The sequence below is a fragment of the Balearica regulorum genome, chromosome 9 (assembly GCF_011004875.1).
Source record: "Balearica regulorum gibbericeps isolate bBalReg1 chromosome 9, bBalReg1.pri, whole genome shotgun sequence".
In the NCBI taxonomy this organism is placed as follows: domain Eukaryota; kingdom Metazoa; phylum Chordata; class Aves; order Gruiformes; family Gruidae; genus Balearica; species Balearica regulorum.
The window spans coordinates 6225445-6369623 of NC_046192.1; the positions used below are offsets into that span (position 1 = coordinate 6225445).

At 38.5% G+C, this 144179-nt stretch overlaps 3 protein-coding genes across 3 annotated transcripts in view; 1 reads left to right on the forward strand and 2 right to left on the reverse strand.

Annotated features, from left to right (window-relative positions):
- Positions 1-235: 235 nt before the first annotated feature.
- LOC104639168 (vesicle-associated membrane protein 2) lies at positions 236-53056 on the reverse strand. The gene is made up of 5 exons (XM_075760938.1): positions 52773-53056; positions 17453-17567; positions 13736-13894; positions 11676-11727; positions 236-9477 (listed from the first exon to the last, which is right to left on the reverse strand). Coding segments are annotated over exons 1-5 (345 nt in total). The 5' UTR covers positions 52775-53056; the 3' UTR covers positions 236-9460.
- Positions 53057-53210: 154 nt separating this feature from the next.
- C9H17orf50 (chromosome 9 C17orf50 homolog) lies at positions 53211-61095 on the forward strand. The gene is made up of 4 exons (XM_075761842.1): positions 53211-53283; positions 55736-55847; positions 58209-58371; positions 60478-61095. The coding sequence occupies exons 2-4, from the start codon at positions 55784-55786 to the stop codon at positions 60755-60757; spliced, it is 507 nt and encodes a 168-aa protein (XP_075617957.1). The 5' UTR covers positions 53211-53283; positions 55736-55783; the 3' UTR covers positions 60758-61095.
- Positions 61096-64309: 3214 nt separating this feature from the next.
- PIK3CB (phosphatidylinositol-4,5-bisphosphate 3-kinase catalytic subunit beta) overlaps positions 64310-144179 on the reverse strand; it is an 80138-nt gene continuing 268 nt past the window's right edge. The window contains 29 exon segments of the mRNA XM_075761824.1: positions 64310-65835; positions 66328-66460; positions 68033-68178; positions 68518-68533; positions 69263-69382; positions 69865-70032; positions 76175-76253; positions 76572-76608; positions 76610-76681; positions 77317-77417; positions 77420-77498; positions 79910-80009; positions 80988-81131; positions 83231-83352; positions 88542-88730; positions 90752-90805; positions 94200-94273; positions 94276-94329; positions 95236-95248; positions 95250-95333; positions 95930-95992; positions 95995-96183; positions 100383-100460; positions 101350-101520; positions 101782-101964; positions 104650-104873; positions 106457-106682; positions 109495-109680; positions 124199-124297. Coding sequence (XP_075617939.1) covers positions 65698-65835; positions 66328-66460; positions 68033-68178; positions 68518-68533; positions 69263-69382; positions 69865-70032; positions 76175-76253; positions 76572-76608; positions 76610-76681; positions 77317-77417; positions 77420-77498; positions 79910-80009; positions 80988-81131; positions 83231-83352; positions 88542-88730; positions 90752-90805; positions 94200-94273; positions 94276-94329; positions 95236-95248; positions 95250-95333; positions 95930-95992; positions 95995-96183; positions 100383-100460; positions 101350-101520; positions 101782-101964; positions 104650-104873; positions 106457-106682; positions 109495-109647 — 3210 coding nt within the window. The 5' untranslated portion in view covers positions 109648-109680; positions 124199-124297 and the 3' untranslated portion in view covers positions 64310-65697.

Below are 144179 nucleotides of genomic sequence, written 5' to 3' on the forward strand. Positions count from 1 at the left end.
ATGGTTGTACCACTGTCTCCCCTCCCCCTTTTTCTACAGAGTTCATTATCATTTATACAACAGAAGTTTTTTTTTTCTTTTCTATTAGACTGAATATATAAAAACTCAGTGTGAATTAGAAAATCTTAATTTCAGAAGTCTTTAACACTTAACACAGAAAGGGAATGAAGGCTGAAGCTGCTTAACTGTCCTCAAACTGTTGTGTATTGGGAACAGAGATGATTCAAAAAGCAACTTCTTAAAACAAGATTTATTGGCACAAACATACATGTTACAAATGTCTACAATATTCTTGGAAAATACATTCACCACTTCAAAAAAAATCACTGTCCACAGAACAGTACAGTAATATCAAACTTTGTAAGTCACACAATTTTAGCATCAAAATGCATGCATTCATAATTTATAAATGGAATTCCACTGACCTCCAGGTAAAGCACTTTAAGAAATTTCCTGGTCTACACAACATTATTTTTCCTCCTCTGGTAGCTCTAATAAGATGCAAATGGAATATTTTCTATAGAGGCACAAATCACAATTTCTTGCTCAGTACAGCTGAGTTTACCAGGTGAGAGTTGCTGTTCTCAGCACAGACTTTCAGATCCTTTCTGAGTGCATTATGACACAGCTTAACACTACTGTGGGGCCTTTCAAATGATGCAATTAAAGGTTTGGCGTGGAGTTTAGTTTTTAAAAGGGCAACTGAAAACTTATTTCTGGTTATTCCTATCAGAACAAGTAAAACTTGAAGAATTAAAGAGGAAAGAGGTAGAAGAAAGGTTTCTGTTTTGCATTGCCATTCCAGCAGCATTTGAAAGAGGGTTGGCATTGCTAAGGTGACTCATGAGGAAAAATAGTAATCTTAGTAAATCCTCTTCTTTCTTTGGTGCCAGTGTAGTAACTTAGGAGCCAGTCGAGGTTTTGTCACTGATCTCAGACAGTACAGAAACAGACTTTACCAGTTGTCCTGAATCTGATCCTATGCTATTGATGACCTCAGCTTCAGTGTTAGAGTAGCAGGCTTCACATACACAGAGGGGAGAGAGTGTACTGATACACCCAACTTGCTCAGGTCTGGCTTAGTCCAATGTAAATGAAGAAGAAAGAAGAGTTCTTCATGTCAATAGTGGAAGCTCTGTGAAAAATGGAGGTTGCACTTCCTCCCACTAGATCTGAATTTGACTCTAATCAGATCAGTGCACCAAAAAAAAGGCAAAAACATAAACTGCATACGCTTACAAAGGTGCTTGCTGCACTTTTATCAACCTTGATAGGGCAGAGAATATATGAAATGGCAGAATTCGCTGTGGAATCACCATCATTGGAGACTTTCAAAACTCATCACGACAAACCCTGTGCAACCTGATCCAACCTCAAAAGTGGCCCTGCTTCAAGCAGGAGATTGGACTAGATAAACCCCAGGGGTCCTTTCCAACCTAATTTTTCTATCATTCAAAGGAAAGGCTTTTCCTCTCCTGAATTAGCACATAGCACAGATTCCATATCAGACCTGGATTTAGTAAAGACAAATGAGAGGGGTTTTTTGTTGTCTTAAACAGAGAAAGGAAATTCTCTATATGCTTTAAGCACAACTTTGAAGATGCTTCCAGAACAGGGCATGCTTTGCTCTTCACTAAGGCCAGAGAGTGTGAAATACTCAACCATCTGTCCATTTTAAGTCTACAGTGCTGAAGTGATTAGAGAGCACCTCCAGAGGCTGCTTTTCTGTGTTAAGACTCAGGCATAAGTCATTAAGGAAAATACTAATTAGCTGGCTACAGACTCATTTCCTGCAATGACTAAAACAAGTTTACAAGAAGAGTTTGTACATTGCCACTAAGAGAACTTTTTTGTGCTGCAAAACAAACTAAAGGTTGCTTCACAGGAGATACTTGCTATGTCTCATCTCTTTCATACTTGGAAAGAGAACATATCACCCTAATGGCAAATGCCTGTCTACATATATAAGCACTTCTTTAGGAAAGGGGGAGGAAAAAAGTATAGGAGTTGTCAAATAAAAAATTAACCTCTACAACAGTTGGTGTTTCCTCCTCAAAATGTATTTTTTCAACAGACAAAGGATGTTTTTAAGCCCTGCTCTTGAGTAGGAGGTACTAATTTCTATTATTTCAGTAGTGCTGATACACATAATGTGACTAATATTTTACCACGTATGTGGTCGGGGGAGGAAGGATTTTTCAGTTACAAGACAAAGTAATGATGTTTTTATGACAAGTAGAGGGCTATCAGTAACATTTTATTGTGCAGACCTGGGAGTGTGTCTTAGCTACATTAGCATTTTATTTTATTTCCAATTTGGGGAAAAAGCAAATGGAACATAGATTGAACTTAGCATTTCTAATATGAAAAAAAAATATTTCATTGATAAATAGGCTTTGGAAGCTAATTATTCAATTTTTTGTATAGCTGCTAATTGCTTAAATAATAGAGAAAAAATACTTAAATAAGTAATGGTTAAACTGTATACCCATGGCATTTAATATACATTTCTACTTTTATTCAGAATCTTTTTTCTCCTTTTAAGTTTCATGAAAGGCTGAACTTGCATTATTTAGTACCCTGTAGCTTGCTAGTGGCACAGTAGCCATGCTGACCACTGAATTTTCAGGTCCAGCCAATACTACTGTGATTAATGGAAAAATTGTTGTAACCTTTCAGGTTTACACTATAAATATTAATACTGAACTTCTGAAAACAATCTTGCATTGTGCATCTATGAACTTGTGGCTCCATTATATGCACTATCCCAAACATTGATCTTACAAAGAAAACAGCAGCAGCTGCCATTATTTACTCTTACTTTAAGCAAACCTGCAGCTTATCAGAGGCAGAAACTAATTTCAAAGGATAGATTATAATATTGAGACTTCTTAATTCTTTTAAACTCTTTTCATTACAAAAGCTCAGACCACCACCCCGCGTTCACATATACATGTCAGGAATGTAATGGATTCAGCAAAATGATTTTCCGTCCTCTCCTTAGACCATTTATCGGTGGACAAGCATAGATACTAGAGTGGAACAAGGGCAAGCAAAATAATCATGCTGTGTCAAAAAGATTTCATTACTGGCAGACTAAAGTGCTATACAACAAAGTGGGCATTCAGTATGTATCTTACTGCACCAAGCACTCTGGAGCCCTTATTTAATTGAAGTTCTTGACCACTTCTGCAGCTGACAACAGCAGCATGTCTTTGGATGGTACACCCCAAATGACATGCTCTGCAAAAAATACTAGATCACCCTTCCTACATGTATCATCTCCTGTGTATTCAAGAAAAAAATGCAAGGAAGTAAATTCAACTACCATTTATCATAGTTCATTTTAAGTAGTAGTCCACATGCACTTCTATAGACTAGCATTGCTTAGTTTTAACATACGAAAGGTGCTCTTAGGTGTAGCCACTTATAAAAAGGAGTTTACTGAATGTTGGCTATATTTCACTTAAACCATTTCTCAATTCACTATCTTGTCATTATCACACTATCCTTATTTGCTGTTTCCTCTCTTTTCCATCAAAATTGATGAAATTACTGTTACAGAAAACGTTAAATACATTTAATTAAAATTGCAGTGTTACAATTAGTTTAGCAAAAATGCTAAAATGTCTAGCAGTGAGAAGCCTCCTTCTGTATCTTATCATTGTTAACCAAATTAAGATCCAGGAGTCATATTCTGCCTCCAGTGTTCTCATCCCATCAGTAGAGGCTGCTTTGAGGACAGCAGGGCATTATGGGGAGGAGGTTCTACTCCACTCAGGCCTGCCTCAGCTCTGATGGAGGTCAACAATAACAATATGGCAGAAGGCAGGGAGTCAATTCAGGGGGCAGCAGAACTACCCTAGCTCCAATACACTATGTTCCAAAGACACTACGCTCCAACAACACAAAGGCTTTCTAAAAGAATGAAGAGACACTTGAAGAATAATGGAGAAGCCAGCCACTGTGAGAAGAGCTAAAGAATGGAGAAACTTTTTTCATAATTATCTTTGTTGTTCTTCTCTATGATATTTTCTCTTTATGAACAAGTGTTTTGCCCTTTTAAACTTCTAGCACATGGCTTCTTTGGTTGAATAGGGTGTTATGTATGAACCACAAGGCTGTATTCATGTTTTAAACCAGTACAGGTTATGATTTTTGCTTTGGAGAGTTAGCAGATGTGATACAGTCATGACAGAATGAGGTTACTGCAGAAATGACTCATTGTTGAATAATCAAGTGTTTACTCTACGAAAACGGCATGTAACCAGACTGCCACAGTTTTTCTGCTTTATTGTAAGATGTAGCTTTTAAATGTCAGTGCATCAGGAAGAAAGGTAAACTCCTTGGGTGGCTCAGATCTCTTGTTATGCGTGTGTTTAAAGGCAGACAGTCTTCTGGTTTTCAATAGAGAATAAAAGCTACTGAGAACATCAATGGAGCCATACATTAATGAAATAAGGAGAGGAAATTAGCTGAAGAGGAAAACAAAATCCTTTCTTGAAGTGGAATAGAGAAGTTTCTGAAGGAGACCAGATGAAGAAAAAATAATTGATGTGAGGTTCTGGTTTGAGTGTTTCATATATCCCAATTTAGTATGCCTCCTGAAAATAATGTCACCAACTGAGAAATCTTCAGTCAATTCTTTTTCTATATACAATTCATTTTTTTCAAACTACATTCTTCAGCCTTTTTGATTTTGCTTTTAAAGAAGGTAATTTGAGGGTGCTTGTGCTTTCTCTTGCATGAAGAAACACAGGCTCAAATGTATCTCACCTAGCAAGAGGGACCTAACTCAGGTGAGAGGAATAACTGGCTGGAAGAGCATCTCACTCTTCTGACTACACAGGGGGCCCAAAGGTTATGATCTGTTACAGGTCTGAAGTTCAGATCAAGTCATGAATCCAGACAAAAGAGACTTTGATCTCTTTGAGGCCTTTCTCCAATACTCACTGTGTACATTGGGAGCAAGCCCAATCCCTTATATGGCTACTGGTTTAGCCCTCTTCCCTGTTTAAAGGGCGGGAGAAGCAGGGTTGTGATATAAATCCTGGACCACACCCAAGTGCTCTCCAATTTCTTTGCGAAGGTCTAGCGCCAACATGTGCGATCCAGACGCTGTCATAAAAAAATAATAGATTATACATAGTCCCACTGGGTGGATAACGTCCCATGGACTAGAGAAAAACCCACTCTATAAGAGCATGAAGAAGAATTTAGTAACATCTGAGCTACTAAGAGTTCCTGAAGTTTGAGTCTTCCATAGTAGATGCACCTCTGAGGAGCAGACATCATTGTTTTACAGGTATGCTCTAACACGGATGTCAAGCAATGAACTTACTTGCTCTTAAGAGGTAAAAATCCATTGTATTCAGACAAGATGTAGCTCAGCTGGTCAAAAAGTTAAAGTTATGTAAAGCCCTGTTAGAGGACCAGTGACAGAAATAAGACACAGAAGAATTTCAAAAGCTTTTGCTACCCAGACAAATACATAGCAGATTGTGGCTGCTCTAATTAATTCCTTGCACAGTTAATACTGTCCTGTTCTTCTGTCATTGTGGGTGTTTAAGTCACCTATTGGAGATCACTATTTAAAAAGAAAACAGCCAAGTAACTATTTTACTTGCCTGAACTGTTCCTGGGGCTAACCTCACGCAGGTTCCAATAGAATTAAAGTGCCAGCTTTAAAAATTGAACTGACTACACTTCTAAATCACTTCTTGTCCTACAGACCCTAGGTTACATTCAGAATCTTTATCAGATTCTCCCCTCCTCCTTCTAGTAATATTGGATTATGTTGGACTATGTTGGATTGACTGTGCTGTTACATAATGTCAAGTGAAAACAGGTCAAGTGTCCCTGTTTGGGCTTCCGTGCTACTTGCTCCTGCAAGTTCTGTGTACCAATTTTTTAGGTTTAAAGCCACGTTTATGTTATTGCAAGGTCAGCTAAATTAGAAGGAAGAAGGTATAATGCCTAAGCAGGACCTTACTAGCCTGTGGATAGTGGATGCAAATAACACTTCTTCAACCTCAGAAGCTGACGTGCATTCATTGGCAATCCAAACAGCAGCAGTGGTACTAACACAGACCAGCTCCTAACCATCCCATTTCAGCTATGCTGTTTCTGAATGGCATATCATGCTAGCATCCTAGCTGTACAGCTGTAGCCCAGAAATCAGTGGAAAAATAAGTGCTTCTTATAAGGATAGACTATGCAAATCTCAAACAATATCTAACTCTGGCTAAAGCAATAAAAATCCTTGCTTCCAGCCAGAGAAGTCTTCAGTTCAGTCCCCAAGTTGGCAGTCAGAAAGCAATCAGCTTGCAGTCCCCCGAGGGTTTGCCGGGGTGTGGTAAAAGGAAGCCCTTTTGTGCCTTTTTACCAGCCCAAGCCTAGGCAGTAGTTAGGATGAAGAGTAGTAGTTAAAATTCTACCCAGTAATTGAAATTCTAATCAATGCTAACTAAAGAAGAATGCGTTGGCCTTTTCATAGGAAATTTACAAGTAGGCAGCTGTGACTATGCATGGACATTTTAAATGTAGAGGCAGTGAGTGGAAAGCAATCAATCCTGGCTTCAACACAAATAACATCTCCAACTGTGTTGATATAGATTGTCCTCTGTACCAATCTGCATATAGGTGATGGTGTTGCACAATCTATGACCCTGAGCAATCCTGTATTACTATATTCTCCTTGCAGAAGAATTATTAACCCTCTGCAGGAGCAGTCCAACTCTGGGTCTGTACATCAGGGAAGGACATACTTGTTCATGGCTCCTGGGCTGAATTAGAAATGTTACATGGCTTATCTTTACCAATTGCAACCAACCAGCACAGCACAACTAGCAAATGTTGAGCATTCACAAGCACACTACATGCAAGCTACTTATAAGAGCTAAACACATTAATTTAGTATATTTCATTAGCACACAGGAGAAAATTGTCTCTTCACAAACATTTTATAACCCACACAAGGCTAGGTTTCTTGACTAAACTCTTCCTTGCAAATTCTCACCAACATTTATCAGTTATCCTCATTAGTTACTGTTTTGGGGAGAACAAGTACATTCCACAACCACAAGTTTCTCTTCCCAACTCTCCCCTAAAGCTCCCACTTTGATTGTTAACTTGCTTGATATACCTAACCTAGGAGGATGTAAACTTTGCATCTTTATAGCAGTTTCATTACAGTTTCGTTTGGAAACTGCATCTTTGTAGCTAGAGGATTCAAACTCTTTTATGTGTATTTGCAGACATATCAGCTAAGTAGTTAGTTCGGACTCTGATAGAAGGCACCGTCTACATCAAGGATCTGTATCAGCATGTAACCTTACTGATCATACCATCTCCAGTGAAAGCTATCTTCATCTCATGAGTCCTTTCAGCATTCCCGTAGAGAAGCCCTGTGAGGATTGAGCCATTCTCAACATGGGTGAGGGTGGCAGGGTCTCACTCTTACGAGGCAATTCCTTCATATCAGCTAGCCAAATATCTTAGTAGTTTAAAAAGGGTCCTGAAGTTGGACAGCTTATTCCTTTTCCAGCAAAGGCTCACTTATATGTAGCGTTCAGTTATGGCACCTCATGGAGTCAGGCCCTTAATGACGTCAGAATTTTCTGTCTGGCCCAGGAGGATTTTAGAATTGTTGATGTACTCACTCCGCTGAAGGACTGAAGTGAACAGGGCATACCATGAAGTCCAGTAGCACACTAATAACTTTGAAAGTTTCATTAAGACTGTGGCCACCTACTACTTAACGATATGAACCAGCAAATATGAATATGAAGTAATAAATATATAGGGAAAAAATGCAACTGGAACCATTCAAATGATCATTGCTTATCCTCTCTGCAAAATTCTAGTTAAGCACAATTTGTATATGCATCCACTGCAATGAACTGGTCTGGGTCTCTGTTTTTTTGATCTAAGACAATGTTAAGAGAAATGCTCCAGAGCCCTAATTAAATTGCAGACAAAAAGAACAAATAACTTTTTTTTTTAATTCTACAAATTCATCTTAGAAATTCTGAAGGAGTTATTCTAAAAAGACCCTTTCAGAATTTCCTGGCTCAAAATTTGATAATTTTTAGTTTGGTTAACTATGACTAACCTATTCAGTGTTTAAAAAATTAAACCCAAGGAATTCAACATTTGGGAGAAATCCTACAACAGCAGCATACAAGAACTTTCTCTCAAACTGCAATATATATCATTTCTTTTAATTACATCAACTGTTAGTTTAAACTATTTGAGTATGCAAAATATCTCAGCTGAGCACTGTACAAAGACGACACTATAGTTTATGAACTATACACACACAAATTAAATTTTTAAGAAGCCTAACACCACCACCACTTTGGACCAATGTTTCTCTGCCTTCCTCTTTTCCAGGAAAGCTTTGCTAGGCACCCTTCCCTTTCTTGGCTTCTCTCCACTGTTCCCTCTATTTACCCATACCTTTTTCTTTCTGATTTTTGAATAGTCCTCACAGTTGGGACCATTTCTGCAAAATGGTGCAGAGGTGGCTTCCTACAATTATGCAGGGAAGCCACAAACATCACCAAAGTTCTTCATGTGCTTTAAGTTAGGGCCATAAGTACTGGGGACTAGCATTCAAGGGAGTCCCATGAAGTCTGACAAACAGTGCCTTGAGTTTTTAGCAAGAGTCTGTATCTTGGACATTTATGATGCTTGTATTACCATTTTTGCATTTCATTGGACTTTTTCAAGATCGTGCTAGCTAATGCTTTTTTGGTTGTCATACATTTTTCTTTCTGGCTTTTGTATTGAGGCCATCCTGGTGGTACAGAACACCCCGTAAGGAAAAATTTAAATCCTTAACAGATGATAATCCAGTCCTATTTATTTTCTGCAGGCAATGTTTTTATGCTTGGACACTACAACTAATCTCAAAAAGTCTATGTTTGGTTGGCTAAGTTGAAATAAGATGCTTTACATGCATATTTGTAGGTACCACTTTCTTCAATGGGAGTGGCAGATACTCACTACCTCAAAAAGTTACATCTGATGGTGGATTTTGCTATCGAACTTTAGGTGCTTAGATTGAGAATTTTGGCCCCAATGTTTGCTGCAACCTTAGGTTTGGTTCCAATCCACCTGACAGTGTCCCTTTAAGCAGGAGCTTCCTCATAGCTGCATTCTCTGATTCTGAAATGTTTAGGATGCTTTTCATAAACTACAGTTTCTGAAGGTCAGTGCGTACACATTTTAAGACACAGTGATAATACAGTGTATGGAACTACTTGGCAGTATTTAGCTGGTACAGTTTCTTGTGGAAACAACAGAATTCCAAAACACACCACACCGAATGCTTATGGATTATTACAAGCAAAAATCCCAAGACACCGGGAATTAAAAAGCGGAGTTCAACAAAGGAACACTGATGTCATCGGTTGATTATGAACAAAGTTGTGCCAAGTCTTCCTTCTTCGCTTTTTCAAGTGGAGAAATAAACTGGGAAAGGAAGAAGAACAGGAAAAAAAAAAAGATTACATAAACCAACAGTTATTACAGAGTTACTGTTGCACTTTATCTCACAGAAGCGTGTGCTGTCATAGGATGGTAAACACCTTTAGCACACCTTTGCTAAAAGAACATGACATGTCTGGCACACAGTGTGCCTTCCTGACTGGAACAGGGCTGCTCCTCCCGTATCGAAGGATGTTCAGAGAGGGAACTGGAGTGGAAAGCAGGGGAGACTACAGCTCAAAAGATAGAAAGGATGAGGACTGATGGTGATGTTAGCTGCCATCTCCAGCTCCAGCAACACCTGCAGTCCCACATGTTGCAACTCTTCATTCAGCATGAAGCCAGCCTACTTTTCCAGGGCACTACTACCACGTTTGGTAGGAAGCCTGACTTGGGCCATTTCACCACCCATGGTAGCTTGTTGCTGTGAGGAACTACCCAATTTATCCGCATCTGGAGCCAGCGCTGCATGGAGGGTATGATCTGGTTCCAATTCAAATCAGTGACTGAAGAAGCCATGCAGGCCTTGTCTGTGGCAGCACTTGGATGCTCAATGTCAACAGGATTTAAACATATACTTGAGAGCTACCATAAATAAACACATCATTGAGTTCAATACACAGGGCCCTTCCTGAAGCTGCAACCTTTAGGCACTATTACAGAAAATTGCAAAAAAAAATTTAAGATCCAGAGCTTAAATACATTTAAATGTATTTACTTGCACTAGATCACAAGTATAAACTTGCACTAGATCTCACTATGGTGAGCCATGACCTGGGTTTGATGATGTGACACTCCAGTTTGTGATTAAATACCCTAAACCCAACCTAAGACACGCCAAACCTGATATTTCTGTTTCTAAACTTACCAGGACAGGCATCCAACATTTAAAACCAGGAGGGAAACAATGTTGTTACTTATATATAATTTCAGGCTTAACTTCTAAGGAGAAATTATGACCTATCTTGTCTGCTTGTTACTTACTTGTTAAGATACACATAATGATCAATGCATATATACACAGCAATCAGTTCAATGGCTGCACATCTGTCTTCACAGGGTGCTGCATTAGACTGCAGAACAAAGGCCTGTCTTTCTCTGAAAGCCAGTTGCCTTGAGTACCCAGTTAATATAGTTAATTAATATCTAGCCATTTCACATTCTGCTGTATCAGTGTTACGAAACCCTAGAATTATTCTGGGTCACTCTGGTGCCAGCATTCATAAGACTAATAAACTGCCACATGTATCTCAATCCATTTAGTCATGTTTACAGGTGATTCTGTAAGCCTTCGTTACAGAAGCAACAGAGGAAAATGGAAACATGCCGAATACAAGGCATGTAATTTGAGAGCTGGGAATTAATTCACATCCACAGTCTAGCCTCCTGGTGAATCTCTTCTGGGTTTCCAGCTGGATTGTCTGACTCGAGAAATCTCCCTCTTAGGAGTTAACGCCATATTACAGTTACGTCACATAATGGCTGTTGCTAACACAGAGGTTACATAAATAAAATGATCAGTTCCTGTCATTACAAGATCCCTGGCTCCCAACCAGCACGACTGCTATTATTCATTCATATGCTATCTTTCCCATAACAAGTGTGTGGAATGAGATGATCTTTCGAGACAAGAAATCTGTAAGACTTTGGACCACCTTTTAACAATATTTAGGTATTCAAGATGCAAAGGGGTTTTCAGAAGCACCAACATCTCAAATTCCAGGTGATTTGGTGGGAACTAGGCACCTATATGCTTTTAAAAATTTCATCAGATGCCCATTCACCTGTGGGCCTTCACCCTCTTTCTGTAGGCATGGGGTAATTCAAGCATTACTGTTCTCACTAGAAAACACCAAAAGACTGTGGCATGGGTTGTAATGAAAAGAAGATAGCTGAGACTGCATAAAAATTTATATAAACGTGAAAAGGGAGAGTCTTTAATCCTAGGGAAAGTTATGTAACATGCTAATGTAAAATACATTAAATATCAATAAATTCTACCTGTGTGTCCAGAGAGCTTGCAGTAATTCTTACTATAACAGCATAAAACTAGAAGGGCAATTTCACAAATCAATCACTTTAAATATTTTATATCCATTTTTTGTTTTGTTTTTTAATATATCAACACTTTGTAAGTCACAGAGCTATTGAGATCATAGACAAAGAGAAAATTAATTACTCACTTATAATTATAATGAGAATGATTGCGCATACTACACCAAGGATGATCATCATCTGTAAAAAGAAAGTTATGAGAGGAAAAAAAGAGAAAGTCAGGTTTTCATGAAAGACATTAATCCCTCAGGTTTTTTGCTTTTACTTAGTGGCTCATTCCTTGCACTTTTAATTCTTGCAAAGACTCACCACAACAGACTGGTTAAGGCCCCAGATTTAGTGGCAGTTTTGGGAACCACCAGCAACGGACATAAACTCTTGTCAAAGCTAGCAAGTTCTTGCCCATCAGCTAAGATGCAGTGACAAACCTCGTCCATTTCCAGCAATAAAGGAAAGAAAAAGTAAACTTCTGAAGTAAAATAAGTCCAGAGGTGATTCACACATGGCCATGTACCACTTTATGCCAGCGTAATGTGATCACTTTCCACCACGTTCTCATAGTCAGGAGAGATCTTGACAGCTGGAGATGTCTAATGCCTAGCAGCTAGTTGTGCTGGCTTTGTATACTTGTGCTGTTCAGCAGTAGCCCATGCTAGCCAGCACGGTTTCCAGCGTGTTAGCCTGGAAATAGCTCATCACAAAGGTGAAGGCTGTTCCCATAAGAACAGATATATCAGAGCCAGCTGTGCACAGACCATACCAGCACTGAGTTGTGTGGCGTAGAGGCCCCCATGTGAGACTTGCTGAATGCTAATGAGACCACCAGAGATGCTGCAGTCCAATTCCCATTATTACCCCAGTGAGAATGGAAAAACTAAAAAACAACAATCATGGACAAGTCAAATCAAGGCCTTCATTCCTCCAAACTCATATCTGAAGGACAGAGACAGCCATTGGCTTGCAGGAGATTTATTTATTTTTCCCCCTCCTTCCAGAGTTTGGGAGCCAGAGGAAGGACAGAGGGTTTCTGTTTGTCAGGGTAAAGCAGGAAGGGACAATGAGGAAAGGAGAATGAGGGTAGGTTTGAAGATCTAGTGTCGTGTAGGTCATTGTGGTGACTGCCGTCAGCATGGGTGAACCTAACTCAAATTCTGTGTCTGTAGCTCCAAAAGCCCTGCTTCCTGCACTGTCAGGCAAAGCAACCAGGCAACAGCTAGAAGAGGCCCAGAAGAACTGCTTGGTTGAATTTCTAACCTAGATCCACTTATTTCTAGAGTGTTTGTGTATGTAGTTTACCCAGAATATTTTGCCTTGCTTTGCATTTCATAGCACTGTGGATTGCAGAGACAAAGCAGGCAACAGACTGGTAAGAGATACACGTGAGATTCTCCTTTGGGAACAGGTGGTTTTATTTGGGTGGATGTGAATGATCAGTGGCAAAGATGAGAAGAAATGAAGAGAAATGGAAATTAAGCTGAACTTTTGGCATAGTGTTCATGTGTTGGTGGTGCATGAGTAGAAAGAAGCAAGGATATGAGGTCTTATATGACTAAGTGGAGCTGAAGTTTCTGGGTCCGGAAAACACAAATCCTGGAGGAGGTCTGAAAAAGCAAAGGAGAGTGAGGTTCCCTCTGCTCGTGGGAAAGGATGAAACTTTGAAGACAGCAGAGGAGAGAGCTGATTGATTAAAGTCTTGTTCTATCCTAATCTGCCCCTCTCTAAAAGAGACTGTCATTTCCTCACATCTCACAGCAGTTTATGGAACCAAGTATTTTTTTGGTAGTTTACCATCCTAAAGAAAGATCAAGAGGCTGATTATCTCCCACAAGGAAAAAACTTCTTTTCTCCCACTACTAGAATTCACTACAGGTTCAGGTTTTGTGCTTCACACAGGGAACTGACATGAATTAACATGGAATGCTCTCCCATCCCTATCTGCAGGCACTGACTGAAGCATAAAAATTTGTATCTACATTTTATATACTGCAGATATTATCTAAAGAATAGGTTCTGGTAAAGATCAAAGTTGCTTGACTTATCCCGGAGCCTAGAGAGCAAGACATCTCTTTCTCCCCTTCACAAGAAGAGACCACTTAGAGATGCCATCCTGCAAGCGAAGTCCCATTAAATGCAAGTGAAATTAATGTCTGCCATGAAGTGACTCTTAACAAGAATTTATATTCCTTACCTTGCAATTTTTCCACCAGTATTTTCTCTTCAGTTTGGCTGCACTGGTTTCAAACTGTGAGGCACCTGCTTGCAAAGCATCTGCCCGGTTATCAAGCTCTGATAGCTTCTGGTCTCTTTCTAGCACCTTGTCCACATTCATTCTCATGATGTCTACCACCTGCAAAGGCACAGTCTCATGTTAGATTCCACACACAGTAAAGCTGAAGGTCACCCGTATGTTCACACTCTGGAATATCACATATCATACTGAAACCAGCCATTTGTCGTTATAGTATGTGATGGCAATTACCTGGACAGTGCCTCAAAAACCATGCCATGGAAACAGACACAGTGAGAACAAGATGAACATAGCTATACTGTGCTCAGATGTCCTTAAAGGTAAAAAATAAAAGGACATTATGAAATACTGTAATTAGTTTCATTAAAGCTTTTGGTTTGGTTTTTTTTAGCCTGCAACTAGCCACTTCACTATAGATATAAAAAAACTGGAGACTAGTACCTCTACTATAATTTGATTGACATTTGTCTAGTCATCACTAAGACCAAGCCATTATTTTCCTTATAAATTTAATGTAATTTCCTTACCTGAACTAGAGAAATGGGCTAGATAAAGGCCACTCTAAAGGGAACTGTATGCATTTCCTGACCAAGGAATTCACTCATTTTGCAGATCTTTCTCAGACAAGATGACTTCCCAGCCATAATTTGAAGTCCTGCTTGAAAGTGGAGGAGGAGAAAATTTTACCTGAGAAAATTCAGCCTGAAGAGTAGCAGGGAGCTCACGCCACCTCATTGCATCACCTCCGCGAAAAAAGTGTGCACAGCCAGTACACAATAGGTAAAGCCCATTCATGCATATATTTTACACATTGAGTTAGAGGAAAATCCTCTTCTAGCAAGCCAATAACTCTGAATAGAAATCCTGTACAAATTCATCACTAATGTAAATGTTAGACAGTATACCAAGCTCAGTAAAGTTATGTCCACTTATTCTAGCAGTGAATATGGTTGCTGGTCTGTTATTCTCATACTCTCTAATAAGGAAGTCCACGTTGTTTGTATTTAATATAATTTAACTATTACCTTCAAAAACCCAGAGTTATTTAAATAAGGCATGATTTAAATTCAGTGAGATGAAACTGGTAGTGAAAGAATCTTTGAAAGGACTGGCATAGGGTTAAATGCTGTTCCAAAACTCAGAAGATTTGTTTCACTTGTCTACCAAACCTAAAACAAAAATCAAATGTTTTGGTCAACCCAGATTTTCTTACTTGCTTTTCCAAATCAAAACCTTCCAAGCATTTAACTTCATATCAAATTAAAAACCCTTTTGTTTTCATTTCTCAGCTAGTATTTAGCTGAATTTTGTCTTGGTACAATGTTTCATAGTGAAAATTTTAAACTATTTGAAAATGCTGAAACAAAGTATTTTAACATTTCCAATCCATTCTCTCATTTTTTTTCCCCCAGAATTATTTATTGAATTTAATCCAGCTGCAGTGAAGTCTTGTTGAGATAAGACTGCATTTTTGTCAAATAAATAAATGTTTGCTTAGACTAAAAACAAGATCTGCGCCTTAGGACACTCAGAGAAATCAGAGGGGAAAACCCAACATGGATATAGCTGAAATACTATATCAGCACTGATATAGCATTAAAAATGTCAGTCATTTTACTAACACCAAAAATTTTCTCTTAAGCAAAGTCGTGATCGTGTTGCTGAGTTTTGGCTTTGGGCCTGAAGTGTGGTGCAGAACAGCCAGAGAAGTGTAGTGGTGTGCTGTGGTGTTTGGTGCCACCTATAGATTGCTTTCCCACAAGACATGAAAGAAAAACAACCAGGAAAGATCTAGTAGGAAGGTCAAAGCAATGCTAAACAGATGAGATCCTTAGGTGCTATAAATGTTTCACCCTAGTGACTTCACAGTCCTACAAGCTCAGTGGCATTTTTCTCCTTTGCCTATTCCTGTACTGTGATTTCCCTGTTAAACAAGGATCTACTGACTGCGTGCTATCCACTCAAAACCCCTAGCAACCTCACCCTCCCTCTCAAACTGGAGGCAAAAACCCATGGACTCTGATTATCACCCACATAATCCTCAAATCCAAGAGCTACTCACTGTCCCCTCCTACTGGATAAGAGTTCCTGCCAAAATTACTCCATCATGCTTCCCAAGAAGACAAACTTCCATAGGCTTGAGTGAAAAGTCTCAGAGTACATAGTATCTTAAATGCAAAATGGGGGTTCACTAGCCTCACTGGAGCCATCTCCATTGATCTGCTTGAAGAACCCTATGTATCTGACCTACATCACTTGTTTTAAACAATAACTAGCAATTATTTTTCATCTTCTAGGGACAATTACTTTCGCCATAGGTCACAAGCAATTTACAGCACCATCATGATGTAATATGTTCAGGACAAGAGTTTATTTTATTATTCTGAACCAAGACAAAAGCTGAAATGTAATATTCCTTTCCCCACTGCAGGAGACACCCCACTAATGTCAATGTAGTTAGTGTGATGTGAAAATCAGTGATAATGAGGGAAACTAGGCCTAGAAATTTCTGCAGACATTTCTGCAGCTAGGGGGTGTTCTTGTGAGCAGCTCCGAGCATTAGCAACGGGGAGGCCAGAAAGACCCTGTTTCAGATCTTCAGCAAAGAAAAACTTCTCAAAAAGACAAAGCTCAATTTGACAGGTGTATTTAACTCATCTTAAGAAATGCATTTGAGTTGGATCATCATGAGGTCTTCTCTACTATTTTTAAGGCATACCTGGAGCTTTTGAAAATAGATGCCTTTATGCATATAAATAGCTACTTTCTAATGTGTATTTCATTGAATTGGCATTGAAGAATCACACAAGCCCTGGCCACTTCCCCATGGACAGTAAGCAATTAGTTAGTGAAGTCTTTGTAGGGGTTTAGCAAAACTCTGTACTTGATACCCAGCACACAAATCTGCACAGATGTGCAAGGACACTACAGCTACTACTGTATTGCTGGTACGCTCAGGGACTACACCCATGAGCAGCAGTATGCTCGCTTTTTCCCATTATGACAGCAGTTAGATGAACACTGGCATTACAGCCCAGGTGGTGGGGTAGTCTGTACGCTACAAGAATTTAAGGATTCATGCTGAACAGGCATGTGGTCCTCCAAGACCAACAAAAGGAGTGGGGATATGTTGAAGATGCTGTTATGATATCATGTGTGGGTGTCTGGGGATAAATTGTGATGATTAATTAATAGAGCTCTGGCTAATGAACACAGCCCTCAGCTGTACAAATTCACATGACTTGAATCTATCTATGAGAAGCCGATGGTCTGTCCCTGTGAAACAGCCTGTGAGATTAGTGTCTAACCTTTAGGAATGCAGGAACATGTTAAAAGTGCTGGTTCCACTATGACATTTCCTTCTAGCCTGACTGACTGGGATAAATTCCTGAATTGACACCAATACCCATGTTTATTCTTCAGAAGTGTTACTGGTACAAGGATGTTCATACTCAGCTCTCTCTCATACTATCTGCTTCCTCATAAATACGACCCTTTGGTAAACCTCATTTCCTACATCCACTGCCTTCAGACAAGCAGGAGTTGCTGGATCACTAGGGAGGAAAGAATCTTAAAAAAACAAACAAACAAACACCAACTAGAAAAACCCCACAGCGGTACCTTGTGGTGAGCAACAAATCACCTAGAGCCACTCACCTCATCCACACGGGCTTGTGTCTGCTGCAGCCGTTTGTTACTTGACACATTGGTAGCAGGAGGTGGCCCTGCAGCCCCAGCACTGGTGGGACCCTGGGTAGGAGCTGGAGCAGACCTAGATCAAAACCAGAGAACAAAAAAAGTGACTTCACTTGTTCACTACCTCTTTTCTGGAACAAGTCAGAAGTACGTATCTCTTAAAAGGAGTTACTTTTCCATTGTCTCACACCCCACATTTTCCATTGCCGGATCACAACCCTGGTGTCCCATTCCCTCCCACGCTGCAATTAGTTTTCACACTATTTCTTGATAGGACTGTATCAAACTCTTCCTCTCCCTTGCTGCCTTTTTAAACAGCAAGCACTGCAGACTATCTACCTAACTTAGGCCAACTGCCAAACTGATAACAGGCCTGAATAGCAGGGCAGAGCTTATGTCCCACTAAAGAAACAGACTCTGCTATGGGTGTTTTGTGTTGATGCTATATGAGCCAGGGCTGCAACCCTGCCTTCCTCCTCAGTGTGCTGAATGATGCACTCCTCTGCTCCTTGGTGTTTGGCTAGAAGCTAACCAAGTAAAGGTAAACAAAAGGAGAGGAGAAAGAAATGCAAGAGGAAGTGGGGGTGAGAATTGCAAACAGCATGGGGTTAGTCATCTCAGGCATTCAGCAACGCTTAACCACCCCACTGGTGGTCACCAAATGCCCCACTAGAGCAACTGGCCAGGCTTGAACGTCTGCCACAGACCCTTATTTGCAGCAATGCTGTGAACAGAGCACTGATCTCCTGTGCATCAGCTCTTTACTAAAGCATCAACACAGGCTTTCCCCAGCTTGTTTTAAAACAAAAGACAAAACAAAAGGCCCTTAAAATCCAACAGATCTGGTCTGTCTCAGTACATGAGCTTGTGCAGGCAAGTCACCCTGCCAGCCTGAACAGGGTCCCTCAACCTTAGCCAGTCATTCTTCACACTCACACTTTAACCTGTGATACCTTACCTTTCCTTTCAAGGGACCCCTGTCAGTTCTTCCTGCAGAGAAAGAAAACCCTTCCTCACGCTGCAGAGGAAATCCCTAAGCTTGTGAACTGAAAAACATCACAAATCCCACTCATGCATTACCAATGCCTTCCCACAGTGACAGACTGAGAGAACACAGTGTTTCTCTGTGAATCATTCCCTTTTACGTCCTGGGGTCTGATTAATGCTGCTGGAATTATGGCCCCATTAATACACTGTCAAAGTGCCTAGAAACACTAAAGTTAGTTCCACAAAGGTACCCTAAGCTGCAAAATTCAGTTTGATAGTATCGCCTGTGGTCTGAGATCCCTACAGATAACACTGATCCTCACAGACTCCCAGTGATGGAGCAGCTGTTTGCAGATCTGGAGCACTGCTGTATCTTATGCTGCTTTTTTTTTTAACTGTGAGTGAGAATGTCATTATCAAGCTTTAGTTAAAAGAACTTGAGCCGTACACAAATTGCTCATCTTTTGAGGACCTCACAGCCACTATTAAAAACATAAAAGACCAGATGCTGCTGCCACCTGCAATGGAATTACTCCATTGAAGGATAGAGGAGGGCCAGGATGCCAACAAGATTTATTCTGAGTCTATGTTGTTGTCACAAAGGATCAAAATCTGACTATAATGTATTTCAGACTCAAATAACACAAAACAAGATCTCTCTGGAGCATTAACAACTTCAAAAGGAGCTCCTGGTACAACGACAGAGCTAAAATTGAAATTGCGAAATTTCTTTGCAGTCAAGGACATAAATAAGCTTTTTCCCAATCAACACAAGCAGAATTTTTTCTATGGAAATGTTGTGTCACACTGTTCACTACTACAGCTGTTAACAGAGCTCCCCTCTTGAGCTATGTATTGTTAGCATCCCAGACACTACAGAAGGGAAGCACGTGAGAAGTGTTTTTCTTGGCCACATGTTTTCTCTAGTAAGCATAGCTTGTAAGTCCAGTGGTGTTCTTGGTCAAAGCTGTGTGATAACTCAAAAGTTCAGTGCTCTGCCATATACCTTTTCTGCCCAGTAACTTTCATCTTTTTTGCACCCCCCAAGCTGTCCTTAGAATGATGTGGCATAAAGCAGACGCTTCCTGGTTTGATCTCTTCCAGCATCCTTGCTGCCATCTAATTTAGTTTCAACTGTACGTCCTGGGGCTTCTCTGCTCCCTGTGTAAGGGAGGAATGGACGGGAAGAATGGGTGTTCTTAGAGCTGCCCTCACCATCCAGCAGGAGTTACTGTAACTACCAAAGAGAGATGGAAATCTTTATGCTAAGGTACAGCAAGCTTGTAATTAACATATCCATCTAAATTAAATATATAAAATCTAATACAAGAGTAACCAGAGCCGGGTGCTGCCTGCAGTGCAGAGCTACTCTTTGCAAAGCTTTTGTCTCTGGAGTTGTGCTCTCCTTACGCAGTAAGAGCAGCTGCCTCGCTCACGACCTTGTGGGTCAGAGCAATAAGCTGCTACAAATAGAGTGCTCACCGGAAAAGATGCGGCACCCACTGCAGAGAGGACAGCACAGGTTCCCAAGACAGCCTCTAGGAAGTCAGTCCTTAAGCATGTGGATTTAATACCACCAGCACATCTTGCCGGTTAACAAGGCACGAGCCTTCTCTTGACATTAGGCAGCATGTAATATCCAAAATAGACAAAACAAGCACAAAGATATCTGCATCACTTCTCCTCCTCCCCACCTCCCAAGGCACTTCAGAACAGGACAGAGGGGTCTCCATGCTTCTGGCTCAGCCCTACCAGTTTTTGAGCTCTGTAGAAACCATCCTGGCTGGGCAGTGGCAGAAGGCAGTTCCTCTGTGAATTAATGTGACTCCAGTCCCACAAGGCTGTTAAGAGTTTGTCTTTGAACCTAAGTTTTCTAGTAAAGAAGGGAATTGAAGGCCTACATCACTAGAAGGTACCAATATTCTCCGGGATATCTTAGTGCAAAAACGCTAGAAGTCCTGCCTACATTTACATAATTCTTCTATTATTGCCTCTGTATTGTGTCATATTAGCTTATAATTTCTCAGAAGCATTATTCAAAGAAATTTATGCAAAACATCAGCACAATGTTAGAAAGGCTTTCTTTTGAAATACACGAAGCACCACAATTTTAAAGTCCAATTTCTCATGGCCTGGCATGATTTTTGGGAGCTACAAAAGAATGCAAAAAATCCATATAAAAGTTCCATCACTGGGCCCTTAGCCATCAGACTTGTGTACTTTTTTTTTTAGGAAAAGGAAAAAAGTTACCATTGATGTTGAGAATCTTCACTCCCAAGAACAGGTCAAATAATTTTGAAGAGGGGACAAAGCTCCATTATTGTTGGAGAAAAAGGGTATAAATCCCTAGCAAATATTCTTAAATGGCAACCACTCTGCAATGTCAGAGCACTGAGGTACACTCTGGTAGAGTGATGAGTACACTTACTTCAGGACAACAGTACCACAGCTTAGAGCCTTGGCAGTTAGGTCATTCTTTATATAACATTAGTTATATCCTCATCCCCCACCGTGCCAGATTTTGTTCTGTTAGCACGTGAGCAATCTGACTGATTGAAAGCAGGTGCTGGATCTGTGTATGTATGCAGCCACCTATGAAGAAACATTTGGGGACTGTCCTAGTGATTCAGTAAAATGCTCTCAGCTGACTCAGACATCCTCAGTTCTTCAGTTACATGCTGGGCCTGAAACTGGTAGGTCAAAATCATGACTAAAGAGATTTCTCATCTCACCTGGATATTTTGGAAGCAATTTACTACTTCGCTCTAATGGTTAAAGGGAGCTGCAACTCTAAGAGAGAATTGGAGATACCCAGTGTTACTGTTTTCCATTTCAGCACTGACTGAAAGAACATTAAGTATCACTGCATATGTAACATTTTGGGAAGCTGCCTGAAACGTACTTGCATTTTTATTCATATGTGTGAGCTACATAGGAGAAATTTTTTGTTAGTCCGGCTAGGGAAGGGAGATGCACAATGTGAATACCAGGAGATTGCCAGGCCACCATTGTGACTTTGGTACAGTTTACATTAGGACCTCAACAGCCACTTTCAGCAACTTGTTTTATCTATCCAAAGTGCTTTTAAAGCCTCCAGCTACCAGACCTAATCCCTTCAAAGTCTTTATTCTAACAACACTGCAATAAGCTACGGAAAAGCTATAATCCCTGCATATGGCTGGGAAACAGGTATAGGGAGATTAAGTGACTTGCTCAGTGGCGTAGGAAGCCTGTGGAAAGCAGCCCAGGCCTCTTCATTGCCATGCTTCTGCTCCCCTCTTCTTCAGCTACTGACTCCAAATCAAAACTCACAACCTGTTTCTAATAGCAGGAATTATTTTCTACCCCTCAGACTTAAATAGTGAGAAACACACAGTTAAAGGTTACAGCACAAAGAAAGTAAGAATTACATCAGACAGCTTTAGCTGGTGTCAGCTGGCAAAGCTCAGGGGAGGGGGTAGTGAAAGCGCATCAGTGCAACAGAAGATTTGACTAATGATGCCTATAAAAAGTGAAAAGGAGGCAATTTTATATGAATCCCAGTATGATTCCTCTTTCCTCAGCCCCCTTCCCTGTTGTTCAAATAAAATATAAAATTGGACTGCCTCTCTTCCTCTCTATTTTTTTTACTGTCCAGGTGCCATATTTCTGTAGTAAATATTTACTGTTGTAACCAAACTTACGTACATTTAAGATATTGTTCTTCCATTTGGACCCCTTCAAAAGGCATCTACCCATTTGGGCTGACTGCTTAAGTGGGGTTTGACAGTCTGTGGTTCCAAAGGCATTAAAAAAACCCCCAAACACCACAAAAAATCCCTTTACTTAATTGTAAAATAAATCAGAACACGTCCATAGCTCAGTACTCTTGAGATTTAACTCTAAAACAATTATTAAAATTAGCTAGAAATGCATATGCATACACTACTTTAGTGACTACAGATGTCAGTGAAGATCCTGGACCTAACAGTAACTGTAGAAACAAACCACTCTCACATTGTCCCTTGTGCTGAGAGTGTTCATCTGTGAATTTAGATGCATCTGAAAGCTTTGAGGCAGGGAGGATCTCTAAGGAAATAAAGGAGCTCTATAGCACTGGGGGTTTGCTGTTAGTTTTGAACTTGCTTTGTTTATTCCTATGCAGTAATAGCTAAAGCAATTTTGCCGCTGCTAATTTGCAAAGGCAGACTTTTACTGATAATACTTAGAGTCTTCTGCTTTCTGGATGGATTTGCTAGTTCCCAGTTTTCTGTTAATCAGATTCTACCACATAGCATTTTATTTCTGCAGTAGATCAGTTTAGCCAACACTAGCACAAAAGCTTTCTTAATCAGTTTGGCTATATACAGTTTGACACAGCCCTATCAAAATCTAGTTTAACCAAAGACGGCAGACTAAAATTCTGTGCTAGCCTATTTACATGTCATCTCTCAGAGAAACTGGTACCTTTCATATCAAAACTCCTTAAAGTTCTGGGCCTTCCAAACTTGTGTGCTTAACTCTACAAACTTAACACTAGCACAGTTGTGCGTGGACAATTATGTTTCTGTTTGGGAATATATAGATGTGTGTGTCTAGAAATCAAGAGACATTAGCTATCCATCCCAATGCTTCCCACCCAAATTTTTGCTTTTCCCATAGTGAAATGGGATAACATCAAATGGCAGGTTCCTGTTACTCTTTCAAAACCACACACTAACTCTGTCAGGAGAGGTTCAGAGAAAAGATGACTGACTTCTAATACCCCCATAAAATTAAGTGTCCTTCAGAATTAGGTTCTCAGCCTTCTTACAAATAGATAATGATGTTCTCTGCCTGTTAAGGTGAAAGGACTCTTCAAAAGAAAACCCCAGCTAGAGAGCATGACCTACCCAGGTCAGAGATAGATGCACTCAGTAAGGTAATTTGCTTTTCGGTTCAGTTGCCCTCTAACTGTATGTATTTCAGATTTGTAGCTGATCTTCCCCCCTTCAGTTATTAACTAGCCTATTTTAATAGGCTAAGTTTATTCTTGTTTCCATTCTACTAATCTTTTTCACAGCGGGGGGGCGGGGGGGAAGCTGCTCTATAGGAGTAAAGAGAGTCATGGTATTATTAAAACTGGTTAGGGTGAAAAGATAATTATGTTATTGACAGAGGAGTATCACTGCTGGGCTAGTGGACATCTGCATATTTGAGGATGGAGAGATTTTCTGACTATGGCAAGGTGTTTTCAGTCCTCTGAGATTTCACAGAGGGAGCAGAATTAAGTCCCAACAAGAGCAAACAGGCTTCCTTCAGTACCAGGGAACCATCACTGCTTTGAGATGTTGATTGTAAATGTGCTTTTCAATGTTGCATCTAGGCCTTTCAGTATTCAGTAAAAATGTGACTATTACCAATTAAACAGCTACAGACTTTAACTTAGACTCATTCCATTCTATGACTATCAATTTGGAAATTATTTCTCATTTGTAATAATTGGGTAGTAATGAGTAATAGTGAATTGGTGGTAGGAAAAAAACCCACATATAAAAGGAATTAACATTTGAGATGTCTTAATTTTGTGAAGAAAGTTCTGCTTTGAACACATTTCTGTTCCCAAATGTGATTTTCATGTACCAGCAATATTCTACAAGGACTCTCCCTTATTACAAAATATTTACTCTGATCATCAGCCAAAGAATAATACCCTACATTTAATTAAATATTCCCACCAGTTTATTATGACTGCATTGACCATCTGCTGTGCTAAATATGCACACAGAGGAAAAATAGAGGAACTTTAAGACATCATCTTTAATTTGATCATCACTTGTTATGCTAGTAATGATTGACTGATTTATCTTCTCCAATATCTTCTATTCAAGCCAAATAAGTATTACTTACAAGGCCCAAAGCACCTGAATTCTAAATCAAGCAAATTACTTCAGCCAAATTATCTTTGTGACAAACAGAAGAATTTGCCAGAAAGAGTTGCATTATTTCCATAATTTCTCTAAATTGTAGTCTTCACAACCACCAGTTGTGGTGACTCAGGCGGGTTTCTGTTAGTCAGAAAATTAACACAAGGCAGGATTCCTTTTCTGAAATATCAACACTACAGATTTTTTTAGATCTATCTTTCCTCTTGCTGTCATCTTTTGCAAAGGCTGTGGCTTAAGATAAAGTCAACATAATGCAGGGATATTGATTCACGTGTTAACCACTGACCATGCTTTGCAGAGCAGTCTATGGATTTGCTTGAGGGATGATTAAGGGTTAGATGACTCAAGGTGTTAGTGTACACATTTTATGTTCATGAATTAAAACCTGAGAACTACACTATAGAAGCCAACCATCTTAACGTATGCTAGTCTTAAGTGATCACCTATCCAAAAAAGCACCTGCACATACAGACTAATTGTACCACATCTTTAGATCCCAGTTGACCAGTCTCATCTTCACATTTAACTGGGCAAAAGAAAGGTTTAACAAAAATGTATGGAACTAATGAAGCAGACAACCAAGTAGATAATCACCATTATAACCTATAACCTATCTGATCCACTTAAAAGAGCTCAGTCTGCTACTTAAACTGCAGTTAGGAATTGTGTTGACCCAGACTAGACTAACCAAATCTGGGCTCTAACACACTGTGATATGGGGTTTAATTTTTACACCATAGCACTTGCCTCTCCAAAAGTGATGAGGGTTCCCCATCTCTTTCCAGAGGGGCAGAACAGCAAATTAGATCTCTCCGGGAACAACGGGAACAACCACAAGAGGGACGGAAAGAGCTCCATATTACTGAGCCCCAATGGAGCTGGTTAGCTTGTTGGGCAGCCCCACTGCACCTTGCTGCATGTGGGACCTCTGCTTCCAGCAAGGCACACCAGAGCAGGGAATCTCTGCTGCCCTGCTCAGATCAGCAAGGGACTTCGCCCCTAACAAACCTCTGCATTAGAATAGCTACATACCTGGGTAATCTCTGATCAAATTACATATATTTTTCCCCAGCTACAAGGACTGCAAATCTATATACTTAAATATATAGAGTGGAAATACCTAAACAACTCTTAAAGTAAATAATTTCCTTTAAAGTAATTTCCTCAGACTGACCAGTGACTTTAGCCAATTTTAGTCCCATACTGTGTTTTTTTCCTTAGAAAAGGGTTAATTCTCATTATTTGCTGATTTGAAACTAACTTTATACTAATCTTTATAGATAATTTTTATGTAGTCTTTATACTAAATGAGGTTTATTTCAATTAGAGAATGAAAGCAAATACAGGTGTAAGCAATTTCTCTTAATATTTATATTGAAATTAACATTATATTGGGGAAAAAGAGGAACATAATTTATTGTTTTCTAAATTTGCTTAAATTCTTAATTTGCATCAGGTGCTTTTGGATAGAAATTAGTTTAGTAAAAAAATGTGGAAAATCCATCACGTGAAATATTCATGACAGTTATTACCTAAAAGCTATCTTCAGTGCAATGTCTACACAGAAAAATACCAAAACACTACAAGTCAATTTTAAAAAGGAAGTATTATCTCTAGTTCCTAGGTATCGTACCTCCTATTACTTCTTACAAGATTTTAGAATCTTACAGTAATTTCTCTTATTAGCTGAAAGAATACAAGCTGCTTTTTTTTAAGTGTCTCAATCCATTAACCTTGAGTGTCTGGGTTATCATGGGAGCTAAGGGCAATAAAACTGGCACAAAGATCAGTTATCTGATTTTGTCAAAAGTGGTTACTATTTCAAGTTAGTTGAATATAGATTAAACCTAGTATTCTGCATGGGTTGTCAATTTCAAATAGATTCAAAGGTGTAGATAAATGAACATACCGTTACAAAAAAACAACAGAATGTTGTTAAAAAGAAGTTCCTTATGCTCCATCAGCCCCATATGTTTTTATCTTAATTCAGCCCATTTGAGCTGATGTGGTCTTCTACTCCATCCCTGAGAGCTCTTGACCTTGCAAGGTGCATTGGTAGCAGCCTTTCTCCAGTTACTACAGCTCTGTCTTGCACACTGAGGTTAGGTTACACACTGGAAAAATAACAGAAAGACTGACCATTACAGGAAAAGTTGCATTTTTCTCCCTAGAAAACTTTATGAAAGTAATTTTAATTTATAAATGGAAGAGTGGGGGAAAGAGTAGGGAAAGAGAAAACTGATTGCAAACTGCAACAACACTGGATTAAAGCAGAAAATTGCCAAAGCATACTAGGCTGTGGGAGAGAGGAAGCCTAACAGAACAAAGCTTCAGTCAGTGCCTTAGATATGTCTGAAACAAATCAAGAATAAAGCAATAAAGACACTGAAAATGCAGTCAGTATCATTGCTATCATTTTCCTCTCCATATTGGAAGAGAAAGAAGAAACACAATCTGTCTTGGAAACTATAGGACAAATACATAAATATCAAATACATTGCTAGAGAAATGTTCCAAAAATTCAGGACTCTAAAGTCAGAGTACATTTGAACAAGCTGATGATGTTAAACATCCTGGTCTGCCAGATATTCCAGGTTCACAAATTTCTATTTTCAACCTTTAGAGCAATCACTAAGGACACAGTTCAGTGGAAATGGTCACCTTTAAGCAAAGTCCCAAGTCCTATTTCTGAACACGAGCTGATGTACTTGAAGTTCATGCTGACGTGGTACATTATGGTTAGACTTCACCTATGTCCTCATGCAGAGGAGGAAGAGCCTCCACTATTTCTAACTTTCTGTGTAGGCTTCCAGGATCATGGGCTATACCCAAAGGAGTAAACAGGCAGCAGCTGGGCAGGGAGTGGGAAGGAGGGATCAGGGTAGAGTTTGACTCAGCCATACCCTACTCGCTGACTCATGTACCGATGCAGAAGAAACTGCTGTAATTTGTTGCTGGTTGCAGTCAGTTAAAAGTTAACTCTGATAGAGAGGAGCAAGGAAGACTCTCAAAGGAATTATAAGATGGATATGCTTTCACTACTTTAAAGTAGTATTTTTTGGATCAAGGATGTTTTCTGTGCCTGTCTTTTGAGAGACCCGAATTAAAACCTAGAAGGCTTAGAGGCTTTCCATTTGCCTGTAAATTACTTCCCAGCATTCTTGTTGCACTTTAGAAGGAAATAAACTATTAACATTTTTTTTTTTTAATTAAAAAGCCCCAGCAACAACAAAACAGCTGAAAGTCACATCTCCATCAGCAGCTAAATGTTTTTGCAGCCTTGCTATATACATCTATTCAGTGGCAATTTCATCACAACTGAACTTTATAGAATAATTACCATCCTTACTTATATTAAAGCTTAATTATCAGGAGGTTTATTAAGCTTAAGTCTTCTCTAAGTACTAGGCCAAGAGAACCACAGTGAACATTTTATCCACCTATTCAGTACTTAAACAGCAGTCACACAGTATGTGCAAGTGTTAAGAGAGCACAGCAAAAGTATTGGTACATCAAGCCAAACTTTCATCTTTATTTCTCACAAAATGTCACGTTCAGTTCTTGAAGAACTGCCATGAAACACAGCTACCCTTTGCGAGTGACCGTGTCCCTATCACAGGTGCTCCACCTTCCCACAGTGTTACGATTCATATGCAAAGTTTTTTCTCCGCAGTTTCAACATCCATCAATTACTGAAACTAGATTCCATTTAATCAAATATATTAAAGCAATAAAAGGAAACTTCTCATTTCAAATTCTCATTGATTGAAAAAACCCAGAACATTTTGAATACCACAAACCCAGAATTTTAAAGACCTTTTAAAGAAGATCTCTAAGACTACTTTGCCACATAAATCATTTGGCAATCTAACGTGAATTTATTGAATACTGCCTAACAGAAAATTATACAATCCATATTGAAACATATTTTGAGCACTTTAAGCGTGTAAAATAAGATTTGGCTATATCATCACAGCCATCTCTCCTAAACTCTTCAGACTCCCATCCTCATGGCATCACTGAGAGCCTTGTAGTTTCCCCTTAGACTATGCCCCCATCTTTATCTTACCATCTGTCTTTCTCTCTGAACTCTGATATTTTTTTAATAACCATCTTTGCTTTACACAAAGACCTGTGTTTAAATCACATTTCCAGAACCCTTAGTGTGATTTCAGAAGCTTACAGACATACTCTGTGGATCAATGCTGAGGCTGAGATATGACATCTGATTTTCTAATTTAGTTGAGATACTTAAATCAAATGTATATTCACAAATTGCTACAGTCCAGAAATGCAACTTTTTTCTCCAAATAAATCCATAAACTTGTACTAATTCAGTAAAGACCAGTTTATCTTGGTTCTATCTTTTAGTCTTGTTATGCACAAGAGACTGCCTTTTACTATTTGTTAAAATGCTTAGACACTTTGCTGAAAGTCTGTTGTGAGTTGCATCATTATAAGCAGCCCTTGGGGTTCTCCAGATAAATGGAAACACTCTCCTCCATGTCTGCTGAGTGAGTATTGCTGTTTTGCTTCACATTCATCTGAAACTTGGAAGTTAATTATTTTTACAACATTTCAAAAATAACCACTTGTTCCTCATCTCCTTTTTTGAAAACAAAAAAGTAATTAGGATTGAGGAAAAGTGTTTGAGATTTAAACCTGTTATGCTTTAAAAAAATCAAAGACTTAATCAAAATTTGAACTGTCCATATGTTATTCAAGTGAGAAGAAGAAATTGGTAAGAATCATATTTGGGACAAAGCAATTCATTTACAATCAACCATAAAGTACTGCTTATATTAACAAACAAAAAGTCAGATCACTGAAGCATTCCCATGGCTAACATTTCCTACCCTGAAAGCTACTCTTCAAGCTCTCTCAGTCATTCCATCTGTGTTATATCCCTTGAAGGGCAAAGTGTTACCGCCTGCTATTAGGACTGGGATACAGATACATACTTTAGTGTAGAAGCAAATGTTATTCATGCAGTTTGTTTCTATAAAAAAGCTAAACAACTTTCTACAGCTATCCCAACTAAATATTGGGAATTAAATCCACCTGTCCACAACAAATTCAGCCTACCTACAGCAAGAGGGGAGGGACTGTTTATCAGGGAGTGTAGTGATAGGACAAGGGGTAATGGGTTTAAGCTGAAGGAAGGGAGATTTAGATTAGATGTTAGAAAGAAATTCTTCACCGTGAGAGTGGTGAGGCACTGGAACAGGCTGCCCAGAGAGGTTGTGGATGCCCCATCCCTGGAAGTGTTCAAGGCCAGGTTGGATGGGGCTTTGGGCAACCTGGTCTAGTGGAGGGTGTCCCTGCCTGCAGCAGGGAGGTTGGAACTAGATGATCTTTAAGGTCCCTTCCAACCCAAACCATTCTATGATTCCAAGATTCAATGCATTGCTAGAGCTGTTACTTTCCTTTTTTTTTTTTTTAATTCCTCTTTGGCTCCTGTATCCTTTTTGATTTGAGTCATCATGCTGGTGCCAGTGCTGTAATGCACACCTGGCACAACAGGTTTCTGACATGCAATTCTTCAAACACTATTGAGAACCTTGTGTACGGCATATGGGAGCATCATGACGCACCAAACAGAGGAAGCAATGTGCAGGGCTGTAACCAGTTCCCTAGGTAACAAAGAGATACTATTAAAAGAGAAAGTGGTACCATGGTGGTAAATAAATAAATGCATACAAAAAAGGCCCACAAGCATGACTAACTTTCCTGGATACTGCAAAGAGAGAGAGGCAGAGCACGTAAATTCATGTACCTTGTATCTGTGAGGAAACAGAAAAATTCCTCACCAAATTGAAGGTCAAATAATACCCTCATTCACAAGTTCCTTTTAGGCAGCCAGGAACACTGCCTCCCAGCTCTTTTCCTGTTACCTCACCATTACTTTCCCAACTCTCGTTCACATTACAAACAGCTACTAAGCGACAAGAGGTTTGCAGAGAATGAGTCATTCTCATGTGGCTGATAGACTGAGTGCAGGATGGAGATTAGTGACCTGACAATGCACAGCCCCAGAATCATTGTGCTTCCAGATAACCAACATGGTCACTGAATGCAGCAAAACTTAATAAATGATAAGTGCTTTAAAAGGATACAATAAGTCATGCCTTATAATTCTCACAGATAGATGTGTTAGCCTAGAAAGAAGACTGCTGTATGTTAGATGTACAGTTGACACATGGCATTAAGCATTCCATACCAATAAGGTATTCCCTTAAAGTTAACTGGGCAATAATTAAATTAGATTTTATTTAGATGGCAGTATGAAATCCTTAAACTTTGAACTGACAGTAAAAAAATTTGGTAACTAAGAAAAAGGGAAGTGGGGCATAACCATGCAAGGTCAGTCAGTTCCCAACGTAAGCAACAGATTTTGACATAACTGGGAATGTTTCTGGCAGGAGACATCCTTTTGACTGAGGTTTTACTTTTTTCTGTTTGGTTTGTTTGTGGGGTTTTTTTCCTAACAGAATAATGGAAAATAGAAAATTTATCTGGAAAAGGCCTCAGGAGTTCATCTTGACCATTCCCTTATCTCCAGTCAGGACTGACTTCTACTTCTGATCCGAAACAGGTTTGTCTGCCTCATCCTTGTCTGGCTTTTCCCCCAATGATATTTGTATCAGACATTTTGATGGTTCATTTAGCGCTGTTAACTCAAGCAAAGCTCCTAGGGCATCAGACAGAGCCATTAATCCTTGCAAGTATGCTTTGCAATATTTAGTCCTTGGGCCCCTAAGTGAAGACTGGCCAAAGCGTATTTGTAGCATAGGTCCTTCAATCATGAATCAGCTGATGAACTAGAATATTTAGGAGAGTTGTGAGTTGTGAATATGAAGAATCTTGATGCCTACATGAAAACCTTAACAGCAAGCTCTTTATTTTATCCATGAAGTTCTAGAGTGGCTGAACATCTGTAGAGCAATTCAGTACAGGAAACGAACAGAAGTAATTTTCCTTGCTAAGTATGGTAGAAATCACACTGACTCTAGAGGAATTGTCTATGAAATCTTTTGCAAAGTAAATTTTACCCTGTGAAGGGACCTGTCCAAATCAAAGCAGAATTCTCTCATTGCCTGTTCTCTTTAAAACCAGATTGATTCAGTTTCCTAGTCTTAACTAGTATTGACTAACTTCCTTAAAAAAATTTAATAATATACTCATAAAAACATTAAAATTTGCAGTACCTGCTGTGAGAATATTTAAATAAGTTAACTGAGACAAATATAATCAGAAAGATAATATACAACGTTATTGGGAAAACCAATTTAGAAGCCTGATTCCAATGTTCAAATTGAGGAGAAAATTACAGAATTAATCCAGCCTACATGAGCAGACCACATTTCAGTTTTTTCCATCAGATTTCAAGTAAAAACAACTAACTGCTTGTGAGTAATCCACTGAATAACAATTCTCAGACATTACTTTAAAATTATTTTTCAAAAAAGACTGTTAGATGTTCAGACTTCTCATAGGCAATTCCAAATTGAAAAGTCAAAGAAACAATAACCTGTGAAGTACTGATTCACTTCAAAATCATAGAAGTTACTAGAGCAAGACTTTGTTATGCAGGCTATTTAAAAGAGACTGAAGTAATTCCACATATATTTATGCATGAATATATGTGTGTGTATGTATCTCAAAACCTCAAAAACAGTGACCATCAGAGCTCAGGGAGAAGATGCTAGACATTAGATTCTTCTCCAATCTAGCAAATAAAAATATAATGGTCTAACATTAGTGAGCTATCAATTCAAATGATTAAATGAAGGTTAGATTCCAAATAAAAAAACCTGAACATCAAGAAAACAATCTTTGCTGTAATCCAAACAAACTTGTAACAGCTTAAAAAAAGTAAACTGTGAAATAATATAGCTACACAATACAAGTCGTCAGAATTTAATGGTGTTTTGGCCTTAATTTGTGTTTCAAGCTGCATTTGGAAAAAAAAAAAAAACAAAAACAAAAACAAAACCAACAAACTCTATTTGAATTAATTCAATTTTTATCAGTAACTGCTAAATCAAATTTAGAATAAAGTATATGTTTGGTGATTATGCTAATCTCACCAAACTGCTACATCCAAATTATCCAAGTAAATGAAACGTAATCAGTAACTTGCAGAAAAATCAATTTTGTTAACTATCTCATCTTCTGGGATGTTGCTGATTTTAAATGTTTTCCTTCTATTTATTTTATATAAGGAGTATATGAGCAAAGTCACTAAACACTAACAGAGATTCTTAAGTCTTTCATGAGTCAAAAAGAACAGCATACATTTTTCAATAATGAACCAGTAATTATCACAATCTCACCAACACTCATCCAACCAAGCATAGTTAAAGGTATATTTTTTGCTTTGTGCTCACATAGGGCAATAAACACAACAAAAAAAAAGATAACTTCTTTATTAAGGGAGCACCTGTCCAGTTTTTGACTCCACTTTTGCATTCTGCTATAATCTTCTCCGGAAAAAGCCGTACCAAATTCATAGTTTCTTTCCAGTAAGTTTCCTGCAAAATCAGGACCTCAAAAATATCAAAACATCTGAGTTACTGCATAGTAGCACAGCTTTTTAAAAAATAAATGCAAGTTCTTACTAGTTGCAACAATCATGTTGCATTCATACGATTACCAGTAGCCACCACATGTAATAAACCATCTATGCATATGTGGATTAATACCAATACTTCTGCAAGGAGCTTGAAACTAGCATAAGAGAAGAGTTCGTAAGCTTGAGACCACATAACTATGTTTTATGGCAACGTTCCAGAAAACCTGCTGAATACTTCTATACACAACCTTCTTGAATCCTTCTTTATCCTGCAATGATAAAGAACCTTTTAAACTGTTTGCTAAGCATTTTTTCTTTTGCAGATTTTGACTAACATTTCATGAGATTCAATAGATTTGAAGGGCCTGATTTTCTGAAAAAGCCTCTTTTTCAGAAGTCTGCAGTACCACTTTGTACTTTTTTTTTTTTTTTTTAAAGAACTTCAACTCAGCCTTCAACCTTGCACATGCAGTTTTACATCTGGAACTAGAGACATTATTTACCTACCTACCTGATGGCATGTACAGGTAGTTCAGAGATTTTTCTTGAATTCAGTAAGATTATTCTCCTACCATTGCAAAGGAAAAGTGGCCAATCTGGTATTGTACTTGTGAGAAATACCTTGATGAATTGCATTTAATCTGAAGAGCTTTCTAATCATGTAAATTCAGAGCATTCTGTCAAGCGAATATGCCTGAATCACACATATTTGGTTTAACTCATACTGAAAAAAAAATTACAGCAATTGCAGCGCTCTGTCATCATCTTAAGAAAGCAATTATAGTAAAATACTACTGTCACAACTCCACAATGTATCAGGCAATGTCCAAGGGGCTTTTAATAGTAGAGTATAGCTCCATCTTACCATTTTAGGTGTCCTGTGGTGCAACTGGAGACAATTGTCACTGTCCAAAAGGAAAGAACATTTTTTGCTTGCTTAAGTTACAAACAGCAGCAAATAAAGCAGGCATTAAACTATTCTGACTGTATCCATTACACAGGGACACTTTCCAGAACATCTGACCTTGTATGAATGTATTGCATCAAACAAAAGAAAGAAGAGGCAGATCTGAGTCTGCTAATTCTTGCTTTTATTGACTTGTCAGTTATTACTTTGAAGATATGTACTGGACTCACAAATTTCTCTATGGTACATGCCACAGAATGAAATATAGATTTCAGTAAAGGTGCCAAATGAAGTGTATTAGTAATTGCTTGCTTTATTTTTATCATTTGTACATTAGTTTGCTTAGAAACTAAATCATCAAAGCAGGACAAATACTCAATCCACTGGTTTGTTTATTTATAGAACAAACACCCATGAGATATTATCGTACTACTTCACTTTGTATACAATTTCTGCCTTTTCTATGGTTAGGATCCCCAATGAGTTTTTATCGATACCAAGACTGAGTCTTATCCCTTCTACTGGTCTAAAACACCAGCAATATTCAGAATTACTCCATTTATTCCCTGGTTGATGATGTCATTCATTAAAAAGCAACCTTTGCAGACTATATTACGAACTCTTCCATGAGGATCCAAACCAATAAAGCCATGCTTCATATCCAAAATTGCTACATCACTCCCCAGTCACCAAAATACCTCCAGCTTACCTCCCTTACCATCTTGCAAGACTTGGTAACTTGTAATACTTTCAGTTCCTGCCACGTTCACTGGCTCTTCTCCGCCCTTTCCCCTTCTAGTGAACATCAGAACTTTTGCTCATGTGGTGAGGTCTGGACCATCCTTGCATACAGCCAACCACCAGAACCAACAGCTTCTGAGCTTCTCTTACTGACTTTTTCTAGGCTAACAACAATAATTTGGGCCTCATCTCTACCTAGCTGCTGATTTCCTAACAGCTTTTAGGAATTTGTATCTATGACGTCTTTACCACTCAATCAAGTTTAGCAGAATAGTAAAGAGGCCATTGCACAAACTGCATTTCCTTGGAAAGGCAGGCCAAAGCCAGCAGCATTTAAAAGCCTGGCATGCAGACACCTCTTTTTAGCCTCTGCTTTTGCTACTGATATTCAAACATGTATTATGCCTTAGTCATGGCAGTGGCTCTCCAGTAGAGGAAGATGCCATTCATTTTACATAGAAGTGGTATAACAAATGAGCAGGCAATCATTCAGCTTTCAAAGGATGTGGCTGCTTTTTTCTTCTGCGTTCAGTCACTCAACTGCCCTGAATGAAATAAGAACATGAATAATGCGGGATGTTTTGAAAGTACAAATAAAAGCACCCACCACAAATGTTTGTATTGATTTAAGGTCAGAATAAGATTTAAAATATTTTTTGATGATAGACTTCCCAGCAAGGCAAATGCAGAAGCCACAGATGGATAGTTGTGCAGTGAGATATGGGCTCCTTAATTAAGAAACCTACACATAACTGAAACAGCTAGTCTCTGGAGGTAGACCTGTACAGAAAACCTGTAGTATAAAAAAAACCTATGTAGATGTTTAAGAGCTTCTAATTGGGTGAAAGACTCATAATAGCTAACACACACCTTTTGCGACATGTTAAGAGATTTATGGAAGAGTAAATTAGTTAAAAAATCAATTCAAGATTCCCTTTAAATTTTATCTGTTACTGTCTGCTGGAGACCATTCTCTAAGCTGAACAAATCTGAGTTACTTATTACAAAGAGAATTGGCTATGAAATCTACACCTTATTCAGTGTTTGAATATTTTACACACTGCATTTCTCCTGTTACAGTCATGATTCAGACAGCCCAAATGTATTTCAACCCATGGTTCATTTACTATTGGGGTAAACCCTGATCCTCAGGCTTGGCTGTTATTTTTTGTAACTTAAGAGGTTTTGGTGAGACATTCACAAGATCAACAAGAGAGTAAATGTCCTTCTGCAATAGCTATTGCAGGATGAACAGTTCTTTATAGTGACACTCCTAGCATTGCTTCTGTTTGTAATCTTTGCAAATATTTAATTCCCATCCAGATAGGCACAAATGCTGAACAATAAGTCACCTTGATTCATGACATCTATAATGCAGCTAAGTCTCTATCTTTCTTGTTTGTTTAGCTTGTTAGTTTATAGGGACAAGGACCATCTACTGGCAATATTTGTACATGATCAAGCACAGCAGAGACTCTGAACTCTACTGCAAGAGCAAACACTAACAGTTTTAATGTGGTTCTGTTGCTCCTTTCAAGCAAATATGGAAATTAAAGGAACACCCAAAGCTCTATCTCAGCCACACTAATCCTGTGAAAGCAATGACTCACCTAGTAATGGCTTTCCATAAATTAGGCAGCTAAAATTGGGTAGGAAGCATTAAACCATTAACACTTCCTGTAGTGTAAGTTTTCTCACTGCATGTGAAGAAAATCCGTGGCAGTAAAAATTAAAGAGATGAAGGTGTCAGCACCCATCATGTTAAGATATGTTGTTAATAATTCAAATCTTCCTCCTTTGGAGCGTATGGTTTTAGAATGAATCATTCTTTACTTCCTTTTTCAAATGAAAACTGAGGTTTTGTTGCTTACTAGTTCTGCAGGTTTTATTCCCAGCTATTAAAAGAGAAGAAATTAATATGGCTAATTGTGTGTGTTGCCAGCATCATATTATAGTAGTTCCCTACTGTAGCAATGTTTTGTATGTTATCATCTCACATACATCAGTACTGAAATGGAAATGATTGGTAGTAAAACTGACAATATACAAAAGAAAAGCCATGCATAGCTTTGGGAAACAGAAAGAGATGGAAGAGAAGGCAACACTGCACTTTTGTACCCATGAGTGGTCTTTGGGAGTAGCACTCCGTTTTACTCCACAGAGCAGGTCAGTTGCTCTGGGCCTGGCAGGAACAGCACGTACCAAAAGGGCACCACTGTGACTACTGCTTTGTGGAAGTGGAACATGATAAAATAAAGGTTGAAAACTGAAATTTCAGGACCAATATCCCAACTTGGCTGCTGAATTAAGATGGGTGGTAAAAAAAAAAAAAAAAAAAAAAAGCTTTTGTTCAGCATCCTGGTTTATTGCTTTTGAAGGAATTTGCTAATTATGAGGTGCCAGGCTACTAGCCTTTATATAGGCCCAGAATTTAACTGGTAAGTAGCAATTGCTGCAGAGTTTGGTTAAGCTCCACAACTCCAAATATCTATTTTAGATATTAAAAGCAAAAGATATGACCATGGTGCCAGATGTAACAAAGTGCACAATCTTCTCATGCCACAGAAAGGACTATCACAGACCTATTCTCCTAGAAAAGGTGGGAGAAGCATGGGCCCCATGCGCAGAGCTGGCAAAGGCCTCAATACTATAACAGTTCTTGACATATTGCGCAGGTCACCCAGTGACAGCTGTCCTTCAATTACTGCTTCTAAATTTTGTTGGCATCCTATTTTCAAGAATTCTGAATATCAAATATTCAGGTCAAGCTCTCATATCTTCTCATTTCTATATGGGTACAGTAATAACATTTCTAATCAAAACCATTTGTTCTGTCCAACCCAGTCTTGCTGCATCTAGTTCCCATTCCTTTTTGTTTCTCTGGCCTATACTACAAACCAAACTAAACAAGATCTTAAGAGAATAGACTATAGAAATGTTTTACTATTAATAACTGAATTTTGTAATCATGTTGCTCTGCTCCTCCTGGAGTATGCACCCACTGTAATCTATTCCTTTACATAATACTTTCTCGTCATGGGGACAAGCAAGAGAGACTACTGCTCCTGAAGCTGCTGTAAAACAAGCAAAAAGAATTTCTAGTTTAAAGGGAAGCGGTCTAACAAAAAGAAAGGCTTACAATTTTATTTTTAATTAAGTTAAATATATTTAATTTGAAGTTGCCCATGAGCTGGAAGCAACACAGTTCCTACATCAGTTCAGCCACTTCTTAGCAGTTAAAAAAAAAAAAAATAAAAAAAAATCACATAGCAGAGGAGCACACACAAAGCACAGGCAGTATTAATGAGTCTAAGAGACTAGGATTTACCAGGGCCTTAATCCCTCCCTCATCCCATCCGGTAACAACACCTCTTTCATAGCATAGTGTCACAGGCAAGACACTGCACTTCTAAATATGCTCCAGTATTGATCAGCTCTCCACCAGATCATTAATACAGAGGCGTCCCATATATGCAAACTTTTGTCTCCAGTCACTACACAAATCTACTGCCTTTTTCAAAATAAACTTCTGGAGACAGAAAGACAAGAGGGGCAGGTTGTTTCTTAAGAACTGTGAAAAGGCAGATGGGAAACTGACCCAAGACAGAGGGCAAGCAGGTATTGCTAAGAAGGGCAGGCAGCAAGTGTTGGGTTCTCACTCAATGTAGACATCCCTGTAAATCCAGGAAACAACCAGCAGGTTTGTAGAGATGCGACTGCTCAAATTATAGAGAAATAAACCAGAAGGGCAAACAGCAACACCTGCAGATATTTCTGGGTGGCTGAGTATCTCTCAGTAGATCCAACACTTTGTAATTAGTACAGGTGAACCTCCTGGTGCATGTAAAGCACTGGCACAAGTCCCTTGGGACTTCTGCTTTGTGGTGGGACTAGAGGAAGGATGGGTGACTAAATGGGAGAAGTAAGGTGTGGCGTCTGCTCTGCCACAGAAACCCAGTATAGCCTTGGACAAAGTCAACCGAACCCAGCTTCTTGAGAGGCATGTCAAATGTCTAATTCCCACTGATGCGTATGCCGCTGAGATCTTCGAGGATCTGTCTTTGTGCCTTAGCTGTAGTTCTCTATTTCTGTATGATTGTGAGGCATCAAACACTGCAGCAATAAAGGCAGCACACAGATACCTACAGCAGCACAGATGATCTTTCATAACAATAACCTGAACAAAAGTTTTTCCAGAGTTTTTCACCCATTAACATTTCCAAGTTCACCAGAAGGGTTTCTGACTTTTTTTTTTTCTTTGATAAACTCCATATATTTCTGACCCTAGCAGGACCTAATCAGACTATTAAAGTGACTTTAAGAGTTATTACAATTACATCAGACTTGCGTCAGGCTGAAAGGGTCTAGTTGCACTACAGGGTGCATTAGGCTGTAGTCACCAGCACAGAGCACTGCAACAGAGCAGGAATTCAGGACTGCAACTCCAAGGCTACCTCGACACCACATAAATGGAAGCTGTGCCAGGCATGAGGAAAGAAATCCCTATTCCAGCTAACAGCCTTTTAGCTACAACATATAATCTCAAGTACTTAGCTAGCCATCTAACTGTCCTTTATCTCCAACAAAAAATCCACTCTTTCCTATTTCCCTCTTTTATGTTTGAACCTACTATTTTCTCCAGGTATTTGCCTTTTCATAGGCAATTTATTTTCTCTCTTCAAAGATCTTTTCTAGTGAGAAGATATTTTCCCCAGTCCATAGCTTCTGTTCCCTTCACATGTCACAGCATGGCCACTTTTTTCTTCTTTTTTTTTAAATATATTAGCATTTAAGAAATCAAATTTCAAATTAGAAGCCATGCAAGTTTATTCCTGATGGAACAAGATGTGACCTCTCATGAAAAAAAAAAAATCTAAAAGACAGATATTGTGCACATACTGCTGGAGCAAATTCACTCCACAAAAGGTTTTGCAAGGCAGAGTAGTTACAGGAGAACAAAGACAGTCAAAGGTAGCCAGAGTTAGTCATAGATCAAAGGTGAGGAAAGAGGCAAAAAAGAAAGAACAAGGCAGAGATGGTTATGTTTTACCCTAGTAACACACTTTACGTGAGCCTCACTGGACCAGAAAAATCTTTCCTTCAACCAGCATCACGCTATCATAACATGCTGCTCCTTTATTTCACTCACTGCTTAACTGGTACTTATTATTGTATGTGTCACCAAACACCAGGCACACTTGCAGGGGTTTCAAAGAACCATGAATAGCAGAAGCCACCACCCTGAAGCCACCTTCCCAGCCAAACAGTGAGTAAGGGTTGTTGCAGGCTGGTTTATTTCCTAGTACTCTGAGAGAAGAAACAATTCAGGAAGAGGACAGAAGTCTTAACTTCTTTTAAAATGTCAATTTCTGGAGCATTGTGATGGAGACATAATTCTGCACTAACTCAATTCTGTGAGACAAATTTGGAAGACATTAGCAAAGAGAAGACATTCATTAAAGCTCTGGGACAATCATAAGCATGTAAGAGAACTACGTAAATCATTTTTACTCACTTATGCTACTCAATTCAAACCAGGATGTTCTATCTTCTCTCTTAATTCCCATTAACAGTTGATAATTCTGAAGGGAAAAAAATCCTTAACATATACAATGGCTATATTTGTCTTAGTTTTCCAACAAGATTTTAATTCTTCTCTGTTTCATTTGTCAATGTCTATATGGTGTAAATCTGTGCTGAGGTTGCTAGTACCAACTGTCTGTAAGACACAGAGGAGTATTTTGATTGTTTTTAGCCTATTAAAACTATTATCCTAATTAAAATTCACTGTTCATTCCCCCACTCAAAAAAAAAGCTCTGTCTTGCAGACAGGTGTTTTTAGAGGGAAATCTCTCACCCACCTCTTCAAGGAGTTTTCAGCTGAGTGCATTCACTTGAACTTTCAAATCACTGCCTGCTTGTCTGATCCATATTGCTCTGCTCTGGCATACCAGATGTGAGAGACCCAGAGCCTACAGGCCATTTATGCATTTCTCTTGATTTCAGCCAATTGCATATTAGCCATATATACGTCCACATAGAGATAATAAGCACCAACAACACATCCTGTGTAAAGCAAAGTACTACTGGGAACAAACAAGTACTCTTCAAAGCCAGATTGCCTGAACTCAGCCAACAGTCACCTCAGCGGACTGGAGATGAGGCCCCAAAAACAAGAGGCTGAATTCCAATGTTTTAATTGGTCAAACAACTTCTCCATTTTAGATAGTCTGAAAAATAAAACAAATTGCCCATCCCAAAACAACTCATCTAGTGCACACACATACAAAAAATACCAGCCTCTCAGGATTTTATTTCTAAAGACAGAGCAAAACAGTGAGTTGTCAAATAGAACATGGTTTGCATCATAATGCTTATATGCAGAATAGCTCTTGCACAGCATCATGGAAACATCTAAACTGGGTATTCGCTATACACATTTGCACAAAGCAGCTGTCATTAAAAACATTGGCAATTTGAAAAAAATCTGCATGCTGCTAGGCAGAGGTGTTTGTTCCTGTGCTGAATATCTTCTCACCTAGAAATCTCACAGTTCTCAAGGAGTATTAATATCTTCTCTCATAATCTTTGTAAGGTCAACTTACTTGTCTTTTTGATATGAGTTAAGCATCCTGAGCATTTATCCGAATATGCCCAAGAGCAAATTCTATATAAAATCTATGTTGTACTTGGAAATACAAAATGCACTACATTCTGGAAAACTAAAGGCTCATTGAGAAGAACCTTGTTTTGGTTATGGCAGTAACTATAAGGAATTCCCAGTTCCACACCATCTCTCACATGCCTAGTATTTTTGCAAATGCTGAGGCATCCATGATGATGCTGTTTGAGATGTGAGATTAAAGTAAAAGAAGCCTTCTCCATCCTGACAATTCTCATGTTTCTGTACTGCTCCTGAGAGAAGGATTTACACGGCTGGACTTGGGCAGAACAGAAAACGCAAAGGCTTTATGGAAATTCAGAAGTTCTGTTTGGCATAAGAAAGAGTCAAGGCCCTCACCTTAATTCCTTGCATATTCTAAGTTAATTTTCTTCTGACCTCAGCCTACAACCAGTCTGTTTTCTGTTATGAAAAGACTGTTACTCTCTATTCTGTTATTCTCTCAAAGAGACAGCCAAGAAGAATAAAGGCAGATTATTCTACTTTGACCAAACTAAAGGGAATTGTAGCTCAGAGCAGAGGGATTCCCTTTGTTTATCTGACAACACAAGGGAATTACTGCAATCCTGTCCCCTGTCACCACTGACAACCTGTTTGATGTGTTTCTGCTGCTAGAGACCCAAAACACACGCTACCATCCCAGTACAGATTCAGATGAAGGCCATTTCCACGGGAAGTTAGGCTAGGAGCCCTCTGTCACTTGGAGCTGTAATTTGATGCTTGCTGGTTGGTGTATCTATAATCAATCTGTAATCAAGCCACCTCAGGAAGGGAAGAGTCTCAAATACAGGCAGACAGTGACATTCACCACTGGGAAGTTGCAGGGGAAGGCAGATTTCAAGATGGACCATCTGCAGGTTAACAAGGGACCACAGTGAAAACAACAGAAAACTGTATTCAGCGAATGAGTCACCGCCTAAGACACCTGGCTGCCAGAGACTGTTATGTGACTGTGCTGTCAAGAGTTGGCTCAGTGCAGCAAGCTGGAAGTGTAAACACCTATATTTGTCTCCTCTTCCCCGTACGCTCACCAAGTTGCTGTCCCCTAACTGTTACTCACAATACTACCCCACCACCCTTCAAGTAAGAGGAGTTTCTCATTTTTTATCCTAAATCCCAGATGATAATTTTTTTAAAGATATGAAGAAATCTTTATCAAGTACCTTCCTTTGCTATTTAGATGCATAATCCCATAAGCAACCTGAGCAATCAGTTTCAAAGCAAAACAAAGATTATAGAAATAAACATAAGCCGTTGAGAAAAATCCTTTCAACTAGAGGAGTTTTGCAAATGGTTGCATATATCCAAACACTGAAGCACAACTACTCTGGTTCAAGTTGGCGGAACAGCTACCTTTGCTGTAAACCACATTCAATCCTATAAACAAGCAATGCTAGAACAAACCCAGAGACAAGCACCATCACCAACCAACCAAACTAATTAAAAATGCAGTTTTAAATTAAATCAACATTTGGCTAGTCACTGGTAAAGTTGTTAGATGTTTTACAATATTTGGGGATTTTTCAGGTTCACTCAGCAAAGTATGTAATGCTTAATTCATTGGGAGTTACCTTCTGAACTATACTTTTTCTACTTTAAATGTTTTCCCTCAAGTTATGCAATACTACTGCAGCATCTCAGAGTGAAAGTACCTTGTACAGAATGATGTAGCTCTGAGCTGAGCCTGATCTAGAGCCAATAGCCATGTTGGCTCTGAGGATTTTGGACTCAGGTTCCTAAACATCTAGGACCTCTTGGACACCTTTTCCCTTTGCAGGGTAGCACTTAATCTTCTAACGGACTTCAATACTAGCAACCATTCAGTGCAATCAAACTTAAGGTTTCTGGAGTTACTTGCTACGAGAACTACAGATTCCTCCAAGACTACAGGAAGTTATTCAGAAATCTTGGTACCTCTTGTTCACTGACAGTGCACAGGAATGAGGATATTTCTGAGAGAGGAACCCTGCTGTTCTCTCTGGGTACAATGCTCCCTTCCCCAAGGTGCAGGCCCCCTCGATCCATGCACACACACTATCTGTCTTGTTAAGCTCTTTCATCTGCCCAAATACAGAGAGTGTTTGATTCTGTAATTGTTGTGTTTTAGTCTAAGTCAAAGTGCCTTCTTTCTGCATGACAAGTTTCACCATCCAGATGGCTCATGGAATAGGAAGGGCTGGGACGAGAGGCTCAGGATTCAAAACAGGCTTTATTTCTAAAACTGTGGTGGTGAAGGAGATCCTCGGCAAACAACTATCTGGAAGTCAGCAACAAGAAAAATATCAACTTGCATAATTTGTTACTGGCTTTGCCAGGTGGGGGTTGAAGCAAAAAAGCACCTGTCAGCTGTGATTTCTGTTATGAAATCATTCTACTGCTAAAACATTTCAGTCTCAGTACAGAACTTACAATCAAATCCACTTATTCTCTCCTAGAGTTAACTCCATAAAACTGTCACAACAAGGACAATGAACATGCTAATGCAAGGGTCTTTACTTTAACATTGCTGCTGTAGCCATGCATCAGTTATGAAGATGAAATACAAGAGACCATGTTGTTTCGCATACATGCAGCAATTGAGAACTGACATGAAAAATGTGCAAGTCAGCGTCAACATGCCAAGACACATGGCACATATTCTGCCTTTCATTCCCTTCTGCTAGTCTCCCTGAAACGTTCAATGCAAAGAGAAAAGCATCAAAATGTTAAGTGACTTGAAATATTTTTGTATTTATATCATCTAGTAAACAAAGTTGCTGAAAAATGTCACTGTGTAATCTTCATATGTGTGGGAGACAATATCACAGCTGTCAGGGAATGACTGTACAGCTCCTTGCTGGAGAGTAGTAGTCAAACATTTCAGAAGCAGACTTTTATAGCCTGGTGGCATCTCTGCTAAACACTTAGGATATCCCGACTGTCGATTGCTTCCAGGAAGATATCTGCTGATTCATCCTGGCAGTACCCACTCTTAAGCTGAGCTTTCCCCAGATCCCAATCAGCAGAAAGGCTCTCAACTACAGCACTGACACCAGCTCAGAGGGTTCTGCCTTGAAATTCTCAGGTAATCTGATGGACTATAAGTTATCATCAAATCTCAGTCAGCTTTTGAAGCGCAGGAAACAACCAGATACCTAAAGCCTTCTGTTTTGTCACTCACTGCACTTGTGATGGAAAACAAACAAAGCTCCTGCAAATATGAGTACTTGGCCAGAACCAGTCCTAGCAAATCAGGCCTGCAGCATCTACCATGTTCACCCTGTGCAAGGTCATTCTGCCAAAGTTTTGCTTATTGATGCTCAATCCGATGCCTATTTAGGAATCTGCATTTTTACCAACAGGCAAGTCCAATTATCTTGTGGTAACGGTTTTGTAAGATTTGATCCCACTCAGGATGTTCAGCAGCACAAAGTGCCATGCCAATCAGTTTAGCAGCTCACTGATAGCACAAAGTGCTCTATGCCTTACAGGGTTAGATGACAACTTTGGTCTTGCTGCTATTGATTAAAGCTCTTTGTTTCTTTGCTTCCCTTCCCCTTTCCCCATCTGAATTGTCACCATGGGTGACAGCTGTTGGGTGCAGCTATTCTCGCTGTGCACACACTGGAAACAGATAGTACTGGAGACACATGAAGGAAAGAGAAGGGGGAACCATGCTCTATCAGAGCTATCGCCAAACCTAGCTGAAGTTCAGGAAGTTTTCCCACAGATCAACCTAAAAGAGCGTGTGTGTGTGAGAAAGAGGAAGACAGATTTTTGTCTCTTTTTTTTTTCAGTGTTGTTCTGGATCACTGAGAGCAGTAAGAAGTGTCCAGTCATAGACTTCCCCTCTAAACTCCAAAATAACGTACAAAACACTATTGCATGCAATAGTCTGTGCCAACAGCTGGTTGATAATAGTAGATCAGGTTTATGCTTTCAAGCAGCAATGCCCTTTGTCTTACTGCAGCACACTGTAATTAAGGCCTTGAGTAGGGCCAGATTCACTAGCATGATAAAAAAGAGCTATTTTTGTATGTGTATTCAAATGAACAAATATAATATCTAACCATTAACCTCCCAAAGTAGATAACAAGTGGGTTTAGGGATAATTAATGATTTTCATAGTTTCTAGGAAAGCTTTAACAGGACCCATGTATTTCTAAAACGCTGGCACATTGCTTGACTCAGGACTTCAGTTTCTAAAAGGGCAACTAGTGCATTACAACACCCACCCACCGCCATCCCCCACCTCCCAGAACGAGCACCCCGGCCTTTCTGTGGGTGCAGAGGAGATGCTGAGAAGCCTATGGAGACAATTCCCAAGTCCTTTCCTTCACAAATCCACACTTGCTTTTATATAGGCACCCATGTTTCAGCAGAGCTGCATACTTTGGGTGCATTGCTCACTTTGAAGGTTCACAGACTGATTCCAGCAAGAACTGCAGTTCAAAAGGCTCACTGGGAAAGCTCTCTCCTCACCCCTTCTCCAGAGGTACATGAAATCTAGATTGAGGAAGGAGATCTGGAGAAGCAAGAGAGGTCCTGGGCTAAAGATCTGTCCTGCTTCTCACAGCCCAAAACCAAGAGGTACCTGCTACTAGCATGGATATAAGGAGCACTCTCTGCCGAGCATGCCCATCAAGCTCCTGTATGACTCCACAGAGAAGGATCTACCTCCACAGCCATGCCCTGAAGCAACACAGTCCTTTGTGCTAATTCAACTGCCATTTTGCTAGATAAACCAGGGATTAGACCCACCATTTCCAGAAGTTACAAACTGAGTTGCAAAAGCCACAGCTCTGTAGCAGCGGGTCACAACTCCTGTCTTGGTCAGCACACTGCTCCTTGGTAACCTTGCGTACTACCAGCAATTCCTATCTCTTCCAGTCTGCTGCATGTGACAGATTTGCTTCTCCTCTGTTATGGATCCAGACACCCTAACTTGATATAAACACATATGGTTTTAGTAGAATGTGCACTCCGCACTACTGAGACAGCATTTACAGGGTAACAGACTGATAGCTTTTTCCAAACTACCAAGCTATTGCAAGACATGGTGTAGAGAGATGAGAGCAGACACCAAGCTAGAGAAGATTGCATTGAATATGAAAGATGAGAAACCTCTCTTGCAGGGAACCTGGGTTTTGTTCTCTGGGGGAAGAACATGAACTTTTGCATTCAAGCCAAATTTAATAATGCATTCCAGTGATCTGCCTTTTTTTTTTTTTTTTAAACTCCCACATTTCCTCCCTTCACAAATACCATATGTTTTCCCCTTCTATGATAGGTATTTCTGCAGCATCCACTACCAAAAGGTTGAAGATGAAAGTGCTACCAAGTTATCATGGATGAAAAGTCAAAATCTTGAACGTTTGGGAAACGGCCAAATGTTAGTTCAACTAACTTCAACATATTCAATTTTGACTGACCTTTTCAAACAGAATCACAGAAGTGCTGAGATTGGAAGGAACCTCTGGAGGCCATCTAGTCCAACCCTCTGCTCAAAGCAGGGCTCACTGGATGAAGTTGTTTAGGACACCATCCAGTCAGATTCTTTAATATCTCCAAAAACACTTCACAGAGGATGTCTCCTGAACACATTCACTACAGTCCTTTAAGAAGTTCTTTTAAACCAAATTTTGCAACTTCATTTCAAAGAATGAAAGAAATCTTTTGACAATTTTGTAACATAACACGTTTTCCCGCATCTAGAATGGGAAATAAGAAAAACCTTTTCCCTACAATGACTGCATTTTTAATACTGTTCAATTTTTTAATTTCATTTTCCAATTAAAATTTAAAAGTTCACTATATAAATTTCCATCTGGATCTGGTGTGAGCATCTTGAAAGAAAATCAGCATCTATCCAGTATCAGGCACTAAACAACAGTTCAGTACAACACTTATCACTCTGTATTTCCTCTGCTCAACTCTTTTCTAGACCAAATAAGGAGTTTTGTAAACTCTGTGGACTCTTCCTTTCCTACTTACCCTCCAGCATAAGGCACCATTCAATGAAGCAGGACACATCATAGTCTCTGGTGTATTCCCACCACCCATCAGTTCTGTTTCTGTCTCCGGCTTCTTGCAAAGGCTGTCTCAGTTCTGCATGGTATTGACATGTTTCATAATAATAAAACCTCCAGTGAAGTTCAGAGCACTGATTCCTCACAAACACAAACTGTCAGCTATTTGGTACTTCCAAAACACAAGCGAACTACAGCTCCACTGTATAAATATGCAGTGGCAGCACTTGATTCCAATACATTTACTGGTTTACATTTACAGAACACTGCAATAGATGAGAATGTACTTTTAAAAAAACAAAACCATAAGAAACTCCCCACAATTCCTGAAACAATGTGGTTTTGATCTTCTAAAAGGTCATCGTAGGAGAATCTCTATTTTCTAGAAGAGTTCTCTTTTGACCCTGTGATACTGAGCCCAGCAGGTGTAAGTTAACACCTGACACATTTCCTTCTCATTTACTCTGAAATAGAAATACTTTCACTTTTTTGCATATTTCTCATTAAATTTTGAATCTGAAGATATCAAGGAACTTGCTCAGGTAGTTCAGGTCATTTGGTCAGGAACTTCCATTCTAATTATTTCACCCAGTACCGAAGCTACAATATAACTGCAACTGACAAAACACAGCAAATGTACAGACAGATCTATTTCAATGAGTTACTACTTTACACAGAAAAACATAAGGTTGTCGTAACTGAGCAGTTAAAAAAACCACCACCTTGCAATCGTTTAGTGGTTGTTCAGTGGATAATGGAAAAGAGTTTAGAGGGCTCAAGTACAAACATCAGGAAAAAAGGAACTGCATCATTAAAACCCACCAGCCTAGTTAATTACTGGTAATGGCTACAAATAATGACAGTAGAGAGTACTGAATGACGTAGGTGAGAGGATATTCTCTAAGTCATAATTGCCTAAAATAAGCAGTTCAGTCAATTTGAACTTATTTGGGACAGCCTGTACCGCCCCTTCCAGGGCACCATAAACATTTGGCTAAAGCTGTCAGTCAGAATCCTGCGTGTGTTCTGCATCCTAGAAACAGTGGCAGAAGGGCAGTGGAAGGAAGGGAAGAACAGGTTTAATAAGTTGCTCTCCTTTCTTCAACCATGCCTGTTCACCCTGGGAGCATTCTGTACGCACACATGCACACACACATGGGTTTGCCTGGTGCTCTACAGCCTAATTATTGATTTTTTTCAGGAAGACATTAATTATGTAAATAGCATCTAAAAAGGGGAAATGCTCCTTTGGCAGACTGATTCAGCTTCCACTCCAGCCACTTAAGTGTCCTGTAAATCACTCCACTGCTGGAACAATCTATGCAGAATGCCTGGAAGTCAACAGGAACAAGTTATGGCTGATGCATAGGCAGAATGAATGAGTGCTAAGTCGCAAGGAAAGGGACCACTGAACTAAATATATTTGGGTTTCATCTACCTCATATTAGCCTGCTTTGAATAATGTTTATTGTGACACATATTCACTTTATCTGTACTTGTCACATATAATTCCCAGCTGCTCTCATTGTGGAATTATTTTCTTTGCCAAGGTCCTCAAGATACCATTCAGTTTGATCTCTACACTTTCAAACACTCATCACCCAAATATCCAAAAGATTTAAGACTTCCTTGGGCTACCTTTATCTCAAATGACAAGTGAGTGTATCAGGAATAACACTTAATGTGAGCTGGAAGCATTTATTTCTAATGCAATACGTGAAGAACATCTCTGCATGATGTCACAAATGAGCAAGTCAAGGGAAGCAAACAATGAATAAGATACATACATCCCTCTGTTGATGTCTCCTATTCCTTACTTCGGGGCTCTTACTCAGAGCTGTGAGCCTTAGAACCAGCAAACAAGGGTCAGAATAGAACTGTGCTGAACATGGGGTCCTTCGCCCTTCTCAACATCATCTTCCCATGTACACAGCCCTGCTCCACTGAGTACACCCTGGTTATTTTCACTACAAGCACCATTGCATCCCTTAAATGAGAAGAACAACCCACTCCTTCATAGCTATGTTTATGTGAACCAACACTACAAGACCCTCAAAATCACCGGTCCCTCTGGCTGACTGTAGGGGCGGGGGGAAATGTCAGAAAATGTCAAGACTGAATCTAGGTTCTCTGAGTCTGAGACAGCTGGCCACCAGATGTAAAACCCTGAGAGCTCCACTGAACTCAAATCTTCCTGCCACCATAGATTTCCAGAGCTCTTTTGGAATGTATTTCTAAGGAAACACACTTACCAGCACGGAACAGCTGCACCACTTAGAAAATTTACCACTCCATTTCATGCTGGTTATACTTTCCTAGGACACGCACTGGCTGTATGCACTTTTGTAAGCCACTAAACTCCCTAAAAGCAGTAGATCAGGATTGTGTAGAGAACAGTACTAAATCAGTTTGTCTCTGCTGATCGGTACCAGAGAAGGGCAGGGTAGGGAGATTTCACCGAGTTTCATGAAATTATACCCACAAGAGGTAGGCTAAGTACTGCTCTACTAACAGCAGGAGACCATAGCCACGCCATTCTTTTCAGAGAAGCTGAATAGACATTCAACCAGAACAGACTCATTACAATTGGTGGAACCATTTTAATCCCATCCATCCCCTCCAGGATGTACTCCTTACTGCTCTAAAACAGGCAGAAAGATTTTTTTAGTTTTTTTTTTTAGAAAGCTCTAACTGCTACCCAAGGAATGAGATACAGTGAGGCAATTCTGCCCCAAGGAGATCCAGGTGCTTTGCTTTGCTGCTTGTCTCACAAAAGTTGTACCCTGCAATAGAGCACATTTGTATTGGATTAATGTAATCAAAGGCACCCTGCTGTCTGGTCACTGACCTCTCTGTAAACAACAGATGACATGATGCCATGAGCTTCTATTATATATAATTACTTATTGAGATGTGACCATTGTAAAAGAAACAAAACCATGTACTTCACCTCCTGCTGTTAGTCTATTTTCCAGACAGGAACAAAGCCTATGAGCACCTCAGCTTTGAGTGCCATTTTCTTCTCCTTATCTCCCTTCACTGCTCCTCTTACCTCCTCCAACTAAGTTTGTGTGTTCTTTTACACCTGGAACAACCCTCCCAGCTGCACTGGCATGGTCCAGCCCTTCTCTGTTCTTGGCTTAGATCCCTCTTATATCCTTCTCCTTTCATTCAACCTTTTTATGTCACAGCTGCCTCTCCTCTGCCTGCACCTAGGTGAAAGACATCTGTTACCTGAATGTATCTTACCTGCTCTGGATTGTACTCACTGCAATAGAGACCACAGATTCCCACCTGATGTAAATCAATGCAGGTCTGCTGGGATGATACATAATCATGAATCACAGAGAAGATAGTGAATAAGGAACACTATTCTCTGATTTCCAGTACAAGAGTAAGATCAGATGTAACAGCAGGAGAAGTAACCTCTGGTATTTGGTGCTCACTAGCAATTAGCTTTTATAGTCCAGTGAACTACAACTGTAGCTGCTGCTACCAGTCAGTAGCTAATATACATTTATCTCTGTTGTTCATCAGTAACTCAGAGGCTACTGGGACATGATATTCATGCAGATGTTCAAAAAATCATTTTCATTACAATATCTGGCAATGAAACAGAAGCCAACTGACACTGCCAATGACAAGCTACTTCTTTGTCTTAGCTTTGTTTTGATTATCAAACTGGAAGACTGTATTGCCAAAATAGACAAAAAGCGCTTTCCATTTTTCTTTTAATTTTTGTCAAAAGATAGAAGTCTGCTACAGAAGAAGCATGACTGAGTTATATTAGCATCACCCTTTCATTTTATTTACAAATGCTGTCATGAATACCTATGTACACCGAGTCTGAAATATACACAGGTTAAGGTTAGTTATCTGAGTTGCTGCTTTGTGTCTGAACAGCTTAGATTGTATAATACTGCAGCAGCAAACTCTTGTATTAATCATTGAAGAACAGCTCACATATCAAAAAAAAAAAAAAAGTATTTGATGTCATCATCTGGCTCTTAATATAAACACAACCAGGCAACAGAAGCTTACAACACACTGGCTTTTGCTAGATGGAGTTCAGTGTTTACATCAGGAATCTTCTTTTAGATAGCATTTTTTTTTTTTTTTTTTTACTTCCAAAGAGTTCCTTGCTTTGGAAACATTTTAGACAACATGGACAAAAGCTTATTGTCCCAGATATTATATAGGAAATAGCATTAAAGAAAAGAGCCAACATTTCAGAATATGCGATTGTAGACTATTTTGAAAACCCCTCATGAAGAACAGGTGGTTAATGGAAATATTTTTAAAGTAATTTAATCACAGATTGCCAGGATTGTTTCCACTCCTCATCTTGTCTGAATCAGCCAAGCTCCAGTTCTTCCAAGACCACCCAATACCAGCAAGTATCTGGTCCCACACATCACATGTGAGTGACTGTTTGCTTTAAACATGTTCTCTGACTGTCCTTTAGGAGTCACTGGGAATGAGCAATGAATTGAGACAAAAGTAAAATGATGCATTTAGCTTCTTGAATTCTTTTGTGAATGAACAGGGGTCCAATCAATTCCTACTTACCTCAGCACACTTCTGATTTCAGAATTGCCTTTGGAGGTTTCATCACTGCCTAGCAAAGAATGTTTATGCTTTCATTAATCCTGAATGTAAAGACTTGGAAGAGATATTTGAAGAGATGCAAACAAGAAGGAACAGATTATTATCAAGCGCTGCTGACAGGAAGCCATTGGTACTGGAGATGGTGAGGCTGAACTGATCAGACAGCTAGTATTTGAGAGAGAACATTTCATTAAACAGTGAAAATAAACAGGACTCATTAGCCATGGATCAGCAGCACTGAGTGACTCAGGCTATCGAACAATCCTGACTTGAACCTGTTGAGGATCTTGGCCCAGCATCTCCTTTTGAGTATTAATCCGAGTTAGAAATGTGTCAGAAATGCTCTCCACTGCTGCCTGGCAGTTGGATAAACAGCAGCGAGAGCCCCATCTAAGTGCTCACAGGTTAATAGCAGTAGCAGATAGATTAGACTTTGATGCTGCTTCCTACAGACTCCGTCTGGCTGAATAACACATGCCAAGCCCCACGCCCTGGAAATCCTTCTTCAGAGCCTGCAACTGCAGGATGCCATCCACAAGGGCTACGGCAGCTTCAGACATTTTATTCCCGTTTCCATCCCTTCACCCCACCCCGCTCACCACGCCGCACATCCCACAGACACCAAACCGATGCCGGATCGCAAAAGTTAATCCCCCCTCGGCTGCGGAAGCAACAGGGTAACACCCGCTGTCTCCCGAAGTCTGCAGAGCAACTCTCCTGCCCCCACGGCGGCTGTGAACTTTCCGCGCGCGTTTCTTTGCAGGGCAGCCCGCAGCGCAGCCGGGCGTGGGACAGGGGCGTGGGCCGGGTCGGGCGCTCCTGGCTGCGTGGGGCTGCGGGGCCGGGCAGGGCTGCCCGGGTACTCACATGGCGTGCAGCCGAGCGGGTGCCGAGCGGCTCAGGGTCTGCTGCCTCCCTCTCCAGCAAAGATGGCTTTCTGGCTCTGCCTCTGCTGCCAGCAGCCTCTTAGTATTGTAGGCACTGTTGCTGAGATAGGAGGGGTAGACACCGGCTACTGAGCATGCCTGTGCCTCACATCACGGAGTAGGAAGTAGAGGCAAGGCACAGCGGTACCCCCTCCCCACCCTCATGCCAGGCAGGAGAAAGTCCTAGAGTGACTCACGCAACCGGAGCCGCTCGCTCCTACCCGCATCCCGCCTCCTCCCCGTGCGGAGCAGGAAATGTCTCGCTGGGGTGTGGTTACCAGAGCTGGGCTCATTCCAGCCAGGAGGCTTGGCGGGGGGTATGTAAATGAAAATCTTTGTGTGTTTCTGTAACCACCTTCTTTTTCTTCCTCTCCTCTCTAGAAAGAAAAAAGGAAGAAAAAGAAAAAAAGAAAATCACGAGAGGTATTACAGTTCAATCTGTGCTGTCATGAGTGAGTACTGGTGAATTAAAAAAAGCAAAGTTGTCAAGATAGTAATTCCTACCTGTAACATAGAGCAAAACCAAGGCAGATAAGGTACTAGATCAACCATTGCTGCTTAAATGATTGTTTCTCAGATGAAATACAGCTGTGGCCAAGTCTCTACGCTCCTGGCTTTGGATGCCTGGACCTAGGCTGAGTGCTAGGTGAAGGCTGCAAGAAGTCAATCTCCCCCTTGAATCCCCTTCATTAACATTAGCAATTCTCTTGCACACACCCCACCTCTGTACAGAACAAAACTTCTGAAGGAGAACATGCTCCTTTGCATGGCCATCACATACTCTAAACACAGGCCAAGGAAGAAGAAAGTCTACGCAGTTTTTCAAGAACTAGGAACTTAACATTGCTGTCCCCAGTGAGACCTTGTTCCATTTTACTTGTAAAAAGATACTCCAGCAGTCACTGCCTTCACTAACTTTCCATCAATTTCAGTGAGAGCTACCACAAGCCTTTAAAACCAGGTATCTACCCAAGTAAGACAAGGGCTTACTCAGAACGCAGAGGAGCTTTTATAAGTATCTAGGCCTCAGATCTTGGGGTGCCTGTTGGAGATAAAATATATTGGTGTCATCAGATCAAATCTGTGTTTTCTGCATGTGGAAGCTAAAGAAAAGATGAGTTGTTCCTCAAAGCAACAGGCAAAGGTACAGGTATTAGGGGTGAGTGATGCATCAGTCCCAGTTTCTAAACTTGATATCAACCAGTTGAATATTTTCATGGGGTAAGAAAGTAACCAGGGAATGTGACAACATCCACAGCAGCAGTACACAGACCAGACATTAGGACACTCAGTTATTGCCTAACTCCAAGCTCAGATGCTATCACAGCTTGATTCAGATGCAAGCCCCCGGCTATCAGCTCTGAAGGGGAACTAGCCCCTTGGGAACGGTGGAACACCTCAGAGCAACTTAGTCACAGGAACCTCTCTTCCTCCTCCCTCAGCTGCCTAAGAGCTTGCTCACTGCGTTAAAGACTCATTATACCTACTGCCACGGGAGCGTAATTCTGTCTCTTCTACTGAAGCTAATTATTTGCATGAATAAATAAATATCACTTAAGGCAGCACTTTGAGCCTTAGTTTTCTACATTTAACCACATTGCTAAGGGCTTGCTCGCATATTGCACTCATAACAGCCTGGCCTTGGGAAACTTTTCCATGTGAAGTAAAAAACACTTGAAACTGGATTTTCTCTACCAAAAGCTGGAGTTTCAACCAACTGACATGCATCAATGACAGTCAGAAGATTCCTGACTAGCTTTATCTTTATCTATCCACAGACCACTTAGCTCAGCACTTCTCACCTGGAATTCCTCCATAACTCTTTCCTCCTGAGGACAGTTTACTTTTCAGATATCCTAGACAAATATATGTTTATACGATACCCCTATAACATACAGCCACATCAACACCCACACATAGGCTTACGCCTAATATTGGGACCAACTGCTACCAGGAAGTAGTCTTAGTCCTCAAACCCCAAACGGAATACTGAGGAAGAGAGAAGTCAAGCACAACTAGTGAGGCCAGGAGCTCCTGGTACAGAAGGACCCACTATCTAGACCCTCCTGCCCTTTGTGTGGTATCACTTCATGTCCCCACTACATGGAGGGTGGAACAAGTAATGTTGATGCTAGATCAAAGCTTGTAAGACTCAAAAAAAACCCCTGGAAAACCCCAAACCCAACATGAAAGAGTTTTAATATACAAATACATGATACAGTGCTTATGTTGACTTCACACCAGCTTTCTCCTGATGGAAGGGAGAACAGAAAACGTAGAGTGTCAGACAGACATTGCCTGCTTTAGCAGAAGTGTGCCAGTACAGGATAATGCTTCAAATCTTGTGAACGTAGTGCAGAATGAGCTTAAGCTAGATCAGTGTACCACATCATATAGCCACAGCTTGCTTTGATCTGGTACAGGAGAGTTCTCAAAACCAATTTAAATAACTTCACTGGACTATAGCCTTACTTGGTAAAGAATTCCCTACCAGCTAATGAAAGTATCACTATTCCAATCCAAGAAGGCTCATATCCTGAAGAAAATTCACAGCTAAGCTGGGGGACATTTTCCTTTAGACCTACATTCCCTTGAGACTGCAGCTTGCCATTAAAGGCTATCAAAGCCTCTGGTGTAAGAGGAGGTGCAGAGACACCCTGTGGTGGCAAAAATAGTATGATCAGAATTAGTTCAAACAGCTTAAATTGTATTTAATTAAGACACAGAACTGGATCAGAAAAGCTGCATCCTGGGGAAACGAGAAATTTTTCCCAAGTTGCTAGTCATGTCATTTCTCCTCTCCAGACCTACTTTCCTGTTTGGCATCTTCTGCCCTGGGTGTTTGCATGACAGTTCCTGCCACAAAGACTTTACCTCTTGTTCTGTTTGGTTCTTTTACCCCAGGAGATATCAGCTGGGTGAGGGCTGCTCTGTGCTGCTGCAATTGGAGGGATGGTTGTGGAAACGCTCTGTTTCTGGAAAATAGTTTTCTGCACCTTTAGGCTGCCAGACGTGGGTAGGAAAAACTATCAGTCTCGTTTATAAATTGTTGGGGTTTTTATTTCACCACATCTGTAATTCACACGTTGTCCTGAAATCATATCTATAAATATGAAAGCAGTTACAGAGGCACTAATACATTGCTAAGGTAGTCCAGGAATGAAGGCAGTCAACAGCAAGCATCAGTGCAAATCAGTTTTGATATCTGAGGCCTTGCAGGTACAGGACCTTGCTTATAATTAACGAGAGCCAACCCACAGATACAACACTGAGGTTCCTGACAATGTTGTTCGCGGCTGTTAAGTGATCCTCATCTGAAAGAAACATATTTTCTCCCAGATCGACAAGTAGGATTCCTATTTTAAAGAGTCATTATGTAATCTATAGGTTTATAGACTGACCACATAATAAGGTAAATCTCAGGGCTAGCCACAGTAACATTATTATTGGTTACTTTGGCTCACAAAACAAAAAAACGCTGTTGCTAAGTAAGAAAGGTGAGGGCAATCAGTCAGTATATTGAAAGCAATGTAGTCAAGTTTCACAAGATTTAAGCGGAGAAGAAAAGCAAGGCAGAGATCAATTATTCAAATACTGAGTATTCAGATCTTCTGATCTGGCAACACATTTAAGTGTATTGTTAAAGTATAGGAGAAATTCCACCTACAGCATTAGAATTAATTACACTTAATTAATTACCTCAACATAGCCAACTTCATCTTCAAGAGAAGAGAAATTAAATACTATATAAGTCCAAAGTACAGGGTTTTTTAAAAATTATTGACTAAAAGGCTTCAGAAAAGACCCCTTCTGCGTATCTTTGATTCTTTGCCACGAACTTTCACATACTTACATCTGTACTTTCAATGTTACATTTTCATCTCTTGATCTTTTAGACAAGTGGAATTAGTACTGAAAGATCCTGCAGTGAGAAGCCTTTGAAGCTCAGAGGTAAGGTAGATTCCTGCCTCCCTGATTCCTGATTTTATTAGCCACAGATTGGTCTGTACTGCAAAGCTACACCTCAGCACCACTGTATGCCTAAAATGGGTCTTGAACTTGCAGATTATTTTATTACAAATTAAAAACTGAAGGGAAGTCTATAATTGTAAGGTGTGTAATTTTCTTTTATTCACAACTTTTATTCATTCCTTAATAGCATAGTAATTCTTTAGTGACAGTTTCCTTTTAGAGGTCAATAAACTGTTTGCAATTTCTTTCATAAATAGTGTTTTCTGCCATTTCTGTGGGAGAAACAGGTCCAACTTACCTAGGCTCTGTTAAAAAGCCGAGTGTCTCATTACCAAGCATGAGTACCAAGGTACGTCACTCTTTGTTCCTTCGAGGTATTTATAGTTTCTTGTTAATGTGTGTCAACATATAATTTTGGTAAATAATTATAACACAATGAAAAACCATTTCAGGGTGCTATCCTGCAGAGCATTTGCACAGTGAGCCCCTACTGCCTGTGTATATCCTACTGTAACAACTGGTTAAGGAGAACCGTCCTTAAAAACCTGGGGGGGTGTGGGGGGGCAAGGGACTGAGGGAGAGAGATGAAGAGTAAGATCAGAAGCATGCACAGTTCAAAAAGGTCATCAATTCTGTTTTTAAGCCTACAAAATTTGTGTGACTTGTTTTAGATGATGTGTGGAAAATATTTTGAATAGGTAGGAACAGACAAGCACTTCCAGTCATTAGAAGGGGGTGAACGTGACCCTCCGTGTCAAGCAACCAAAAGTTAATGCAATTACTAAATATCAAATGTAGAGCAGAGACACTAATTCAATCAGAGAGGCCAAAGGGATAATTCTTGGAGACAAAGCAATGCAACACGGAAATGCAGTCTAATCAACTGCTTTATCAAAAGAAAAAGGAAACAATTTCCAAGCCTTAGCTAAAATCCCCAGTTGGTTCTTCATCTTTTCAGGGTTCTGGTTTTTGCTTTGCAGCGCTTGTTCATCTCACATTTGTCTCACTGCTTCTGTTCTCTGCGCAAAACTGTTTCATTGGCTCCTGGTTCTTCGCTTTTATCAAACGAGCTGCCTCCTCTCTTGGTCTTCAGCAACTAGCCTCATCATGAAAGAGATCACGTAGAGAGAAATATTTATTATATTTAATGTCCAAGCCTACTTTCTATAATTATGTGGAAAAGTGGTTGAGTAAGAATATCCAGTTGCCTTGTGTCTGCAGGATTTTAAGGCAGGTATTTGCTCCATCTGATGGAAAGCGGCTGCTTGCTGATCTCCACGAAACCTTCTGCATAACCAGGACGCTTACAGGTCTGTGGAGTAACAGATTCAGACTTCACCAGGTGCAACGCAGTAAGGGAGAGACTTTCAAAAAGCTATTCAGACTTCTGCTTTCATCTAAGCAGGTACTGCTGTTATGACAGACAAGATGAGCTGGCACAAAGGAAAGAAGGAACTCACAGAAGAAAGCATAGGAGATGGGAAGCACAGCCGAAAAAAGCGAGAGCGACTATTTAAGAAGAGATTTTCTGGATTGAGCCTCTTCTCTGGGTCTCCTAAGACTAAACTGTAAGTACATCCAAGATTATATTTTGTATACAGTTTTAACCAAGAAATTTTATAAGCGTTTCCAGAGCACCTTTCGAAGAGCCACAGCCCACCTTTGTTACCTCTGCTGTATTAACTGTTTCACAAACAAGGAAACAGTTCCGGGCTAATTAACTTGACCTAAAAACTAGCAAGTCACTGGCAGAAGTAGGTATGAAATGAAGGTTTCCAAACCTTGTGTGTCTGCATGTTTATCTTAGAACCATTTTCCTATGCTTCCTCCCACCCAGCAAGAGATATTTGGAGGGGCAGCATCTCTATTCCTCCGCATACACACAAGTGCTGCCAGTTGTGATAAGCCAGGATGCTGTTTCTAGGAATAACATTGCTGCAGTTTTTGCTGCACCGATATCCCTGGCTTTAGGGTGTAATGGACAGTAACAACATACAGGCAGCAGACAAAAATCACAGTTCAACAAAGTTAGTACTACTTTCTTGAATCAGGGCATTAATTATTGCTCATGTTCCTATAATAGTACCTTTATGCTTGCTACTTTTCAGATAGAAGAAAAAGGGGGGGGGCAATGCAAAACTGTTCCTTTTTTAACTGAAGTAAGCAAAGAGGCAAAAATGTGTTTCAGCTTATTACTTTGTGCATGTATTAGCTTTGAGTTATCATCATCATTCTTATGGGATTTGAAGTTACCTTCTTGGGTCTTTGTACTTGATACTATGCTTCCCTAACACAAGGTAAGCATGGTGTATGCTTCATGCTAAGATCAGGAGTAGTTTCCAAAAAGTGTCTTTTCTCATCTATTACAAGAGCTGTTTTCTATACAGATCTCCTAAAAAGAGTCTGTCTTTCATAATTATCATGAAATTACCGTCTTAGCAGGAAGTGCATGCAAGTCTCAGCAATTACTCAGCTAACTACATTAAGCTTGATAGCCACAGCAGCTGGTTGCAAGCTCAACATTAAGATTAAAATACACTAGCCAGAAATGATCCTGAGAGCCAGATTCTTCTCTCAGACTGATCCAATTGCAGAACAACTAATACCAAGGGCTTTGCTTTGGAATTTATCTTGCTCCACTGCTGAGGAACTCGACTGGAAACAGTCAAACTTCCAAGGAGGTAGGGAATTATAGCTGTGAATTTTCTCCCTTGTCCATAATTTCACTGAAGCATGCATTCGGGAGGCAGACAAGTGCAACTGAAGCAGTAAAATCATGCTTTCTGGGCCTTGATCCTTATTTGTAAGTGATAAATACGGATTTTCCCCACTTTGATCTAAAAAACCCACCAAAACAGTAATGTAGCATCCTCCTCCCATGGTATTCTCACATGAATTGAAAGAGTCAGTCTTTAGACTTTACTTGACATATTTCTACTACTGCATGGCAGTGGTTTTTAAAAAGCATTCACGTCATCAGGGTCTACAGAACTTTCAGTGATGCAGCCAAATCAGATCATCTCTACAGTTCAGCACTGCTTGTGAGCTCTTTAAGGTAATATGCAGGTTAGCATCTTGATTTTGAAGTACTATTCTATATAAAATATAACGGTATGTAATTTGATCAAGAGTGCTTTTCCTTCAGCCCTTCCATCTCTACTCAAGGACAGTGCAATACAGGGCTTACCTACTAGCCAGCATAATTATTAGGGCATGCAAGTGTAAACAGAACCTTTATGATAGTATAGGTGAGGTCTACTAGGTCAGAAGCCTGCCATTTAGGTACAAAGCTGTATGAAATTTGTCTTCAAGCAAACACAAGCCTCATGCCATGATCACCCACAGAAAAGCAGCATATTAAAGAACTGAGTAGAAAGCTCTAACCTAGCTAGTTGACTTACGATTTTTTTTCACATTTTTGTGACAAACTTTTTAATAATTTTATGTTCTACAACTAATGACTTGTCACTGCCATCACAGCACCAGAGCCAGACTCTCCTTTTTCTGTTCATTCTTATTTTCTGCATGTGACCACACATTGCACCTGCTCCTAGTGTGTCACAGGTAAAGCCTCAGGAAGGGCTCATAAATCACACACTAATTGCTTCTGCTGATCTCATTCATCTAGGAAGTGTATAGGTTAAACTTGTCACCTTTCTTTCTGACTGTTCTAGCCCTCAGGGAAGAAGTCAGCTTTTTGAAGACAAGAGGAGATGTTTACACAGGAAAGGTTCCAAAAAGCTGAAGCCAGCACAGGAAGAAATATGTTCTTTAAGGCAGCCGCACTCTGGGAAAATGTGTCCGAAATGTGAAATCCTCATCTGCCGAAAATGTGAGACACTGCATTCAGAAAGCAGCTTCATTGCTCACAGCCTGCTTGATCACTATGACAGAGGAGGAGACGCCAGCTCTAGTATGACGACTGCAGGCAGTCAAGTACGTAGAGGTGATTAAAGATTTGGTGTGGGTGCCTTGTTGGTACCTGACTGCATCAAAAATGCTAAAGCTTGGATCCGTTCAGGCTGACTGGGTCTTCAGTGTGCACAATCTGTATGCAGCATCAGCAATTACAACCATACTGTAGTTAATATTTACTGTATGTAGTGGAGGCACATTCACCAATTTAACTAGCATAAACTCTGCAAACAAAGATTTGTAAGTAGGAGCTAAAAGTTTCTCAGCTATTAAGAACAGAGAATCATTTCAGAAACATTTTCAAAGAGTTTTATTTTTCCTCTCAAGGAAACAAAATTATCCCATTGAGCTGCAAAAGAGAAAGTGAATATTACATGCAGAACCACTGGATGCATTACAGGTATTTAATGCCTACGTGTGTTTCAGTGTTGTTTCTGGTCTGGAATATTAAACTATTTATTTATTTTAAAATTAACTAGCATGGGTATGCAATTTGATGGGGGAAGGGAGCTTCTAAAGGCTGTCCTGGCTGCAAAATTGCAGATCACATTCAAATTCCCTTCTAGAATTTCTGAACTTTGTCAGACTTTCAACTCTAAACTTATGATCCAGCACCTCTCCTTAACAGGAGCAGTGACAGCTGCAACTCACAAAGTACTTAAGCCTTCTTTGGGTTTAAGATCTGTATAGTAAAAATAAAACAGTATTCAAAGTTTCAGCATACCAGTGGAACCCACACCTTGAGATGTCTGTCTCAATTCCCTTCACGGTGCATGGAAGGACCTGCTCAGCAAAGCTCAGGAAGCAGCAGAGTGACGAGCCAATACACAGCGGTAGGTGGCATTAAGGTCCAGACTATTTACCTTTATGGAATTCATAAATACAGGTGAAGGGTGGAAGTACCCTCTGGAGCAGATTACCCTAAGCCTAGCAGCATGCATCTTCTCCTTACATGCCCACTGACACAACTCTACATGCAGGATGAATTCCTTGTTACTTGGTAGGGAACAGGCTAAGCAGACTTTGTCTCACATGGTCATTAAGAATTCTTTTATTTAGGCAAGCAAACAGAACACAGGCTGGGAAGTTTGAATGTCTTTCATCACTCCTCTTCCTAAGTTCCCAACCCAGTAGTCCACAGGGGAAAGGACTCTCTCTGTCCTTCCTGGTCCCTTTTTGGAGCTGTTCCATTTTTGTTCCAATAAATGGTTGCTAAGGGGACTGGAATCCAGATTTTTTTTTTTCCTATGCCTAGTGAGTACTTTAACTGAGCTGTCATCCATTCTTCTGTCAGTTTTCTACCCCCCACCCCACCCCCACCCTCCCATGGAAGAGTTTGAACAGGAGAAATTCAGACCCATGTATGCAACATTCCCACACTCCAGAGTATCCTGAGCAATACTGCTCAGCTCCCTTTCTGCTATGTCAAACACTCAATGCTCCTTATGCAAAGGAGTTAGAGAGACAATTTCAGAAACTAGAATGAGCTGCTTTGCCGTGTTGTACATGTGGTCAGATTGCAAATACACACCCAGAGAATGCTCACAGGGCAAAGCCCATTAGGTAAGATATGCAGGAGAAAATCTTAGGCAGGATTCACAAATAGGAATGAACCACTATCAGGTTCCTCACTTCTGCCCAGACTTTAGCAGTTCTGGGCACTCCCAGGAAGTATCCAGACTTCCTCCTCAAATGTAGACTTCTAAAGCGAAAAATCAGATCTTACAGTCTTGCACTACAAGCATTCTGAGTTCCCTGAGAAACCAGGTTTCCATGGTGCTTGATTGTTGCTTCCGCTCATTTGCTTCATAAAAGCCAAACGGTGCCTGGCAAATCAGAATTAACCTTTTACATTTCTCTGACTGCTATTCTTAAACTGTGATCCTTCACAGGTTTCCCAAGAATAAGCCATGCCATTATTTAAGAAATATATATTCATGCCCATCCCTCTGCATCAAACAATCCCAGGGGAAACTTCTCCATATAATCACCTGAGGAAAAGCAAGGTGACACACTGAAAGATGGACTAGCTCATCACAGCAGCATAATTTTAAATCTGACAGTCCAGTACAGTAAAACTTGTGAACTGACATGCCAAAATATGAAAAATCAGCAGTTCCAATGTCCATTTAATCACTTAAGATTGTATGATTATGATCTTACCGTGACTGATTTGCAAAGATATTCCAGTTACAGAAACGTCACTACTAACCTTGTGCCCGGACTATATCACCAACAGTCAGTGGCAGACAGAGCTCCCTCAAACAGAACAGCTGTGCACTGAAATAGCAGTCAGTGTGGTATTGTGGTCAGGCCACAAAACCACTACCTTGAGCTTAGTCTGGCTTTTATCTCATGAGCCAGGCCAGAATAAGGCACATGTGTCTATAAAAAACCCCACAGCTGTACGTAAACCGTGAGGCCCAACAGCAATGCAACATTGCCATCTTGTACGGCAGCATCTACTAAAACTTGCTGTCCATCAAGACAGCTCTGCTCCCTCATCTCTCAATAGCATTATGCCAGACAAGTTATTTTTAAAATTATTTTTAAAAAACTTGCCAAAACCTGGTATGCATTATGTGAGCACAGGATTTCAGTTTTAGATTTTAAAGTCAGCTCAGACACATGATTATATTAATACAATATATTGTGAAAGAATAATAGTAGAATAGTGATTACATACTTAAAAGATTTAGGCTTGAATCATTCCTAAAGAATAAAGCTATGATCATAGCCTGACGTATTAATTATTAAGAGCCTGTACTATTTAATTATCTGATTTCAATAGCTCTAGGAAATTAAAGAGGAATATTGGACTATTATATTAAATATATGAATAGGCACTGTCAAAGGCATTTGCTAGAACATGAATGACTTAACGCACCACTGTCAATAAAACAAATACAAGCATAAAAGGGAAAGGAAGCAATTCCACTGGTGAGGTGCAAACCCATGGGAGCTCTTTCCTTGGAAATCAAATACAGGACAAGCAGGAGTGTCAAAGCAGCAGTTGTCACCATGTCACAAATCAAATGATACAAGGTAAAGAAAGCAAACCCATCAAATAATCATGCAATCAGAAGAAAACCAGAAAAATTCATACAATATATACACTACACATACCCAATTGTTGTGTCTCACTCAACAAGATGACATACCAGACATGTTCGAGTACTCTGTCTCACAGAAAAACGTAACATGTCCAGCAATGGTTACTTATGCAAATTCATATGCTGTGAATTACCTGAGGACAAAATTACTTTTTTCAGAGTTGTCAACTGCAAAGAAGTTTCTTTTTTACTCTTCCTCCCATCTGCTTTAAAAATTTAAAAAAAAAAAAAAATTTAAGGGGGGACTTGACACACTTTAAATGCTACTATATTATAAGAAAAACAAAAACCCAAAACCAGACCACAAACCTCTTGTTACTTTTACAATATTCTAGAAGAGGTCTTTTCAGACAGGTTAGCCCAAAGGGTGAAGACAACAGAATCAAACCACTACCTAAAATGCTACCCTGGCTCCAGATAGGTTCTTGACCTTTAAAAGAAACAACAAAACCTCAAAACAACAACAGAAAATAATAAATCACTCTCAACAAAGTAAAATCACCTTTAATTAAATTCCTACGTAAAACAACATTTCTATGCAAAACAACTGTTTAGTCAAAAAGTAAATATATACATTTCATTCTCTTTCAAATGTCAACAAGAATTGAGAGCTACCAGTGTTCCTTGGAGAACAAGCAGTAGTTAAAGTCTATCTTGCTGATGTTCAGAAACAGTATGTTACATCTTTTTACCAGCACTTCCCTATTGCACGTAACAAATCTGCTCTCCGCTTAAGCACCTAACAGCCTGGTACCTCACTAAATAAATTAAAACAAATCCAGTTTCTTCAGCAACCATCTTCAACATATATATCTTGGTAAAGCAACATTACTGCAAGCTTTTAATAAATACAGAAAGAAAAGATTAATGACTTCTCATTGATGTTTTATGGAAAGATCTTTTCCCATAAACACTTGCTTTTCCAAACATTTGGGGTTTTTGGTATGTATGCTCTAAAAATCACTACGTGTAGTATATTTAATGAAAATTTTCCATACATAAGTCAGTATGTTTGCATGGCACAACTAATCTGAGATGTGAATTTCAATGTAAGGCTGTAAGGAGCTTCTTGCTGAACCTGAAATAAACATGCCTCCATAGACACTGGAAATAAAGCCCCAGAGGCCGAACAGGAGACCGTTACCAATGAGGGATTCTCAGATGTGTTTGAAATTGGCCTAACTTTCCTCTTACTGAAGGGCTTCTTCTGCGTGTGCTATGTCAGAGGAACAAAGTTGTGCAACATGAGTATCTGGACGCTGCACCATTTTCAAAGGTCTCCCCCCCACCCCCCCACCTTACAAACACCTACTCTTCTTTCGCCAGCAGTATGAAACATTAAGCAGCTCCCTGTAGTACGATGATACTGCGGTTGCTATTTACAGTAGAATTAATCCATCTGTGCCAGTAGAGCAGAGTTCATATGAAAAATATACACGATATGGTCATTTTTAGCCATATTAGGATATAAAAAAAAATTACTCTTCAAGTCCCAACTTTAAACAAAGAACAGTTCTGTCAGAGGTCTCCAAACCTCCTGGGTATGTTAGAGTACATTACCCTAATGTATGAAAACAAATATTTACACCTCCATAAAGTACCAAAGAATTTTTAAAAATGCCTAGTAGCTCTCAGCGTGCAAAGTCAGCAGGAACTGATTATCCAGGATGTTCACTATTTGTAGAGAATGTCTTGGAATCAAGCATTCAGAAGCAGAGTGCAAAAGACTCAGGAATTATTTCAGCCCATTTCTTGTTGTTTTGTTTTCTTTCTTATTTAAAATAAGTTTTGTTGGTCCATACTACAGATCACCTTTAAAAACACTTATCAAGGTAACATTCAGCTTAGTGCAAATGCAAAAATCTTCTAGGATCTGTAATCTTTTCGCACAGTGTGAGCCATCCAGTTCACTTTAGTAGTCCAACTTTCCCGGAGTGCTTCATCAAACTTTTGCTTAAATTGCTTTAGTGCTTCTTCCTCACTCTTCCCTAAGGCAAGAGAGTCCTAAGATGACAGGGAAACAAGTACTGTTAGGAATTTTAAAACCGCAGTTAGGGCCCCCTTCACCTTTCAATACAAACAACATTCTGTTTTTTTCTGTTTTGACACTTTTTCACCTATTGTTCAATGAACAATATATCAGTGGTATTTTCTGGGTTTAAAGGTAAAATTAAAGACGAATTAAGCAAATTATTTCACCTTTACAGGTTTATGCTTGTGCATGAGCCAAGACGTAAAACACCCCCGAAATGACTACATTTAAGATGCAAGTATGCTGAACTCATTACAGAATGGTTGAGAGGAACGTATGTTCATAGTTTCCTTTGACCGCTAGGGCTGACTACAGATCTTGCTCTACAGAGCTGAAAAAGAAAGCTTTGAGAACTATGTGGAAATCTTGAGAAATGGAAAACAATTAAAAGCTATTCATCTTAGAATCAAAATTCACATATTAGAAAAATGCAAAGGCCTGCTGAGCTGTAAATCTTACTTTACCTTGAGATACTGGATGTCCTTGACAGAGGTTAGCTCTGGAAGCCCTGCAGTTAACATCAGTGCAAAGAGTGTAATAAATAGGTTTCCATGCTTTCGCAGAATCAAGTATGCTTCTTCACAATACTGGCGAAACCTTCACATTTAACCACAAAGCACATGCAATGAAGACAACACATGAGAACTTACACAGTTGACAAATATACATAACTATTTCCAGAAATTGTGTTATCTGGTCTAACACATATATTGTAGGAACATGGTACAGAAAGTACAACAGATATGTCCACAGAACCTCCAACACGTTCCCACAAATATATCCCATGCCTCTTCAACAAACCCTTAAAAACATTGGCACAAAAGACCAAAAGCTTTAAAAAAAAAAAAACCAACAAAAAACCACAACACTGTTTTTCTGAAAGAGTAAAAAATGCCAAAGGTAATGCCAGTGTCCCATCTCCCTGAGAATTTGTCAGGTGAAACGCCCTGATGATCCTACACAGTGGACCTACAGTGGAAGAACAAAAGCTCTGCAGCAGTCCTTACCCATCCAGCCTGTCGCTGTAAGGTAATTCCTTCCTGCAAACATGGTCAAAATTGAACCGACTGCCAGATCTGGTGTAAAGACCCATCATGCAGGCACTTGAGAACTTGCTCAATGTCCCCAAATGTGCCACTGCTCAGTGTCTGATATGTAAATTTCCACAGGAAATGGGAAAACCTCTTCAGACTGAGATGACAAGTTATACTTCAAATAATAAATTCTCTTCTGAGGCATTTTTCCAGCAAAAGTGGAAACTAGTGTCATTTAAAGTACTCCATGTCCCGCAGCTCTTGCAATAGCACAGTCACCTAACAGCCTTTACTTCGTGGTGTTAAAAATGGAGCTACAGGTTGATTTCCTTACTCTCCAGGAGAGGCATGGGTCCCTGGCAGTTGTTTCCCATTCTTCCTAGACACACCATTACAAATATAAGTACAGCTTTTTCTACCAGAAGTAGCCATAAGATTGATCAAGCCATACCTAAGTACATAATTTCCTATCTCTGTTAATAAATTCTTCCTGTGAAAACTGACAGCAAAGCGAGAGCAAAACATTCAGAATGCCCCTCCTGTCAACTGGTGAGAATGACAGAGAAGGAAAAAAGAAAAATCCACCTCAACAGGCAGGACCACAGAAGGTAGTTTTCCCTTGTCATCTGCTTTCATGCTCTACTGTAGCTCTCTCACCCAAAATGGGAAGGGGCATCCAAAGTGTTGGATGATGAGCACATGGCTCTATATGCCTAAGCATCTAAGGCCAGGATTTATTAGCACACTGCATGCACATTGATGGACAGAAGGGGCAGAAGGGAGCCTGTTTCTAAGTCCAGTGCTTCACCTTGCTTCAACAATAGTCTGTGGAATCCCTCCCTAGTGCCCAGTGAAGGGAACAAAAGATGAGCCCAGAAGAACCTCCCATCTCCTGCTGGAGGAGATAAAAGAAACTGTATCTCTCCACTGCAGAGCTGCAGTTTCTGATGTATGAAGTAATTTGTATACATATTCTAGCTCAGGTAGAGAAGCAGAGAGTATTGTAAATGCATGTTAGCACACTTCCACACAAGTACAAATGAGGAAACCAAACCCAGATAGGTTTCTGGTGTGCTAGAAATTATCACCAGAGATCATCTCAGTTACAAAAGAAAGAGATCAAAATACTACTCACCGACCAAATTTTTCAGTGTTCCCTGTTTTTCCTTGTTGAATAACATGAATGAAATCATAGGTGAGTATGAAAGGTACCCGTTCCCTTTTAATTCCAAACTTGGACTTGAAGTTTCCAAGAATATGCCCAAAATCTATATGAAAGAGCTAAAAAAAACAGAAGTGAAAATTAATTGCTCCAGTGAAATATTTCACTTTTCTAATATTTCTACAGGATGCTGGTATCAAGAACAGCTAATTCATAATGCTACTCTCCACAGATCGTGGTTTCAACCCTTTGGGAGTATTTAGTTTTAAAATGTTATAAGATTTGTTTAAAGTCAGTGATGTGATAACATCCACACTCTTATGTGCGACCACTGCTACAAAGCAGTGTGCAAAAGATTATCTCGGGTTTAAGCTTCAGATGTCTGCCAACACACATCTTGTTGGTAATATCACACAGAAAAATGAGCCCAGTGATGAGCCCAGGAGGCTCAACATCACCGTATCCAAGGGCTTCCTACATAAGTCAGGAGCAAAGCTAGTAGAACTTAGGTTAATCTCAAGGAATCTGTGACAGTTCTCCCATTTTAGAATGAAAGATAAGGGTATTTCAGCTTTCTTCTAGTACATAAAAAAACCTTAAAAGAATACCGCATATATCTATAAAACTTACTGTTATAACCCTTGCCAGTTTTATAGGCAGAATAATTTAAATAAAATCAGACAAATTACAGTAGAAAGTAAGAAACAGGAAAATATATTTCTAAGAGTTTACATAGGTTCTAGGTTTTGAGACTTATAGTCACAGCATTGTGCTGGTACTGAGTTCCATACTGAAAATTTCTGCAGAGGTGGGCTGTAGAGACTAACTTCAGGAAAACTACACTGCTCAAAACTGCAATTCATGTATTTTTAAGGATGGTCTTTTGCAAGATACACCAATACTACTTTTATTCAATGAATCTGAACTATTAACAGGCCTTTTGGACCTTCTGAAAAAGTTCTATAGAACAGCCTCACTTGATACAGAATTGCTTACTCAACAGGCAGTGGTTGGTCCTTCCACTAGTCTTTCGTTTCCTTTCTTCAAAGCTCTCTTTAATTCTCAGTAAACAAAGACATCAGTTCTAACAACATGTGGATTTAATTTTACTGAGACGCTAAAGAAATTAAAAGTTCTCAAGATAATTCTTGCACAACAGAGATACTGCAGTTATTCTGCCTACCAAAGAGATTTTTACCTGACCATTTTTTTCTGACCATGATATTATCGCTGTGTCTGTCACCGATTCCCAATACGTAAGTAGCTACACAGTAGCCAGCACAAGACAGAGTAAATTCTTCAATGGCTCGGTCCAAGTCATCTCTATAGCCACAAAGACAAACAGTATTAGTGCATACTACTGGTAACTCATGTCATGCCCTAATCTCAAACAGGATTTTTGCTTGTTTAAACCAGAAGCCCATTAGCATGCTGTAAATCTAGACTTATTTGAGAGAAAATACTGTAAGAGGTAGCTATGGAGAATAGAAGAAATGCAAATATTATGAAATGCAACAACATCAAGACTTAGGACCCCCATATTTTTCTTGGGTTTGTTTGTTTTGCCAAAACTAGCATAATTTAATCTATAACATGCAGTCAAAATGCAGCAAATGCCAAAATTTCATCTGGATCGTTGCTTGAATTCCAAGGGCACCATGAATGAGAGTCAGAATTGGACATACTAGAAAAATGAGTAGTAACAAACCTGCCAGAAGAGCCACACATTCCTCTATATTGAAACAAAAACTTACAGGAATTTTGTAGCTTAGGCTATAGATGAGAAAAATAACTGTAGAAATTACCCTAAATTGTATTCTTTCAGCCAGTTTAAGAGAGCATCTTTGTTGAAGGCAGCAGCAGCAGCGACATTGCTACTATTTAACTGAATGTCAGCAATGGTTTCTGAACTAGAAACAGCCTCAATAAGACCAGAGTGATCTCCAGTTGCTAAACAGCCATACGGCAATATCCTGAAACAAAACAGACTGGTGTTAAAAACAAAAATAGTAAGAAAGTTTCTTTAGTCTATCAATATTCTGGATACTCATGCTAACTTCAACATTAAACTCTCAAAAGTTAACATACAGATATTGCTTGCAAAGTGAAAATACCAGCAATACATTTAAAACATTCGTTTTTCCTATTACATACAGATATGTAAAAAAAGAAATTATAAGGAACTCTAATTTTTCCCTTTTACTAGGGAACACAATTACTTGTAATTTTATAGGAGAAACCATAGAGGGAGCCCTTTAGTTTCATTTGTTAATTTACTGGCTAAACAGACAGTAAGTTACACTCCTGTTCATTCTAGACTAAATTATTTGTGTAAATGGAAAAGATTGTCTTATCCTTTTCCCCCACTCTTCCTATTTCAATTTAAAATGCTAGAAATCCTTTTAAATATAAACATAAAATAATATTTTCCAACTCATACTAATTTTAAGCACAGATACATAATGAAAAACAGGAATACATCTTTTAACCCACCTGATAAGCAAGAATATTCCCGTGCATTCATATACTATGCCTAGTAAAAATATCTATAGCAATTATCATTGCATTAAAATAGACACAGATGAAGATATGAATCAAGGAGAGATCCATCTAAATAGATAAGTGTATTTTTCCAAAACGTTTCTTCACTCCAGATGCTTAAAATGCTAAACGGAATAGCAACTTAGATGGGAGCTTAATGTAGGCAATGGAAACTTAAAGCAAACTCTGTGAAGGTGTTGTGTCCCAAATCAAGATGTCTACTCTCGTGCTAGGCATTGTGGGTCAAGAATATTCTCTCAATTCTGGTCATGGATCCATGTATAAAAGAATGAATGCCCATGCAAATCTAACTGCAGTACACAAGCTATAGGCTAGCACTCACTTACTTACAAAGCTGTATAAAAAAAGTGCAGGACATATTAAAATTTGTGTGTTTGTGTGCGTATGTGTGTATATACAGAAAGAAAAAGAACTGTTTATGGAGTTGTCATCGGTATTTTTATATAAAACAGATATTAAGTTTGATTGCTACAAAGCGGAACCACATCTCTTAACTGACACAGCCTATTATCCCAAGCAGTAGAAGAAAAATACATAAGATTTCAGATGAAATTAATTGGAACTTTTTGGCATAACAGCTATTAGATAACTGAACAGTTTCTCTACCTCAGTGATAACACATAACTGAAGCAGCGCAAGTGCTAATAACTATATACTTGGGAATTCTTCTTTACTGGCAACAACTGAAAATCAGATTCAACGGGGTATTTAGAGAACACCCAAGTTCAAATCAAAAAAAGAAGTGCAGATTTGGAACCTTCTTCCTGATTCTATTCTATTTCCCAATTAAAAACCCCAACTCTAGCCCAGAGGGTTCTCACAACGAACAGAAGGTATCTGTAACTACTGAACACCAGCATTCAAGATACAAGGAAGCACTGCCCATCCTTATCACGACAGGACAAATGTAAGCCAAATATTGCCAGGTTAAAGTGCACGCTGGCCTTCTTCCATGGCATTTCAACCCACCCTACTTGCAGCTTAACTGGGCACAGGTCCAACAACTTCCCCTTCAAAAGCAAGCAGTGATGAAAGCCTTCAGCCCCTTGAGGACTGTGTGCTTACAACTGGAGGAAAAAACATTCTTGTCAGAGAGACAGTTTGACAGGAGTCAAGTTGGGGACAAATCCTCTGGGCCCTTTCCATCTCATCCTGGTCTTTCTGACTTCAACATCTGCCAGCAGGATACGCTCCCTACTTTTTAATGCCAGTAGAGACCACAGACAGATCAATACAGCAATCCTGGACAGGACAGAAAATTTTCTTCTTCAATCCATTAATACTGTTGTTTATTGCAAGAGTTTAATTCTCCAAAGCAGTATGTTTCCAAAAATGTGCCAAGTTCTGGTAATTTATCAACATATTCTCTGTAATTTCAGGTGCAATGGTTTAAAAAATAATGACATCCTTTAGACTTGTAACAAATATATTTTTCAATGTGTTTGTGAACCCTGACTTGATTCATACACAGCCGTGTAACATCAGACTTCACACACATTAAGGGAGGTGAAATGAAAACTCACTATAAATAGGCAGTGAAATGAAAAAGTAGTTTGGGAGAACTCCCTCTATCTGTCCAAAAAGTAAGTACTAAATACTTTTATGGCAATTTACCACAGCAAAGGTCACTCAACATAGATCAACCTCCTCAAACTTTGGATTTTCTGTTGCTCTGTTACTTTACTAATCTCCCTTTTAACACAATTTCAATGCTGTAATTATAGGTAAAACAGCGGAAATGCTTTCTGATGCAAGGATTACCCCTTCTAAGAGGTGCAACACTGCAAACCCCACAGTATGTTTGGGAAGACATGTAACGCTCCTCTGCTATGACATATATTTTTAATATTTATACATTCCTCAGAAAAATATAGAAAGTTATGTCATCTACTATGAGTATGCCCATACATGACTTCAGATGTAGAATATTTTAAAGCAAAATAACTTGTATAGTTGTAACTTTCAGAGGGGTTGAACCTCTGAAAGTCTCATTTTTGGTCACTCTGCAGATGCAATGTCAATATAAATACCATTTAGCTGAGTGGGTTCCATAATTGCCCATACTTACAAAATACAAGAAACTATTAGAGATAAACTACAGAAGAACTGAGGAAGTTTAGCTGCACACACTTACTGATCTCTTAGGCTAACTATTTCCTGCTCATTTTTCGGGTAATAGTTTGTCTTAGAAATGACTAGGTAGGGGTTTTTTTAAGGATGGGGATTAATTAAAGAATATGCTTTTTGGGTTTTCTAATTTCTCTCTGGGACTTGACTGACAGATGTCTAAGGTAAAATGACTTTGAGGCAGACTTTTCTAAGTGACAGAGCAGTGTCCGTCTGGGGTGATGGTCTTTGCTGTACAATGGTTAGGTCTGTACTGAGAAGCAGATGCAATTTACATTTGAATTTCTATTCAGTTGTGCACTCCACAGTCCATCCAGGGATAGCCTCGGATGAAGGACCTACTGGAGCACACTGTTGTGTCCTCATGCATACACATACTTCCTTTTCTGACACAAACCCTGGTCTTGTTCTGGTATTTAGTCAGCATGCACACACAGGAGCCTCGACAACAGAACACACCGTGTGTTTGAGAGGCCAGTTTACCCATGAGACAAATTTAGTTGACAGCTACAAACAAACCAATCAACCTTTCTCCTTCTTCAACTTTGGAATTCTCAAGACCAATATATATTTGGTGTTCCTCTCCAGAGCTCAGAATCCCACTGGGAATATCGTGCTTGCTTTAGATACAGACTGAGCTAAGATTTCATTTTTAAATTACTACTAATAACTGACTGCAGATTGCAGTGCAATTATAAGGAAACTGATTCTATCCGAAAACTCTTCGATGGCAGCCATATTGGTTGCCTTTGATCCGTGCTTCATAGAAGCTGTACAATTCGCGGGTGGCAAGATATTATTGATTGGGAGAGACAAACAGCAAGTGCTTCTGCTCTCAGACTGGTGAAACAAGTGAGAAGCCCTGCTTTTACTTGAATGGACCTATCAGGCTTTCTGTAGTGGAAAAAAGTTGAAAAGCGCAAAATCCATTATGCATCCATAAAAGGAAAAAGGGAAGCAATAGCTTCAGGAAACTAAAGCCTCCAAAGAGTGATATAGAGGGCAAGAAGAAAGACTGCACTCATTGGTATGGATGTATGAAGTTGTATTTTTCAGGAAAGCAGATCTATTTGACACTACTTTTTCACTTGACACCATGCTTCTTACCCAAGCAAAAGAAGCAAGCCAGCAAGTCCTGCCTCACCAACAAGGCAACAGAACTCATTACCACTAGCCGTTAAATTCATAGATTTTGGAGCTAGCCCTCTTCTTGAGAGGCATGTAGACTGCAAACATGGAGATCACAAAGTCCTACCCTCTTAGCTGCATCCTCATGCTCCAGGCATTCGGAGTGCTGGTGTTTGTCCAATTCTGTTTTCAATTAAAGGCCATTTCAGAGCCTTCCCTTGGCAATTGCCTGGTTAATCTCTTTGATAGACACAGAATTACAACCCTGCCTGAATCCCAGAAATTTTATTTTATAATCATAAACTATGAGGGGATGAATGGAAGGAAGATGCTCCCAGTTAAGTAAATAAATGGAAGAGGCCAATTATAGAACTTCAATTCTCACTAGGAACTTCCCCTTTCTACTTTTTTTTTCTTCTCAGAGTTTTAAGAAAAAAAATCTTGGACATCAGAGCCACTTTTGGTTTTCCTTTGTTGAGTTTAAAAAAATGCCTTAGTCAGGAAAAGCATTTTTGATGACTCCTAATCACTATTCCTGTTTGCTAGGCACGGTGTGTGGCCCAGGCTGGAACCACAAACTAAGCTTCTGGAAAGGCAGCAACCAAAGAATGCCTCATCTGGGATTCCACAGCTGCCAGCAATTGTCCTTGCCCCTAAATGCTGGATCAGTCTCCCTACCATCTATTTATGACATAAATTATCTATAGTTTCCTCAATCAGTGTTCAACTTAACACACACTCAGCAACCTCACTGCAAACATACACTTCCAGAAACAATTTATTATTCACATTCCTACCTTATCTCATACTTCACTCAAAGGAATCTTTCCATAAGTCGCACAAGTCACAAGTTTATAATTTTACTTATCTGCATGTGCTGATGTTATACGCCTTATGAAGATCACACTATTATGCTTGAACCACAAAAAAAATCTGAAATGAGCTCAAAGAATCTAAATGAAGTATTTCAAGTAATGTTTAAATAAGTACTTCTAGCCTTATAAACAACACTTAAAAATTAAACACAAAGGATTACAGCTCTTTCACAGGCATACAAAATTGAATTTATGGCCTCCAAATGGTATATAACAATGTGACTCCCAGTATCTTCTTTAGAACTATTTTTCTAAAAAGAAATTGGAATTTGAGAATTTTATTAGCTAAAATTGGTGCATAGATTTGGCTGGAAAGTTCCCCATGTACTACATGGTTATATGATAACATCGAACAAAACGCCTGATAGTGTTTCTCTTTGAAATTCTCTTTCCTACAAAGAAGTCATGCTTACCTGAGGCAAACATATGAAGGTAAGAAAGCTACTTTGCAAGAGACATTGGAAGGACACAAAGATATTTCTGGTGTGAAAAATGTTTTCTGACATCCAAATAATGTTTTATCAAGAAAAGAATGCAAAATGGGACTTCAGAATATATATTTGTGCATTCCACAATTCTGGTAATTCTCAACCAGACAGTGAAATTCTATAGAAAGAATCTCAAAGCACCTTACTCCCCTGCCCCCAAACTACCAGCACTTCAAGCTGACTAATTTCTAGAGAGTGTTTTGCCTATTAGTTCTAACCCATTAGAGAACTCTTGATGGTGTGTTCCAGATGCCAATCCTCAGCCAGCAGACCTGTGTTCTATATTTGTACCTCACTTGCATGTGTGTATTAAAACTTAAGAGGCTGCAATTCCCATCATCACTAAGTCCCCATTTTTGCATATGCCTGGAAAATCTGTGACCATTACTAGGCAAGTTTGTTACATGAGGAACTAACAAAACCACCTCCTTTTGGAAAGGTCACAGACAATAAACAAACAAACAAAAAGACACAAAAACCTGCTGGACCTCAAGAAATATTTCCTCACCTCATACAATGGTTTTTATCTAGATGATTTTCAAAGGATGAAAACAGTAAACTATACAAGAGAATAGTGGAATTAACAATCAGCACGACAACAAATGGCAAGAGATATGGGTGCACTGGAAAAATATTCTGCTTGATAATAACAAAACTCCCGAAGTTCACTTCACTTCTTGCATTATTTCTTTGCATCGTTAAAGTCCTTTGTAATGTGGGCCATCTAGGGAATGAACTGCAAAGAGAAGCATCTAATTAGATAAGATAACTGCTTTGTATAGCCTGTTCACCTTGGCTATGACAATTGAACCCTCTGGCAACCAGTATAGAAGTCTGAAAGGGGCCAGTGGGGAAGGTATTTAGGTAATAGGAAAGCTTTAGTGCTAAAGGTGACTCTTCTCATCCAAATAAACTAGCCTTGAAGAGATCCCTACCGGAGATCCAGACCAGCTTCTTTCCAAAGTATGTCCATCAAACGCAAAATCTGAAGCGTCAACATGTCCTGTCGGAGATCTGTAACGGAAGGTTGAAACTGCTATTTCATTTCTCAGTGTGTTGTAGACAAACTTTCTAACCTTTATAAGGCCTTCAGAAAAAAGTATCCAAAAATACTCATCAAGCCTAAAGGTTAAAGTGGGATTAACTGTAATTATATCATTATGACTGATAATGGCTATACTTTTGAAACCCAGTCAGAAGAAGATGCTTCATTTGTTTACCGATGTAGAGTAAACCATGTTTAGCATTATGGCAATACAGAGCAACATAGCTTAAGCGCAAGTGTGGGAAAGAAGAAGGAAAAGGAAGAAATTTAAGTTTTAGCATTGCTTACATCACCATTTTTAAAGATGATCCCTACAAGATCTCCCTCCAAACATTTTATTGTTGTATACTATCCATAGAGGCTTCATTTTAGAATCCATATATCTACACTTCTCACACTAGAAGAAAATACAACAAAAAAGTTTTAGTCAAATAAGAAATAATTCAACTGAAAAAGTCTAAATGTTGTTCAAAAACACGACAGAACATGTAGACCTTCCAGTTTGGAAGTACTTAAATGTTATCTCTGCTTCATTCTGCTACTACAACCATGAGCACTTACCAAGTTATGAACATAGCTGTTGGAGATGGAATGTACTGGATACCGGTGACTTGGCATACACATATCTGATGCTTACATTAAGCACCCATATTTTCAGAGAAAATAGTTGTCTTGATACCCTTTCCCACCAATTTTTAGACTTTGTATTTAAGTGCTGTTTAAAAAAGTTTTAATGGCTTTTGTGCTTATTGTTATAAGCAGAATCCAGGGAAATGTAGTCTAATTCACTCTTAGGATTACATATTTAGCTACGGTAATACATTGACTAAGAGAATATCAAGTTTCATGGTGGATCACAAAAATCTAACTTAACTGACACCTTACCACAGGAAGATCCCCAACAGAAAAGTTCCCTATGACAGCATATCGGCTGAATGATACAGCCAAAGGAAGTTAAAGCATATATGTGTTGTCTGCTTTACTGTTTCCGGTGCAAAAGCTACACTGAAATTTTACTCACTAATTCTTAACTTACTGTAGTTCTGAAAGTATAAACAGAGGATTCAGAGGAGACTGGAGGTCAGAAAGTGCTTCCCTGTAAGCATTTTGTTTCAAACATGTATGCATTGCATCTTTCCTTTTGCTTTGCTTTGCTTCATGGCATTCAGCTTAATTAGACTATTTAAAGTCTTCATTTTATTAAGGGCTTCCACCTGAAAGAGATTTTATCTTTAAAAGTTATTGCTCTGATTTTACACATAATACAATGCAAAATCCCATTTCAAAACAAAACAGTGAACTAGAGTATTAAATAACTCTACAGCTTTTTAAATATGGAAATAATAGATGACAACTAAGGTGGCATCCCTGAAAAAATATGAGAACAGCCTTTTCTAAGTCACTCATGTTACTTAAGAAAATGGGATTTCTGGGACAAAGACACTGATGGGATAAAACCTCCTAAGCTCCGAGTCACTTTAATAAGTCATGCTTTAAAATAAAAAAAAAAAAAAAAAAATGAACAAGGTATTTTAATGTATGATACATTTACACAAATTCTTCAAAATACAATTTTTGTCCACAAATTCAACATAGATGCCTGTATCCATACTGAAGTCAACAGAAATATTGAGTGCGTCATACCTCTAACAAAACCAAAACATTACTGGAGATGACCTATGGATGTAGATACTTCACTGTACATATTCAGTTAGCTGCACACAATAGGGTATGGCCATATGACTACTTGCGGACAGTTTTCACAGACTTAACTACACATACTCAACTTCTACAGAGTAAAGTCTTAAAAGTTTGTTCATTAAAATCCTGCTGAAGTTAGGCATAAGGTAAATGCTCCAAATCATATCATCTTATCTAAGCAGTATTGTTACCTTGGAAATGTGTTAAAAGGCAAGGCAATTATTTGCAATTAGTACAGGTGGGTTTAACCCTTCCCCCCCCCCCGCCTTCTTCTGTTTTGGAAAGTCTTCTACTGGTACTTAATTCCTAAGAAAACATGTAACCTAGTGATGTAAATGTATGTAACACTAACAGAGCAAAGTCCTTCTGTAGCAAACCTAGATAGCACATACAACAAATATAATTTCTATATTGCATCTACATCTAAGTAACTTGTTAGCCAAATATAAAATAGCTGTTATAACAACCAGCTGTATTTGCACTCGCCACAGTTAACAAGCACAGTAAAACACGCATTCTCTAGCAAACTGGATCAATTTAAGAATTACTAAAGTTCATTCTATACAAGGAAGCTTCAGTCCTAACTTACAAGGTGCTGAGTCAAAACTTACCACTTCTACAGAAAGACTGAACCCTCTCAGGCAGGATGCTGTGGAAATTGTATGCAGTTTGATTCTAAAACTGAGGCAATGGAGACCTGCTAGGTCAGCCATCTGTCAAAACCAAATGCGCTCGGCCTTTCCACTATTATAGGAGCTGTACAAACATCAGCGACAAGGGAACAAAATGGAACCTGCATTGTACAAACAGGAACTTTTTGAAGTATTTCTACTTTGAATTTCTTCCGTGTTTGCACAGTTGGGAATTTTTTTGCCCCTTCTTTGATTGTACTGACATTTGTTTCCTGTGAAGTGCACAAAAACTTTACTGACCTTAGCTCTATCGCTTAAAGCATTTCATCACCTAATCTTTTCATGATTTTGACAATACTAACAAGCACACATGTGTAAGAGATGGTCTCGTCAATGTCTGGTGAACTGCAGTAATAAAGAGCACAACAGCACATTCCTGTTCCATATGCCTCTCAAAGCACAGTTTCAATGTAGACAGTATCAAAACTGTTAGTAATAACACTCAGTCAGACAAGTATCTACTGAGTTAGTTTTTGTGGCCTGATATAGCAAATACATTAATTCCAGAGAAAAATCATTTTTCAAGGATTTTTATGGTCCCTATCTAAATTAACTTGCTAAAACTGTGTTAGAGCCTTCAAACATGATTTTTTGAGTGTCTCTATTAATGACCTGCTGATACACTTATTAGGGTTTTTTCTTCTTTCCCCATCTTTTTTTTGTAAATGGCACATCTATATTAACACTAAAATGAGTATTTGGTTTACTTCAACATCTTTATTTCCAGGGAGTACTACATTATACTACAACTTCAGGGGTTTTTGCATCACCTTTTAACAAAAGCCAAAGCTGCAATAAGTAGTCTAGGAGTCATCTAGATAAAGTTTAGACAGAAAGGTAATAGTTTCTATTGAACAAATTACCCTTACTGGGGAAAAAAGGTCACAAGTTTCAAGTGCACCGAAACCCTTCTTCAATTAATAATCCAGACAGTTACTATTCTATCCAGAACACATGCATACTGCTGAAAGCATCTTGCACATCTCCGAACACTATAAAACCAGCTCCCAACCTCTGAGGCCCCACAGCGCTGGTGGCTTTGTGCCAAGAGGGCGGCTCCATCATCCATCTATTTAGTCCTTTCATTTCTCTGTCTCACCCATGCTTCCTTCTCTCCCTGCTCCCCAACAGATGGACTTTGTCAAGGTAACCAATATACCCCATAGGAGCAACAGAATCAGTATTTGCATTACAAGCTGGGATAAGTCAAGATTTAAAGGAGAAGTCTATACCTGTTTAGCAAGCACTTTCATATGAGCAACACTTCCTCGGCAGTAGGCTTCAAGTATCAAACCAAACTGTACTGAAACAGCAGGTATGTGAACCTCTGACCTGTAAGAGGAAAAGCTTCTCATCAGACCATAGCATTTGCAGATTAGCATTCTTCAAGCCATTAAAATAAAAAATAATAAAAAAACCCCACCAAAAAAAAACCCCCAACAAATCCACCCCCCAAAAACTTTATGGTTGTGTAGATAAAACAAAAAGCCAGATTTCTTAAGAAATAAGAAAACACTTATGTGCTGAACACTATAAAGCCTGGCTGGTTTCAATGCATGCCACTTGTTTCAAGGTCTAGGACTGTTCTGGAGGCAGTAATGTTAAGCGGTAGTGATTGGATACTTGTTTTCAGGAACCCCTTTTATTCAAGAAAGTAGTTACTAGCAAGCCATAGCAGATGATACTGAGAATCAGGGCTGATGTTAAACCATGTGTTCGCAAGTCTTTTAAGGGAAAAGCCAAAATTTGCCTGAGGGGGAACAAACCACAGAACCTTATACCAGAGCCAATTATTGTCCAGAACATTTTCATGTAGTACTTGCTCTTTTTATTTAGAAATACTAAAAATCAATTGTACTTTGAAGAACAGAATCAACCCGTAGTCCATTCTGCAAGGTATCTGCCATTCACAGAACTGGTCATCAAAAGTGCAACGACACATAAAACTGCTTTTATTTGCTGTTAAGAGTCTCAAAAGTAACATAAATTTTTCCCAACCGTGTGGTATAAATATTGTACCTTTACTGCATGCACAGCCAAAACAAACACTAAGGTTATGTACAAACCTAACTTATCAGACAGAGCTGAATGCAGTTTGGAATACTTCTGTAAAGAGTAGATTGCAAACCACTGCAATATATTTTTACTTACAGGCTCGCACTGATCTATAAATACCAAAGGTAAAGAAACACAAAGAGGACTTGTAGGGGACTACGATAACAGCTCGTTTAGAAAAATCCTCAATAAATCATATTTGAAAGTTCAATCAGGCTCAATAGTTTCAGAGAGATGTAGGGGAAAAACTCGTACCTTAGATGCCAAAACAGCATCTGTCCTATTCTCCTATTACCGAGTGCTCTCTCTAGTAGAAATCTGGAGAGCGCGCAATCAAGAAAAGGTTCATATTTCAGGACTTGTACAAGTTGAAGAAGATACTGAGAGAGCTCTTCATCACTAGAATGGGGTACATAAAAGCAGTTAGTAACAGAGTAACCGCATTAGCGAAATTCAGATGCATATGACAAATCCAACCATGACAGATTTGTTTCAATAGCAAGAGTGTCCCCCAATTTTTCAGTCACATGGAGAAGGACGATAATACACAACTCAGTGCAATGCCAGATTGATTGTCAGTAAGCTATACCTCGAACAGAATCTCAAGGCCCTCAAACCTGTAAGTAAAAACCTGGTATTCTGTCATGGGCTTTACAAAATTAAGATCTCAGCCTGAGTGTTAGGTTAAGTTACTGGAAAATGAATTATTTCAAATTACTTCAGACTGGCCATCGGCTCCTTTTGACCACTCAACCTCTGACTGAGGAGCTGGACCTTTAGAACCACATAAGGGACCACTGTGACCTAGCAGTTAGCTGCAGCAGGCACGGACAAGGACTGAGAATACCTGCATATACCAAAGTCACTCACAGCTTACAAAGAAAGGAGAGAAGAGTATTCTTTCCACTGAAAGCAATTCAATTAACCTGTCTTTAAAAAAGTCACTACCTGTCAGTGAATAGGTGTTCATTAAGATACACCAACAAAGTGATCCGTTTAGCCAAAATGTTTTGTTTGGGTTTTTAGTTTGTGCGTTGTTATGGGTTTGTTTTTTTTTTTAAATCATACCAACAACGTGAAGGTTTTTAAAGGATAAGTACATCATCTTTGAGAAATCAGTGTCCAAATTATTCCTACATCAGAAGTGCAAATTTAGGTATTTAGCCACAGTCCATAAACATGCCTTTGAAAAGCCTCTATACTAATTAACTACTTCAAGTAATATTCTTATATAATAAAAATAATTCCGATAAATTCCTATAAAATTCTGTATTTCCCTCCCCTCCCCAAAACCCCTCTCACACTTGGAAATTGTTTCTCTAGAACAAATGTAAACATTCCTTGACTTTTTACTTTCGAGTAGCTTTTCTCTTATAAAAGGCCTGCAGAATCCAAATTCTCTGCTAAGATGGAAGGAAAAGATAGAAATTCTTCTGTTCGTCACTTGAAGACTTCAGAGATGAAAATACTGAATTCTTTTGTACTCTCCATCTCTACTCTGAAGAACTTCAGTAACTTGGTAAAAACTTTCAATTACGCCGTGTTGTACTTATTTTCACCCTTTTTTTTTTTTATTATTTCAGCTAATAAGATCACCTTTAGGTGATGAAGGCAGCTGGTTTTTACCAGCTGCCTTCATCAGGCTTTTTAAAGCAGTTGAAAATTGGTTTCTGACACCCAACTGAACACAACTTTGCTTCAGAGCCAGAACTAAGAATTCTGGAAATTATTTCAGATGTAATAATTCAATATTATTAGGATAGCCCAGCAGCTAAATTGCTTGTTTGCATTTGAAAGAAGTCAAAATATTTTTTTTTTTTTACCCCAAAAGTCTAGCCTTGACCATTAAAAAAAATTAATCATTAAACTAGTCACCACAGAGAATTTAGAATTCAAGGACAGGAAACATGCAGTAATGTTGCAAACGATAACGTTATACAAATCTTGCCCTAGGTTACAGTGAAGAGCAAAAATTATATGCGATAATGGAAGAACTGCAGATAGCAAAGGCTACTGTGAAGAACAAACAAATCGGTAATTCTCTGGGTTTTTTTATTGTATGCTACAGTTTAAATTTCTGTGAAATGATACAGCCAATGCCTGACACAGTGTGAGGTGGCTGGATGGCAGTTTTTCTAGTATTCAACTATTCTAATATTTTGTCCCTTTGTTACTAAAAAGTTCTCACACGATCTTGCTCTCCCTCTGTCCAAGAAAGGGGTGAACTCACTACCCTCTCCGGGACAAAGGTACACTGCTGCTCTCTTAGCAGCATGGACAATAATAATCACTGAATCCAAGATGTCAGAATAAGAAGGTTGTATTTGGCTGCCAATGTGCTTATCTAGAAATCAGACTGCTCCTATTCGGCCATCTATTCATAGCAGGCAGTGTGTTTAAATCCTTCCTCTTTGGGTTCTTTTTTTCCTATAGACAAACTGAATGCAGTTTTTCACCCCAGAAAATCCTTGCATGCTGAAGAAATACAATATACTCACCTCATTTGCTTCAAACAACCCACTGCATATTCTCTCACGTACTGGTCTGGATAATTGAAATCCAACAATTCTAATGCATCTCTAGGCAGCAGCTTGGGCCATATCTGAAGGAGAGCCTGAAGCTGTTTTAAAAGATGACTATTAGGTTACAGGTAAATCAGCTATTTAAGAAAAAGAGTTTGGGTATAACTGCCCAGAAAAGCATTCATACCAACAGAAGGAGAATCTTTTTTTTGCATCAGGTCGCATTTACACAGTCTGAAAAGTCTGTTTCCTCACACATAGACAGGACACACAGTAAACAAAAATTAGGTAAGCCAGATTGCGTATGCTTTAGAAACAGAGTTTCAATAAAATTTAGATAATGTTTTGTAAATGCTGTCATAAATATATAAATATTTTATAATGGTAAAAGTTTTCCATTAAAAAGAAGTTTAAAGAAAGTTTTTATTGAGAGAGATCTCTACCAAAAATTATGTATCCACCTCAAATGCTGTGGACTTTTCCCACAGGCACTGTGAATAGTAATGAGCTTAAATTGCAGAAAAGGATGATTCAGGTTAGATATTTAAAAAAAAAAATCCCAACACTGAAGACAATTGACATGCTAGAAAAAATTACAGAAAACACCTGAGTGTTATTTTGGACTACTAAGAAGAAAAACATCTAGAGGTCTCAGAATATAAACTGCGTTTACTGCATTTTAATGAAGCACCTGCTGAGGGTCTATTTTTAATAACATGGATATAGTTGTATGACAAACCGTACACTATTACTCAAAATAACAAGCTTGAATGTATGCAGTGTATCAATAGCACACAATTTTTCCTCTCTGTAGGAACAGGTCATAATTCATGATAAAAATACCCTTTCTTACAAATTAGATAATACAGATATTTCAGATAAGTCTGAATGACTAGGAAGATCTTATTTTCCTCCTGATTTAGTAATCCTTTTACACCAACAGTGAAAAATCTCTATTTTCTACTACATGTCATGGTTGAACTAATGCTTCCAGTTCAAGTGTAACAAACATGTGTAAGTTCATAGTCTCAACCTGCATTAGTAGGCATGTTCATAACACTATTTAAACTCTTAGCGGGGGGTGGATTCTGAACTGGTTCATCTGTGCAGTTCTGTGACATTCAGAAGGCAAGAACTGGGCACGGATCAATCACAAAGCAAAGCCAGTGGCCATGCCACAATTCCAGAAGCAGAGGAAAGAATCGGTTCAACTGTTTCCATAGGCAAATACTGATCTGAACACATGCAAGATTCATAATGATATAAAGTAAAATTAAAGATATTTTAAAATATAGATGTCATTCCCACAGAAACATACACACAAAATGTATGCAATCCATAGCCCAGTAAGGGTCAATGACACCATCAATACTTACATAGGAATTCTGAAATCTGAAATTCTGAAAGAAATACTAACACCGAACAGATACTTAATACCATAAAACAGATGTTGCAAATGCAAGCAGCAGCTATGCTTGTCAGACACGCAATAAGAAACTTCAAACTCATCAGAACTTAGAGACAACCTACTTCAAATCAGGTGCAGAACCAACAAAAATACAGAAACATTTTGTTAATAATGAATGATCAAAATGACTGGAGAACCTGAAATACAGTCTGAAAAGATGAGTCAAAGTGGCATTATATGCCTCATATAGCAGGCAATGAATTTTGAAAGCCACGGTCTACAGCATGTAAATGAACTGTGAAGTTTATTTGAAGATACAGACCTCCTCCCTTTGACTGGTGAAATTATTCCAGATTATTACAATGAGAACATGTAAAGCGATATGAGCTTAGTGGAAGCAAGATCTAAATGATCTATGAAACAGCCAAGAAAATTCCCCAAATACCTACTGCTCTGTTTGTATTCTGCCCTGGAACTTTTATTAAGAGAGAAGTGCAGTTCAACTAGCTCCACATCCCAGGTGCATTGCACACTTCTCACAAGTGCAGATAAAAAGGATATCAGAAGTACTTGTTGCTTTGGACAAAAGAAACACCATGAAATGACCTCATCTGCTTTAGCAACAGAGAGGCAACTCTGAAGAACTTCCAAATATACCTCATTTGTAAAGAAATTTTACATTTCAAAATAGGCATTTCAAGTTCTTAAAACTTCTCTGCAATATCAAGTGTTAAAATGCTGCAGATATGAAACACTGCATCCTTCTCCTCTCACACAGTTTGCAACTCCTGACAAGCTGTGAGAAAACGAGGATCTTCAATTCTCAGCAACAACCTCAAGGTTTGGAGAAAGCTCAAGTCCGATTGGCCTTGGTATGTCTTTTTTTTTTTTTCTGTCTAAAGAAATAACCATGATTTCTTCCCTAACAAGACAAGTTTACTATAAGTTTACTATACTTTAAGCACAGGTCAGTATTTTTATTCCAGTTTTTCAAATATTTCAAAAATTAAGTCTCTAATCAGTGGTCCTTTCTCTAGTTCTCATTAATGATGGTGTCGCTTCACTGAAAGTGGGCAGATTTTAAAAAAATAAAAAATTACTAAGTTCTGTTTGAGAATAAATACTGCCTGTGACTTCTGCTAATACGTTCTGCCACCCTACTACTCAGCATGCTGAGTGAGGAGGTTATGGCAACAGTGAGGGCAAACACCTTCAGAATTCCTTCAGTGCAACTATTCTACTAAAATATTGCAATGTAATGAGAGCTTGGATAAAATCTATATGGTAAATAATACAAGAAAGCTGCTTTAATCCATTGCACATAACTTTAATCTATTAGTTCAGTGGTCCATAAAGATGATCTACAATCAAACTTAATACTCCATTTCTTAAAAGACCTTACTACTTTTGATCTGCATTAATAGATGCAGGAATATAGTTATGTAGTTAATTATTCTTATAAGCAGCTAGTGTTTGGTTGTTTTTTGGAGGTTTTGGTTTGGGGTTTTTTTTTGTGTGTGTTTGGTTGGTTTTGGATTCTTTTAAGAACTTTTTGCCTCAAGTGTCAGGCTTTCACTGAAATACTTACAGCTAACAATAGGCATTAAAAAAATCCCCTTTAGTCCCACAGCATGCATGTTATTGTAGTAGCACAAATCTTGCAACATACAGCTAGTACTCTAAATATTTAATTTTAATGAGAGGTAAATTATGAGGCTTGCTGATGTTGGAATGCATAAAATTCATGAGGCTGTCTTGCCTAACCTGAAAAGATAAGTCATTGGGAATACTTACATGTCTATGTATTACAGAAATATTTGGCATGTTTAAGGATAAGTTCTCATTTTTCAGATAGACTATTCTTGCTGCCAAAAATGGTATTAAAATATAAACCACACTATTGTCTATACACAAGCAAACATAAATACTACAGTCCTTCCAAAAAGTACACAGTAACAAGCAAGATGACTACGTATTTTCAGCCATCTGTTTAAATAAAATGCTTTATACGTATTTTTTAACATTCCCAAATTTAAAAGACTTTGAGCTGTCAGCTGATACCCATATTCCAAACAACTTTACAAAACTCTGCTACCAAAGGCTATATTTCAAACCCCCTAGCAAGCAGAATGCCTTTTCCTTCACATATTTTAATGTGTAAACAAATACCTACTTATATTTCTACAATTTGTATTTCCAGATAACTTTTAATAATGAACAATACATTCAGAAGCACATAGTGGAATTACTAAGGAGCAAAGGATTATTGCATGTGTGCAAGAACACAAGTGTGCACGGAATGTGTGGGTGCTACATTTTGTTAGTGTTCACGGCACGGACAATGACCTAGGATGAAATTCCATTTATTTTTATAAGTTCACAGCACATATACATCTAGCTGGTAGGAAGGATGTAACAGAAAATAAACTCTGTGCTCGAGGCAAACTAAGACTCTGAGTGACTGGGTAATCACAAAATTTACACAATGAATAGATGGAAGTTAAGGTTTCATGGAGCGGTCTCCTTTTCTTCCAAGAACACCTAGCTTGTAACAAGCAAAGCTCAGAATACTAAATTAGAATAGCAGTTTATACTATCAATCATAATCCTTCACAGTAAATGCTTTTTAGCTCAAAGTTTAAAAAAAAATAGTTTAAAATTTTAAAAAATGAGACTTGTGGAAAGACATTATCTCAGAGTAACAGTCTGCAAGAAGTTGAGTGTCATTTAAATGTGCAATTCCACCAGGATAAGCAGAGGAACAAAAGAGCATCTGGGTTCACCCCTTAGAACAAGTACTGCGCTTGTTAACACTGGCCAGACTGTTGTGGTTTTGCCCAACCTGCTCTGTACATAATCAGACTAGAAAGTTTCGATACAAATCCAGAGATCTTTTAGTTTATTACTTTTAAGTCAGTCTATAGTGAGACCATTCCTGCTTGATAAACTCATATAATTTTTCCTATATCAAGGTTCCACCTATTCCCAAAAAGCATCACAACAGTTGGATTCTATTTGGGTAAATAGAGAAAAAGGCAGCTACACCAACTTCTTCACAGTATAGTGAAATAACCTTGCACATCTATACAGCAAACAAGTGATACCATTTTACTGAAAATGTAATCTTGTATCACAGCACCAGTCTTCAAGTCCCTAATTACTTTAATTACTTTAAAGAGACCCTATTGGGTCAGTCAACACAATGAGAATGAAGTATTTTGTACCACTAGTGGGTATCATATCTCTTTGAAAAATAATCTGTCTGCCTCAGTGAAGTTTAATTACCCAGTTCAAGATGTGGATTTTTATAGTCTTTGAGCAGTTTAACTATTTTAATAAGAAGCTTTATTTCAGATCTTGATTAACAAAAACTTTTTTTTTTTTTAAATAACCTTATAAAAGAAGTTCTTACTGTGAGGGTGGTCAAATGCTGGAAGAGGTTACCCAGATTGTGGAGTCTCCATTGGTGGAGATACTCTAAACTCAGCTAGACAGTCCTGCTCTAGCTGACTGCGCCTGAGCACAGAGGCTGGACTAGATGATGTCAATAGATCCCTTCCAGCCTAAATAAGTCTGTGATTCTGTGAAATTCCTTGCATTTAAGATCAAAGTTGAATGTAAGATTTTAAAATTAGCCTGTATAAATAATTATTGTGCTTTTCTCATCATTCAGATGAACTCTGAAATCCATTTTCAGTTCTGGTTGGATTTTTTTAAGATAATAAGATCTTGCTTACATGTCCAGGCCACATAGGGTATTACAATGAACTTTGGTTTACACTATAGTACCATTTCAAAATGTCTACCCTTGGGAAAGAAACCTTATTTACTCATTATTTGAGTGCTGCATTTTCCCCACATCATTGTCTGTTCCCTTACCTGAGCAACATCTTCAAGTTTGTTCCATTTTAAAGAGAGCAGCAGTTTTGGCAATGATTGTGGAAAATTTTCACGACAGTCATATCGCAAAGTCCAAATAAGATCCATTTCATTTTCACAGAGTTGAGATAAAGGATCTCTTTCCATTATTTCTTTTAGCACAACATAAAACTTCTTACCACCGCGACCCTAGAAAATGAGAAACGTAAAATGTTTTGATATATTAAGATTTTTATATTGTAGCTCAAATACTAGAAATCTTACATCAGCAGGAACATCAGATAAAACTCATGAAACTCAGGGGAATGACTACTATGCCTTTCCTTCAGCTTTCTTAAGCTATAAGAACTGTAACTAATACACTCAAAATTGAGTATACAGAAGTTTCTGAAAAAGTAACTAAACTTCAGAGTTAATGACACTAGATGGCAATATTTCTATTCTCCAACTCTAACATGGAGAACTTTCTTTTAGGATGCATATGCTTTCTCCTTTTGTTTTTCAAGTGAGCAAATTTAATTATATATGTATAATTATTTTTTTTTAAATTTAAAGTCAATGAATATTTTCGAACAATAACCAAAGGGAAATACATTTGCTAAGTATACAAAACAGACTTTTTTGTGTGTCTTCTAATCCAGACTTGTCTTTTCCAGACATTTTGCTCCATTTTATATCTCTAAAACATTAACATTAGTTCTGATTCTGTAAATCAGTTTGTATGAATGAGTCTTCACACTGGCTCAGTTAATACCTTCTGTCCCCAGCCATGCCCTTATGTAAACTGCAAGGGCAGAAATTAAAGCAATAATATCAGCAACAACAGCACTCCATAAATTAATGGAAGGCAAAAGAAACTGCTGCTTCTGGGTAAGGAGGTAGTAGTTGAAGGGAATAAATTAGTTTCAATATATACTTTGAAAAATCAATATGGCAAGCTTTAAATACCAAAGTCAACTTTATCCTGACAAAGCTGAAGAAGTTTCTACATAATTAAGAGGTACCTCAAAGGTCTTTAAATTAATGGGAAAAACACCCCCAAAACCAAACAACAACAAAGGAAAGTTCAGAAGAAATAGTAGGCAAAACCAATTAGGATTCATAGCAGAAACAAACAGCTCTCACCAAATAACATTGTGTGCAGGTTTCCCATCTGACAAAAAAATACATCTGCTGCACACAGAACTTAAGTTTAGCTCCTTCTAGAAATGATAAGTGCCTGAGCCTTGTATTGTCCTGAAATGTTTTAAGTAAAGATTTTTATGTAAAAATACCACCTAAGTATAAATACTTTAGGAGTGCATAGACTTTAAAAAGCTACTTGAATTGCACGCTTGTTTAGTGAAACTAAGTACATACTCCATTTCTCTATCACAGTAAGTAAACAGTCTTGGCAATAAGGCGACTCTTGTATCTAAAAAAGTTAATCTTTCAAATTAAAAGTCACAATATTGTCAAATTGGCATGCTGCTATTCAAGATTGCCAATTATTTGTACACTAAGCTGTTTGCACCCAAAGTAGCAGTGAGTTTTCACTTTTCCTGAGCACTTTAGACACTTGGTACTGTAACTGACACATTTTTCATCTAACTGCTTTATTCTTATATAAAATGCAGTTGTTGTTATTACTGTTGATCCAACCACGCTTTCACCATCTTAAATTGTATTATATACAAAAAATACAGAGGATTGCAAAGAAAATGTCTTCAGATTTTGATTATCTTTTCAAAATTTGTCCTCAAGTTGGAACTATCCAATTCCTCCAAGAAGAGCATATAATCATCGTATTTAAGAGTATCTTCTTATAGATCGATGATCATTTTTGACAGCTTATCTGGAAACATCTGACAATCAGGTAAATCATCATACTTCATAAAACTGAGCAATTTTCCAGCAGTATTTTATGCAGCCTAAGAATGTTTTCCACATCTAGATCTAATGTAAAACTTAGCTGTGTTCCAAATCAGCACAGCATGTAAAACAATTGTTGCTTTCTGACAAAAAAAGCCAAGAAGTCAAAAAAATATGGGAAAAAGTGGATACACACCTGAATTTTAAGGCAGTTCATTAAAGTGTATTACATAAGAAAAACAGTCAGTACAACTGTTGTTTGAGTAGTTGACTTATTTATTTCTAGATTGATGTAAAGATAAAAGCTAAAAAAACCTTGAAAATTATTTTTAAAATAATAGTGTTTAGCAGATGCTTACCGCCATTGCAGCATTGTCACTGCTTCTTGCAATCTCGGCTGCCTTTTCAAGTATCTGCAAAAAGATGTTTTTAAATAGATGAGATTTAAACCCACATCTGACTGCACTGAAAGAATAAATATTGTAGAAATGAAGCAGATAAGGAAATTTTGCTATCTTTTAGATAATTACAACACTATTATTTTGTATATACAGTGGTGTAACATGGACTTCCATGCTATGTCCCTTTTGTAATCGGCAGAACTACGGAGATCAGGAACAGGAGTGCTCACGAGTACCTCCGCTTTCTTCTTCACCAGCTAAAGTCTTCCCTATAGCATCCTGTTTTCTCTTTCTTTTTGCACTTGCTCCTTATTTTTCAGTAGAGGAAACCAATTCCTCCACTCCTTTGCTTTCTCGTCTCTACTTCTGCCGTTTTTGAGGGCACTGCTTCCGTGTTACCTGTTAGCCATGGATCCACATTTCTAGCCCTCTATTTCAGTATCAATCCACAAACTTAGTCCTTTCACCATCCTCTCAGATCACCCATATGATCTCAATTAGTGTTTTCAGTTATTTCTCTAAATCTGGGATCTCCCCTTGTGTAACATCATGAACAACCAGCTTCCAACAAGAACTCGTTTAATGATGAAGTGAATATTCCACCAACAAAGTCTCAGCATCAGTTGATATACGGCAACCTTTGTTAACAGCAAAGCAACATTTTCCCAGCAGCTCAGGTGTGAGTTACTCTCGGTGGTTTTTTTTCTCCTTTTGAACAGTCTACTTAGTTTTTGAAGTTCATGCAATAAATCATGATGGGTAGTTAAGTATAGATGTAAACACAGTTCTTCAAACTATATTCTGCACACTACTCCAACCAACAGAGGTGTGTTAGAATGGTGACTGCCTAAGCTAATGAGACCAGCTGAACTAGTCAGGTAGGTACATCTACAGTTGTCAGACACTGCTGCTTTGAGGAACAATTCATAAAATGAAATATCAATCAAGAAAGAAGTCTAAGGAACTACACCATCTCCTTTCCCTCAGAGGTCTGCCTCTTCCATCACCCAGGAATATAACACCAGCCCCAGACACAGATTCAGCAAGACTTGTATTGTCTTTACTTAGGCAATGTGAGAAACAGCAAAAGACTACCATAATTGGAGCGTAAATGGCCAGCAGCTAAAATCCTTTAAAAGGTATACTAACTTGTTTTATTTCATTCTCTGTACGAAATGGTTATTAATATGATGTATTACATCTGCTACTTGGCTGCAAAGCTTGTTTACATACTGTGCATGAAAACATGCATAAACAAACCCACAATGTCCTAATTCTATGCTTGATGCTTGCCTCCTTGTGCTTTTTGGAGTTACTCTGTTTGCAAATAAGCTTTGAAAGTTTCTGCAAGGCCAGCTTTGTTCAACTGATCATTAACCAGCCCAACACATGGCTCCTGCATTAGGCAACAGTTTTCTTATCAATTGTCAAGGCACTTTTGCTCACTGAGCTCCAAACAGCTGTTCGCAAAGGGATTGAGGCTATGATCAAAAAGATTCATCTATTTTTGCACATCAGGTTTCTTAAAGATCTGGCATCCGATTCGCCGTTTTCTTGGCAGAAACAAGCAACAACACTGGGAAAATTAGAAGCAGCCACACACCAAGCAAGTCTCATCTAAACAATTTTGAAAAACAGATTCTCAGCTGATAGAATTCAAGCAGCCACAATGTTACTCCTGATTCAACAGGACCTTCACCAAGACAATCTTTCAGAGATTGGGTATCTTACTCTGTTTTCTGAGGGAGAAATTTCAGTATACCCACAGACATGGAAGGAATTATCAAAAAGTTTAGATCTCCGATTTTCCCAGTGATACTGCAAAACAATTTCTTAACTCTACAGAATTGCAAATAGCAAAAGTTACTGGAAAAAAATAAGACCAGCTAAAAAAATTAAAAAAAAAAAAAAAAAAGATAAAAAAAAAAGCAAGCACATTTTATAGCATTTCCTCAAACTTGAATGCTTTCAATGAATGTTTCATTACCAGCACTTTATAAAGATATAAAGATGCTCTGGGATTTTCCTGTCTCTCACATGCAGTATTTCTCAGGCACAGTTCAAGAAGAGGACAAAGCCACAAAATAAAAAAAAGCCAGCAGGCAAACAAAAGTTACAAGGGATGATGAAGACCGTCAGACACTACCTTAATGTCAATACATCAGGTAACCTAGTAAAATCTTTTGTCTGCATTCACCCCAGCATTTTAACATACTGAAAACTTGGTATCGCAGGTACAAATAAGGAAGAAAAGTAATCACATATTTGTTCTAGCTCTAAAGGAACATACTTTTACATAACCAAATACTTTTACAAATAAACCAATGACAAAACTGACTAAAATATGTCCAGTATGCAGAGTAAACTGGTCAACCATAATTAAGAAGGCAATTAATCAGTACTGGTTTACCTCTTAAGGCATTTCCAATGCTGTTTTACCATAAGAGCGAGTACTGCACCAGCAAGGGCGGGGGGGGGGGGGGAAACCCCAACCCAAAATCAAAACAAAACACCTCTACCTTGTTATGTGATTTAATTTTAATGAACCTTAAACCCAAACCCCCTCTTTGATCAAGCCGATAAAGCTAGGTGGTTTGCTTTTTTGTTCATGCCCCCAAGGGTGCAAAACCACTTTAAAAATTAAAAAAAAGGACAATTTTCTCTAAGTGGTTATTAACTTTCCCAAAACCAAAATGGAGACCAATGTATATATGAGTTAAAACCTTTTTGTTTTTTCAATGTATCATTAGCTGTCTGTTTTAACACTTACTGCTTATTTCCTGGTCTTAACTTTATTTGCTGGTTTGTGAACAACCTGCTATCTAGCACTCACACTACAGACATTACCACCTGTATTCCAAATACACACTGCCTTTCTAGACAGACATTCTAATCTTTATCTGTAGGAAACTGCAGGGCAACTTAAGTGGGTTTAATTCAAGTACAGACCTTGAGAAATCCCTTTTCATACAGTATGAAGAGTCTACTTATCCTTAAAAGGATTTTAGCTCATAGAGGAAAGAAGTGTCCCAAAGAGTGTATTTGTACAAAGAAATAACAGATCTTTATAGATCACAGGCAAGCACAGTTGGAAAGTTTCCAGAATGGCAGATAAGTTTAGCTTTTCGTAAGACCATTGATATCGGAAACTGATGATGCTTCTGACCCTCAAGAGACTACGTACAGAGTATTTTTAAAAGTATACTGTCTTCAAAATAACTATCTGAAGGACCCTGAAGTCACAGCACTGGAACTCTCAGGCAGTGCAAGCGTAAAAATCTGCATTATATTAACTAAGAGGCAGGAAGTGGGGAATTGAGTGGAAAAAGCAGTAGGTTGAAGGGAAAGACAGAAATAGCTATTTACACATAAGCATTCATGACTGCTCTTTATGTCATACCTTTACCTTATCAAAGGAGGGTAATTAATAGGCTGTTTTGAGTATTCTTGAAAATCTAATGTGCAAAGCTGTTGCATTTCAGTGTAAGGGTTAGTCTGGACAGTTCCCATTGGATTCAACATTTCTTCAAGTTCATCTGAAACATTAGACAGAACAAGTAATACTATAGGCAGGCATGCATTGAAATTAAAAAATCTGAAAGGCAAAGATGAATTGCTTACTGTCTACAATGGACAGAAGCGTGTTTTGCAGCATATTACTTTTACTACAATGCACTGCATTTCCAGTTTAACTACCCACACCTCCTACATTCACAAATGTTGGGTTATCACCCAATGAGAAACTGATTTTCTCTTTCCAAAATAAATGTAACAGACAAGGGAAGCTGAGATATCCCTATACTGAACCAAATCCCAAGTAAGATCTGCAGCTTCTGTAAACCAGTATACACACTGCCTCTATATCAAACAGTATGAAAAAGAAGAGAGTTTTAAGCCAGATTTCTTTCAGCACTACAGCCAAGCTGATACAGGGTTTCTCAGGATGGAACGAAGAGTGACATGGAGATTTCAGACACACTTACTAATCAATCTGAATGTCAGGGAAGGAAGACTTAAAAAAAACATTCTAATTCACATTTTTTGCGGACACAATTATCATCACATACAATATAGCTTATCTATTTAGTTTAGGATGCACAGCACAGGGAATCAATGAAACCTAAACTGCATCTTAAAACCAAGTAACACTAGACATAAGCATGCATCTATTTTTATGTGATTTTCTTTCCATAGCAGATAAAAACTTTTCGAATACTATTTCCAAGCAGACTCTTGCCCCTTCCTCCTTCCTGATACACACCACTTTCAGGAAAGAGATTAAGACATTATATAATTTATCCACATAAAAAATACAAGTAGTAAAGAGATTATGACAGGAGAATTAGACGTGTATACAGCAAATATTCTACTATTTGATACTACTACTCTTTAGTCTTGTAAGTATTTAAAGTCCAAATGTTAAAAGTTAAGTTAAGCTTTACCAGGAAATGATGACCCAGCTGTGCAGTACCAGTTCTCCATTCTTCAACTGTCCTTTATAATCAAATACCATGGTATTTACCCAGGCTACAGGATAATGCTGTTAAAGGAAAGAATTTGTACACGGAAACTAAGATGCCAGTGAACATGACTATGTGGCGAGCACTCCAACAGAAGTAAAATTGAGAGGTTTGTTGTTTTTTTTAAATGGTGGTATCTTTCAGAAAAGCAGTTAAACACATAGTTTTCAGAATGTACTCCAGTACCCACTGAGGACAATAAGACTTCATTTTAAGGGTGTCACTCTGCCAGTGTAAAATTACACATTTCCCTGAAGGGTAGCCTAGACGCTAATGTTTTCATCTTTTCCAATCAAAATTCATCTAGAATTCAGAACAAAACTGACCTTTTAAAATACAATTCATTTGCAAACTGGCTTACAACCGCATTTGCAAACAACAGCCACTTGCAAACTGGCTTACAACCGAAATTTTCATGCCTTTTTCAGTGTCTGAGAAGTATGAGAAGTTTTTTTGTACCAAAATGTACAATTCTTAATACATATGCTTTTTTTAATTTAATTTTTCCTTGTTGCACTCTTGAACACTAAACTGAGGAAGTGAGGACCACACAAGATTTCTGAATATCCATTTCAATATAATTCAGAGGGGCACTCAAGAAAAACAAATTAATTACCACTTTTCCTGCTTTTCTAATGGTTTGGTATTTGGAAGGATTCATTGCCCTTGGTTGACTTTTTAGTTTTTCATCTTATCCATCACAGCATAAACAGCAAAGCAAAGCCTCGCCATTCTTGGTAGATCACAGACATTTATTTCAAACTCTAGGACTTCATTCCAAACGTGGTCACTTCTCCCAGATATTTCTGTGCTTACGATAGTTTTACAAAGGAGCTCTGTACCATGGAAAAGACCAGCCCTAACGTGAACCTGCAATAAAGAAATGAGAAATTTTATGCTTGCCACAGAACCTACAGAATTCTGCGTAGAATATTATACAGAACAAATACATGCATTTCATCAATATTTCTATCTTAAAAGCAATACTAATTTTGAGGTCTTAAAATGAACCAAACCATTCTTGAGAACAAATTATTTTTATTTTGCTATTCAAGTTCCTGTTTAAATCAAAATATATTGGTTTAAATAATGTTCGCTACCAATTTTTTCAGTACTGAATTACTTCTATTACCACATATGACAAATAACAACTCATTTGTAGTAACAAATACAATGTATGAATATACGAATACTTCTAACTTAACATACCTAACACAGAAGGAAATTGTAGGAAAAAACAACTAAGCAGAATGAAAAAGGTAAGACTAATTTCCTGAATACAAATTCAAAATCTCCAGGTAGAACCAAATTTGTGCTTCTAATTGAGAAAAATTTGGGGTTTTTTCAGTCTAAGAAAAAATTATTTTTTACCTAAATTTTAATAAAATGTACAGAGGGAACACTGCTGATCCTGGCATCAGAAATCACCTGTAATAATAACAATGTAAGTAATTCCCAGGAATTCTGTTTTATCTTTAGCACCCAGAAAACAACGAAACCAGCTAGCTTGAATGATAAAAATAAGGAACAGGAAAGGAGAAGGGCAGATGAGAAAGAAGCTGGAATTACTGACACTGAAATTAAAACACATCTCAGGTCAATACTAAGATGTGGCTCATTTCTGCATTTCTGTTTAATAACATATGTACATGAAAAACTGCATGTTTCCCAAGTATCCATACTCTTGCACAGTTTCAACAAGAATGACAAGGAGGTCTTTATTTTGTTGCCTAAAACAACAACTAAGAGAAATAGATCAACTTCTTTCAGTATTTAAACAAAATACCAGCATTTAAACAAAACCCAAAACAAACAGAGTAAAAAAGCCACAAGTGCAACCTTTTGGTCAGCACCAAAAAGAAGTTCTCAATGTTATGGTTAAATCAGTAACAGGTGAACTGATGTTTCAGGTTCCCTATGCTCCTCAAACAACCCTCCCAACATTCCCTTTAAGCTATCAAAGTATTTCTGAGCACCATAAGAGAAAGGCAGAAATGTTTAAAAGTTGGTACAGATTTTGGGTAAAAAAATAATTCACCTTTGAATTCCCAACTGACACAGACAAGATCTGTTCTGGGAGAGAGCCTGTCTTTCCCTCCTTCGAAGAAACAACAGTGTGATCACCATCGAAGCAGTCCGTGTATCTTTTTGGGCTACACCAAGTACTGCTCAGTACTAAGTTCTCCATTTGTAAACTAGCTCAAATAGTCATTGGCAAACTGTAATACACTTTAAATGAAGTCATGCTAGAGAGCAAATCTGCCTACAGCCCAGAATAATCCCCGGAGAAGGCATTAGCAGCAGCAAGTTAACACCCATTCTGACCATTCTGGACTTCTCTGAAACAACTGCTGCCACTGACCAAGAGACTGCTGTCACAGCACCAGCGTTGGCAGAGGAACGAGGTCTTGGAGAACACACTGTTACAGGTGACTCTCCTTGATACAGGTGCCATAGGAACATCCCTTATTAAACTGACTCCTTGACTTACATATGTACAATCTCAATTTCATTTCCAAGCTTAAAATCAATTACTGAAAGAAAAAGTTCCATTTAGAAAACATTCACTTGAGTCCCAGCAATACTCCTAAACCCCGCTACTACCTACTTTTGGTGTGCACAGCTACAACACTGTGAACCACAGTGAGTTAAGAACAGCAACATGAACATCCATGAAACAGATCCCATGAAAATAATGTTACTTCAGGAAATCTAAAGGTATACAGACCACACACGTGTGTGTGTGCATTCCTACATGTAACAATATATGTATACACACACATATACAATCAAAATTCTCATTGATTACACTTACAAGGTTGGTTTTATTTCTCTGTAATTAAAGATTGCAGCCTTATAGTCTTCAAAAAGAAAATACTGTGGCTGACGCCAGAGAACTAAATAAAACCAGTTGGTTCATAACCTTCTTGAAACAATTCCCCAGATGGTCCGCTATTAATTCACTTGGAGATTCGTTGTATCTTCAACTGAATTTTTAAATGAGTTCTTTTGCTGATTTAAAGGTATCTTATGGAAATATGATTACATCTAGTGTATTATCTGTTTGTGCTTTAACACCATCAACAGTAAATATTCTACAATCTGCCTTTTTTTTTTTTCTCATTTGTTGTGGGGTTTTTTTAAGCCAGAGGTTTTAATTCAAATTTGTACAATTTCATATATTATTCTTTGACTTGCTATTATGTGATATTATAATTTAATAAGCCACCACACTTCCCTGACTTTTCTTTTACTTTATTAATATAAAAAGCATAAGCGAACAAGTAAAATTTGATAGTAACAAAGCACTGCATTGTTGGAACACATTGCTATTTTGCTTGCCTTTTGGCTAGTACTAATTCTATGATTTCCAACCCTGTTAATGTAAGGGATTGGATCCTAATCTTATTCTTTTCATTCTGATACTACCCTTTTACTAATGAAACTGTATGTATCGACGGTACAGCCAAAGAGCAAGACAAAAAGAAAAGCAATTTCCAATGTCATATATCTGGAAAATTGGGTGTCAGGCACCTGAATGAAGTCACTTGTGCTCTAGGTCAAAATACTCAATCCAGCTCACATTAGCGGAGTGCTATCCATCTGACATGTTTTGTTCCCACTACAAACACTGCATTTATGAACCCTGTTGGTGGGTTCAGCAGAAATGGATGAATATTGGCTTGACCCAAAGCACAATGAAACGAAAAGAACAGTGGCAGTGAATTAAACAGCCTTAGAATCAGGACTAGGAAACAACCGTGTTCTCAATAGTGACAATTCCGTAACAGTGTAGACGGACAATGCAGAGAAACATGCACAAGCTTGCAAGGGTTACTGCATGTGTTCTTGTTCTTGGGTAACTACAGGACTTCAAAAGTTTTTGCGACTAAAAAGCATTCAAAATACTAAATAATATTTACATAGTGTCCACAGGCACCAATATCAAAGAACTGTCAATTCTTCCTGTTTCTCCTCAAGCTTACAATCAATGTATTTTCTTTTTCCTCTAAAAGCATGCTAAAATTAAACAAAACTCACTTTTTGTAAGTACCAAAAAAAACCCCCACCCAAACTTGATAGGTATGTTGTTTCTGGAATCCACTTTCTCTTTTCCCCTTCCCTTTTCTTTTCAAAACTTTAAGAGGCTACAGAATGTAGAATCAAGTAGGTATTACAACAAGCTAAATAATGGTTTAGACAAAGAAAAGGGAAACATTAGTTTTTGCAGACATCCATTTCCACAGTCACAGTAGTAAAATTGTAACTATGGCTCATTTAGGTATGTAGTAAAATGTAGTATTGCCAATATACAAGGAAGTTGTAACAACAGTTTTGAAAGAAAAAAATACACTGAGTATCCTGAATAAAGCATCAGAACAGCAAACTTCAATAGCTAATTAAATTTCTTCCTAATAATCAATTTATTGATTGCTAAACAAAATGAAGGAAAGTAATGTTGTTCTACCTCACAGGCAAGTGTCTTATTAGGTCTTAAAGTAGTTGTGCAATCAATTCCCACGTGTTAACAACTTGTGGTCTGTACAACAGTCAGTAGCACAGTTGTGTACATTTTTACAGGAAGTGATACTACAGCTTTTTTTCTGTTCAGCATGTTTAGAAAACTAAAAGACAGACTGGATAGAAGCATACAGTCCATGCTTAGACACACATAGAATATATTCCGGACTACTAAAATACCTTATGTTCCGTTGAAAAATGTTTAATATTTGATCTACTTCTGCTTGTCACATGTTTATGACAGTTTAGTTTGAATAAGCTTATTTCAGACCAGTATCAGTACTTTACAGATACCATCTTAAAAAAATCAAGTACCATGTGATTATTAGTGTCATACTGTCCACAATTATTGGTAATGCTCTAATCTACTTATCCAATTTCAGACAATAAAGCAATACTTTCGCAATAAAGCAAGATTTTAACCAAGACTAATAAAAATGCTTACACTCTTGCTGAACTGAAATCTGTATGCTTTTGAGTTCACTGAACATTAAAAATCATTAAAATGATGAACAGAACGTCTTCTGATACTAGGTATAGTTACTTACTTTGGCATTTTCTTCTGTATTTAGTTTATTACCCTTTAACAGAATAATCTTGAAAGGGTTGGAAATATCCCATACACTCTGAGAAGAGAAACAAAGATACAAGTTCATTCTTAATCAATGTAACATATTGAGACCTATTTAATAAGCTAAGTATTTTGAGCAAAAATCATAAATACAAACTAAAAAAAGATGTCTTTTTAAAAATATTAATTTGAAATCCTAAAAAATAAATTGGTTATCATAACCACAAGAGCATACAAGATACCCTAAAGAGGGGAAAAAAGTTAGAAAAAACACTTAGCTGAAACAGGGGGGTGGGGGTGAGAAAATACATTGAGTACTACTTGTTTACAACTCAGAATAACTCTTCAAATTTATTGCTCGTTCTGAATATACACAGAGTGTAATAAAGTCTATCCACATTTCTTAGAATGACCGCACAAATTCTAACTGTGCTCTACAGCCGTAAGTTTAGCAATAAAGGAAACACCACATTAAAAAGAAAAGTTAGCTGTACATTATGGCAGAAGTTGCCATCATTTGAAGTGGCAACACCATGCAAGATATCTGGGCTAATACAAGAGATCACAGACCACTAGTACCCAAGCTAGCGGAGCCTACACGTTGTGTTGAAGCTGCAGGTTCTCTGCAATGCCTTCTCCTGTTGCTGGTAACAGATTATTACCCGCTTCGTCTGAGTTGTGATTAAAGTAGAATCAATAGCAATGGAAAGGAGACAGTGGGGGGAGAAGGAGGATGGATGAGGCGAGGGAAAGTAAGAAGTTTCCAAAAAGCCTCAAGCTCTGCTATTGCTGATGTAAACCTCATAAGCAACAGGAGGCTCCAAGCAGACCCAGGTGACCTCCACTGGAAAACAGCAGTAGTAGCAAAATCCCAGGCATTGTGATTTATATTCCACAAGTCACTGATCCTTTTAGGTATTAAGATATTCTCCATATCAACTTACAGTTGTTGTTCTTGTTTTTTTTGGCGGCAGAGGAAGAGGAAGGTTGGATGATTTTCGGTTTATGGCAGCTTCTATGGCAATCATCTCCTGCGCACACATTTTCTTTATGGTGCAACACTCAACTAGAGTCAGCTGAGGAAGAGTCCTGTTCATCACACAGTTGCGTATGTACTATAAAAGCCCATCGAAAACAGTTGTTATCAGCTAACAAACTATTCTACAGCAACTTTCAAAACAAAGAAATGAGTAATATATTACAGAGATACAAAGCAAATGGTGCAAGTGTATTTTACAATTTGAGGGCTGCAGACATGAGGAGGAAGGGTACTACTGTTCAGCATAGCTGACCATCCAATGGCACAAGGAGCAAGGTCAAATTTTGGCCAAGGCACCAGAGAACTGTTATGGTAAGTTCCAAAGAACTTTATGTACCTGAAACTGAATTAATGGGTGATCACCAAAAACATATTCTAGCCTTCCGCTAACTTGCAGCACATAGTCAGCAGGATCAACTTCCTCGTCGTCTTTTCCATGGATAGTCAAACGTTTTCGGATTGCCAGCTCATTCAGCTTGATGGGATTCATGTTAGGCGACACTTGAAAACTAAAAACATCCTAACAAAACACAAACAGGAATACTGAACGTCAAACTAGTCACAGTCAGACGTACAAGGCTTAAATGGCAGCATACACAATATAATCAGTAGAAACACTTAACAGACAGAAACAGCCTATTTTAACGCTTACAGTTAATGGCTACATCGTCAGTGCAATCAGAGCAATAGTCACCCTAAAAGCTGCAAAATGATGAATTCCCAAAGAAGTACTTTTAACAACACAGAACTTTATCTAATTGATTCAGCAGCGATTTAAAGACTTCTAGATCAGAATATCGATCTGGAAGCTTGTGTTTTAGAATGTGAATGAGGGAGACAATAGATCATGAATACATTTCAAGGTATTTAACAGTACTAGATACGTTTTCTTCTTTCTGGCTATCAGTAAGTTATACTCTTTCTAGGTATCACTGCACTCAGAAGAAAAAGAAAGCTTCAGGTATAACAGTTTCTTCTGCTTTATATGTGATTTATGTACAAAACCACCCTCTTATTTGGAAGAGTGCAGAAAAGAGGGGTAGCAGCCAATAACTGTAGCATTATGAATACAACGTGAAAGACTGCATTTTCAAAGAAATTTTTTAATCAAACCTTTAGAGGCTATCTACATATTTCCAAAGTATCTCTAATTTTGATGCATTTTAAAAAGGTAAAAGTAAGAAGCTACTTTCTTTTTTAAATTTAAAAAAAAAGGTTTCAATTAAAGTTCCTAATGTAAAAGGTCTTTTGTGAAATCTTTCATCTCCTTTAATATACCACATTATGCTCTGCACACGTTTATTTGCAAAGGTTGATTCAGCAAGTTCTGGGTTTTTTTATTTTTATTTACAGACACACACACTCCTGAAGATGTAAGCATTCTAAAAGGAGATATGTACAAATGTGAAGTGTTGTCTGGCTTACATTCTATATTAAAAAAAAAAGCACAAGTCAAAAGAAGTTTACTGGTAAGAAACCAAGCTGCCCTAGCTGAAAAATCTAACTCTACAGTCAGGCAAAATTAATTCTCTATTTCCTCAGTTTCTGCATGGTTCCCAACAGCTTCCCCCTTTCAGAAAGCTGCTGAACTGTGAAGGCTTTCTTCTCCTAACATAACTGGTAGTGGGTAGACAGGGAATGACACTGTTTCTTCCCAGGAAGCTGGTGCTCTATGACGGCTGCCTTACTTCCAAATTGTAGGTCTTCACATGTATGACACAGAAATGGGGATCGGTTTCTTCCTTTTGCTCCAGAGACAGTTAGGTAGCTTTTACAGCTCACCCACGCACTCTAGACAAAAAGTAATTTAATATTCCTTTCTCTCAATCTTGCAGTGTTCCTACTGAAAGAACACAACAGTCCCCATATCTTCCTATTTAATTCTCCTGAAATGATTCGGTACTCAGTGCAAGGAGTAAAGTCTGAAACAGAGTTTACCGCTCTAAAAAGCAGCTCAGATTGGAGCTGTTAATCGCTTTGAAGGTCAGAACTGGCAGCAGAAGCATTCAAAACATTTGAAATGTCAGCAGCCTAAGCTATTACAGTGGCAGGCAAATACATTCTGCAGCAACGTGAACTTTTGCACTGCTTTTGTACTGTTATCATATGCATACACATATAATATTTTAATTAAAAGCTGACAAACACACAGATATTCTCACTCCTGGAAATCTACAAGTTTTCTACTAAGCCAAAGAGGACTGGAAAAAGATTTTGTCATAAAAACACCTATGCATCCAATATCAACTAGTGTTACCGGTGACCAAACGTAGTATTCATCTCCGCATTTAATGTTTCCAGATTCAGGTATGATTTTACCTGTTTGGATTTTTTATTTTTTAAGTTAAAAAAGATAGTATCAGAAATAATATAGTTTTGTAAATAAAATCACCTGAGTCATTAGAAAAATCAGTATGTAGCACCTGGGTCAAGATGGACACCAAATATAGCCTGATATATTTACAAACTTGTGAGATTTTAAGGTTTCCAACACTGATCCCTCACTGTTATCCAAAAGAACATAGTGCAAAAATGAATACTGGGAATTCTGGACTTAAGTAGAATCATAGCAACTTCAACATTAAAAAACAATGAAGCTAAATCATTTAAGTGGAAACTAAAGAGGGTTTTAAGTATGCTATGGATTTGTTAGCTGAAACAAAAAGGTAACTCTAAGTCTCAGTGTTTTATTTGTCTATATGCACGTCTAGCATAAGGAATGCTACTTCCTCTTTTTTAGTACGTATTGCTCAACCTTATTAGCAGATCAACCCCACAGATGTTCAACAATGAATTACACACAAAGAGAAGTGTGTTGAATATGGTGCCTCCCAATTCACCAGCATCCCCGGAGCCTAAAATTGAACGCTAGTGAAGCGACACAGTAACAGTTGGCCGAAAAAGTCCTGACAACTTTGAATTATGTTTTATATTTAAACGAACAAGAAATAATATAGAATATACAAGTTGTACATTTTTACTTTAAAAGTAGAACTCTAATTTGACTTTAGAAGCTCAGTTCACAACTGTAGGTTCGCATTCTCGCTTTCGTTCAAGAGTCAAGGATCCTGGTGAAAAAATTTACATTTTAAAACAAACACCATAATGTTATTATTCTATTTCATTTACATCCTTGATCAATCAGATGCTAATTCAGATCAGGATCAAGAACAGTACATGAAATGTGATGAACAACGATTCCTACCTGGCAGTTATCAAAATGAACAGCCACTACAAGATTTCCACTGTAGAGCTTATCTTGGAAGCTCTCTGGGATAACAGCTTCCTGTTCTGGTGGGTAAGTGTGCTTTAACCATTCCATCCAGGAGAGTCCCACAAGCGACTGAATCTTTTCCTCGCTGATTCTCCGCATTTTAGCTCGGAAGTCATTCACTTCAGGATCTTGTAAGGCGTCAAACTCATGGAGACCTGAAAGAATTCAAGCAAGCAAAAGGATACATACCTGTACAAATACTGCCCATCTATTTACCATCCCACTCAAACCTTTACTAGCTTTAAGTTAAGGTTATGTAAGTGGTTTTCTTCAAACATCCCATAAAAAAATAGGTGCTCAAAAGTGAGTTGGGTTCTACTGCCCTGTTCATCAGCGGACTTCCAAAGTTACTTGCACAACTCCCACGCAATCTGGCATGAGAGTTTAGTTTAAACAGCAAGAATCAATGCCTCTCTTGCGTACTATTAAATGGAAAAGCCAACCTCACCCCAAATTAAAGATAGTTTGGAAGGCTTTAAGTCTCTCCTCACAAGAGCAAATGCAAAGAAAGCAGTGTTTGCAAATTATTTGTTTTTAATCCCACAGAAAGATGGCATAATCTTTTTTTATTTTCTTTAAAAGTCAAAGAGGAAAGATAGTGGGACCATAGATACATTTATTCTTGAATTTTCCTTGTGATTAAAATCTTCTCCTCAAGTCAAAATGACAGGACTGAAATTTCAACCAATCCAAGACCAGTGAAGTTCCTTTTACAAAATATGTAAAGAGAGAATACACAGTGGAGAGTCCACACAGCTGTGATTCTTTGGTACTTCAGGAAGTACAGGGCCTGCAAGCGTTTCTTTCTTTTCTCCTGAACTTTGAATGACGTTGTCCAAATTACACAAAGCACTGAACACCTTTTGAGAACAAAACACTAAGTTTAGAAGCTTAGACAGGAATACATTTTTTGCACTGTTGAGGTACAGAAGAGGGGCTGTGTAAGGAAGGATCTTGCACAGCTATAATAAGCAAAAAACTCAATCAAAGAATGTGAATCTCCCAGAATATGTCAGAATATGTCTGAATGGTTAAACTGGCTAACTGTTTCCATTGTCAGTTTTAACAAATAGGCAGACAGTGTACTGCTGAAATCTAAACAAAACCTGCACTCTTTATAAAAGAGCTAACAATGGTTCATTGTTTTAAAACAAGAGGTATGACCTCAGACGACCCTGTCAATCTTGATTGTATAACCAAGCAGAGTAGATTTAATAGCTGAAAATTCTGAAATAACATCAAGAACAAGTTACTGTGAAACCTTTAAAAATAGCTTTTCATTGTTTGCTGAAAATCAGTGCCACAATTGAGAGCAAAAACAAGAATCATATTGTTAACCAACTCAGAAACCACATATAACAAAACCATAATAATTTCTAGTTCCTTCTCTGTATCCAGTTTGCTGTTAGGCTATTTAGAACAACACTTCTAAGGCATTACGCTTTCCTCCAGCAAGAATAATATTACAGATTTTTCCCTCATCTAGCAAGATAAAATTTGCTCTTGACTGATGTTGTAATACAATACACAAAGTAGCTTTCAACAACTTTCAAATGTTTCATGTTGAGTATTTAAATTCTTTTAAACTACATCAGTATTAGTTTGAGAAAGGGAAATTCCATCAGGGAAATACTTTTTAATATTTTAGTTTAAATTTTTCCACTGTTACCTGCCCAGTTGAGATCCTCACACAAAACAAAGTTTACCCTCATTTTTCAAAAAAACTAAATGTAATTACCTTTGCCTATAAGGACACCTATTTTGGAATCCAACTTTTCTCCTGGATCACAATTCCTTGTCACTAGTTTAAGGACAGGAAGAAAGGGTCTAACATCACAAAGTCTCCGTGTTTCATCCTCTAATTCTTCATGCACAGCAGTCTGATTCACGCATGAGAACATGTAAGAGTCAATCTCCATGAGGAGATGAAAGAGTGGATAAGCATGTGCCTGCTTCCATAACAGCTGCAAAGAAAACAAATAAAGAGATAAAGCAAAACAAGAAAGCAGGGACATATCTTATGGCACTGAAGGTAACATCAATTTCCATTTATGTTCCCAAAAGAACATAAGAGTAATATGTTTGCTAACTTGGTTCATTTTTTCCCTATGTATCATACATTTACTTTGTCATCTTTGTAGTCTCTATTTTGAGATTATTTTTAAGAAGCAACTTGTGTGCATAAATATCCCAGGGGTAAAAAACACATAGGGACAAGTACTATGAGGAGATGAGAGAAGAGCAGCACTAACCCTTATCCTGATGCTTATCCTGGGACTGACCCACTATGGTCCTATTTGCAGTAAAGCTGCAGGGCCACGGCTGTCACTACAGTAACAAAGCACTTGATGTTCTCGGCTCCGACCAGCAAACCGTCACTCTCCTCCATCCATTCCTATGGCTTCCTACCAAAATCCTTCTCCCTCAAGACACATCTATACTTTCTTTTTCCAGTAATTATTGAAATATGTAGGCAACAAGTCCCCGCTATGGAACAATTCCTGAATAATAATAAAAAATCCCTGTAGTCTGGAGAACCTTAAAGTAAATTTATTTGAAAATTACTGGCAGGTCTCTAAGACATGTAAGTCACCCACAGAATGCTAAATAATGCTTTACTGAGCTGAATACTTAAGTAACAGATTACACCTTAACTAACACCAATGTATCAAATACATAAAATATATCAAATCCTTAGCAGAAATCAAAATTGGAAGTAAAAAGATCTCTCCTGACCTAAATAGTATTCAAATCTTTATTTGTGAGATTATTTTTATCCTAATTTTTAAAGTTTACATTTTATGGATTTGTTTCTGAAACTTACTTTGAAACAGGAACTGCAGGATCAATAATGCAATGGCAAAAACCTCTCCTCAAACAACTGAAGCTGAACTGAACTCCTTTTTGCTGAACTGAACATACCCGCATGTATTTCATAGATTCGTACAAGGAATTCTGTCTTCCAGAAACTTATTTCAGTACATTTTGCCTAGCTGAGTGAAAGCTGAATCCAGCAACTACCTCTGGTGTAGCGCAAAAATTCCAACTTCAAGGGTACCAAAAGACTAATCTATTATTGCCTCTGTGTTATTATCCAACAGCTATTATATTGATTAAAAGTCTGTACCTTTTTATATTTGTTTCCCCCTTCTGAGTTATCTAACTTCAATTTGCAGCTACTGGTACTTACTATATCCTTTAATGATTGTAACATTTAAAAAGCCACAAAGTCTCTGAAGCTGACTTCCACTGACCACATCCAAAGTATTGGCCTGCTAGAATTAGAAAGCCTACAGAAATGAAAAATTCTTCAGCCCTCATATAACTGGCTATTTTTCTTCTTTTCTCTTATTTTAATCTTAACAGTTTCATGTACAAGATAAACTTGTCGTATTTGCTCTCAAGTCGTCTATTTGTACATCCAAGGGTCAACAAACTAGGCCTTGTCACAGCAATGTGGGGGGAGCAAAGCTACTAACCCAGTATGTCAGTCATCATTATTGTTTTGTTTACAAATACAGTGATCTCCATGAAAGACCTCTGCAGTTATCATCAACATTCCTTCTCTTTGAAAAACAGCTAACATGCTACAAACAGGTACTGTTGATATTTAAGTTTCAATGTGTCACAACCATCAAGAAAACCAGATGATTTAATTCAAGACCCGTATTGTCGTCACTTACGCACACTTGACTTTTTAAAATTCTTTATCAGCTGAAATCACTATCAGCTATTCCATTATCTTACCCACCGAGCAACCTGTGGTTGCCCAGTTTACCCTTTTATTGAAACAACAATTATATTTTTCCAGTCAGAATTACTTCAAGTATTTGAGTGTAGCCCAAAACTTCACTTCCATTTCTAGAGGCACTCTCATTTCTTCTGAAATACTAAGTGGTCCACTGCATTAAAAAAATGCTTCAGTGCCTAGAAGGTTTCAAATTAGGACTACAATAAATGAGATACTACTGATGCAAAGAAAAGAATTTCTATAAACAAGTGAATACTGTCAGACCTAATAGGAATAAAAAACAGTTACTAGGCAATGCAATGCAATGAGAAATCACACTTCTTTATTTTTAGAACTTCATTATGCTTAAGGGGCAGATTACTTCGTGTTGCAATTCATCCACTATCTAATTCCACAGTAACTTGACTAAATGCCCTCACATGGCCAATATCTGATGAAAGGCTAGTAGACTGTTCTTTAATATCTGCGGTTATTTCCTTACATACTCCCCTTCCTTTGATTTGAGTATTCCCTCACTTTTTAAGTGACGCCCTAACGAAGCCCTTGTACACAATCTTTAAGTGACATACGTAGTTTTTAAAGCATCTATCTTTGCTGTCAATCAAAAGAAGCAGGAGCACAATGTATGACTTCTATATTAAAAATCAAACTAGACACACATCTCCAGTTCACACAGTAATCAGAGAAATGTTAAATCAATGTACAATGTATTACCATTGTGTTAAAAAAGGTTCAGATGTAGCAACACAGTACTAATATAGAGCTACTAGAATAATCTCTGCTGAAGTGTAACCATCAGCAAGAAATAATTTCTCCAAACCTTGCCCTCTGTCCAAAAACATTCCAAACCCTCAGACACATATACATCTTTATTAATCAATCTGCTGTGTATGCGCCTTCAATATATTATTTTTTATGCCTACTCAAATTCATTACTTGATTTGCCAAAAGGCATATAAAAATCAGAAACAGCACTCATTCCAAATACAAGCTAACTTTTAAGTTCATGGACCATTTGCTATTACCTGTTTAATATGAGATATGGTGGCATCTCGAGGGACATCCAGGTTGATGTAGATTCCAGTGGGCAACAGGAAGTCCACAGCTATTGAGCCATCAGCACCAATCTGTGAATCCACTGCCCAGATGTCAAGGCTGTCTGTCACGGCAGGAGGCATTATGGAATCTCAATAATATCATAACCACATGGCCTTAGGGGGGAAAAAAATTATTAAGATTCAGTATACTTAACCTTCTATAATTAGACACACATTTTAAAGCCTTTGGAAAGTTTACATAAGCCTGCTTGTACAGCTCGGTTTCCAAGTCTGAGGTCTCAAATGCCAGTATTGCAAACACATAAGCATAATTTTATCCTCATTAATTCTATTTAGTATAATAAAAGCACTTGCCTGGTAAAGCACTATTGTTGAGATATTTATATCATAAAGTAATAAGAGAAAAAACTTAACTAATTAGAGATTAGAAATCCATTTTAGATTCTCTCTAAAACATAAAATACAATCAAAGCAAACTTCTTGGATGAAGCATGGCAATATTTAATATGAAAACACACGATCGATTTCATAATTTTGTTTTTGCAAATTTCCTGTTAGCTGTCTACAAATGCAGCCCGAGTAACACACTCGACAGTCCATATTAATAGCAGGAAAATCATCTTCAATGATATTAGAAAGTGACATTTTCCTCTAAAGACATTTATCTCAACTTACTCTCACCCTTAAAGATCATCTCCTATGAATTCAACCCACTGTGTAAACTACATCCACTGCAGGGTGGGGGGAAACCCTTTGTGTAATCTACAAGACGTTTTATTTACTCTTAATGCTACCACTAGCTTTTCTGACCTTCCAATTCTTATCTTTTGGTTACCATTCACTAAAGAGGTGTTTTCCTTTCAGTCACTATTCACTGAAATATTTACCTTCCTCTTCATCCAGACAATGCTCTTCAACAGACAAAGGGATGGGAAGTGTTGTAAAACACTACTGTAAAGCACTTTTATAATAAAGACAAGTTACCCCTACACCCTTCTAATTCTTGCTGGACATCACGAGATGTGGAACATCACCATTTGTAAAAAACAAGCCAGAATGTGCAACTCTACTACTATTACAGCTTTCCACTACTTTTATCGCTCCTTCCCTTCTCTTCCGGATCCTTTCCCTGCTCTGAAACCAGGCCTACTCTGCTTAACTGAAGCAGCACCAGCTGCTACAGCACCAGCAGAAAAAGCAGGATGTACCCAACACACTGGGCTGCTGTTCTTTATACATCACAGAGCAAATTCAAACAAGATCATCGGCACAACAGCCTTCTGAAATCCAGTCACCACTGCTGACTACATTGCTAAAAAGTCTATTTGACAGAGAAAATTGTCCCCTTTGGTAAGACACTAGGCAAAATCCATTATCAAAAGACAATCCTTTCTACAGGTGCTAAACCTACAAAGATATACCTAGATACAGGACAAGATTGCTTACATTGGTCATGCCATAGAATTATAGATAATTATCATGCTGTGCAAACTTCCCAAATGTATATGCATTTATGAATACAGCTTTTCAATCCCAAAGCACTTTATTACTATTCCACCCCCACCCCCCCCCAAAAAAACAAGCAACTAGGAAATCTTTTTATAATGCACCATAATTGAACCCACCACAAAATTCCAGGAGACCAACTACATCATAACAAAGGTGTTTTGTTCCCTTCCCTCTCCAGCTTATATCTTTTCTTCATAAAACAACACAGTTTGAGAAAATCACACTACCAGCTACTAAATCCAAACTTTATGATATGCAGGAGTTAACACTTGATTTATAGCAAGTTAAATTTCTTTGACATTATTTCAGAAATTTAATGCTTAAAATTGGTAGGCTTTTAAACCAAACAATTCATTGTCATATACATCATCGTCCTTAACTGACAACAGAAGTACAAAAGTCGTACTTCAGAAAGTCTCTTTGTAATCCCTTGCTTTATACAAACAGCTTGAAATAAAATAAATAAACAAGCGAACAAGCATAGGGGAAAGCTGAATGTGCCTACAACAGATAATAGAACATGCTGACAGCACAAAAATCAACTACTACAGAAGTGTAACTCTGTATTGACAAGCAAGCTATTAACATTCTGTACGTATTACAAAGGGCTGTTCAGTGCTAACTTTTACTGATCATCACTGTTAAACAAGTAATACCATTTAAATCATCACTTTAAAATATTCACAGTCCATCTCTGCCTCATTCCTTAGCACTGGTTTCTATCCCTCCAGCTACCGTAAATATATAAAATCGCTCATCTAACATTTGGAAAAATTCAGGAGATGAAAATCTCCAGTAGGGAAAGGGCTAGAAAGAACTGAAATCTCCTGAGGCTTACCAGTCACCAGTGGAATAGCAAGTCGAAAACCTGTCCAGCTAAGTACTCAAACCAGCTATTTGGTACCGCAGCTGAGCTACTATCAGCTTGCCAGCTCAAAGCTGCCTTAGACACGAGGCCACGCTTAGGTCTCACCTCTAACTGCCATGTAAATACATTAAGTAATGAGACCCAAATAATTTCCATTCAGCCTTAGCAAAGTTGTGAGCTCCCACGCAAGCATGGCTGCTGCCAACACATCTTATTACCACACTAAGTATGTGGATCACTTAGTATTTTGTTTGTACTAGATAAAAACATAGTAGAATTTTCATTAACAGCAAAGAAAAAACCCTCTGCCTTTCAGAAAATACATAAGGAAAAACATTTTTCCTTATTAGAAGCAACAGTTAGGGAGCTCTTATCACCATTATCGAATAATAGTTTATCATCATAAGGTCCTCATTCCCCAAATAAATCTACACTGCGTCAGACAATCAAAACAAAAAAAATTGGGGGATGGGGATGTAGTCCTGGTGACAATAAACAAATCAGATATGAAAATATTTTATCTTAACTACCAGATCTTTACAAATCCATCCCTTCATTCGTCAAGGGTGTGGAAAGTTCGACACGGTGCATTATCTCTTAAAGTGTCTAAAGGAAAGAAGCAAAATTTAACCCCATCACCCAACACAGACTACACTATTAGAGTAACACCGCATCTACCCAAAAAATCTTGAGAAAACACGTAGTTCCTCACTACCAATCAGTACAGCTTTAACAAGATACTACTTAAATGGGATAGTACTTCTTTTCTCCTATCCAGCTACTTTTACCCATAAAATCTTGGCTGCCACTTTGTTGTAACTGAAATAGCAGACACAGAAAAATAATTTGAATTATGTAAAAATAAAGACTTTGCATACTTGGATGCATACACAGTCCATTTCTTCTTCTTCAGAAGGTAACTTCTGTGGTTATCACGGTAAAATGAAGTGGTAGCGCCATTATAAAGCATCACTTTAACAGGTACAGCAGCAAGGAAAACATTAATCTTTGTAGTTATTTCATTCATAATTTCCATTTTAATTCAGCATAAGATCTTTTATATTTTCACCCTCTTTTGGATGTTTTTTCCACAACATCTGCAATTGTTGAAACCACTTTAGTGCACCAACAATAGTATAAAATGTTCAAAGAAGCAAGACACAAAAATACTGCTACATACCCTATAACTTAGACACCACATAGAGTTACAAAGTTCTTCTGAATTACTTGTTTATAATTACGGACTTCCAACACAAACATCAGAATCTTCTGATATTCCATTTAAATTTTCAATTAAAAAGAGAAGAGCAATCATCACACCAATCCGAGCACGCTATGAAGCTATTCTTGCTTTCAGGCACTTAATTTCCTTCCTCAAGGAAACAGGTTAGTGTCTTTTACAGTTAGCACCCAGTTTCTACCAGTAGCTGACATCAGAGTGGTCAAGAGAGAACAAGTATTTCTACTGAGAATAACACTGATTGCCAACGTAAGACGGCTGTGAGAATGAGTCATGGGCCAAACTGTAAAATGTGTGGTGGCAGTAGTGACTAACTAACAGTATCACATCTAGTAACTGAAACAAAGGCAGAAAGCCATCTGGATTGGAGCAATAACACAAGAGACATTTTAAACAACTTCCAGCTAAAGGGAAAAACGAATAATCAAAATAATAATAAAAAGCTATTTCAGGCTGTTAACCTCATAGCTATTCTTGCCTACCGTCACGGTAAAAACAACTTATACAAAAGAAGGAAGTAATTAAAACTGTACTTAATCTTGGCTACTCGAGTATGCAATCAACGATTATTTTAATTTAATAGTAGCAAAGCCCAATATGAAATGCTTTTTTAAGTCACAGGCATGTAGTATTGATAGACAGCAAACAAACCTTCCCATGTGAAGTATATGTTTGCTCTAAACTTTGACTTACACGTTGCGGACTTGTGTATATGTGTGCGTATACACACACACACACACACACACACATTCTCTCTCTCTCAATCTCAAAACCACTCAATTTGTATTTTAACAGACCAGCAGTTCTGAAAGAGCTGCTTAGAGTAATGGAAGGAAATGGAACACAGATTAGTAGAACATCTGCAGAATGAGAAGAAGAGAAAGAAAATTTAACACTCATCTTTGTATTTATTTATTTCATGTACAGAAACAAGAAGCCCTACAACAACGTTTCTCAAAGCAAGACAACTGCCTGCAATTCTCCTATCTATAAATCTGTACATCTGGTATGTGCACGAAGCATTAAGGCTGAAGTAGAACAACAATCACTACAAGCCATCAACATCTACCTTGTGAGCCTCCACACTGTGCCATAATATGGTTTTCATCATACACTTCAAGTGAAGCTGAGCAATAAAATGCCATGCTCACTGACAGCTAGAGGGGAAAGCCTACAGCTTCCCTTCTGCTCCCCCTACCCTGGGCTGCCCAGTCCTACTCCCCTGCCTTGCACCCACTTCAGCACATGTGAAGTCTCCTCATGAATTTTTTTAGCTTACCATCTAGGTGGAAGCAATGAGTAATTTTCTTTCACATTATCTAGTTGAATACAGTCATAGGAAGGATCTAAGGGCTGCCAGAGCCTCTAAAAGGGTAGGAATGGACACAGGATCTTCTCTTTTCATCAGCAGCAAGCCTCCAGATTGTGTCATAATGCTTCAGGTAACTACAGCCTCAAGATGCAGTTTTACAACTGGCTAAAACTGATAGATCATACTGCCCTTCCTGTCAGCAAGATCAGAGCACTGATCCAACTGAGATTTTATGTATTTCTCTTCTTTAAAGTCAGTTTTCACCCAAAACATCTTTCTAAGCAGCCACACTGCATGCACACAGAAAGAAGGTGGTGGTAACAGCTGGCAACAGGGCAAGACCAGCAGCCCAGATTTTGAGCAACTTACAAAACACATGAAATAACACTTTCATTTACTTTCAACAGGGAGAAAGAATTTCCAAATAAAAGACAATTAAAATTCTAAATGGCTAAAGCAAAATGAATAGTGCACACTAATGTAGTTCCAGCTAGGTACAAGGGGATGTAGGAATCTAGCAAATGTCACGTAGTATGTTATGCAGTAAGTTACATAGATTTCATCACTGATGTCTTCCATAAACACTCACTTGTCTTGCCACTGCTTCACCAACAGATCAGACTGTCTGTTGATGACTGACTGTTTCACCATAGAAGCAATGTAAGCTATTTTTTTCTTCATTATGGGATTCCTGCAGAGGCTGAGAATTTCCTCTGTGAAATCAATGCAAAAGTTAAGTTAATTTTCTGTCTTTCCTCTGTATTGTGACCTTGATCACAAGATAATCAGTCACCAGCAGAACCACTGGAACATTACACAATATCAATTAACAAAACGCAGGCATTCAGAACATCCCCAAGAGTTACAAGGCTTACCTCTTGGACTAAAGGACCGGTAGGGTTTCAGAAGCTGTGGTTACAAGTTGGGGTTGTGTTCCCTTACTAAGCCACGCACTCAGAAGCTAATCACACTTTGCTGAGAAGGCAGGCAAGACTAGTTTGTGGCAAACTCAATTCCATTACGACTACTTGAGGACAAGAGAGCACTAGGACCACCCCGCTGCAAAGGCTTTGCACCACTGCTGTAAGAGTTGGTGAACTCACTTTTACCTGCGTTGAGTAGTTAACTTGCTCATGTAAAGGAATGCAAATATCTGACATAAAACAGTGCTGACTAAGAAGATATGAAGGACAAAGCAAAGTGTGGGAGAGATTTCATAAGGTTATCCTGAAATTAAGAGCTGAATAAGAGCACGCTCAGAGAGCACGAGACTGTCTAGAGGCACTGCAAAAAATTAGACATGGAATTACAATGCAATAAACTTTCCTTTGAAAAATATTTATCTTATAAGCAAAAGACCTAGCCTTTAAAAAGCATTCACAAATCCACATAGATTGTTATCAACACCCAGTATTAATCTGTGTCAAGTAGGTTCTTCCAAAATAATTGGTGCATTCTTCAAAATGTTGAAGTTTGACACTATGTCATTGTTAGAAATTCTCCTTTACTTGTGAACTCACCACAAATCCCCTAACACTAATCCTTTGAGGTGTATTTTTTTATTAAAAGAACACCAATGTAAAATTCAATGCAATATTCAATCTATTATCCTGAAGCATAATCAAAAAGAATACTAATAAAAGACAAGTAAAAGAAGCTGCACGGAAGGTGGTAAATATAAACACCCACATTAACACTGTGTTAGAGGAAAACTCCGATGCCTTGTTATCTCTTTCAGACATTTATCAAGTCTTCAGACAATTCTTTAGAAGAGATATTGTACATCTGAAATGATGTCATCTATCCTTGAAATGCGGTCACAGTTCTGTCAGGATGAAATATGCATGCTGTCTCCCTAACAGACTGCAAAACATTTTTTGGGGGTAGGGGGAGAAATCACTTGCATATGTGAAGGTCAGTTTTCTTAAGAAATAAGTTTCTTTTACACCACCTCTTTCAAACAAGAGTGCATTTTAAGGACACATAAGTATCTACAGCTCTTAAGGTTAAATATAAACCTGGACTTATTTTTTCTTTTCACTAAAAACATGAATATTTACATAAGGAACAAATACCAGAAACTAGCTTGGTATGATTATGCAAAACCTAAGAGCACTCTGCTTATCCAGATTTTTGCTTTATATAATAAGTTATTACAACTGTTAAACACCACATTCAAGATGATCATCACTGTGATCAATACAGCTTTTTATTTCCTGCTTGCTCTGTCATGTGGCAGTCAAGGGGCAAAAAAAAAAAAGTCTTGCAGCAGTGAAAGCAGTTGAAAAAGGCCACCCTATCCAGACACACAAGAACAGTGTTTAAACAATATCTTACTGTCCAGAACAGACTAGATGACAATCTGACCACAGTTATTTTCTAGGAAACAGCAGCAGAATATCACGTAGTTTAAGTAGGAGAAACACTAAGCACTCACACAATATAAGCATTGTAATCGTTTTTCTAACTACGTAAACATCTAGTACTATAAAAAGATGAGCAAGCTATAAAGGAAATATTTGAGAACAAATAAGGGGAAAAAAATCTAGCAGCAAAGATGGAAAACAAGTCAGAATATGCAGGAAGGTCTATGTCCTATGAAAATTAGAAGGCATTAAAAAAAAAATCAAAGGAAAAAATCCTCCTCCTTTATACTTGAAATATTTCTGATTTCTTCTGAAGACTCTGAAGTCAAATATGTACATTAGATCAGCGTACCAGTTCACGGCTCTGTAGAACTACATCCTCTTCTATTCCTAAAACTGTAACAAATTCACAGCTGCTGCCACAGCCCATGAGCTTACAGGTGCAGAACGACTGTTCTGCAGCCAACACACTGGCAGCAGTTCCAGAGCATCGCATGGGACTCCTATTTTGCTGAGTTGCTCTGTATTTATACTGACTGTAACAGCATCACTTCAGACACTACCTCGACGCTCATTAAGTCACACTGCTTCCCACACACAGCATCGCCTTATCTTTAGCTCACTTTGAGGGCAGTCTGCAGTCAGAAGCAGCGCTGTTTTGCTTTTCCCCTTTCTTGGCTGCCCGCCTCCCTAGCGCACAATGGAAAAACAATACGAACAAACATTACCAGTTTTCCATCGACTCAAGGAACAACCTGCCTCACCCTGTGACAAGCAGGCACCGTATCTGAAGCAAGGGTGGGGTGAGAACACTGTCATTACCCTCCAGCAGTAGTCACAGGGATGAAATTAGGTGTAACGTGGAATTGCAACCTAGGTTTTGTTTAAAGGCTTAGTGCCACAGGAGGAAGCACCTATGCTAAGCAACGCATGTACTACTAAGAACTGTATTTTCTGTTCACTAGACCTCACAGTTCACATCGGATCAACACTGACCCTCTTTTAAAGATGGGATCTAATGCACTGACAATTAAAGTTTACTCTGTATGTTATTTCATACCAGGCCACTGAAATTAATATTTCCCTAAAGAGAACCCACTCAGGGTTCTGGCCTTCTACAACTGCACAGGTGAATTTCAGTCTACACTGCATAAAAATTTAAAAAGCAAATACAAACAACTTGATTATAAATAGAATGCCTAGATCAGAAAAGCTAAGATTTTTCCATTCCAGGAATGTCATGGTTATCTATCTGCAACAGCAAAGATTTTAAGAATTCAAGACATTTACAGTGTAGTCTGGGAAGTTATTTTTAAAGATCATGTGATACTATAAATATTTCCCAGCAGTTTAGTTCAACTGCCACATGAGCTGGCCCTATGGAATGGAAAATTAAGTGTCCATTTAGTCAGGATTCCTCCAGAAATCAGAATAAAAATATCACCATTTAGCTTTCTAAAAATATCTATGTATAGAAAGCATGAAAGGCCTTATTTAAATGCCATTCCCTCACAAATGCTCAGACTGGTACCAAGAGTGGTGTCTCAGCTATTCAAGTCCAGATTCTCTCATTTTCCTCATGAAATATAGCTAAATTTTCACAAAGATAATTTAATTAGGTTTTTTCCATGGTTCTTGATTATTTTGCCTGTTCATCTTCTGTAGCTTTATTCCTCTGCTGTACCCATCGCACTACGCGTTAGGTTTTAAAAACTGAAGCCAGGATGTTAAAACCACAATGAATGGAGTTTCTACTTTGATATTAATGCCTCTACATAAAAGTGGCCCAGATTTCAAGAAATGCCGAGTACCTGAATTTGCAATTGCCTTCAACAGGAATTAGAGATAATAAAAAATACAAACATGTTAACTGGTTTCAAATTAAAATTTAATTTCATTTTAAGCAACTTGATTTGAACAGATGGTTAGGTTAGATTAGATTACCTCTGGTCATCCCATCCTATGGAAATTATTCTATAATTCAATGAAAATATAATTTTAAAACTAGCTGTAAATGAGATCATTGTCTTCAGAAAATTTTTCCTGCAAAGTAAGTCTACAGGTAGAGAACACCACTATTAAAATGGTATTCCAGCCTTCAAAAACTTATCAGAACTGGTTTGAACAATGAGGATAAAAGGAAATTCTTACTCCTCATTACATTATACTCAGGCAAGTAAACACAGTTCCCGCTCCCTCCAAAGATTATTCATTATGAATCAAACAAATGAATAAAACTTAAGTCCCAGGCTTCTGATAGACTTCAGACAATTCACAGGCAGCACATCATTCATAATGAATACAAAATACATAAGCAGCATACCACCTTCTCACAGCTAATTCACGACTATCCTTTGCTGTACCTTGAAATCACTATATAGATACATTAATATATATAAAAAAATAAGGACTTTCAGGCCATCTTTTTGTATTGTACAGTTAAAGTGAGCTGCAGGAAGAAGAAAAAAACTTTCACATTTAAATGCTACTGTCTGAAATTGTCTTTAGAAGCATTTGATCACAGATCACACTGAAGGTGGGGCCACTATAAGGAAACATCCCCTTCCAGCTCACTGGAATCCAGTTCTGCATGGTCAAGAAGTGGGGCAATATAAAGAAATGGAAGAAAACAGCAGATTAGGAAAGTACTGTCATATAAGTAACAGTCAATTTGACACCTTGACCAATAGAGTCAGGGTGACAAGAAGGAGAAAAGCTCAAATGAAATAAAAAGCCCAGATAAATAAGTCAGTATTCTGTGTCAGTTGGGCTGTGAGAACATATCTGGTACATTCACCGTTAGGAAAACTTGTAAACAGCGCTCTCAGAGATTTCAGTAAGTTTTAAATAGCAGCAGGCAGAGTGGGACCTGACATGAAGACCAAGGCATTCTGTACAGCGTGCTCCAGGACAGTAAGATGAGACTGAAGAGTTGGGAGATTAGACCCAGTTAGTTCACAACCTCTGTAATTCACTTTTGATAATCCAGCTCACTGTAGATATTTTACATACTAGGGGAAGGTTAGCATGAAACATTAGTATACGTTGAGTTGTAATATTAAAAAAAGACCCTACTAAACATTTAAATGATGGGATGCTCACATGGATATTTTAAACAAAACGACCAAAAACAGCTTAACAAAAAAGGTGAATAGAGCTGGCACAAGGGAAAAAAGAAGACAGGACAGTCAGATTGAAGGGGAAAGGAGGAGAAAGAGCTGCACCCTAACCCAGAATAAAGATGTCTTTTTAACACAGGTGAGTCAGTTTCCTACAAAGCTGCGTAACTGCTTGTGCCAGCAAAGTGCAGATGTAAACAGAAGCAAGATGAGTGGTGGAAGAAGAATGACAGTTTCTTCCAGCCCCAGGGCTGGCTCGCTGTCTTACACGTTCTTAAGCTCATTCTAAAAAATGTACGTAATACTACAGCCTAAAGGTCTGGCTTTATAACAGCCCAAGCTATTGTTCGAAAGACTACATAACGTGTCTGTCACAAATCTGAAAAGATGCATTAATAATCTGGAGTTGTGCTGTTATTGATTTATTGTACTGAGTAAACTGTAGGGTCCCCGTCTCCCCATTGCTATACAAGAATTTACGAGAATTCTTAATAGTCTAACAAAAAAACCCTATGAAATATTAAAGCAGTACTAGTTCTGCTCTCCAGTATTTTCTTGCCTGTTCTGTTGCTCAGAGTAGTTATTTGTTCCACTGTGAACAGGGAGGAAAGGAGGAGTAAACATTCCACTTACAAGACAGTTAAATATATAAATTGTTAGTATTTCCTCTCCTTTTGAATTGTACAAATGGACTTAGACCATCAAATTTCACCAGCAGCCAACTGTTTCCTTCAGCTATTAAAACATTATGTCTCTCAATTATGAGCCAGATGACTTTCTACTATAAAAAAAAGTTAAGACCAGCAATTGAAGTTTTCCTATATATAGATACCTCTTCACACAGGGACTAAAAGATTCACTTTTCAATTATTTCTGATATTTCAATCAAAACCTCTAGGAAAGAGGGTTATTCTCCAGCAGACAGATTGTACACATCTAGAAAGAGACGTAAAAAAGTGAAATAATTAAAAACAGTGGAAAATTAATTAGGAGTGAATTTTTCTCCTAAAAGGAGGGCACACAGAGCAAAACACAGAGCTATCACATAAGGAGACTGTGCTTAATTCTCCACATACAGAGATGACGTGGGTACTAAAAGTTAGAAAGATGCCCTTTAAGAAAAAAAAAAAAAAATAAAAATTTACATGCTTCATCAGACTAGACATACTTCCTGACTGGGTCGGTTTCTTAGAGAGCAATCTGGTCTGGATTTCTGCAGTTAGTTTTCTTCCAACACCAGCTTCAATGTCACCCACTACATAGATTCAGAGGTGGTTGTCCACAGCCGTTTGTTAGATGAACAGGACTGCTCAACGCCGAACAAGCATTGAAAGAAATCCCACAATTCAAGTCTAATGCAAATACTTAGATGTATTTTATGCATCTTTTCCATGACATTTATAAAGACAACTTGAAATATAATGCCATTTGGTAGAAAAGAATAATGATAAAAATTGCACACAATCAATACTTTTGTCATGAAGTTAATGGTAATAAAATCAAAAGCAGTCCTGGCCATTCATCATAAGGACCAAAAATTATTAAGATTATCTAGGAATCGCAGACTAATTTAGGTTGGAAGGGACCTCTGGGAGTCAGCTGGTCCCAAAATTAGTTTCAACACTGAAGTTAAAGCACGTAGCTTAGGAGTTTGCACAGTTAATTTTGAAAATCTCCATGGATGGAGGCTCCGCAGTGCCCATGAGCAACCCACTCCAGTGGTTAACCACCCTCACAGTGAAATTTTTTCCTTATGTTCAACTGGAATTTCTTTTGTTGCAACTTGTGCATTCCGCCACTTGCACTCTGTCTTTCCCTCCACCTCCAAGACATCTAGCCACATCTCTATAATCCTCCTTCAGGCAATGGAAAACTCTAGTAAAGATCTTTCTCTCCTTGTCTTCTCCAAACAAAGGTCCCACCTCGAATGTCACATGCTGCAGCCTCCTAAGTGCCTCCAGCAGCAGCGCTCCGCTGATCTCTCTCCAGTTTGTGAGCATCTCTCTTGTTCTAGAGGGCCCAGAACTGGAGATGATGTTCTGGAGGCAGCTTCAGAGGTGCTGAGCAGAGGGGAATAATCGTTCCCCTGACCGGCTGGCCACACACTGCTGAGGCAGCCCAGTGCATGGTTAATCTCCATCGCCGCAAGGGCGCATTGCTGACTCACACTCAACCTACGGACTCCCAGAAAAGCTCCTACCTTCAGAGCCTTTAGTAGCTGCCGTTAGCAGCCTGACCCGTGCATGGAGTTACTTTTCTACGGCTGTGAGATTCGACATCTGTTTTTAAGACTTGATGAGAGCTTCACCTGGCCTTTTATCTGTGAATATAGACGCTACTCAGACTTTATTTTAATGTTTTTAGTACTTTAATGAAGGATTGCAATTGCAAAATACTTTGTGATGACTGAAATCTGTACAAGCATACACAAATGTCCAAATCAAAACAAACAAAAAAAAGTTCAAAAATATTTCCCCAAAAAGGAAAAATTAGAATTCATTTTAGGTTATAACATCTGAATTCTCCAAGTCCCTTTAAAAAAAGGGGGAGGGCGAAACACGAGTTTTTTGGCTACTAAACACGAGTGAGTTTTGTGCCTGGCATAAGCCTGTATACAATGATTTAAAATGACTAAAGCTGTCTCTCCAGCAGATATTTTTCATTTCATTTGTTTGGAGAGCTCGGTTTCAATTTTATTGTGCATCTGTTTCAGTAAATTGATTACCAGAGTCAAGAATTAACTTGTCCAAATAAGCGTGTAAGCAGCAAATAGGTATTATTTTATTTGGACATTGTGACAGGTGCCTATATTTCTACTGTGTTGTCTAATAAGTCAGTAAAAGACAAATAACTTCATACAACAGAGTTTCTGAAAACTTCAGAGGTCAGAATTCAAGTATCAGGTGCTACAAGAACCTTTTGCAAATATGTTTACTGGCCACTTGACATATGGCCTCAATCAGGAACTGATACAAATTTACATGTGCTGACTTAAAACTGTAGTATTTGCTTCAAGTACTCACAGAAAGGGAACTAACCTGCATATCAACCTCTTTAAATCCATGTTTAATTGAAATTTTATAGTAATTAATTTCTTCCCCTTAAAAAAACATTATCAATCTAAATATGTTATTCTGCCAGTTAAAACACACTAGAAAAAGTACCAAGTAGGAAATGTTTAGCTTGTCTGACTAGGTTTCACAGACATTTTTCTATCCAAATTATGACACCATGTACACATCCCTTTTTAAAGAAGAAGCTAAGAGTCATTTCCTCTCGGCAATCAAGCAATATGCCAAAATATACTTGTAAACTAAAACCATTTTCCACCGTCTTTCAATCCTAATGGCCAGATATTTTTCATTCCTAAGTATCCTTTCAAGTGTATTTGCAACGACTCCTGCAGAATTACATTCACATATCACTCAGAATGAGTAAAATCTGCATCGGACAGAAAATTATGCAGATTTTTCCCAGTCTCTAACTTCTGCAAGAAATGTTTAAACATCTTACAATCTGATGCAAACAAGGTGACAGAAAAATGGTTATATTTCCCACCTCAATCAAGTGAAGCACACAGAAATTTAGAATTATACTGTATCAGCATATAAATGTTTAGGTATCTAGTACCAAAAGGTGCAATCCACAGTCCCCGAGGCAGGTAGCACAGCTTCTTCTATCATGAGACACACGTCTCAGCCTAGAATTCACAAAAGCTAGAAATTAACTAGAAACAATAAAGAAAAGACATATCTGAGATCCATAAGTTGAGGACATGCTAGTTTGATGGACGATGGAACTGCAATACAAGACAAATATTAAAATAATGACAACAAAAATATTAAAGTCACACAGACTGCAAGGAGTGGAAAGTTACAGCCAAACAATTATATTTTCAAAGTCCCTGGAAGGTACAGGCAGGGCTTTAACTTTTGCCAGCAAATCAGGGGTTATATGAACTATATCTATACTAGGCTACTTCCTGCTCAAAACCATATGCATAATACACAGGAGTCAAGAGAAAAATCTGAAGCCCATCTAAATTTCCTAAGATACAACTGCTTCCAAGATGGGAGATCCTCCAATAAAAGTCCAAGAGTGTCCATTATCAGCTGATGAACTAAAATGAGTATGGAGTCACTGATTTTTTTTTTAATGTAACTGTAACAAAATTAAATATAATAATAGTCTAATAGTCATGCTACTGACTTTACAAGCGGGGGGGGGTGTGTGTAGGGAAGCAACTGTAATACTTACTCCAGAGGATCTGTTCCTGTTTCAGTCTGTCTGTGTAGTGAAGTTACTTTTATTAAACATTGTTTTCTTACTATTACACTTGTTTTCTCGGAAGATGACCTAAATGTGATGTAAAAAAGCAAAACATAACATAATGTAATTAACCAAATGAGTAAATCAACAATTTATAGTTGGTTTAATACCTCCATAAACTTTTTGTGCAGAAATATCTCATTAACCACGTATTTTCATTCTCTTTGAATACTATAGTGCCATATTCACATTACACAATCTAACAATTAAATGAATGTCAAATCCTCAAACGCTCAGTTACCAGAAAGGAGGAAAGGAAAAAATATGTAGAAATAGGTATTATAATCATGAATTACATAGTCAAAACACTTTTAGCTGCTACAAATATTTTTAAATTTTTGTACACTCAATTTGGATCAGATCAACAGATGTCCATTGCAATTAAAGACAAAAGAAATGGAATAGAGTCGCCTTCACTCTCCTAACCACATCTTCTCTTTTACACTTTGCTGCAAGCTAGTTTTGGGTTTTGTTTGGTTTAGACTTCTTGGGGGGGTTTGTTTTCTTTTTTTTAAAATGTAATGTCACCTGTAGTTCTGTTGTGGAGAATTTGAGTTGATGACACAACTGATCCCAACTTCCTATTTATATTTCAACTTGTGAAACAGCAGAGGAAAGGTTCAATAGGTCTCCTCTTACCAACATCCTGCAGATGTACAGGAGAAAGTATCTCCATAGAGCCAAGACATGATCTCCATTTAGCTCTACCTTGCAAACTAGGCTCTCAGCAAAGTGAAATAAACAAAAAATATTTAAAACTCCCTTGAGAACAAAGCAGTGCTATCAGTTTGACACTATTATCTACAAGTTTGTAGGTCAAAACACAAGGCATGTAACTACGTTCCTCCTCCCATAAACAGTTTTTTTCTAAACCACACTAAGTAGTCCACACCGTGCTTGCAGAAACGCAACACAGCACAGTGATCAGGAACAAGGGCTGTCTTTCCCTCTGTCTCACGCAGGGCAGAACCCCTCTAGGGATCAGCATGTAGAGTACTGTGAAGCAACACAGATTTCTTCAGTGGCTTTGAGGGAAAAATAATTGCTACCCCATCTGCTTACGTCTAAAAAAATTAAGGTACTGCTCCACGCACAACCTTTTGAAAATAATCTTGTGGTGCATAAAGGTATGAATTAGTCCAAAAACTTCTCATGATTAAAGACTAGGAGCCTACAGCAGGCAACAGCCAAAAAGGAAGACTAGAGAAATGCACAACAGTAGTTTTCTAATATCAGCACTCATACACTGGAAAAAAATGTGACCTTATTCCTTCCATATACCATACTACCTACCTGTCCTGGTTTTCAGCTGGAATATAGTTAATTTTCATAAGTAGCTGGGAGCGGACACAGCCAGGACAGCTGACCCAAATTAGCCAAAGGGATACTCCATACCATATGATGTCATGCTCAGTATATAAGGGGGGGAGCTGGCCAGTGCTGGGCATTGTGTATCACCCACTTTGTATATTCTTTTATAAGCACTGTTTTCGTTATTTTCCTCTTCCTTTGCTGTCCTAGTAAACTGACCTTATCTTAACCCACGAGTTTTACCTCTTTCTTCCGCCGATTCTCCTGCCCGTCCCACCAGGGGGGTAGCAGCGAGCAAGCGGCCGCGTGGTGCTTAGCTGCTGGCTGAGGCTAAACCACAACACTACCGATTTTCACACCACACAGTGCAAACTGGGACCTGGAACTGGAGACTGAAGTCAATGCACTGGCATTGACTGAGGGGTTAAGCACATGCATAAAGCCCAGAAAATACCTAGGGTCCCTAAACTGTACATATTTAACAAGCCAGTACATTGTGAACAGCTCCTGTCACAGTTGATTAATTCCTGTGTTCTCCAGTCTCTTGCTTGCTATATTTCTGCTCGCTTCCCTACATCTCTCTGTCCCTTTTCCCCTCTATTCTCACAGTAGTTTGTACCTCCACTGCAATTCAGACATGACATTGTCAATAGGCCTCCTGCTGGTCCTCTGCAACCAACCGTACACTGCGGATAGCTGGGGGAATGGCTAGCCCTCCAGATCTTAAAACATTTCTGATGCATACAGACCAACCACCCATTACTATATTTAAGCATCAGAAACAAATCCTTCATTAGAGGATGACAGCGTGCAGCTTTATTTTTGTAGCTAACCAACTTTGCTCATTTTTTAGACCCACAGAACAGAGGTTACAAGAGATGGTTATCAGCATAACTGCAGATCACATCATGGTCAACCTTTTGTATGCCAGGACACTTTCTACCTTCAAAGCACAAGTGGAAAATTTTTCAAAGGCGGGTGACTATATTACCTAACAGACCAAGGTACAAACTCTGCTGGCCTTTTAATTACCATAAACAGCTAGCGAGAACTCCAGCTACATAAGAAACACACAAGCATAATCTCTGGGAACAGAGTAAAGATCAGAAAGACAAAGGAACTGCCTCAAGTAGTAAGCACAAACTGGACACTCTGATGAGCACACACCTCTTCCCTACTACATCTGTCTGAGGAACATGGGAAAAATAGAACTGTCACTTGGACGTTACCAGCGAGGTCTCCTTCACGGGTCTCTGCTGACTGTGAGCTCAGCCAGAACCACAACACGACACCACCTTGGGCACTTGCCCTTTGGTCCACATCGATAGAACCTTCCACACAAAGTACCACCAGGGACCTAACAGAAATCCTACTCCATTTCAGCCTGCAACTTCTGCATGAGAAGTTGTATTTTGAAAAATAAACATTTTTTGAATCCTTTCATTACACCTTTACTACATAGATACTGGTTTTACGCAAATCATAACTGTTTTAGAAAAAGCATTAACAATCTTACAAAATAACTGGGAAATCATAAAATTGTGTAGTGGCAATCAAAAATGCCTGTGACAATACAGTAAAACTTTCTACAGTTCTATAGCTACCCTCTACACTTCTTTATGTCCACAGAAATACTTATGAACATACGACCAAAAAATTGTACCACAAGGGAAGAGAGAGGAAAAACGTACAAGAAATTTTTGCCTGAAACTTCTGTGAAGCATCTAATGTAAAACAATCGTTAAGTCAGGAAAGTAGGCCACACACAAAGTAGTGCGGGGGGAGGGGAAGAAAAAAAGAAAAGAAAAATGAATTCATAAGCAATATAAGATGTCACATAGAAATTACTGGGCTAATTGTGGCCCTGTGGTCTCCTACTCTATAACAATTTCTAGACCCATCAGACAGGGTCCTCTGTGATTTCTGCCAGACCACACAAGGAAACCATTTGTTAGAGAGGATACTCCGGGTTTGCTTTAGGATAAGAAACTCTGAGTGGATTGAATGACATGATATAGCAGTTTCTTGAGTATCTCTTACTCTGGAAGAACGCGCTGAGGAAGGCAACAGGACCAGCGCTGAGAGCACTAGCAGGTGTTTTGGACAACGATACATAGAGAAACGTACAGCTAGGGTATTTTAGAGCTTTTGGTTCATATCTTCAGCTACCTCAAAGCTGTCTCGTGCATTTCATGCTCTCAACAGCACTGAAGATTGGACAAGTGAATGTCAAGCTGAATTAGCTGCTGTAGCATCCATTCGACATTGAAGAAACTCACCACTTCTCTGAGTCTGAGACAAAAAGGGGATTAACCATCAGTAATACACCACGTATCAAATGAAAAAAAATACTGAGAAATATAAAGCAACATTCTTTTCCCTCCTTCCTCAGTCCTAAGTTTCAACAATAATATGCACAAAATTCTTCAAGAACTTTCAGTATCAGTAATTAAGCCATTACAATCCAAGTTCAGGAATTAAAACAGTGAGAAAAAACTTGCAGCAGTGCACATTTGGCTAAATCACAGCAACTTCCCATTTCCACATACTGCACATCTCAGTGCAAGTGTTGAAAATGCAAGCTAAAGCCTGAATCTGAAAAAAACATTTCCTATATATTCCATGGTGTTGCAGCATGTAGACTGATCCAAACGGTAGAACTGTACATCAGCATCATCCTAATTATGCAGTGCCATAGTCTCTTCAACGACAGAGACCAGTTTTGAACTTTTAAAGGTGGCACTTATTTCTCCACTAATATCTAGAGACCAACTATTTTATTGATAATGGACAGTGTACTGTTACACACACAGCAGTCTTCTTCCTTGTGTTCTACTTTCACAGATGATGGTGGTTAGTAAAAAACAGTAATATCCTTCAGTCACATGTTTTCATTAAGAAGAACTCGATATCATTATTACATTTATCCAGCAAGTGATTCAGAGCAGGAGTTCTGTACTCACCTGCTATGAATCACCCTCTAACGAAGCCAAGTTCACTCTGCCCAGAGAGCCAGCCTCACTAAGCCATGGCTCACCTCTGTGAAATCCCCTTCAGCGTCCAACGGGCTTGTTCAAAAGAAATTTATACTCACACAAGCACATACTAATATGCTTTACAATAAATCAGATTTTTTTTTCACTTGTTTACACACGCTGCTGAATTCCTTTCAGTTTAGAACTGTAAGACAATACTAAAAAGATCTTGAAAGTTTTCATCAACTTTATTTTGAAAATACTGATTTCTAGCAGGGTGCCACTTACTGACATTTGAACTTAATTTCACAGGGGCGGGGGGGGGGGGAGGTGGAGGAGGAAGGGGTAATTCCTCTTTCACAGTGATATATCCTGATGGTGCTCAGGGTTAAGTAACCCAGTAATCCTCTTACTCACTGTAGTTTAGAAGTCAGTATGATTGAAGTTGTGAGGCAAATGACCATCTTTTGTCCTTACCACAAAGTCAACAAAAGACCAAAAGACTTAGGGCTCTTACTGGCACTGGAAAATGAAGAACCTTCGACTAAAGGAGCAAAGAACACAATTCCAGATGGCAAGGCACCTCCTGCACTATTTAGGATCAACAAACAAAAACCTAAACAAAAATAATTTATTTTCCCAGAATGATTCAACTGTTTTTCTTCTGCTCTGCCACATTCAAAAGAAATGCCTCTAGGCAAAGCAGAAGGGCAACACATCACTGTTGATGAAGCTTAACAAAAAAAGACTCTAGTAGATGGCAAATTTTTCCTCTCTCATACTGTTAGGCAACCAATCATTCTCTGATTTCAGAGCAGTGTGCTGAAATCAAGATTAGCAAAGTCTCTGTAGGTGGGTGACCCTGCAAATGTGCTCAGCATTAGAGAGGGCTGGCTGCCAGTGCTGATAACTTATAATGACAACTCTAGAATACCAAAACATCCTAGGAGAGATTCTGGGCTGCAGAACCTACTAGAGGGTACTCTATAGTTCAAGAAACACAAAGTTCTAGGCTGCACATGACCGTTTCATGAGAACGGCAGTGTTTTTATGATTTCAGATGACTCACAAACAAGTGCTTAGATTTACTTTATATTGATTCATAAACATGGAGTCAAATGAGTAACACTTCCCAGTTCATTTACAGCTCCAATCCAGTTTAGGGCACAAGTGATTACCCAACTGGTTCAGTAGCTCCAAAGCTGGTGACAAAGAAATTAGTAGTTTAGACTCATCCGTGTGAAGATGTAAGTTCCCTCACTTCCTCCCAGAGCCCACAGACTGCTTACACTTCCAGGCCAGTGATGAGGCTTTTCTAAGTCTGGGTCACCAAATCTGGCTTACAGAAGTGAAGAATTAGAAGCCATGATCACAGAGCAGTGCTCTTCATCCAAGAATTCCATACTTACATGCGCATACACAGATACACAGTGTGAAGCTCAAAGGCTTGAGGCTGAGCTAACTTAACCAGCGAGCAGCAGTTTTGTCAGGTGCAAACAGATCTACCACCCTGCACAAACCCTTGTGACATCTACAGAGATGTTTGCAAGCGTTAATGAACTGCCAATCAACTGGTCTGCAATCACTGCGCATCATCAGCAGTCATACTACTAAAATTCATCTTTATGAATACTAAAATACATTGCAAGCAATAATTAAAAAATTAATTCTGCATGGATTTTCATTACATCTAAAGCGGTATTTGCAAACAGAAGTCTCAGGGAGGAGGGCATTAATTGCCAGTAGCATAGCAATTCCTATGTGAGATGTCAGTGAAGCACTGGTTCTGTTGGTCCTGAATCACACCACAATTATGCCCCACACTTCTGTTTTAAAACCTACTTTTGAAGCTAAGTTGATTATTGGGCATAACACAGAACACAAGGACTTGTTAAGAAACAAAATTACCTCCACACCATCATTTTTTGATAAAGAAATTTTATGTTCATTTAATGAGCTCAAGGCCATTTTCAGTCATTCTAAAGTTTACGAAGTCCTGCTCCATGATTTCCCTCTGATCAGCTTAAGCTCTGAACGATTTAAGGTGCATAGCTCTCACTGACTAGGCATTTCCTCAGAATTCAGGATACCTGAATATGGCCCTTACTGCTGATGCATCTTCTACTCACTAGTGTGTCATAAACACTGCAAACCCCCCTATTGGTTCCACCCAAAAGTTACTAAATGAATAAATACTTACTTGCATTTTTAAACAGAGAAACAAAACAGTCAGTCTTCATCTTGGATCTGCAAAGATCTTATTACAATTTAGTTACTTGAAACATTATTAGTAGGACTACTTGTGATTTCTGTTTCCTTGTGATGTCTTCTGTGTGCTCTATTTTCTCTACTACTTTCACATGCTGATGTTTTACTTCCCAATTACATTCTGCTAAATGCCTAACGTGATGAAACCATGCAAATTTTCTGTTTAGTTCCCAAATTCTGCTTTTTGTCATGTGCATGTTTAATTTTATATAAATGAGAACACATTAGTAGAGTTAAATAGCAAGACTAAATAATTAATTTTTCTGTAATTAATTGTTATGAGCGATTTTGTGAAGCTACTTCCCACTCTTCTCCAGATACCAGTTTAAAGGCTTTGTTCTTTAAGATCAAAACAAACTCCAAAACATGGATTGCAAGAGATTATGAACAAACACAGTAGCATCTAGCTAAGTGTACTTCAAAGACATGCTGCTGCGGTCCAACTTGCTGTTTGATTCCAAACATTACCACAGCATAAATAACAACAGTATTTCATCACTAATATCATGTATATAGTATCTGAAACTAAAGGTAATCACTAAGAATATTTCTGGTGATGAAGAAGGAAAAATTTAAGCATCTAACAAATGCAGTTTACTTTCAGCTATATCCAAGCAAATCTCTTAAGCTCTTTTAGGTAATGAAACACTGTGCATTTTAATTTGCTTTTACTCCCCACTCCCCCTTTCTTTCAGGTAGTGAGACTTCTATTGCCTCATACTCTGATGCTGAAAACTCAGGATGTTATCAAAGGACTTGCATGTTATATGCCAGAATGTACAAATTCAGGTTCTCAGTGTGTGTATGGAAACCCTCCAAGAACCTCAACTGCATTACCAAACAGAAAGGGACAGTATCACTAGGGGAACACAGAAGCAAGATGAGCAGAGTTTGAAGAAAGCAGGGGCAGCCACCCTCCTGCTCATATTAGCTGCTTAACAGCAAACCTGATATGCATTTAAAGGGGTGGGGAAAAACAGGCAAAACTGAACAGAAAACTAATAGCAAGCCTGAATAGCAAGTCTGAGCTTTTGCTTTAATTTTTACACTTCCTCTGAAACACTGAAATGACAGAAGCTTTACAATGTACCTACGTCTTCTAGCCCCTATGTATGAACCTAAGATTGGCAGTACAATGGCAATCAGTGCACAGATTACAATACAGAATGTATCTAGGAGTGATTTTGAGACCAAATTTTCTAATATAAAATTAAACAATCACTTTCCCAGGTTCTAATATAATCCTTTGCATTAATATCTGTATTTATAACAGGATTATTACACTGAAGAAAAAATAGTTAATGAAAGAGATAAAATAAAAGCTACAATGCAATATACATTGGTAGACTGTCTCCCTTAATGCCTCATTACCTAAAAGTTCTATAACCTTCTCAATCATCTGGAACATCTATTATTTAAAAGAAAAAGTATGTGGCTATCAAAGACTGTCTCTACTTAGAGCTGACAAATAATTCCTAGCATCACCAACAATTTGTTTTAAGAAACAAAATCCCCCTTCATATTAATAAAATTAATTGAGTGTCTTTATGAAAGTTACTATCTATCAAACCCAGGAAAAATAATTCAACAAGTATGCAGCTACCAGGCTCTGCTCATGGATGTTTGGTTGGGTTTTGGGTGGGTATTTTGAGGTTTGGGGGTTTTTTTTCAGGAGAAAAAAAAAAGTAAAAATATCAAGTGTAATTTCAGCATGACAACTCATAATCTCACATAATTTAAGAAACCTAAATTTGCACTACTCCCAGGCTAGAAGCAGGGGAGTGCTTGGCTTATTTCTGACAGAAGTAAAAGCTTTTTGTGGCATCAGGGTACACTGCAGTGAGAAATTTACTTCTATATTCTGAGAAGGAACAGACCAATAGTAGTACTAGAGCTGCAACTTGCTCCAAGTACTCCTTTCAGTGCATTGCCATGTGTATTTCCCTCAGCGAATTTCACAGAAGGAGTAGCAACAGCTACAACGCCGTGTGATAGCAGCACTGGCAGAACACAGAAACACTGGGGGAATAAGCTTCCTCCACAAAGAGAGCGATCTACTTGACAGATCGCAAACACAGGTGAATGACTCCTTACCCTTAGTATTGTAGATGCCAATGGTGGATAGAACTGCTCTAACCAGATTAAGAATAATTCTATATTCAAATATAATTATATTCTATATTCATTCTGTATTTCTACGATCAAATTGCAAAGCAATTCCTGACACTGAGATGAACTGCGAACAGCAAGATGGAAAGAATAAAATACAACCCTCTCAGCTTTCTGTGCAACATCTCTAAGACCACAAGACCAAAGATGAACCTGACAGAGGCTGGACTGAAAATGATACATTCTCTGACATTTTCACAGGCAAGGTGTGGAAGGACTGAGGAGGCAGCAGATGCATTCTGGATACATCAGTTTCTGGCAATAGGCACCTAAGAGCTCTCTCTTCCTCTGACAAATGAGAATGAGCTGCTTCTTCTTCCAGAGCAAACCACTAGAGAGACTATCTTTTGACAACCACTTTACTACATTAGAACAACTGTTCCAGAGCACGTTGCTTCACCTCCAAACAACAGTAGTAGTAAACAAGGTATATAAACCTGGGCACGTAGAAGAGCACTGGAGCAGCAGCATTTGTAGTTAAGAAAGCAATTGTTAAAATATGCCGTAAAATCAGAAATCAAAAAAGCGACTCTTACAAATGAAAGCAAGGGCTTTTCAGTTTTCACACAAACAGTAATGGTTTGACCATGATAAAAATTTCTCACCACCGCACTTGACAGCAAAAAAGTAATTTAACAAGAGGTGCAAGTCTTGAGGAAAGACTAAAAAAATATTCGCCTTAACTCCTTTCAAATTCTCTCCCATGATAAGCTGGGAAGAAGACAAAGCCCCTCTATAATCCTATTTTACTTCTCACAAGGAAATCACAGGGAAAAAAATACATCACAGAGAAACAGAAAATTAAACAACACTTAGGCCATTTTATTTGCACCCCAAGAAATCTTTTGTCCCATTAACTGGGTCTCCTCATCACCCAGTTGTAGACATGTGAGCTGAAAGTTTCAGGAATGCTGCTGTTTTTGAAGATTCCTTCTTACATAGGAGGTCTAACCCACCACACTGCCTGTTTTTCAAGAAAACTGCCACTACATAGGTGGAAACCCTTTATTACTCCACAGAGTTAAAAAGTAGAGTAAAAGTAGCATGCTACTTTCCTGGCCAACAAGTCTCAATTAAACTAACAACGAAGAAGCAACTTTTGGCATCAAGAGGGTGCAAAAATTTCATAATAATTGGTATATATTAGGTCTGGTTCTTTTGAGCTTTGTCAGTATAGCACACACAGCCTGCGTGTCTCATTCTCATGAGCCAATAACCCCAGGAGATCAGCCTTAAGCAGTGATATACCACTATTTTAAAAATCAGCAAGTAGTGATGGGAAGACAAAAGGAGCCACCAAATGCTGAAGGCCTCTCTAAATCCTGTAGTTGCATGCCATAAGCGCTGACAAGTTATCAAAGTACAAATTTATCTGAAAACAGAGCAACATCATTTGTGAAATTCACGTTAAAAAGAAAGTAACTTGAGGACACTAAAATGATTAGCTGCAGTGATAGACTAAGGCAAGAATTGCTCTGCCTTCTCCTAAAATTTACCTAGAAGTTAACTGGAACAGGAATATTAAATCAAGAGAAAACAGCTATAAATAGAAGGGGGTTAATCTTTCAAATTTCTATTCCCATGATAACAATACACTAAAGATTCTAACTTTTTAATCCTTTAATATGACGCTTTAAAAATATTTTAGCTGCTGTACTATGGTCTGCTTCTACCTACTTTTTATGAATAATTTCTCCTTTTATTTTTTTTTAAAGTACAATAAAGGAGATTTTCTTTCAACAAAAACATTTTCGCAGATACTAGGCAAAGCTGTGTATTAGCCGGGATGACTATATGTAGCCACTTAAATGGATTTTTTTAAATGAGGCCACTTAACAATATATTTACCTTTTCTTTGTCCTACTATAAAGCACATAAACCCGATTTGCTATTCATTTCAACTACCATAGTTGCTACAAAGTATTTTTCAATTAAGCATTTGCATTAATCCTAAAGTAGCATCTCACATACTTTAAGGCCCATGACAGCTGACATTACGTACATTCAAGGACATGAACACAAGAAAAGTTTACCCAGCAAAGACACTGATGAAAGAAAAAGTAACTGTCTCATCCTTAACACACAGATGAAAACCAAACTTCTCTAACCCCAAACAGCAGTTGCGTGACACACTTGGAAACAGAACCTAATTATTACAAATCCCTAGCCAGTGCTTTACTCCCAGTATTTCTCACCCAAGTAAACTGATGTTGAAGCTTTGGAGTAAAGGAAAAAATAGAGAGAGAAATTCTTTATTTAAAAAGTAGAAATAGATAAGGACTTTTGTCATTTTGAATATAAAGTGAGTTGTAATCCAGCGTATTTGCCATGACAGAAATTATGAAAACACCCAATATACGTATTCAATTTCAAAAGATATAGAGCTGCTGCAGATCTTGATGAAACTACTTCAAATTCAGATGAGAAATTATGAGGAAAAGCCTTGACTGTGGTCTTAACCACAAAATTACTTCTAATTTTTTAAGCTATGTCTTCACATTATTACAACTCTTGTTTTTACTGAAGAATTCAATTCCTACTAAATAACCTTTCCTTTTTTATGCAGTACTTTTCTGCTATTCTTCATCACTGTAGCTCTTCATACATCAGATTTATTTACAGCACCCAAAGGAAGCAGAAATTACTATAGTTATCAAAGCAGACCGCCATATAAAAATAAACAATTTTTATGTACTTGTGTTAGCTGAACTCTAAGAACTTCGGTAGAATCACATCAAGTATTAAAAAATGATACCCTAACACTTAAAGCAAAAGTTCAATAAAGAAAAATGCTTTTATTATTACTCAGGTGAAAAAAAAAGATCATTATGTTGAGCTTACTAACATTTTCAACATAGCTCAACAGAGATCACCTAATCCAAGTGTAAAAAAGCATTTCTTATTAAAAAAAAAAAATTACTTTCTAATATTGCTACCAGTAGTAGGAGACATAAAAGAGTAATTCCAAAGTGCTGGGGAAGTAAAACCAGCCTAGGATGAAGACTCACCGTGTTCCATACAGTTTAATACACATCTTAATCGCGTTATCTCTTTAGCATTTGAAATTTTGCAATAGTTTATTATGATTACAAACTATGTATGAAGTCATTCTTTAAAGAAAAGTTAGTTATGTAGATGGATGCAGATTATCAGTATATTGGAAAGTAATTTTTTATTGTTAATAAAATATAAAAGGACTTTTGTCAAAACCATTGTGTCTGTCTTACGTGGATATTAAAAAGAAGCTGAACAATATCAGCCTGCTGAGAACAGATAGTCAGTGCCGCCTCATTTTTATTACTAACAACAGAAAGTAAAGTCTCTTTTTTTGCTAGCAAGAGGTTTGTGCCAAAAATTAATGTACTGTTTGCTGCTGACAATCTGCCAGACTAACGATGCTTTTCTTCACTCAAGAGGGTTCAGAAACTACTACTCACTTTCCAGTCAGCATTTATCACAGACTCCCAAATACAGTCCTCCCATTAAAAGAAAAACAAGACAGCTGCTCTTCACACACATACACACATCTCTTCACACTTAAATTATTACTACAAGTAAATAATTTAAAATACTTCAGCAGACGCAGACAAGCGATCTTCACCTCCTGATATTATGGCTCAATCCTAATGTCATGGTGCACGTAAGACTCCCATGAAACTTCCATTCAAACCTGGCACAAGAAAACTGAAAGAATAGAATCATAGAATCATTTAGGTTGGAAAAGACCCTTAACATGAGTCTAATTGTAAACCTAACGCTGCCAAGTCCACCACTAAACCATGTCCCTAAGCGCCACGTCTACACATCTTTTAAATACCTCCAGGGATGACGACTCAACCACTTCCCTGGGCAGCCTGTTCCAGTGCTTGACAACCCTTTTGGTGAAGACATTTTTCCTAATATCCAATATAAACCTCCCCTGGCACAACTTGAGGCCATTTCCTCTCATCCTATCACTTGTTACCTGGGAAAACAGACTGACACCCACCTCACTAGAACCTCCTTTCAGGTAGTCGTAAAGCTACATTTCAAATCTTATTTCCTACTAGGTTTGGGCTCATTATTGGGTTTTTTGTTCTTGTAGATTTCTATAAATTAGTAACAAGACTTACATTCTACTGTATCTTCCTGACATTTGACCATTTCATATGCCTATATGGACTGCATGCACATGTATGCACTCTGTTTTACTGCTGTCTGTATGCTAAGTACTAACTCTTCTTTGCCTAGAGGATCCCTGGTTATGACTTGGATAATCCTTAAGTATCTTCACTGATGTCTTTAATTGCACCCTTAGTAGGGCATATAGATAAATAGATAGTAAATTCAGAGATCCTCCTCTGTATCAGCTGAAACAAAAGGAAGAGACTCAGCACTAAAGGCTAGAAATACAAATACTCCAAGCCCACATGATTTTCAGAACACTGCACACTTGGAGAGTCCCAAAGGCCTTGCCTGCCTTAGCAACACCAAAAGGGATCCGAAAGAAAAGCAGGCCTCCCGATATCATGATTTCTACCACATCAACCCCCACATCTCCCTGATGTACCTCTAGTTCCAGACTGCTGAGCCCCTACCACAACAGTCCACTCTTTTCCTAGCCTGGACCTCATCTGTGGTTTCCTTCGCTCCCACAGCTGTCACCAAAGAGTCCTTTTCCTGCAGTTTCCGTTTTACAGAATGTTATACTTTGTAAAGCAGAAATTATTTCTAATACACATCCTCAGGACAGGACCTCACAGGGCACTATAAAGAACACTAGCCTATGCCTCCAAGAACCAGCAGTCTAAAAAGACAAGACACTTAGAGTGAAGACTCACACGTGATTAACACACAGGCCCTTAACTTCTTTGGGGGCTGGGAGGGAAATAATGGGGGATCTAGGGAAAAGGAATAAGCCAAGAGTAGTAAGTTTAATGATGGACTATAAGGAGGAGAAAAAAAAAAAGTTAAAAACCAGGAATACTGAAAGGTGGATGAAGTGGAAAAAAGTACAAGCGTAAGGACCAAAGTGCTTTTCAAAAACAGAGGAAGGAATTCGAGGTGTGAAGCCGATCAGGAAGGGGATACAGTGCCCAATACTTTTAATAAACATTTTACGTGCTTCTTTCCACTACATCAACTTTGTACTTAGCTTTGAGTTTCTACTGACAACATCTACCTTTGTTTACTGTGTTCTCCTCTGTGTCTAAGTGTGTCTGTACCCTTGCGTGCATACACAAACCACAGGCTAACTTACAGCCTTCTCGAGGACGCAATACTAAATAGCACTACTCACATCACTGACAGAAAACCATCCCACTGCAGTACTTGAAAGCAGCCTTTTTGAGGGTTATGTGTAGTGACACAAATGTAATTAGTTTTTAAAATCAGGTATGCTTTATATTACTCTGTTATTAACATTCTACTCTCATGAACATCAAATTGTTAACGGAAAATAACACAGCACATTTTGAAATACCACCTTTCATTCTTAGAAAATAAAATGATGCAACAACATCAAAATCCATCTCTCAAGCACCTTATTTACAAAAGATAAAAAAGGCATTGCTTAAGAGATAGTTACCAGGAGAACCTCAAGCACTACAAATGTAACAGATTATTCTATTTTCTCGAGGTTGTTTGGGTTTGGGGTTTTTTTTTTAATATTCTCCAAACCATCTATCTACTCTGATTTTTAAACTGCTTCTAGTACTACGTAGCTGCACACAAGCACAAGTTTTCCACATTAAATCTGTCACAAAACCACTCAACAGCAGGACTGTGAGCCTCTTACGACGTCAGGTCAATCCTGCAGAATGCCAGCTATTGCACATTCCACACAAAAGCTTTCATAAACAACTGACTATTCTTACACTTATTTTTGAAATATTTCGTTGCTTTGTTAAAGATACTTTCTGTGCACAGACAACAAAGGACTTTGGGAAACACTGAAAATTAGCAAATGCTTCATAGCAACGCTGTATCATAAAACCAGAGACACTCACATTTTTATTAACTGACAACACAAACCACAAACGCTCCCCTTACTTCCACAAAACTATTTATCTACCTCTACTACCCAAACAAGCTATTGCGCACGTGCTGCCAGTTGATGCAAACTCAAAACTTACATCATCTAACTCGTCTCTCAGCCCACTCACAGGTTTTTGGTTTTTAATCCAGTGTATACATGGTGCCTGGGGGCAAGGGGAGGACAGGAACGACCCAAAGCAAGAGCAAACACTGCAAGCTCCTAATGGACTCCACATCACTTCAAAACGTTCATCAGTTCCAAATTAATGCATAAACAAAAGCCTCTGCTTTCTGCTCTGCATACAAGAAATCTGGGAACAAAAGCCTCAGAGGAACATTGTGAAAGGAAGTTTAGACTCTTCAAAGTCTAAACCTTTGGTAGTCCCCAGAAGTGAGCTTCAAAAGATAGTAATGAGAACACATTGATTACTTGGGTCTCATAAAAAGAAAATAGAAATCACAGGGTTGTCACCTCCTCCCCTCTTACAAGTAAACTCATGCAAAGAGGAAAGATACCATCACATACAGACACAAAAATTAAACCCACAGATTCCTTTCCATTACAGGGCATATCTTTCCCATTCGATCATCATAGTTCCTGGGGGGATTAAAAAAAGTGTATTTATACAGCTATCTTATGTGCAATATTCACAATTCTTCACGATCACTTAGAAGTGCTTTATTTTTAGATGCAGATCTATCCCATCAGGTCAACTCACTCCACCCCTAGCCCAAGGAACTATACCTCATTTGTTCAAATTTGCTGTTAAAAAAAAAAAAGTGAAGTAGTAAAAAATCTGGGGATCATTTACCAACCTAACATGCGATGTAAAACTGTTCAGCATTACAGCATCACAGTTACACAAGCATAAAACTAGACCCTATCTCTGATGGAGTTCCTTTAAAATATTTTGATGCAGAATTCACAAAGCTATTCTAAAAATCAGAATAACTATTGCAAATAATAGCAAAATATTCTACAGAATACTACAGAATTCTACAGAAACAGAAGAGCACCCTTTACAATTCAGTTTCATAGTGAAAATTTAATGCAACACTATTTATCAGAAATATGCCAGTTTGACAATTTGGTAAGAAACAAAAGTAAGCTATGAGTAGCAAATTTATATTAAGTATATTTCGCATCAAAAGAAAAATTATAGTACTCATAATTCTTATGCTCTTTTTAAAGTAAATACAAAAATTATTTCTATATATGTAAATTTAGCTCCAAAGACACAAAATTACTCCTGAGTTCAATTAATTCACAATTTTAAGTCAAGAGTATCCAAGGTAAGAAACTAAATAAAGTTCTCACAGCTGCTCCCCCTCCTTTTTTTTCTTTTCCTTTTTTTCTTTTCCTCCTCCTTTTAGGGCAACTGAAAAAGATGTGGGGCATTTTTCCCCCCATGGCCAATAGCCATGAAGTGAAAGTAGCAAAGATGGTACCTGACAACAGTCCAGGTCCTCTCTTTGCATACCACCAAATTTACGAAAGGCCATATTCTGTAGCATGCTAGAAATTAAAATTTGGCTACCTAAGACTGCCAAAACCACGACAAACAAAGAATGTGCACACCCTCCCCCCAAAAAAAATTATCAGTGGGAGACAGTACCATTGCTCCAATTTTACTTCTCAAAGGAAGCTTTTTGGACACATCAGTGTCACTATTTGTTTCTTTAATCTTCTGAAGCCAGTGTGTAAATTCAATTATTTCGGTAGCTACTATCCACAAGCTTTTGCACATGAGGGCCTCACTCTGCAACTCTAACATATGTAAATGGAACCACATTCCTGAATTTATTTCCACCAAAGGTTGAGATATGAAGATTTACACATGTAAATTAGGCAGATTGTAAAACAGATTGGTCAATGTTGCACATAAACTAACTGGTACTTCAGGCATTATACAAATACATGTAACCTTAACCTTGCAGAATCTCTGATTTGTGATTTTTGACAGAACCACCACTTTCTTACCTGCTGTTACTTCTGGACCATAAGTATATAGCTTACCAACCCAAAGCAAAACCGCCTGATTACAAGTTACTACTGTGATTCCTAAAAATTAATTTTAAAAATCTGTTAAATTTCTAATGCAAGATGATTTTTGCCACCAGATCTGATTTAGTTATCAAAACAAAACACACTGAAACTTTCACACGGTGAGTGATTGTGAGGACTAATAGCACTGCCACAAAACAAACTGTTAATGCACTCAGGCACTAACGCTGAAATTTTTTAGCTCTCTGTGATTCAAGTCCTCATATTCTGAGGCAAATGAATTGAGATTTGAGATGTAGAACATAACACCAGGTGTGTCGATGCTCCACGGCTATCAGGTTGAGTTCAAACACACATTTACTAAAAAGACCCAAACAAGTTAGCTTTTCTATAGAACTGTGTAAATTATGCTTGTTTCAGATGTTTCTCTCCCGGACTGCCCGTTGCGGAGAAGGGTTAACTTCATAACTTAACGGTCTGCTGCTAGCAAGCGTGGCAAGTCAGAAAGTCCACCTGAAACCAAAGCAGCCCCATGGACTTTGCATAAAATACAATGCCACATTCCACAGCCCAACAACCCATGTATTTCTTTTCAGATAAGTTAACTGGTGGCAACTTTTAGAGAACCAAGGGCAAAGCTTCCACGTGTATCTCTAGATCTACGAAAAAGCACTTAAGCTACTTGAACTCTGTGCCTCTGGTCACTGAAACACAGTATCAGCTTTCTAGCTAAACAGCCAAAACACCGGAATGCGTTTCCACCCAACTTCTAAGTAATAACAGTTAGTATTTTTCCTGCACTCTCCTTGTATATATAGCATTCTGACAGCTTGTATTTTTACTGGATTTTGTTTTTAAGTTTCACGTTTGCGAAACAGAGCATATTGCAGACATATGCAAACTTCAAAAAAAGCGTGCAACATTTCACAAGCCTATTGATCCTACGTTCAACTTCCAAGAAAGGGAAAGGAGTAGTGAAATCGTTGAGAAGAGGCAGGATACGTTCTCTCTCTACTATATCACGAGAATCAAAGAAAGATTTATATATATTTTTAAGAAGGCTTTCCTACCCTAGAATTTGGATTTCTGCCAAATGTCTATGGACAATTGGAGAAGTAGCGAATTTATAACATCAGGAAGTGAAACCTGACTTAACAGAAGTGATTTTTATCCAAGAAAAACAGATATTTAAATAGACATCAACAAAAATCTTTTAAGACCATGTATGGAGGAAGTTCCTTTTTAAAAAAAAAAAAATTAAAACACATTTAATTAGGCTGAAATCCCACCCAAACATGTTTCCAAGTCAATCCACAACAAACCATTCTTGATATTTACCAATATCCCTGATACTCTTTTAAAAAAGGCCCAAAGAACCAAAGAATATTTTTTCAGTAATCCTTTTCTTTCTCTCACTTGTTCTGAAAAGTGCTGCTTCCTGGCATGAAACTTCCAAAGCCTGGAAAACCATCATCAGTCTCAACTGAAGTTTCCAAGTGACCTGGTGACTGATTCCCCACTCCGCTAGACTTTGCAACCTTTTGACAAATGTATGGATGTTCGACACGTCTTTAAATGCAATTTTCCTAAAAGCATGTGTATTATAAATTTTTATTTCACCTTTTAATTAATCTTTGAAGACCTGCAGTTGTGGGACTCTCTAGCTAATACTGCAAACCACAGGCCGATCAAATTTCTATGACATCCGTCACGTATTTACATAACTTCGAGCCGTAAACTACAGTCCTGAAAACATAAAGAATGTGTTACTGGGGTTTCTAGCAATGCCCAGCTTCAAGAACTTCCTAAGCCGGAATAAAGTTCAACATCAACAGCGTAACAGCAGCATTGACTTAGAGAGTACGTAACATTTACTTTGGCTACAGTTGTCAATTCCAAATGAACAAAACTCATCAATGTATCTGGTGCAAGGAAAGTCTGTAAATGCAGAAAAGTTCTGGCAAAAAACCCCCGAAGCTTTCTTGATTTTGGAAGGTATCCAGCATTAGTCTGTAAGAGCACATGCGTTGGAACTAGACAAACCAGCAATTCTGGCACGAAAAGTTTCCGTTTCTCTTTCAGGAACTCTTTGGGACGAATGAAGATTTATTCCCCTTGTGCGGACACAGGTCCTCAGCTGTAGGAGAGTTTAGCTGTCTGTTAAGAAAGTACATGATGACAGCACAATGCCAAAGGGATCATTTGTGCACTGCCCACTCTGGGCTGCAGAGAATAAGCAGCTGAAGAAGCATCTGACCAACAGTATATTTCATAAACACTGCTTTTCCATACAAATTCCTGTGGTTCAGAAGGAAAACAGTGCTCAGAAACTTCACTGAAAACAGCCAGGAGCATCGAATAATCTAAACATCGCTTAAAAATCACAGAGCAATAACTAGAAGTTCTCAGCTGGGGAAAAAAATACTTTAAAAATTCACCCGGCATGAAGCAAGGACCAAGCTGGTCGGGCGGCACCTCACAGCCGAGAAGGCGCTGACCACCTCGGGACCGCCAAGCCTCTTCCGAGCGCCGCTCTGAGCCCCGAGGCTGCGGCAGGGCCACGCCGGCTCCGCCGCCCGCTGCCCGAGGGGGCCCGCCCCGGGGGTGTAACGAGGGGACGCCGCCCGCGCCCGCCACGCGGGGGCCAGGAGGCCGCGCCAGACCCCGAGCAAGCGGGGCGGCGGCGGCGGCGGCGGCGGCGCAGCAAGTCCCGGGCCGGCTGCACGCGGACCCGCCGTCCCGAGGACGAGGGATGCGCGCGAGCCACTTGTTGCAGCGGCCGTTACCGCCGCGCGCTCTTGCCCAACGCCGGCTCGCGGCACGGCAGGGCACAAAAGGCTCCCGCCCGCTCCGCCCAGGCGGCCAGTGGCCGGCGCGAGGCCGCCGCCGCCCGCCCCGGGCCCCGTCACGTCAGGCCCGCGCCCTCCCCGCTGACAAACGGCCGCAGCCTGCCGAAACCTTCCCCCGCGCCGAGAGCAGGGCAGAGCCTCCCGCTCGGTTGAGCAACTACCGTGTCGCAACCAGCGGCAGCCGACAAGTGCCTTCTTCCTGCGGAGCTCGGCGCCGCGGGGCGGGGAGGGACCGAAACGAGCCGGCGGTGGCGGCCGAGGGGAAGCCCCGCCGCGCACACACACCCCCCACACCCCCCCCGCCCCGCCACCGCCAC

What these genes read in the sequence shown, in the direction of transcription:
- LOC104639168 (XM_075760938.1), bottom strand. An exon ending in CACAAGCCCGTGTGGATGAG is followed by an intron (nt 13,895 to 17,452) that starts GTGAGTGGCTCT and finishes GTGCCTTTGCAG; the next exon opens with GTGGTAGACATCATGAGAAT. An exon ending in ACTGGTGGAAAAATTGCAAG is followed by an intron (nt 11,728 to 13,735) that starts GTAAGGAATATA and finishes TTCTTTTTACAG; the next exon opens with ATGATGATCATCCTTGGTGT.
- C9H17orf50 (XM_075761842.1), top strand. Translation starts at nt 55,784, where the DNA reads ATGGTTGTGGAAACGCTCTGTTTCTGGAAAATAGTTTTCTGCACCTTT. An exon ending in CTTTAGGCTGCCAGACGTGG is followed by an intron (nt 55,848 to 58,208) that starts GTAGGAAAAACT and finishes TCATCTAAGCAG; the next exon opens with GTACTGCTGTTATGACAGAC. An exon ending in GGGTCTCCTAAGACTAAACT is followed by an intron (nt 58,372 to 60,477) that starts GTAAGTACATCC and finishes TGACTGTTCTAG; the next exon opens with CCCTCAGGGAAGAAGTCAGC.